Genomic DNA, 144,179 nt, shown 5'->3' with positions numbered 1-144,179 from the left:
AACCCATACGACGTTTTACACATGCAAGCAATCATATTTCTAGCATCAAAATCCATGGGAGTTAATTTGTACAGGTACAATTTGCTTCTCAAAGTTAATTTTTTTGTGCAAAACTATCCCACAGGCAAAGAAAAAAAAAAAAAAAACCACTCAAAATAATGGAAGAAACTTAAAGTTTCACACTGGGAAAATGGCAGGCTACTCTGGATATTTAAGCATTGTTCTGCTATGATTACATGGAGTAATTAAATAAAAAAAGAGCAGTGCTCACTAACTAGCAGGAACTGTCTCCCTTAAGGCTTGAGCCAGCAAAACATTCACAGAGCAGCTGACTCCAGCAGAACAGCTCACTTGCTTTGAGCTAAACAGAGTTTAACGGATTGAAGCCTTGATTAATAAATGGAGCTAATAACAAAGTATGAAATTATTTTGAAAAACTTTCTGCTTTTGATTGGACTCTGTGCACAATGGTTCACAGGCATTTCTGCCCCTTTTTTCAGACCACTGTTTGTTCTGTTCATTTTTGCATAACATAGAGAAAATACTAACTTCCCATTGACTCTCATTATCTAACAGAAATTCTGTTTATAAACACAAAAAGAAAAGACCAGATTTCTCTCCAAGGCAGTCAAGACACTATAGTGAGTATAAACACATCAGCTATACCTCAGCACTTCTTTTCAGTGATGATTGCTTATGGAGTACAAATTTACACTGTATTTATATTCTTGCTTGGTTGTCTTCATATAAAATGAACACATATGCAAACATTTTGCAAACATAATGACTAATATTTAATAATAATGCTATATTTAGATATTAGACAATTTCAGGGTGGTGTTTTTATGTATACACCTGTTATTTACAAGACCATGGGGTTTTTCATTGAAGTTTCCAATCTGTTCTCCCTGTATCAATATATTTTCCAAATTCTGTTGTATATACTCTTGATATGTACTTGTGTTATGTTATTACTCTGAAATATACCACTCATTAACACTGGATGAGCTCCAGCACTGAGAGTAAAATATAGATCATCCATCTGCATTTTAATTTCTGCAACTACTATAACCCACCCTCCCACAGAGATTAGCTTCTCATGTATTTTTAGCACAGATATAAAGAACACAATGCATAGCAAAACATCAGTTGCCACTGGAACTGGGGAACTCCACCTGAATTAAGAAAATTAAGGCTTAATATAGAAGGTGCTTGAGAAGAAAAATTATCTGAAGAAAAATGCATGCAATCTGTTGGTCGTATCTCAGTTTGTTAAAAGAATGATAATTTGATTAACCACAAAGTAGAAACAATTTCTTTGTATGCATCTGGAAATTAAATGCAACGGCCAACAGTTAAGCAAAGCAGACTAAAAGTTACTCCAAGACTTGCTTTTGACATGATACATTTTGAAGAATGTTATGTTGCAGCCTTATGGTGAGCACCTGCATGTCTTATGGAGAAAAGTGGCAAATGCTTTTATACAGACTCCCTACTGTATTTTCAGGAACTGAAGTACGTTGCTAAGCCTTTTGTTGCTTATTGAGGTATACTGAACAACTACATTTTTCTTTTTAGTGACTTTACTCACATATTTTAAAGTTGGCCTTTCTATTTTAGGATTGTGTTTATTGAAAAAAAAAAATCTATTCTGTTTGTAGCTTTGTGTTTAGTAATAGGTCAAAGCCTCTGGGGTTTCACACTTGAATGAATTACATCCTGGGGAATCCTGTGTACTGAGAAAGCCAGGTTAACTAACATAATCAAACATGTCTCAGTAAAACTGGGATCTAAAACTACAGTGATGTCATATCCCATCACAACATCCTCTTAAAATGCTGGAATGTTCAAACTGCCAATACAAGTGTGGTAAAGACTACATACGTGAGAGCTTTATTCCTTACCATTATGATATAAGTGGTTTTCTACTCTGTCAGCTTGGAAGCCAATCTAATATTTGTAAGGTCAATTTATTGCTTTTCTAAGAAAGTAAATAACTAACTTTGTAGCTGAACATATCATGACTAAACGTTGTGGGTTATAGATTCCCATGTTTTAACACTGGAGTCGTTGATTTGAACTTCTGAATCTCAAGGCTCATCAGATTTTACCCAGGGGCTTTTGGATCAAACCCAGAACATACAGCTGGCCTAGATTTAAAGACTTTAAATGGTGATCAGTTCTGCTCCCTCTTTAGCTGTTTCAATCTTTCAATTGTTTCAAAGTAGGATTTTTTTTTTTTCTCTTCTGAATTCACCTTTTATCAAGTCCTGGTTTTGCTAATTTACTACCTCTACTTATTTAAAAAATTACCTTCACTTCACAATCTTTTTTCTATTGTGAGGGTGTCTAAAGACACCTGTAAACCTTTCTGGTTTTTACAAGCTAAACTGCTTTAATCTTATGTTAGAAAAGTATTCCAAACTGTAATGTTCTTGTAGCTCTTTGCAGAAACCTTTTAAATTTGTCAGCAACCTTCTTACAGAATGATTATTTAAAACATATTGAACTGTAACATGTTCCAGAATTTGGCACACTAAAATGATAATAACAACTTCTCACGACTACCACTATGATTACTTTGTCTTAATATTCCACAAGGACTCTGTCACACCGAAAAGTACATTCAGCAATCCTTCAATCCATATCTGCACTTTGGCCTCTCTGTATGAATACTGTTGAGTAGCTGCATGATCTTGCATTCAGTTGTATAAATTGTGCGTTATTAAAGTGAGCTACTCTATAAAATTGACCTATCCTTATCTCTTGCTGAGTGCAAATACACAAAGTTTTTCAAGTATCCCCATTTTGGGGACAAAAAAGAATAATCTACTGTTATGATCCACATTAGGATCATCTTCTTCCAGTAACCTTAAAGCAATTTGGACTCCCTGGCTACTCCTGGTGAACATCTCTCAAGCTCATAAATACAAGTGGTTTACTTTCAAATATACCTAAATACTGGTTGGACCAGAGAAAGAGTAGCTATACATCCTGTTGGTTATGAGGAGGATTAGAGATTGACATTAACATATTTTGGTGAAAGCTTTTCATTTCAACACATTAGTGTTTTCCATTTGCAAAGAATATGCTTCAATTAACCTCCAATACTACTGAAAGTAAATTATACAGCTCATACACATACCAGCTATCATGTTCTGAATGATGAGCAATATTTTATGATGCTGTTATCCAGGTGGATGAGGCACATATAAATGAACAACATTAATATTTGAGACAGATTCATACCATGGTGACACTTTATAGATTTAATTTTTAAAATGGATGTTCAAACAAGTCTCACCTTTCCATTTACTGTATCTACCAGAAGTATCAAGAGACACCATAAAGATCTTCTAAAGATTGGACATAGCCATGTGTTCAGCTTGTATAATAGCAGGTAAGTCCACCACTAGTGATATGGAAAGAATAAAAAGATGGTAATTAAAACAATAGTGAATTAAAACACTGAAAACAATCAAGGAATATTTTATCAAAGCTTGTGGTTAAAAACTAAGCATGCTTCTATGCTTCTATTCTCATTGAAGTCAACAGTATGTGCTTGAGTGCTTTGTTGAACTGGAATTTTTCCTCAATCAAGATGAGTTGTTTGAATCCACTTGGAAGAGAGTGTTTTAATATGCAACACTACCCATAAGAAAATTTTCAAAAGCTTGAAAACAACATTTGTATTTAGCAGAACAAAATGATGCAACAGCAAAGCTGCTACTTAAAGAACAAGCAAGTGTATGTTTTTCCCACAAGGATTTTGAGAAGTTTGAACTCTGAACTCTAAAGTATAACCTATACTTATAATTAATAGAGCTGTTCCTATTGGAGAACTGGAGAGTTTGCGCTGGTAGTTTTAACTAATAGCATCATAAGAAAAAAGCACTTGCCCTTGTGCAAATAAATGAAATGTTAGACCAATTCACTGCTGAAGTATATAACGCAAAAAGATAAACAGCTCCTGCAGAATCGCCTTCAATAAATACTAATTTTAAGGGGAAAGACAAGAATCAACTGTTCTGAATATACAAAGGAAGTACTCTACACTGATTCTGTAGAGCACCTGCATTGACAGACTGTCCTTGAGCAAACAGAGGGACTCTTTAGCTTGTTTGCTATTACGTTTTCAGTTACGGGTTTAAACAGACGCTTTTCATAACCATTGTTGCCACCCAGGGTGACAAGGAGAACAAGAACAAAAGGATAAACTTTTTGCAACGTGGACCTAGCAACTTAGAATACAAAGAGTCGCTGAATTTATGTAACCACTACCAATTAAAAAAAGTTCAGGGAAAAGAGGAAAGAAGTTAGTGATATTCTAGTATATTCTTCAGCCATACACTTGATAGGTAGCAACAAAGAGATCCAAACTGGATCTAAAATTTGTGGTAGGCATTATTCTTGAGTGATACCTGCTGGAACAACCTTGAAGAAGAGCTAAAAGAAGCATAAGTATATGGTGGAAATGGAAAACAGAAGTTAAGAACTGAGTTGAAAGCTACATGTGGGATATTTTTGAAACAAAAAGACAATATACCTGGAAGTGGAACCTGTGATTGCGTCTAAAGATTTCTAATGAAATACCCTATTTCTAACACACAACCTATCCTTGGATATAAGGAATGCATAAAATCCCTGTTTCATATTTCTTTCCTGCATCTCCTCTACTCAATGATCTTTTAATCTTTTTTTTCTATTCTGTGTAAAAAGTTATTCTGTATTTCACTCTCTCTTTCCATCTTCTTTTTTCTGTAATGAGTTTATTATACTTCCCTCAAATTTCAGTTTCTTTTACTCTGCTTCGTGTGCCTAATCTTGTTGAACCTTTGCCTTTTGCCACATCTGCTTCCTTCTTCAGCACTTGAGCATTCTATAGCTTTTTAATAGTTTAAATAAACCCTGGCCTGAGATAATCATGTGGGCTGTGCAACTAGTGGAGCTGCACAAGTAGCAGGGCTGCTGTCTAAGGCACATTAGCGGCTATAGGAAAAAAAGCAAGCCAGCAGATTATACTGAGGCAAACACTAAGAGGGGTATATGCCCAGCCAGATACATTTCACATATGCAGAGACCTATCCCTGAACTGCTCCCAGATTTCTCCTTCCATAGGCTCTCCCAGACATGATGTAGGTGTTCAAAGGGCATTGCCTTTTAGGCTCATGGAGAGTATCCCTACTCTACAATCTCAGATGCATTTTCCTCTTCTGTCCCTCTCCAGGTACAGCCCTTCCTCACGTATCTTTCATTTTACTTCATGCACAAACCATACAGATTCCCACAGAATTTCTCAAACAATATTTCTCAACATCAACTCCCAAATCGTCACCGTTTTCTAATGCAAGCAGATCCTGGCTTGCATGAAATGTTTGGTTTCTCTAATAATACCTGTAGTCGTCTCACTGTCCTACTGTCACCTGTACTTGTAAACTCATTCTCTGTCCCTCCCTCTTATCATAAATGACTTCCCCGTTTCCCTCTTACAATGTTCTTTCCCTTGTCCTTCCCATAATCCCTTCCACTCTCCTCCCCAGCCAAACTTTCAAACTCTTTGGATGTCCCTATTAGTCCGCCTTATGGCACTGGTGACATTTCTTTTCTAAAAAGTGGAATAGAACGGGGTATGTATTTCCTGTGTCCATCAGCCCCGGACTTTCAAAGAAGAGGCTGAAATATAGAGGTGGGGTCCGTCCCGTCCCGTCCCGTCCCCCCCCAAAGTCCTAAGAGAAAGCATGCCGCCAGCCCTGCAGACAAAGCAGAACTCCCACCCCTCTGTCCCCCATCCTTCCCGAGACGCGAGGTTGAGCGGATTCACCCCAGCTCCCGCCGGGCAGCTGCCCTGTGCGGGCGGCACCCGCCGCCCCGCCGCCCCCCCGCCCCGCAGGAGGGAAGGCGCTGGGGCAGGGGCCGCTCCGGGCACAGGCACCGCCGGCGAGCCCAGCTCAGCCCCCCGCGCCGCCTCCCCTTGCGGGGGCAGCCGCTCCAGCGCGCCCCTCGCCGCCGCCCTCCCCGCTCCCGCCCCGCCGGCCTCCGCGGCGGCAGCGACCTCCGCGCCGGGGGGTGGGCGGCAGCGCGCTGCGGGGGGTGGGCGGCCGCGGCCGGCCCCCGCCCTGCCTCCCCGCCCGCCTCCCCGCCCGCCCCGCCGCCGCCGGGCCCGCGGCGCCCCCCGCGCCCGGGATGCGGCCGGCGGCGGCAGGAGCGGGGGGCAGGCGGGCGGGGCGGTGGGCTGCCGCCGCCGTGGCTCGGCGCCGCCGCCGCGGCCGGGATTAGGCTCCCGCTCGGCGGCCATGCGGAGCGGCGGGGCCGGCGCGGCGGGGCCCAGCGGGAGGGCGCGGGCCGCCGCCGGGCAGTAGGCGGGCGGCGGGCGCGGAGCCGCCGGAGCTCTCCAGGGTGCTGGGGCGCCGCCCGCCCGCGGGGAGCCGCGCCGCCGCCCGCCGCGCCCCTGGCCGGGACGCGACCGCCCCGGGGCTCGGCGGCGCCTCCGAGCAGCATGGCCCGGATCAGGTACCTCCGCGCGGCTGCCTCGGGATTTTATCTGTGGGAAGCCGCGGTACTGCTCAGGTGAGTTCTTTGCTTTGGGGGAAGGCAAAGGTCCCCCCGCGTCCCCGAAACGCCTGGGACCGGCGCAAGGAGCGGCCGCGGTCACTGCCTTTGCACGCCGCTAACCCCGGCTACCTTGGGCAGCCAGGCTGCGGGCACGGAAACTAAACGCGTGGGGTCCGCGCTTCCTGGCCGACTTTGTAACATTGCCTTGCCTCGCCTCGAGTTTCATTTCGCGTTTTGCAAGCGGAAGGTTGTGCATTTCCTTCACCTGTTCACCGTTAGGGTTTCCTTATTTCATCCGTGAATTTCATCACTGGTTTTAGCAGGAAATGTAACGTTAATGGTCTTGAAGATCCTTCGGGCGCAAAGTCTCTATATCTAAAAGTTACAGAAGATAATCTGAGTTGGGAATATATAGACTTATTTATTACTATCATTTCTTCCCAGTCAAAGGAAAATCAGGGATTGCGTTAGGTCTGACAAGTCTTACAGAGACACAGAAAAAATGATAGCTGAGAGAGCAGAGGATACTGTCTACAGAATTTCCCTCAAGAGGGAAAGCGTTTGCTGTACCACTGGCAGTCTAGGATTTGTATTACGAAAGACAGCAACATATCCATAAATCATGACCTGAGTAGAAGACTGAGGTTCATACGGCTTTTTCTACTTTCTGCCGAGCACAATTTTTCTAGCTAAAGTAACGTTGTGATATCGGTGCAAGCATTCTTTTAATACATAGCTCTAGAAGTGTGGTGATAGCAGCCTAAAATAAACTTGAATCCTCTGTTTAAAGGTGAGGGGAAAACTTAAAAAGAAAAATCAGGCATGTAAAGAAGCAGGCTTCAATGTCATCATGTATTCACTGCTGATGCAGAGTTAACCATGCTTGTTACCAACAAACATTCTAGCTCTGTATCACAATAAACAGACTATGGCATATAACATGACAATGCCAGACTCTTTTAAGAATCACATTGTTCCTTGACAAAGATAAAAAAAGAAACTTAAATTTGAAAACTGGTTCTCCAGGGAGAGTTTGGGGATTATACATGCACGGCATTTATAACCACAAAGTTAAAACAGTAGCGTGCAGTGCCCCACGGTGATGGCACACATCACAGGTGCTCACAGGTTCATAGCAAATCTTTCCTTTTTGAAGTTAGTTTAATGACCCGTTTTTAACAACATAGGTAATGTAAATAGTTAATAATGTGATTTTTATTGTAATTGTGCCAAAAGAAAGAGATTTTAAGAAACTGGGTCACATGCTATGGGATTAATTGACACTGCGAGGAAAGAGTAAATGCACATATATTACAGTTTAAATTTTCCAGTTGCATTGAGTATTTAATGTTCAGAGCAGATGACCAAAGCCCTGTGTAGTGTAGGCAATACAAGCAGTACTGTGCTATTACTATTCTGTTTCAATGTACTTACAGAACTTATTTTTCCTCTGCATATTATTTAAATGCCATCCTACTGCTGAATGATTCATCCTTTGTTTTAATGATACAAAAACACATATTATATTCCAAGGGGGGGGGGGGGGGGGGGAGTGAAAACGTCAATTTTAGAAAGCATAGGTGTATTTCGCATCACACAATTCTGGGCTAACATTTAAGTGTTTCAAAATGTATGCAGGCATCTTACTGTGTATAAATTCAAATTATTCTGTTCAATGTCTAAATAACTGTTGTATTGCAATAGCCTTCTGCTCTAAAACTGTCGTTTTATCACAGTGAACATGGTTACTGTGCACAAGGACTATATAGAAAGCTGCTCAGAATCTATGTGTATCTTTGATCTATATCTCAGTATAGAGACTGCTGGCGACTTTAGGTCTAGCAGTAATACCCGAGAAACCTGAGTCAGTTCAAGACATACTGGAGTCCTCTCCAGGCTTTAAAATGGGAAAAGTTGTGTTTTTTTGTTTTTTGTTTTTTTGTTTTTTTAAAAAAAAAAAAAAAAAAAAGAAAAGAAAAAGAAAAAAGATAAAATATTAAAACTTGTAAAATTCCCAAGCTTCCTGGAGCCTTTAATTCTAGTTCTTTTCCAACTTAAGCCTTGTGAAATGATTTACATTAAAGCAAAGGGAACAGGGAACAGTAAGATGCTGCTTCCACTCTCTGTAAAACACAGAGAGTCTCCAGCCTTAGGACCTATATAACACCATCAGTGAGAAGATGGGTATGCTGTGAATTTCTAGTAACAACCCAACCTTAAGTGTTTCACTTGCTAACATTATGGAAAAAATAATATATATTCTCTTACATCGTGCAACATTAAAACTTTTCTGCTCTTCATTAACAAGCACTCAAGGCTCTGTGGCAAGACTGAAGGAACCTAACAGGAAGAACCTTCAATTCTTGTCCAACAGCCCTGAGGCTGACTAAAGTGATTGTTTAAATTAAATGTCTGTGAAGACAAACATTCAGTTTTATTTTCAATACAGGTCAAATTAAAACAAAAAGGATTTTTTTCAGTATAAAGTTACAGGCTTGCTACTTTAATGAGCAAAGTCTCTGGATTGGCATGCTCCACAAAAAGAAGCTGCACCTGATTATTCTTTTTTTAAAATAATAATTTTTCAACCCACATCTAAAGGCTCTTGAAATTGAAATGACTGAAACAAGATGTATACTGGTCATAGCACGCTCTAATTATTGATTTGATTTCTGAAAGATGTTGTAGAGAGAATAAAACTTTGTTAATAGTCTTTTGTAATATTGTAATATTGCATGCTTGTACCACTATGTCTTAGATTAATAAAATACCTATTGGCAATATATTAATAAATTTTAGACATGAGAAACAAGTGTTTAAGCACATAGCACTCTATTATGTTTTCAGTGATATATTCGAGGACTGGGAGAAAAGTTGTAATCAGACTCAAAATAAAAAGTTATTATTTCTTGATGACTGCTAGGCCAAGCCCCAGTGTGATATTGAGAACAGGGTAGAGATGTAAAAATGACAGTAAAAGCTGGGGAAAGTAATTTAATGGAGCCTAAAAATAGCTGTAATTCACTACCAAAGAAGGAAAATAAACACTTCTAAGATATGATTTAAAGTTATAATAATCTCTAAGATTGAGTATTCCTCTGTTTTCATTAAAGTAATAGTGTTAACAAAAATTCCTCTGGATTTGCCTCGATTCCAAGAGGTCATGCTGAAAGCAAGATCATATTTGTAGAGTCAACAAGAAGATCATATCTGTGAGTCAAACAGTTTTATGACAGCTCTTGAACTTGCAAGGGCACCAGCACAGCTCTATTAGAACTACACTGTCAGGGGCTTGCCAGGGACTCTGCTTTCTCCTTAAAGAGTATAGTATAGGTATGTCATATATAGACCTGTGTATGGGGAAAGCACAGGATGAAAAGGTAGGCGGCACTGTGGAAATGCAAAATGGATTCTCCCTATATGATATTTCTTTAGGTATCCATATTAGCATAGACCAAGAATCATGCTACAATTAAGTTATTGCCTCTTTACTTGTTCTATTCACTGCCCCATTGGCCTTATATTGAATATATTGATATATATCACAGAGACATCTAATTTGACTTAGAGACCAGATTCTTGTGGAAAAAACCTTCATGCAACCTAACTCTGGGGCATGTCTGAGCTCACAGTTAACTGATTTTGAAATTATTCTTGCATTGCATTGCAGATTGATTTCAGATTAATAGCTTTAAGAAGCAGAAGTCAATATCCTTTAAGCCAGCATTAGTTCCTCCAAATAATGAAAGAGAAAAAAAAAAAACCAGCTAAAAAATATTAAATCTGACATACCACCACAAACATCTTTGAAAATAAAGATTTTGTGGTGTTCTGATGAGACTTCAGCAACTTATTTATATGTTAAGAATTATACCTACAATACTATTCAAGAAATAAAAGTGTCTCCTAAAATCAGGATGTAAATAAAATAGCGTGTGAAAGAAAATGTAGCAATTCAAGATGAGAGCACTGAGGCACAGTACCTCTCCTCAGCAGCCCAGACTCAATTTGAAAAGATATCTGTGGGATAAATCCATCAGCAGACTCCAGATCCTAATGAAAAAGATTTGATATGTCTCAGGGAGCAACAACGGAAGGGAAGGTGAGCTCAGACTCGCAGCAAAGCAGGCAGGAGCAGGGTCCTACCAACAGTTTGCAGTCCCACAGAACCTGTGCAGGAGCAGAGCAGATCCAGACCAAACAACAGTTTGGATTGCCAGGCAAAGTTGGTGGTAATGAGACAGGTCTAAGGTCAAGCCAAAAAGTCGGGTCCGCAGATCAGGATCAGCACCAGAATTGGGAAGGTACAAGGCTGGGTGAAGGTGTACTTGCACAGTAGCTTGCACAGAGACCAAGAGCATCTCCCCAGCACTCGGGGCAGGGAAGGGCGGGGGGAGGAAAAAAAAAGAAGCCAACAAAGAAAAAAGAAAAAAAAACAGCTCCTGAGAGAAGAAGGGTGAACCCCTGCTGAGGCTTCTACAGCTTCTTATCAAACAGCTCTGCTTCAAAGCTGGGCTGCTGCATTATCAGAGCTGGCACTGAGCCCGGGTAGCGAAACCCCTGGGATACAGGAAATGTGCTCAGGGTCTTTATAAAATGTCAGATGGAGAGCATCACGGTACCCTTGCAGGATGTGCCCATAGGCAGGCATTGGACCTTCCAAAGCTCAGAGAAAAAGGAAGTGGGGTATTTTTGTGACCAAGACTATGTAATTCAAATTCTCTTATATATCAACTATACCAGTGAAAACACTGAAATCCCTTTGAACCAAACATGAGTTTTGTCGCAAGTATGAATTTGATGAGAACTTTTACTGTCCATTCTTTATTCTATAAAACACAACTGCTTTTGTGACTACCATGTTTATGATGTCGAGAAAGAATTATGTGTAGGCTTTTGAGTTTATAATGCTATAAAGTGTAAGAAAATTAAATAACAAAGAAGTTTCACTTAAAAATATGAATCTTTCAATTCTTACTGTGCTAGTGACATTTTCTTACTTTCCAACCTCTCCTAATTCATTCCTAGCCAATCGATGCTAACGACAACTGAAAGCAAGTAATATTGTGAGATAAGTGCCGTGCTTCTGTATGATGAAAAATGTAATAGCTCCTCTGTCAGATTAGTCTTGTCCAGATATCACAGGAATCATGACAATTAGAGAAAATGAAAATTTTTATAAGATTAGGGCTTCTTATTTTAACAGATGTAGAATACAAGCTTCAAATGACCTTACTGAGTATTATGTAATAATACCTATAGGGAATGATTCCCGCAAATCAGCTTTTCTCAAGTAATGAACAATGAAGAGCCCTTCTGTGTGGTGTTGGATGTTCTCCTTTTTATTGCTTTTCCTACTGATCTTCATGATGTTTATTGGAAGGATCAGTAGAAGGAGACAGGATTAGTTCTTCTTTCACTGACAGATAGGCATTGTGAACAGATCGAGTAAACGGCACCGTTTTGGAGGGTGAGTATCAACTACCAGCAGAAAGGGAACATCTCAGAGAGCAGGAAAAGATACAGCTAAAAACTATGTGTAACAAGAATGCAGGACCAAAGCAGGAGAATGAGAAGAGCGTCAGGAAGCAGAACATTCTGCACAGTAATGTCAAGAGAAAAGAAGGCGAGAATCTTTGAAACTGTGCTTTTTTCTAGCACAGACTATAATCTATTATTTTTTATAGTTTCTGAAGCAATATGATCCTTCCTGACTGATGTCTTTAGATGCTGTGTCAATACAAATGCTAAGTAGTGTAAGTAAAAAGAAAGAAGGAGGGAAAAAAGTACAAAAATAGACATTGTATGTTTATAAAAGTATAAAAGAATGCATTTTGTTATTACTCTTCCAGTCAGCTGTCTGACAAATTGCTCCAATATTATTCAACAGCAAACAGGGTAATAAGACTTGGTGTACATTGCAGTGGACTTTCTACATAACAAACACTTCCTATATAGTTTTCCTATACCACATACCATCCTGTTATTCCTCTAGCCCTACCACTGATTTACAAAATGAGTGGGGACAGGGTGGAGGGTCAGGGCTATCTCCAGCTAGGAACTTCCCTAAGGAAGATCAGTCCTCTTCAATATTCTTATTACCAAAGTTTCTGTTTGGTGACATGAAGTATTAGTGAAATGCGGTTTCCAAGCGAAACAGTTTGAGACCACAGAAAACGTAGAAAAGTTCAAAAAAGCTCTGGCCTGAGATAATCATGTGGTCACCGATGGGGCTGTTGAAAGAGTGGAGCTGCACAAGTAGTGGGGCTGCTGTCTAATACAAATCAATGGCTATAGGAAAAAGCAAGCCAGCAGATTATCCCGAGACTGTTTCAGTGCAACGATAAAGTGAGTAGAAAGCAAACCCAGGAGTACTAAATTATCTCAAACTGTGAGGTTGAGTGGATTGCTGTTAACCTCTATGTGACTCTTACAGTTAAAAGTAATTTAGGAAGGGTATCATAAGCAAAATTAATACAGCTATGACATTTTAAAAAGCAAACTAGTTTTTTTCCTCTTCCTGATTAAAATTCAAGCTGCAGTGATAGCCACGTAACTTATTGTCTTAAGATTTTGCCCTTTGTTACATTCGATCTCTGATATAAAATACATAGAGAAATAGCTTTGATATAAAAAATAATAATATTGGGATATGCTACCCATCTCACTATTGCCTAAGGCTTCACATACTATGTACAGTTTGCATAAGACTCCACTATTTCTAGAACTTATCTCCAGATTCATATAAACCAATTTTTTTTCCCTTTCAGATTTTTGAAAGGTAAAATATAAGCCTAATGTAATCCTAAATAACATCTCTGAGCATCCACAGGTAAAATAATATATCATTTCCAAGCTGACTTTCTATAAAATTGGCTGTTTACAAATTTGTATACTTTTTACCAACAATTAACTTTAATTTCACAACTAACCGCTCAGCAGAAATGCCTAGGAAATACAGCATGGTTCTTCAGAAGGTTGGGTTTTTTTAAACTATTGTCATTTTATATCTTAGCCGGTAACTGCAGAGCTTAGGGACTTTTTTGTGAAAAGTTGGTTTGTAATGTTCTGGGATACAGTGCGACTTATTAAAAAGATCCTTAGATTTTGTCCCACTTAGGCTTTTAATTTCATAAAGTTTTCAAAACGGCACTGTCATCTGTTAGATTCAGTAACGCAGAAGAGCGTCCATGCTCTAGGCATATGTAGGCTGAGACATACTCATCTGCAGAGACCAACTAAACTTCCAGTTTTGTGAGCAACATATCTGCTGGCTAAGGGTGCCCTACTAGGTAAATAAAATAAATGTCACAAAGTGGTAACTTGCTGGCAAAAGCATGATCAACCTTTTCATTTTTTGAAAGGAAAAATAAAAATTTTGAAATCAATCACGACTAAAGCACTGACTTCACATAGCTAAACTATCACTAACTACAGTATTCTAAAGTAAATGTTAATTCTGTGCCTAAGCATCTATATAACGTCTCCATGAAGGGATGGGCATCACAGCGATGTTTTCCCTGATGCTATTGGGTCAGATCCAGTACCTCTGACTCAGCAGTATTAGAACTAAAATCAAAATGGGCAGATTTCAGCATCACATCTGGACTACATTCCATAAAAAAATTTTTTTTAAATCCACAGTGGGTTTTTTTCATTGCTTTAGTCTATCAGAAAGAATGTTTTACGCAAACTTTCTTTTTTTTTTTTTTTTTCAAAAAAAGGAAGCAGATTTATCAGAGTTTGCTTTAACTCTTAGTTTGCAAGAGTTTAAGTAAAATAAACTATCTTCTGTTTTCCTTCAGTTCTTGCACACTGAAGACAGGAAACTCAGTTGTTTTGAACATGATATTGCAATGTTTTACTACACAAAGTGAATATGAAATGCACCCACTTAAGACAGTAATCCATGATTACAAAAAGTACAAGACAGTAGAGAACTGCAATTAAAAATGCTATTTGCAAGCAGTTTCTCTGTATATGCATTAAAATTTTACCTCTAAAACTTATCCCAAAATTCTAACACTGTGCAAATGAACTCTAAGAACGTATCTATGTCTTTAACTATTTTTGTTGTTCTTGTACACAGATCTTTGGGTGTAAGAGTATTCAAATTTTCATCTGTAATCAAAATGTGAGCACAAATGCACTTGTTCAGATTTCCTAAGTAATGGTGAACAGAATGGCCTTTTTCATCCTTTTTAACAGTGATGACTCCTTCAGGAGATGAAGTGTCTTGCACATAATAAAGACCGGAACATATTCGGTCATGGTCTTTCGTTCACCCAGCATATTTCCATTTGTTTATACGAAGCTTATAAGACTCAGATGATAATTAAGGGGATGCTGGGTACATGGCATAAGCAAGACTAGTATAGCAAAGACAAAGCTTGTATCTGAAGGGAGGTTTAAATGCCACTTTCTGTGTGTGAAAGAGAATGCATCTATGTGTAGTGGACCAGGATAATTTTGGTGGAAACATGAAAGGCTAGCAGCACTGGTTTTTAACCTCCACATTATTTTCTCTGACTTATTCAGTAAGGAATATGCTTCAGTGCATGCATTAGGAATACTGGGTTCTGTCATTATGTGGCATGAATTCTGCCACTCTCATCATCACCCTGAAGCTCAATCCTGTTGTTCCTTAAAGAAAGTCTTATATTGAATTATTATAGTGTTGATTCTGGATAGAATTAATAAAAAGGAAAAAATTACTTAGTCCATGTATCTCATGTAAATTAAAACAGCTGGTTGAATATCACCATTCCTGTCTCTCAGAAAATTCCAAAACTCTGAAAAGATTTTAATGCTTTTTCAATGCATAAAAGGCAGTTTAAGTTGCAGAAAGCAGGAAAAAAAATCTCTGTCAATTCTGTTGGGCAGATGTTCAGAGGAGTTTTTGAAAATTAGCACCCGAGACCCCACCTTCAGCTCCCATCAACATTAGAAAACTGTGGCTGACAGAACAGAAAGCACACCGGACAATACTCCATCCAACCTACCAGCATTTCATTAAACCAACACTGAAACAGATATGTTTCTGTAAAACTCAATTTCCAGAAATCAGTATTTTTCCAACTAGAAATACTTTGTCTTAATTGAAAATTCTTAATCAATAGTAATAACACAGTATGTACACTATAATTAGCTGTCTAATCAAATGAAACAATTTCATGAGAAGTGTTTTGGAAACAACTTTATATAGCACTGAGTTCTATTTACTGATAAGCTTTGACCTGTCTGGGCTGTAGTCCTGCATGTTGAAATACTTTATTTTAAGGTGAGTGACTCTTCAGGCTATATTCAGCTTTTCTCTTACTAAACTTATCAAACTTATTTTGGAGAAAAAGTCTCATCTTCTAAACAGCCATCTGACATGCGTACTGAAGATACAGGACAACACTGTTGTACTGATACAAGCAGAGCTTCCCTAAGGCAAATGGAATAGTGTTTAATTGAATTATGCTTGTGTCTTCACAAACCCTGGAGGTTTAATTCAAAATCAATTTTTTATCTAGTTGTGATAAACCTCAACCATTTCATTCTATTATAAGATTTTCTGTGAAGATTTTTATGAACAGTAAAAGAATTGTTTGAGAAGAAATATATCAAAGAACCCAGTTCTCAGTTTCAGTTATGGTTTTCAACACATAAAAGTGGATTTTTAAAGCAAAACAAGGCAAAGGAGTAACAGAAGACTTATAACATTCCAAATGGTCATTAATTATGATTATGTTAAATAACTTTTTTCTACAGATGCACACTTCAGTGGACGCTGTTCCTGTTTATATTGAGTGAGAGTACAGCAACCTAGTGTAAAGTAAGGACGTAAAGTAAGCTAATGGGGCAATGCCACAACAATAGTAATATATCTAGGCAGTGTATTAAAACTAGAAAACATAGTAACATGCAGCTCTACAATTTAAAGGACGTTTTGGGATGCATTCAAAATACACACTCAACCAAGCAGCTATAATCTGTATTCACAGGTTACTCCTAGATTTGGGAAGAGTTTGCCTTGGGAAACAATAGTTTGCAGGTTTTAGCCAGGCAAAAGTCTCATTTTAATTAATTCTCCTTTCAGTCTGGTGTTGCCTCATTGACATCAGTTGAATTACTATTCATCATGGTGGTGAAAGACACCAGTCAGTTCCTGCACAAGTTCAACTGGTTACAGGAATCATTCATTATTCACAAAAATAAATGTAATTGTTCAGCTCTGGCATGCTTTTTGTAGAAGGATATCTGGTGTTATAAAAGATAATATTCTGAAATTATTTTACTTGGTCATTTTGCAATCTATCCATTACTTCAGTAACTTTTCTCCATTATTCAGCTAATGCGCAAATTAATCTTTATAGTGAGATAGTAATGCAAGTTCAGACTACTACAAATTAGTGATTTGCGGTTTCTGTTTTCAAAGATATTCCGTTCATTTTAGCCAAGTATTATTTGCCTTTAAAAAAAAAAAACCAAAACAGTTAATTGAATTTTGGGAAGATCTGAGTATCTTTAATTTAAAGTTGTCAAAAACTTAACCCATGCAGTAGGTCTTTGGAAGAGTGAGAGATTTGTCAGAATTTGAATATTTGAAACATTCTCTGCTCCTTGTATAGCTGTTTTAGTCAGCTTTTTCTCCAAAAATGTAGGTTGAATAAATTAAGAAACAGCAAGAAACTAAGACCTGAGTTTAGAACATGTATAAAAATAAGGTATACAACAGGTTCAAAAGACTGCTAAGGAAATAGGTGCTTCTGGGAAAACAATGAACAAATACTCAAATTAGAGTTATAATTCATAAAATGTCTTAAGAAAATTCACATGCTGCATGGCTGAAATTGGCAACAATAAACTTATCTTAAACAAAGAAAAATTAGAGGGGCAACCTGTAGTTTATTAAATCCATATATTAATTAAACTTGAAAGCCACGGTGATAGGATTATGAAGAATGCTGACAAATTAGTTTTCTTCCTTACCCTAAGAGATATTTTTTTTTTCCCAAGGCAGGGGGAGGGAGGGAGTAGTAAAGCATTGTGCTATATATATGTACTGAGTCACAAACAAAAACGAGTATACACAAATTTAGCCTCATCTAGAATATAAAGCCCTTTGACCTATAGAATGGTGATCAGGTCAGAGGGACTTCATCAGAAGACTTAAAACCCCAGTATTATTCTCTGTTTTTAATCTCTGTTGAGAAAAACTGAAAAACCCCACAGCAATCCAAAGCTTTTTCAGACTATAGTTCATAAAGTAAATAAACTTTATACCATTCCACTTTCATGACAAACAGGACTGGAAGAAGACTGTAGGGCTGGAGAAATTCTCAACTGTATTAATAAAACTAAAAAGAAAAATAAACGACACCAAAAAGGTATCAGTAACATCATAACAAAATGCTTGTAACCACTGCCTAACCTACAAAGAACACTAAAGTGCAATGTTACGCCAGTCACTGAAAGAGAAGAATGAAATTTTTCCAAATCTGAAAGAAAACACATTTTAACAGTTGCATTGAAACACAATCCCATATATTTTCCATGTAGTTTTCATTTCTAACTACTAAAATAACAAAGAAGGGATAATTAGTGATCTTAAAAAGGAAATTTATTGTTTGTTGCACATAAAAATTGTTACTTTGGCTGAAAATGTGGCCTGATGTAACTTTACTTATCTCTGCAGCATTGTATCAAAAAATTAATTTGACCATTTGATTATTCAAAATAAGAGGATAAAGGGGCAACTAGAAAAATCTAAAACTGTGAAAAATCAGTAGAAAATCTAACGTCACAGAAAATATTTAAAATTCTCCTGAGGATTTTTCTTAGAAAATACCTCTTTAAAATCTTGGTATTACAATGCTTCTGCTCCTGTTAGTTGAAGTGACAGTCTTTTCTCTGGCAAACATGAGTTAAGAGTACTGTGTTTCTCTCTGATCTGATAAAATTATTATTATTATCTAAAACAGTGCAGGATATGAAAATCTGCTTTTTCATTGCATTAGGAACTGACAACTTCATGACCTACAACAAATAAAAGAAATTTCATCTTTAATTAGCAAGCAACACATTATTGTCAGTTTTAACTGACAGAAATAATAGGAAAAGCATTTGGAATCTCAGCCTTTGAATCTTCTTTTGCTTCTCAGAAGAAACTCTTTCTGTGTGAGCTAGAATGGGACAGCAGTGACAGCTGATTCTGTATGTCACTTTCAGGACTGCATGCATACAGCTGTGACCCTCTGACACAGCTCCTGGCTTTCCAGAATTGCCCTGGCTTTTTGTGACTCAATATTGCTGATGAATGGCCTCCAATAAGAGAAGTCTATTTGTCTTCTGTTTTCTGTGATTTTAGTTTCCAGTACAATGAAGAGATTGCTTTAAAATTTTATTGCAATTTTTAAAAATATTTGCTTTAAACTTATTTATCCCCCAATCTGAGTTCCTATTCCACAGTATTTGCCTCATCTAATCTGATCTCCTTCTATGACAAGGCTACCCGCTTAGTGCATGAGGGAAAGGATGTGGATGTTGTCTACCTAGACTTTAGAAAAGCCTTTGACACCATTTCCCACAGCATTCTCCTGGAGAAACTGGCTGCTCATGGCTTGGACAGGCATATGCTTTGCTGGGTAAAAAACTGGCTGGATGGCTGAGCCCAGAGAGTTGTGGTGAATGGAGTTAAATCCAGTTGGTGGCCAGTCACAAGTGGTGTCCCCCCGGGCTCGGTATTTGGGCCAGTTCTGTTTAATATCTTTATCAATGATCTGGATGAGGGAATGGAGTGCACCCTCAGTAAGTTTGCAGACAACACCAAGTTGGGTGGGAGTGTCGGTGTGCTGGAGGGTAGGAAGGCCCTGCAGAGGGACCTGGACAGGCTGGACCGATGGGCCAAGGCCAATTGTATGAGGTTCAACAAGGCCAAGTGCCGGGTCCTGCACTTGGGTCACAACAACCCCATGCAACGCTACAGGCTTGGGGAAGAGTGGCTGGAAAGCTGCCTGGCAGAAAAGGACCTGGGGGTGTTGGTGGACAGCTGGCTGAACATGAGCCAGCAGTGTGCCCAGGTGGCCAAGAAGGCCAACAGCATCCTGGCTTGTATCAGGAATAGTGTGGCCAGCAGGAGCAGGGAGGTGATTGTCCCCCTGTACTCGGCACTGGTGAGGCTGCACCTGGAATACTGTGTCCAGTTTTGGGCCCCTCAATACAAGAAAGACATTGAGGTGCTGGAGCGTGTCCAGAGAAGGGCAATGAAGCTGGTGAAGGGTCTGGAGCACAAGTCTGATGAGGACCAGCTGAGGGAACTGGGGTTGTTTAGCCTGGAGGAGACTCAGAGGAAAACTTATTGCTCTCTACAACTACCTGAAAGGAGGTTGTATTGAGGTGGGTGTCAGTCTCTTCTCCCAAGTAATAAGTGATAGGACAAGAGCAAATGGCCTCAAGTTGGGTCAAGGGAGGTTCAGATTGGATATTGGGAAAAAATTTCTTCACGGAAAGGGTTATCAAGCATTGGAACAGGCTACCCAGGGAAGTGGTGGAGTCACCATCCCTGGAGGTATTTAAAAGATGCGTAGGTGTGGTGCTTAGGAACATGGTTTAGTGGTGGACTTGGTAGTGTTAGGTTTACAGTTGGACTCGATGATCTTAAAGGTCCTTTCCAACCTAAATGATTCTAAGATTTTATGATTCTATCTGCAAGGCTTTCAAAAGTTAGAATTGCTTATTGAAATAAAACAGAGAGAATTGCATTTCTTTTCTGACACAGCTATGTCAGGTAGCCAGTTTAAACACATCACACCTCAAAAGAACATCTGTGTCGTTACTTGACTGAACAAATACATTTTAATGACAAACTGCAAAAATTTGGAAAAACCTTAGTTTTATCCACAAAAATCAAACAAATTAGTATTGTTTATGCATTACATTGACTTATTTTTTTATCTAAAATTGAAAGAAGTTTTTATCTTTCTGAAAGAGCAGAATTTATTATTTTTGTACAAACAAGGAAAGCGCTTTAATTTGGATTGGCTTGAGGCCTTCAGTGGTCATTCTTGTTAATATTTGTTGGTTTTTATTTTAAGCTGTCACATTCAGGAACATTATTCTGTCAAAAAGGTATTTTTGTCAGGTTTATGTTCACTCTTGGAATAATGTGTTCAAATTCTACCTACTATAAACTCTGATCTTGTTAGTTCTTCACCTACTTTAATCAATAGATCAGATAATTCGAGATACTCCCTTTACAAAAAACATTCCTATGCTGCTGATGTCTTCAAACATAATGTTAGCTTTTCTCATTAATCCTACCAAATACATTTTATGAAGAGATCTATATTGCACAGAAGAGGGTTTAAAGACTGTCTTCATACCACAAAATCTTACTGGCACAATTTTCAAAACGCAATTATCAAGGCACTGTCAAATGAACAGACACCACCAATCTGAGGATCATTTCATTTTAGCAGACCTTGTTAATTACATGGTTACACTGAATAATTTTTGTTTTAAAATTGATGAATTCTATCACCATTACTTACAGTTACAGAATCAAGGGAAGTAGTCATGAGATTATTTCACCTAACCATTATTAGTGAACCAGTGAATAAATACCAGTTCAGAGTAATTTACTGAAATGCTTTTGTGTATTACTGTTTGTGAGATGCAGCTGAGTGCATATTGGCTGGCTGCTGGTTTTGCTTTCCTTATGAGGGTATAATTAATTTCCTTGAGCTTCTCTGTAAAGCTTTTTAATGCAAAGTACATTAAAAACATTCAAACATCAGCTGGAGAGATTGGACCACAAACACAAGATGTAATTTCTCCAGGGGTTTGGCCACAATTGCTGTCTGAGAGAATAAGCTAAGTAATGAAATGAAAGAGCTATTGGACCATTATAATGCATGCAAAGCATCACATAACATCTCTGTAGTATGAATTGTAAGATGAAATACAAAACTTCCACCTCTCCGAATAGCTATGATGGATTGTGTTTGTGATGAAGGAAATAATTTATGATCAGATGAGAAAAATCAGCAAGCCAAATACGACAGTAACTTGGTGTTAAAAAGTACATAGATAGTTCAACTATGGAATTAAGAAAATGAACATACTATCTGATTCAAAGATAATTTGTATCAGTTGTATTCAAAAGTAAGCTAGTGAGACTCTGGAGACTACTCTCAGAATAACTCGGATAAATTAGGGGACTGCTCTAACTTGGACTTGAAAACTTCTCTCTGGGAAGTTTCCAGTGGAAGGTATCATTACAGTGCATCATACTCTTTCTTTATCTCTGTCATCCACCTGTAGCAGCAACAAACCGGAAGAGTCAGGAAATAATTTCTTCCTTCACCTCTTGTCTATACTATTCTTATTAAGTCCTTCTGGAGGGCTACAACCTTTCTTATACAAAAGTTGGCAGTAGCCCATTACTTCTTTTCTTCAAGATTCTCAAATAAATAGATATACTTTTAAGGCTGAAACAACACACTGAAAGTAATTTTTAAGAACCCACCTTGAAGATAAAAAGTTTAAAAGAGAGAAATCAGTGAAAAACAGTACTTTCTGTAACATACAAATGATACAAAAATCTCAAAGGCAGTACAATTGAAATTACTTTTGAAAATATACCATCTAAAATACAGCATACACAAAGCACTTTCATTTGTAAAGTTCCTTTCCTTTATTTGTGCTTCGGTAAAAATGTGCAGAAGTTTGGGGCAGATAGAAAAGAGACAGCTTGTGAGTAGGAATACAGTGGTTATTCAAAAAAACTTGGGAAAGCAATCTGATTTTTGTAGCTTTGAAGGAATTTCTGGAAATTGTGACATTCCCTTTGAAGAGTTTTACTCAATCGTTTTCTTTTGGAGGAAGGGAAGAGAGCGAGGTTTTCTCTCACAAACATGCCTACTTTAAATAGACATTTCAGGAGCACAGATTCATGACCCATGCTTTCTCTTGCTAGGTAAATTGCCAGCTGCTAGATGAGATCTCCCATTTAAATTCTGTAGCTTTGGTGCTCTGGCTGTGTCATGGTTTAACCCTAGCCAGCAACTAAGAACCACACAGCTGCTCACTCATTCCCCCCCTGGTGGGATGGGGGAGAGAATTGGAAAGGGTAAAAGTGAGAAAACACGTGAGTCGAGATAAAGACGGTTTAATAGGTAAAGCAAAAGCAAAGCAAAACAAGGAATTCACTCACTACTTCCCATCGGCAGGCAGGTGTTCAGCCATCTCCAGGAAAGCAGGGCTCCATCAGACGTAACAGTAACTTGGGAAGACAAATGCCATCACTCCAAACGTCCTCCCCTTCTTTCTTCCCCCAGCTTTATATGCTGAGCATGATGACATATGATCAGGAATATCCCTTTGGTCAGTTGGGGTCAGCTGTCCCAGCTGTGCCCCCTCCCAGCTTCTTGTGCACCCCCAGCCCACTCGCTGGTGGGGTGGTGTGAGAAGCAGAAAAAGCCTTGACTGTATAAGCACTGCTCAGCAATAACAAAAACAACCCTGTATTATCAACACTGTTTTCAGCACAAATCCAAAACATAGCCCCATACTAGCTACTATGAAGGAAATTAATTCTGTCCCAGCCAAAACCAGCACAGGCTCCATAGCTATGTTAACTATATATTTTTTCCCAGAGTTCTGTATTAGTATTATTTTAAACACACCAGAGAATCAATAATAATGCAAACATATCCTCAGCAGAGGGGTTAGAAAAGAACTGAGTCCCATCACCTGCAATCACAGTCATAATTGTCACAGCATCCTAATACCAAGCTCCATCTTTAAACACACAGGGATTTTCTATCTCTACTCAGAGCTAAACTATTCCTGAACTGAAGTGTTTCAGAGGTTGAAAGCCTTTCAATTTATGATCTAAATTTATCCATGGCCTCTTCATATCCATTTGCTTTCATGACAATGCTATCATTTAGCTTAAAATTCTTTCCTCTTTGCAGGTGCATGTCATAGATAGAACATTAGCTTGTTTTTTCCTAGTAGTAAATCTCTGGTTTTTTAAGCTGCCTGTAGTTTATGGGCAGTTCAAGTGCAGTTTCCATTCTGGAGCTGAATGCCATACTGTGCAAGGAGCTGATGCTCATACAACTGCTGGGCAAGTCAAATACCCAGCTGTGAAAGGAATTGAGAGAAATGGGCCAACATGTAACCTGCAACCCAGATTACAGGTTACAGTACAGGTAACTGCAAGCCTGCAACCCAGCCCCAACATCGAAGGACCCTGAGAAGACACTGTTTTCCACTTTGAAGTATGCCCACTGCTTCCATTCCTTAAGCGCTTCAAGTCCGTAAAGTGTCTTTTGGCAATCTGAAGATTTCTGCATGAGATTTGTAGTGTCTACTCTGAATTTAGCCTGCTTTTCTGTATATCATAGGTCATTTCTTTTCACCAGGCTAGGCGTATATGAAACACAGTACATTATCTTTTGCTAAAATGTTTTTCCAGAAAGCTGTACTGTCTTGCCTGGTACGGTTCGATCTTCTTTTAAGTTACGTTTATTATTAAACTGTGTGCTTAAATTCCCATTTGAATTTGTCTGTCTTTCATTGGTTTTTCTTCTGCCTTTCTTCAGATAAATGTCCAGCATTTTGTGCCCCTTTCAGGCATTTATACACTTCAATTGTGTTATTTTTCAATGTTCTTTTTGAAAAACTAAGAAGATTGAGCTCTTCAAGTCTCTTTAAGAAAATTTCCCTAACTCTCAGATCATGGTTTAGTGGCTTTGTTCAGTACTTTCCTAATGCTTTAATGTCCTTTTAAAACTTGGACATGGAATTTGATGCAATGTCCCAGAACTGGTCTCATTAATATCATATAAAATAATAAGTGACCTTCATGCTTCTACTCACTCTTTCAATCTTTCCACACCACTGGATAACACAGTAGTGCAGTGAGAACTTTACCACAACAGTGCTGAGTGGTTCAACATGAATTCTGAGTCCTACTTCAGACTCAACTGCTTTCTCCAACTCTGCCCACACTCCCAATTCATATATCTCTTAATACCATTCCTCTGTCTGTTTTAAACCAGTCTACTTAAACAGACTGCACTTAAGAAATGGGTTATTTTCTTGCCCTCATCAACATTTATACCTGTCAATTTTTTTTGCAATTCTTAGTTTTAAACCATCAATGATTTTGTATTTTTTTTCAAGATCATAGATGGCAGTGCTGAACACCATTCTTAATACAAATCCCTATGGTAGTTTTTTGTCTGGAATTTAGGATGTGGGTGCTGATCTAGAGAAGCTACATCTTGGCTGTGCCGGGCTGCTTCTTACTCTCTAACGTTTATATCCCCCTGTAAATGTCTTCAGTTTGACCTAACAGTTTCTGACTCAGATATGACTTTTGGTAGGTCATGCACTGGCACAGACCTGTGATTCAGGATGTTTTTCTATCTCAGTCCGTGAAATTCCAACTTGACAGTCTTCAAGACACAATGCAAAGCTCATGTCTCCTCAGATTTTAGGTGAACACTGATTTAACAGACAGAATAGACCAAAGACAGGAGTAATTGTAGTCCTGGTGATTCTAATTCTCTGGTAATGCCTGGTTTTGTGTAGCGGCTTATATGGAACAAAAATTCTTACCCTAGCTTTTGATGGTGTAAATTTGAATGCATCATTTGACAACATTTTTCTTTTTTTTTTTTAATTTTTGTCCACTACTTTAGTTAACAAGTTTCTTTTTAATTGTTTGGCAAGGCTTAGTTTACATTGTAAAGAAGTTCAGGACACATTCAGGAAGGTGAAATAAAGTACTGCTTTAAGTCTGAAGTTGAAAAATGGTTTAAATCATTATAATATTTACCAATAGCCCACAGAAACAACACAGAATCACTACCAGGGCTAGCCCTTGCCATTTTTGTTGGCAACTTTTCCTGGTAAAATATGAATAATCCAGAAGGCTGAGAGGTTATAATCTCTCTCCAATAAGACTTCAACAATGGGAAGCCTTCACTGCCTCTACCTGTGTACAAAAATGTACAGCTTTCATTCTCAGTAATTTAAAGTTGCATAATGACTTTATGCTAATCATAAGGCTTTTGTAGCTTACTTTTGAATGCACCACAGGATAAAAGTTTTGCTGATATTAAATACTTATAATTCTGCCTGTAAGAAAAACACATGCACAAATTCTTTTTAAAAAAATGCAACAGGTCAGAGTAAATTCCTTTCTCTAACCACTTAGCCAGAGGCTCATTTTTCAGAGGCAATGTACAATAAAACTGAAGACTCCTTAGCATGCAGAATTTTTATGTTAATTTGTAAACAGAAAACCCATATTTGTCCAGGTAGACCTTCCTAAAATCCACTGCCTTACTCAGGTTTTGCTATATTACCAAGTCTTGGTCCTTTTTAACTAGAAGAGTATTCCATAAATCAGCTTGGATAGATGAAGGTATTATTTATCCAACAGTATGATTAAAGGTAATTTGAAAGGGCAGAATTCTGCAGTGCTCAAACAGCTTTTACTCAACAACACAGCAAGCTGAGGAAAAGGGAAAACATTCCTTGAAGAAATACTTAGTTACAAATTACAGCTGATTTCTAAAATAAAACTTGCTTATACATAATGTATTAATTATGCTGACTACATTGTTTTGAGAAGCAGGCAATGAAATTATTCAAGATATTCTGAGACATTTAACTCACTAACGAAAGCAAATATTAATGATGGTATCATACAAAAAGGTAAATGTCACTTTGAGAAAATCCATAGTCACAATTACTATTTTTCCTATTCACTGTTAGTTACCTTAATTTCAAAGTACTCTATTCCATGGCATCTTTTAAGCAACAACTACAAGTACATCAAAGAAAGATTTAGAAAAAGTTCAGAGAAATGGAAAAAGGACAAACAAACAAATTCTCCATTCAGAGAAAGTGATCGATAGTGAAGCTAAAAATGGGCCTTTCTATATTTGTGTTCTGGACAATTATTTATATCCAGAATAAAAATATAGGCAATATATATTGTGTAGTGCCGGAATTCTATATGCCCTACAGAATAGAAATGTAACTTTCATATACAAGAGTATAAGAAAGAAATCTAATTGTTATATACATATATGTATATACACAGTATCTTGATTCTCCTGCCTTGCAAATAGATAAATTCCAGCAAAGTGTAATCGGATGTCATATTTCATTTGCTTTGTAACCAAGTATGATGTTTTCAGAAATATAAATGACTATGAGTTGCAATAATGTGATGAATCAGATACATTCAGAATGATTGATAATGAAAATTATGTGAGAGGCCAATGGGATAATTTCAAATTGAACTAGAGAAAGAATGTGTTAGGTACTTACTTTCTCAGAAAGAGAAATACATTCTCTAGCTATGGGAAGAAATAAAGAACTAGGTTAGCTACTGAAGGAGATTAAGGAAACATTTTTACTGAAGATAATACTGAAAGAGATACCAAAGTATTCAGAACAATTTAGAAATATCCAACAATTCAGAGATTTATGAACAATCTAGAAATATGCAAATCAAATTACACATAGAATAGAATAAATGCTAGATACACAATTAAGCAGAAAGATTAACTTTTAACTCTTTGATTTCAGTTAATATTACAATTAAAAGACTTGATGGCTGGTTTAAATTAAAATATGAGTAAACCACAGCATTCTAGAGGTTTCTATATTCATATTCTCTGTGTGTCCAAATTTGTAACACTCAAGACTTAATATGAAATAATTTCTGATTTAAGATATTAAATCCAAACTTTAAATTTGAAAACAGATTTTTTAGTAGACCTTCTAAATGGAAGTTGCCATAAAACTGTAACTTTTCATTTCCTGAGTAACACAGTCTTGGGAGGAAAAAAATTACATTCCCAGTCTGCACTTAACATGGCATCTGCATACACACGTACCTGTATGGATTTTTTTCCATTTTGGAACTCCATTGTTAACAAGCAAAGTTCAGCACAGGTTTTTTATGAGTTAGAAAATTCCTAAGGGTTTTACATTATTCCTCGTGTTTACTTCTAAACAAAGGCATATATAAGCACTATTAAAACAGTGAATTGGCATTAATAGGAGACAAGGAAGTGGGTAAGTAAAAGCGATTCATAGCCTTCTGCAATAGATTTTTGACTAAAAGTCAGCACAAACAGGAAAAGCTCTTTATCTTTTTTAGAATCCATAAGCCACAAATGGTTTTAGTTGCACTGTGTATCACAATGTTACCCACCAATTTTTATGTATATATATACACACATATTTACTGACTTGTTTTTTCAATGTATTGGCCAGCAGTTGAGTAAGAGTTCCACAACAATAAAGACCTTTTCATCGGGTCCACATGGCTGATCGCAGTGCTGATACTTTTCTCACTTGGCATGTGCAGAGCACACTTTAGAATGTCATTGGGAGTTCTGCATATGTATGGGGAGGAGGTTATAGGAGATGGCATTTGCCATGTGGCCCATGAGATGAAAATTTTGCCCTAAGATAGTTCCTTCAGTAAGTTGTGGGTTTTTTTCCACTGAAGCAGTCAGTTCTGTTTTAACAGAAAATGAACTTCTAAGACAATGTTAAAGAATATCATCTGCCAAGGGACTGTTTGATATGTTGCATTATGTTTAAATATCAACATAAAACATTGCCTGAACAAAATTTGGAGGTAGTAGTACTTTCTATGAAAGATCCTTACTATTTTTTTTTTTTTTTCTGATCTAGGCTTCTATTACACCACACCCAGTTAAACAGCCAATCTTAAGGTAGATTCCAAATTATGACATTTCACATGCACAACTATTCGTGTAGATGACATTATTTAACTGTGATAATAGATCAATTACTGTTGACTGGCAGTGTTATTAATCTCCAGAAGTCCTGAAGAAGAGGTAACAGCAACCTATAACAAAACAGCTTAGGAAAATGAAATTTGCATTTAAAATGACAGATATAAAAAGAACTTACTGTTTCCATTTCTTTGCTACAACTAATTTTGAAGCATAAACTAGCTTGAAAGGCAATCTTAGCTTTGCTATTTTTCTATTCATACAAGAATGAACTAAGTGATTGACTGTATAAAATTAATGTTTCCCTAATAAAATCTCTAACAAAATGTTTTGTTCTGTTTTTTTGTTTGCTTGTTTGTTTTTCCTTGCTGTTAGCTTGGTAGCCACAAAGGAAACAGACAGTGCAAGATCTCGTAGCATGCCAATGTCACCATCTGATTTCCTGGATAAGCTAATGGGTAGGATGTCAGGCTACGATGCAAGGATCAGACCAAATTTCAAAGGTAATTTCAAACCCAAACTTTCAGGTTTTCAGTATTTCAGTATTTCTTCTCATACAAATGCAGTTTCTGGAACATAGATGAAAATGAAGAAGTACACTCACTGGGGGGAAAAAAAAAGTGTCTTTTTTTGCCTTTCTTTGCTATGACAAGTTCATTTCAGTAGCAATATGGTCTATTCACAGCTGCCCAAATGCAGACCTTTTGAAAATTTAACTTATCACTAGATTTGAATTGTCTAATGCTTAAAGGATTCAAATTCCCACCTTGGACTACTATAGCCTGAAACATTCCAGAAAACAAGTTCTGTGAAAGACAAACCAAACCCTCATACCTGCCTGATCCTAACTAAAAGTAAGAGTGTGTTAATGACATGACCATCAGAGTCAAACTCAAGAAAGTTTACCTTAGTTACCGAATCTATCACCAAATTCTCCTGTGACATTAGATTCCTCACTCCTGTGCCCCAGTTCTGCTTTGAAATGGCAAAAGGACCATCTTTCCTCTTGTTCCTTTCCCTGTTCTCAGTTCTTTACTGAAACTGCAGGTTCTCAATACCTGGAATTGTCTCTTGGCGTGTGCCTTTTATGCACTTATAACAAAGGAGATTCAAACAAGATGAAGGAGATTCAAAGAAGATTGGAAGTCCAAAATTTGCAAATGCAATGATTACCTCTTCCAAGGGTCTTTGTGCAAACCGTATTATCCAGACTCAGGCATGCTAAAGTAGAGTATTTAATGAAGGATTATACAAACTATATCATTATACAAATATACATACTATTATACAGACAAATACCACGCCTTCTAACTTTTGCCGTCTGGGAAATTTAGGTAAATTTGACTCTTCTTTTAGAATGCAGAGAGTTCCAGTAGTATAGTGAAATTATATTTAACTCTATTTCTGAATCTTTAAATCAAGTTATCAGTCTTTAAATATAAAGATTTTTTTTTTAAAGAATAAATCTATTGTGATTCAAAATTATATTACTCTTACTTAGCCTTAGCTGCCTCCTCCTATGACTATCTTTTTGGGTCCAAGAAGTTCTCTTAACTTTAACATTTCACTATAAGGAGGGTTTTACTCCATGTTTATTACAAAACTTTTCTTTCAAGCAGACAGGTCTTCCTCCTCTAAGTCATCTGTCACTGCCTTTCCATCTTAATTCTTATTCAGCACTAAATTTTATAACTTTTTACATCTCCAAGTCCCAGAAACTTAAGTGGTTATGATTCTAAATCCATTGCTATTCACTGGTTTTGCCAGAATTTGCCCAGACAGATTCATAAGGACCAAGTAGTTTATCAAATTACTTCCTCACCAGTAAGCCATAAACAGTTGGTGCTGTACATATAAACTTATTACCCAGGATTTACCACAGATGGAAAGTCTTTGCTTTTCATAAGTTAGTGGTGCTGATATTTCTCAGAAAATGATAAACGTGCACTGGAAATTCAAACACATTGCTAAAAGACTTACAACAGTGATCAATAACCCCGATGACTACACAGAATAAGTCCCTTGGTCTTTCCTTGCCAGAACTACTCTGAAGAAGGTTCCAGTGCCTGGCTTCCTGGAGGGTTAATGAATCAAACAATACTTGCAAAGTAATGTAAAACACTGTATTTCTAAAATTACTTTCTTATATGAATGGTAGCTTGTAAATTATTTTTGCTCCTTATAGAAGTTATCTTGACTTGTTGCCACAGTATACTTTTTAGCATGCAAACTGCAGGTTCAACCTAAGGTAAAGCTGTGCTGGGCAAAAGAAGACCTCAGGCAAAGTCTAAGCACTGCAGTTTTTCTTCTTTCTTCTTTGAGGCTCCTGAAGTCCTACAAACAAGTGTTTAAAAATGAGGAGCTTACAGCTTTAGATGTCTGTTTGGGGATTGGATTTTGGAGCTTGTCATGGACACCATGCAGTCACAATCTTCTGAGGAGGCTATAGTGAAGGATAGGCAGATGGTTTAGGCATTAGCAATTCAATACAGTACTTCTTGGAAGTATAATTCAAAAGAGTTAGAGACTTGTTTTGTAACTATTGAAATTTAAAGAGACAAAACCTAATTTGACATTGTTCTTTCTCAAAAAGTGCACATTCTAAATCTTCTAGACAGCTATGCAGTTTGAACAAATCTGCCCAGAATGATTCAGATCTATCACTAAGAATAAGTATCTCCTTAAGTGACTTTGCCACTTTCTGGTTAGTTTTATTAGTCCTAAAACAAGTACTGGGATTTAATGCCTTTTTGCGTTTTTAATCTGGCAACAGTTTTAAAGAAACAAAATGAGTGCTAATAAAAGAACTCAGACAATCATTTTAAATCATTTGTTCTTCCAATAAAATTCCTATGTAGACAAGATTTTTAACTACCATCTCTTAGTCATACTTAATCTTGGTCAATAATACATAATTACATATTTTGTCTGAGTGCTCTGCTTTTGGATAAGGAATTCTGGATATCTGTTCTTGTTCAACAGAAATAATAGAGAAGACTGTTGGTATTTATTTAGCTATGGAATAAAACAGAAAATTAAGAATTCTTGTAAAATCTTTGTTCCAGTTGCAAAATATTTTTATTTCCAGTACATCAAACCTATAGCAAGGTGCTTCTCTTACTGAGCTGTTCCACATTCCAGACTATATCCATTCCTGCAAATATGGGAAATACTTCAATGTCTTTCAAATTTGCACACAGTTATGTAATCCATATGTAAAAATTGTCATGGCCTCAAGATGCTCAGAATTAACCTGATACAGAGAGGTGTTATATTTTTAAATCTATACAGTCCAAATTGTACCCTTTGATAACAATTTGTTAAGGTGGAAATTCTGGGATTTACATAGGAAAGTGTAAAGTGCTCCCTGCCCTGGTATTACCAAACAGTATTCAGCAATCATTAGTTTAGGAACTTCTTAAGCCAGGACTTCTGAAAAACTAATTTAGATAAATATGTTCTTCTGATCACTTCTGGAAGCTGTTTATACTTTTGGCCTTTCCAGTATTTTACAGCAATAAAATCTTCATGTTTTGGAATAGTGAAAAGTGTCATTTTTTATTTGCCTTGAATTTGGTGACTATTTTACTGATTTTATGGTCATATGATATATTGAGAAGTGGAGGAAAAGGATTACTTCCTTTTGATCTTTACAGATTTGTATACTTATATATCGTTCCCTACCATATCCCTTTTCCAATGTGAAGAGCTCTGTTCTACTTAATCTGGTTTTGTGTGGCAGCATTTAATAGAATTTTGTGATCCTTGTTTGCCTTCTTGACATCTCTTTTCTCCCTAATATATCCCTTTGAGGCGGAGAGAAGAGAAATTTTGAAGAATTCAAGACAGAAGTTCGTAATCTGCTTGTATGGTAGTCCATTTTTTTAAATTTATTTCTTTGCAATCTCCTGCCTTTATTGATTACAGAGCATGCTTCTAGAGAACCATCCATAATTAATCTAACCTCTCTTTCCTACATGGAAATCATTAATTTGGAGCCTATCAGTACGAATGCATAGTATGGATTATTTGGCATTTGGCTGACATCAAACATTGTATTGCTTTATAGCTCAGTATTTTGTGAGTTTTCTGCACCTCCTTACAGTCAGCTTTTTATACAACCACCCTAAATAATCTTATACCAGAAGCAAAATTGCTATACATTCTTTTCTAGGACATTAGTATTGAACTACAAAGATTCAGTGCAGATACATAGGGGAACTCACCTGCAATCACCTCGCACTTTGAAAAATGGCTATTTATTCTTAACATTAAATAACTTTAAAGCAAAAGGCCTATAAAAAGACTGTCTCTCACTTCTTCAAGACTAATATCCTTAAAAAGCCTTTAACAAAAGAGCATGTTGAAAAGTTTTTGAAACTCCAAATAAACTATTTTAATTAATTTAATTATATATTACAGTTAGAATTAATATTTAAGTTAATTAGACTGCCTTTGTCCACATGGTCATCAGCTCTTTCAGAGAGGTTCAGTAGATCCGAGAGATGTTATTTCAGCAAAAATAATATTAATCTATATCTCCAAATCATAATAGTTCTCATCATTTCTACCAGTTTGGCTGGTACAGAGGTAGGGTTTACAGGAGTAAAGTTCATCCACCATCATACCTGGAGTCTTTCTTTTTTAATTCAAGTTATACTTGCTGGACATGGTACACATTTACACTGATAACAAAACTGACACAGGTGATAGCTGACTCACAGTGATTCATATTTCCACTGTTTTGAAAGATTTTTATAGTGTCTGACTTGATATCACCTCAGCCTGTCAGTTTGTTCCTATTCACTTAGTCTGAAATGTCTACTGCAGTCCTCATACAAATCTTCCATCAGAATGGCTCCAGTATTTGGCACAGCTAGCAACTGGAGACAAATGCTGCTACAAAGGCTTCATTAAGTTTTTCTGCTCTGACCTTCTTCACTTTCATGGATACTTTTATAACTTAATCATCTTCTCTTGTCTTCACCTTCTAGATTTTGGCAGGATTCTATTCTTAATGCCTTGCAGATAGTTATCACTGTTAGCTTTTCTGTCTCTAGTGTCAGCTCTATTTTTTCTCCCCCGTCTTTAATTTATGTTCAACTTGCCTGAGTTCCTATGTTTGAATATGACTTCCAGTTTTAACAGCTTCAGTTATGCTTCTTTTTTACCATATTTTGGGAAGTTCATTTTCACTCTCAGCACAGTATCTTTATGTAATTTCTAAACCAAGCTGCTTTTGGCTTCTCCTTTTATGCTCTTTTTAACTAGCTGTTAACTATATTTTTGTAATGCTGCTTTTGAAATTAAGCATCAATATTGTAGTGATTTAGGGCTTTTTCTTTATAAAATCAACTATATTTGTTGATACAGCAAACTTACACTTTAAAGCATAGTACTGTTTTAAACAAGATAGTATCATTCCAAATTTGAAATTATGACAAGTACTACAACATGAAAATGTTTGAAAAGAAAGCTGCCTTGCAAAAAAAAATTATCTAACTTAGCCAGGAAGTACAATTTTCTCCCTGAAATTTTTTCAGTGACTCTGCCTTTGCTTGTCTCCCCTGCTTTTTTTTTCTTTTGATCCTTTTCAGGAGTTGTTGATGTCAAGCTTTTACTGGATTCTAAGAAGTATTGGATATGCTCAACAGCTCTAAATAATTAACCAAGTATCAAAGTGAAAATAGCATCAAAGTGACTACAGAGTGATACCTCCTTACCTGAGAATTCTGCTCGATAGGTGTAGTCTTGTGTATTACATGCAGTGATGTTGTGTTGCAAGTGCCATACAGTACTTCAAAACAATTACTGCCTTGAAGAAAGGAAGCTGGATGTTCCAAGTTGTGTCCTGTTGGCAGAATTTTTAATGGATATTCTGATTCTTCAAGTATTTAACATCAAGTTCATTGGTCACATTAGATTTTGCTAGTTGCAAACCACCAGCAGTGGCAGAGCAGCTTCTTGCTTCGGTGACCCTAAAAAAGAAATATTATATAAGGATTTCTAAGACCAGTCCTCAAGTTCCAGATATAGATCTTTCATTATTAGTAACTGTTTATGCCTGCAAAAAGAAATCCGGTTCTCCAATGCTGAACTGCATTATTGGTACAAGAATATCAAGGTGCAGGAGGGTGACAGAAAAACCTTGTGATGGAAAAACCTTGTTTCCACTGTACACAGACTGAAATTGATAAGAAATAATGGGGAAATTAGCATGCTCTACCACAATGCCATTTTTACAGAGGCTTTCAGAGAAATAATTTAAAAACTTTTCCATGAAGAGAGGATTCATTGTTCAGTTATCATAATGACTGCTCTGCCACTACTGATGCTTCACAAATGCAAGATAAGACGGAACAACAGTTGACTGAAGACCCATGGCAACAGAAAATTCAGCTTAAATGGATTCTTAACCATTTTGTGGATTTAAGAGAAATGGGAATAGAATCTAAGTCATTCTTTCTTATCCACATTTGTTGCTGTAAGCAGTAGAGATAAGAGCAGCAATAACGTATTTCTTTTACCAATGATGACAGATAACATTAAAGGTAGCAGCTGCCTTGAGTGAAAAAGGTCACTTTTTCCCCTAATTGTTGCAAGAAGTGATGTACATTGCTCACTGAAATGCACATAAAAATACTTTTTACTATATATTTCAAATGAAATGTTGATTTTTTTGCATAGAATCATCTGTGCAAGTTTATAATGAATGTTGTCACTTTTTTTTTTTATTGCTAGAAATGGCCAGTCAAGAGGTGTACCTTTGAGAAAAATCAAAAGGAAAATTATTAGAAACAATTCAAATTAATTTTGCACTAAATTAGTTGTGAATGTAGCATTATTAGCTTCTAAGTCAATAAACATTGTTTCATAATGGTTTTTATTTTACAGTCACTCAATAAGCAATGATTCTGGAACAGGGATTGGTGTTTTTTTTCTTTCACAGGCCCTCCAGTTAATGTCACATGCAACATATTTATAAACAGCTTTGGATCCATTGCAGAGACAACCATGGTAAGATATTTTACCTCAAACAATGTTTAAAGTTCAAGTTAAATATGTTCAATGAACTCAAAAGCTAGCTAGGGCTTCTCTTCACCTGCAACTAAATGGAGAAGGAAATCCACTTCTGAGAACAGAACGTGAGAACATTTAATTTGTCAATTGTTTTTTTCTAACAGAAAATCCAACATTATACCATCAAACATGCAAGTAAAAGTGAAACCAAGGGATGTTTTTTTTATTTCTCCATTAGTTTTAATTGACAATTGTAATGAACTCATTATTTTCAATTAGATAGGTATTAGTTTCTGTAGTGTTCCACCTTTCTAACTTCAAAAATGTCAATTCATTAAGTTGCTTTGTTAATAATATTTTATAATTTCATTATATAGAGTGCCTATGGGGATTTAGACTTTATTTAAAAAGTCCTTCTTCCATAGAGCTATTGCACAGAGATAATAGAATAACTAAAATGGTGATCTGGTATATAAAATTCATTATGAATTCTAAAAGTGGGGTAAATATAAGTGGATTACAAACTTTTTGTACATATACTTAAAATTTGTCTGTTAAAGAAAGGCAGAAGATAGAGTAAAAAAAGGCTGGAGATCTTAAGGAAATAAGGGGAAAGAGAAGTCAAAGTCTAAAGATAGTAATACTAGATATTGAACTGTGAGCCAACAAAAATAACTTGGATAATCTTATTTAACAGGTGAAACATATATGCTAATAACTTGGAGCACAGATTTACTCATTAAAATTTGATAAGAGAGGAGATATAGGCATTCTTTCTCCTTACAAGTGTCTCACATTTTGAAGAAAGGCAGATAAATGCCTTTGAAAACAGTTACATAGTTATTTGGGGACAGACAGGGTTAAAATATAGAGAGATGAAGGAAGAACTGTGGGAGTTTGTAAGATACAAATATAGTAAATACTCTGAAATCCCAACATTTCAGGGGTCAGGATATGTACTTGGAATGACAGAACACAGACTAAAAATAATTGGTATAGCAAAAAAAAAACCAAAACCCAAAGAAGATAAAGGAATAATACTAAGCAAAAGCCATCTTTCTGAATTACCAGTAAGAGCAAAAATGAGACCTCTGAACATAGCCAAGGACCTGTAGGTAGGAAATCAATAGCATAAATTCATAAAGTTAAATCTTTATGCCCCCTATCTCCAAAGTGATATTCACAGCTGCCTGGTCTTTACCTGCCTTGGAACACAGTAGTAGATGTTACTGAGAGAGGGAGATGGGTTTTTTCAGGTAGAAGATTACTTTAACTTGTATTTGGGTGCCTTGTTAGATTGCAAATCCCAAATGGGTTGACATGGCATCCAAGCAGATTTATTCAGGTTCGATCAGAGGATTAAGCAATGCCCACATGATTAGAATAGTGCTCCACAGCTACTTTTTAAAGGTTGTGTAGGTGAATCTGGTGCAAAGCAGGAGAGAGACCATAGAGTCAGTAAAGTGCAAAGATCCAGCAATTAGATCACTGTAAAAAGGATGTTTAGAAAACTGAAGCTTCTACCACTTTAAAAAAATTGTCCTGAATTTGGGAAGAGGATACCTGAGTTCACATCTCAAATGTATCTTCTTTCAAAAAACTGTGAATTATAAATATTTCCTTTCAGTACAACTGAGTAAGTTAGTACAATACTTCTATCTTATAATGAAATTACATTCTGTTCTGTGTTCCCTTGAAAGCCAATTAAAACATTCAAGATAGACTACAACCTGCTCTGTAGCAAACAGTTCCAGGTAGTATGTTATAGAAAATATCAAACCTGGTCAAAATCACAGGGTTTCTCATTCTGTCGATTATATGCATTCAGAAACTGGACAATTAAGCACAACTTTGACCTTAGGACAAATGCTGCCTTCATGATACTGGTATTCTGTTTATAATGTGTTCCCCGATACAGTTCAAAACAGACTTTTGCTTATGGTCAGCAGCTGTTGACCTCTCAGAGACTCAAATCTTCCTTTGCAGAGGAACAAATGCTTTTGTGTAGATAGGACTTTCATTTGTGTATTTTATTAGCTTTACTTTTCCCCAACACTGAAGATGAACGTCTTCTGAAAAACATGAAGGTCCTTCTATCTTAAAATTACAATTGAAAAATCTTGCAGTATTTTACAAACTGAATTTCTGCATTGTGGAACAAAAGTCAATTCACTGCAGTTTAGTATTTTACCAATTGTCACTTTTTTATCAATTTTATTTACTGTAGCCCTTAAAATTCAGGTACCTATCTCTTAATACTTATTCTAAATCTTTACACATAGAAGGACTTACTAGAACAGTTTATTAGACTCAAAAAGGACTTTTAATTCTTGATAAATACTTTTTTCCAAACTGTAAACAAAAGAGCTTAAGTAAGCAACAAGTGTGAAATAAAACCTGGCCACTAAGTGGTACCTTGAAGTCTCGCTGGTATTTAAGACTACCAGCTGAGTAATGGGACATGCATATAATCTATTAGCTTTAAAGAAGTCCGAGTACATCAACCCACGTCCTTCACTGTCGTTGTAATTGTTCTTGGCACCGTCAGTCTCTTTTTCTCCCTCTCTGGTTCTCTAGTTCTCTCACTGATGACCAAAATCTTGGAGCTCCCTCTGCTGCCTCGGCTATGTATAACACAGTAAACAGAGAAAAGAGGTTAAAAAAACCCCAAGATCGGCTGCAAAATAGCCCCGTACCAACTTTACATTACCGGACTTTATAGTTCTCAATAAGGAAAAGGAGTTTGTCAGTGTGCAATGGGAACTAACAGTGTGCGGCAGGAATCAGCTCTTGGGCAAGTGGATTCTCTTAAACTCATGCAGGCCTGTTTACGGTTGTGCAGTGGGGTCTAACAGGTCGGGAGAGACAGGCAAACCAAAGAAGTAGCTTAATTTGACTTACAGCTTGTCAACTCTTTAAATTAGTTCTTTCTTTCTTTCTTTCTTTCTTTTTTCTTGTTTTTTACATTTCTTTCAACTTCTTTGGAGTATGGGTTACAGCTATTTCATACTCCCTTTCTTTGCCTCAAAAGACAAAGGAGATGGTTCATAGAGGCATGCCACCTGGAACATAGAATGCTTTGGGTTGGAAGGGACCTTGAAAGATCATCGAGCCCAACCCCCCCCTGCAGTAAGGAGGGATTGAACCTGTGAACTTGGCGCTATTAGCACCATGCTCTTACCAACTGAGCTAACCCAGATGGTCCACCTCTTGCTAGGAAGCTGTGATTCTATTTGAACCTAGGTAACTTTAAATGATCGTATGAGGAACTTAATCTTTGTCACGTATGCTCTGAGGAGGCAGAAAAAAAAGTAAATCACATAACTAAAAACTCCCTTAAACAAACTTTCATCATCAACACCACTTAGGGTCCAGCCTTGCCAATCTTTCTATGTTATTCAGCCAAATGGTATTATCAGATCTGTATATGTCTCGATGATATTCACAAAGGAAGGATTTCACACTCATCCTCTAGCCAAGTAAAACTCTTACTGCTTTGCACACGTAAAGGAAAACCTAGGTCCAGTCTTTCATTTTTTACTTGTTGGTATTATTATTTTTTTCACATAAGGATAGAAATCTTAAAGAATAGCAGGACATTAAAAAATGTGGAAGCCCAGTATAAAATGACTATTTCATGATATGAAATTAACATAATATAATTAACATAAATTAACATCTGAAGTTTTTTATTCAAGATAAATAGTGACATACCTAAGCACGCTTAACCTTAAAAATCTGAGAAATCAATCGGATTGCTAGTCATGTAAAGTTAAATGTGTATTGGCAATATGGGAACAATATCCTACAGGAAACCAAATTAGTTTCTTATTGGTGCACTGGAACTTATATTTCAGGTATCCTCAACAAATTTCACAGTATCCTCAAAAGTTCCTTACAGAGCTTTGTCTTTGTAGCTCAAGCTGTGCTCAGCTTGTGTTTGCACTGTATCTCCTAATGCTAAGAGATTTCCTGATTGTTAAGAGCAATGTCATATATATTGTTGGCAGTTACCAACAAAAAAAAAAAAGAAAGAAGAGATTATTCAGTTTTACAGGGTGAGAATAACATCAATGCCAACATTTTCAGTTACAAATGTTCAGAGACAAAATACGTGAATGAATATTCAGAGACAAAATATAAACTGAATACATGAAGCAAAGGCTACAGAATAGTTAAGCTATGGGGCAGATACTAGGCCAGATCAAAAAGCCTCCTTTTATTCTAGTAAGTATGACTTACCAACTTCCTCAAGGTTTTATGAGTTTTAAAGGTCAGGAGCAACACTTTGATCTTAATGCAAATTTACAGCAATATTTACTAAGTATGTATTAATACGCTTAGCATGATGCATGTGCTAAAAGTGCATTGAAGGGGACACTCACTGAGACACCTAATGGGAAATGACAACAGTGCAGACAATTAGCACATTAAAAAGCACATGTCTGTTACATGTTCATTCCACATTTTTGCTGATGGGTATTTCTTGACTCAGCCTGAAAAGAACTGTGTTATCCTGAATGTTGTTAGGAAGCAGGTGATAGATCTTTCCGTGCTCCCAGCAATAATGAGATGATATTAAATTTACAAATAAAATGTTCTTTTAACCTACATTAACACATTTTTAAGCCATCGTAATTACTCTCCTTTCATGAGTCACAGCTCTTTAATTTCATTAGCTTCATCTTTCTTCAAGTGACCATTTCTATTTATGTTTTATTCTACCTATTCTGGGTTGTCTTTAAATAGAGTACTTGAAAGGAGTGTTCACTTGTACACATTGCAAAACCTAATGCTGAAGAGTTTCACCAAATATTTTTCCTAAATGAATCATTTAGTTGATTGTCTCAAATACAAGGTAATATATGCCTGCCTTTGATGAAAATATGCTGAAAAAGTCTGTGTAATGGACATAGCAATGTGTTAATACTGAAGTGGCAGACATATGAACATGCAATAAAGGCCACTTTACAGTTTCAAAATCACAAAAAAATGTTCAATTTTTTTCCCTATTTGACAATTAACTCCCTTCTATCAAGGCGCAGAGTAGTCAACAGGTTGTTCTTGTATGAGTTTGGAAGGTGGATTATTTAACATCTTTTATTTTATCATAAACTTGCCTCTGCCACCCTGAGCCTGGGTCGCAAAGTCAGGAGTAGACAGAGGCTTTTCAAATTCTAGCAGGTCTGCAGCTGTCCAGTTTGTCACATGACCAGATTAATCCATGCAAATCCCCTTGTTGAGCCTGCATTATAAGCAGAAAGCATCATATCACCCACCCCAGATACAGCATCGATTTTCCGTATCGTACGGAAATTCTATAGGATGCAACCAAAGTGTGCTTGACAAAACACATTGTGATGCATACATTAGCAAATAAATAGCATAATTTGGTTTTAAATTAAAAAAAAAAAACCTATATCAGTTGGTTATAAGGAGCAATGGAAAGCATTGTTTTGTGCGGTTTGCTCTGAAACTTTTAGTCTAGGATAACTTTTTAGAAGGAAATCTTGGAATTCAGATAGTGTGTGTTGGAAGATATCAGGTAAGATGCTGGCTGGTATTACAACACAACAGCATGATGACGGACAGAGGGACAAGGAAATGTTAGACAACAGTAGCACAGCCAACTCCCATCCGTCTCACCGAGTTACAAGGTATTGCATGGTACGAACTGCTTGCAACAAATGATCAAGGGTGCATATTGCATATTGCTAATGGGTGTTGAGGAGAAGAGGTGTTTTCAGGTGCCTATTAAGGAAACATGAAATTGCTACTCTACCCTTAATTGGTTTAGTGATGGACTTGGTAACGTTAGGTTAATGGTTGGACTGGATGATCTTAAAGGTCTTTTCCAACCTAACTGATTCTATGATTCTATGATTCTGTGATTCTAAGAATGAGACCAGTTGGAGCTGTGCATAAAAACATGAGGGTCAAGTGTCTGATTTGCTAATAAATGGTGCAGCAGATGGATAGGTTGGGTGACACTACACATAGAAGAGGCTAATACAGATGATAGTGCACATAATTGTTATCAGGTACCAATAGCTGAACTTCCAAAACTAGGGATATCTGGTTCCCTACTAACACTGAAAATCATCCTTACACAGTAAGTCAGAACTGAGGAGAAACAATCTCACTGCATTTATCTCTTGGCCTCTGGGAAGCTTATGAGGATGATTGTACTATTCTATACTTTTTCCTAATCTTATCTTTCTGTGTTATAAGATGAGAATATTCCTGTATTCTTTCCTGGCATCTATACTGTGTTTTTTCTCAGGAAAAAGCTCCAGCCTTTTGGACTCCTTTTATGACTCTGGAAAAGTAAAGGAAATGTCAATCTTTCCTTTCTGATTCCTTTGATGATTTATAAATGATTCAGAAAAAAATAACAGACAGTGTTTGGATTGGATCATTCCAGAATTAAATTCCAGGAATTTGGGCAGCAAATGGGTTTTGCACTGCAAAAAATAGTTTTGACTATCATGTTTTGTTTAGGTTTGGACTGGCAAAAATTGCTGATTAAACTGATTTTTAAAAATCACCAGAAGCTTTGCCTTTGCTGGAGTTGATGGCTTTTGCAGAAACTGGTGGCAGGCTTCTTTGCTGGCTCCTTAAGCCAGTGGTTTTTAAGCTGTTTTCAGAAGCAACTCTCCAGTGAGTTATTAGGCAGTAGTAGTGTTCATACCTCGGTTAATAGAGTGTGATTATGTTATTTGAAAAACAGGCTCAGTTACAGGGATGGTTTCCACATATTTAATATGTTTGAAAGCCAGTATATTCAACATAGAAATACAGAAAAACAGAAATATGAACTTCAAATAGAGACATGTCATTAAAAAATGAACAAATACTCTTGTCTTTTAAAACATTAGGTTAACCTTTCTTATTTGTCACTGTAAACAGCAACAAACCAACTCAAGACCAAGTCTCAGGTTTATTTTAGATAGCATCCTGAGGCCAAATTCTGCTGAAAGCTCTAGAGATATGGTGCAATCTTACCTAATAACAGAGTGCATTTGTCTGAGAAAATACTGGAAAAACGGCAAGGTCTTGCTTTCAGGTCTCAAAACCTGCCATTTCTAGATATCCTTTCAATGATTTATGAAGAACTGAAACTTCCTTTATGAAAGGAAATTATTTCACACAGTCAACATCTCTAGACTGATTGTGAAGTTACAGTCTAGATTAAGTGATACTGTAATGACGAAAAACTGCTTGAAAAAATTTCGGGCATTTTTGATAGCTTTAGATGAAAGTACTGTCATAGAGGATACAACTCAGTTGTTAGTGTGCATTTGCAGTATTAATGGAAATTTAAAAGTGATGCAAGAACCAAGAAGGACTATATTCTGTTCATGAACAAGTCATAGGTCTGAAAATATAACAAGTATCTGCAGTAAAGCAGAAGTTCAAACTGACCATTTTCACTGACAGCAGCCATGTAGTGGGCACAGAGTAAAGGTGTGGTCCTTTTGCAAAAACGCGTCTTTAAAGCAGAATCTAGAAACATAATATACCAGAAGGTTTCCACAATGAAATGCTAAAATTTCCATTCCAATTGTTCCGATTTGTAAACTGGATTAATTTTTGTGGTTGTGACCCAGAATTCATTTCAAGATTTTTTGGAAGAAGATGAATTGGAATAGGTTTTATATTTATCCCAGTAGGGCTTGGTGGCTGAGTCACAGCCGAGTTCTGTAATGTTTTCTGGAACTTGGAGATGAAATTCAATGGGATCTTTATGCAATATGGAGAATAAATATCTAAGTCAGTGTTGTGGTTTAACCCGGCAGGCAGCTAAATACCACATAGCCGTTTGCTCACTCTCCGCCTCCCCAGTGGCATGGGGGAGAGAACCAGGAAAAAAAATAAGTAAAATTCGTGGGTTGAGATAAAGACAGTTTAATAGGACAGAAAAGGAAGGGAAAATAATAATAATAATATACAAAATAAGTAATGCACAATGCAAATGCTCACCACCCACTGACAGACACCCAGCCAGTTCCCAAACAGCGATTGCAACCACCTGGCCAACTCCCCCCAGTTTATATACTGGCACGACATCATATGGTATGGAATAGCCCTTTGGTAAGTTTGGATCAACTATCTTGGCTGTGCCCCCTCCCAGTTTCTTGTGCACCTGGCAGAGCATGGAAAGCTGAAAAAGTCCTTGACTAGTTTAAGTACAACTTAGCAACAACTAAAACATCAGTGTGTTATCAACACTATTCTCAAACTAAATCCAAAACACATCACTATGGCAGCTACTAGGAAGAAAATTAACTCTATCCCAGCCAAAACCAGGACAGTCAGAAATAAAGACTGCTGGTTTCATTTAACTTTCCCTACTGATATAAACAGATCATCTAGATCTTAATACCCATCTGTAAGAGTAACATGACTAATATCAGACCTATGTGGTGCTGTCAAGATTTCCAGGCATAACTTTTATTACTAATTGCCAAAAGACAAGAGATAATCTCTCAAGTTTCCCAAGATGCAAGAACAGTGTTTCTAGACTATGGCACATGCAGAAGACAGGCACTCTGCGCTCATGTCGAAAAGCTGCTGTGGAGACTGACAATAGGTTTTCTCACTTCAAAGCACACTGCTCTTTGTTGTTCCTATTTTTGTAGTGCCTGAAGATGCAGTTCTATACCTACAAATTAAATTAATTGCGGAGAACTGCATACACATTTTCAAAAAGTAAACACTGTTAGTCTTCACTTCCTAAATTTTAGCAGGTTTTTGTCATTCAGTTTAACAAAAGACTAAGACATGATGCTTAAACACTTTAGTACTCTTTGCTAATACATAAATCCACAAACAAATGTACAAAAGAGTTTATTAGTGAACAACAGCAACAACAAAATTTTAAATGTTGAATAAAATCTCCAAGATTCTTTATGAAAAACAACTAGCAGTTTGTAGTCCCAGCTGTCACACAAAACATGGAAAATGCTCCACTACCTCAGGCCTAGCACTGAAAGCTGAGTGACTTTACCCACTCATTCGAGCTGAGCATCCGTGAAATCTCTCTTCAGCTACCACCAGATGCATACAGTACCTTCTGCTTTGACTTCATAGTCCTGGGAGAAATGTCAAATCAGGTATACCACTATCTTACCAACTTCAGGTCCTAAACATTTAACATGTAAACATTTTAGGACATGTTAGTCAGAGATTGTTTCATAGGTCTAGGGAACAGGCAGCAGTGGTAGTCTTACACTTGTAGGCTGGCCAATGCTTTCTTAAATTCTCACAAAAAGGCAAACCTAGCTTCAAATATTTTTTACCTCATTTGAAGAAAAGACTGAATCCAGTCCTGCAGTTGCCATAATACTCCAAGCCTAGGAGTAATTGTTCTGTTTTATCTAAAATAGATAAATATTTACCAGGGTAGGTGTTATAATCAGCTCTTCCAGACATACTGTAGGAAATAATTTTCTCATTCTCTCGTCCGTTTTAACAGCCATTCTTAAAGATTTTACAAAACACTTTGTACAATACAGAAAGCTGAACAGCTCAATTTAAAGACACCAAATTTTCCATTTCCTCAAAGCCACATATTGCAATTATTAGGAGTAGAAGACTGGAAGGCACCTCCTGCATCATCAGTGCAAGCCCTTGCTACTGCAGACAATTTTGTTTTATAATCCTATTCATCACCTGTTCTAATGCTGTCTGAAACCCAAATGGTTTCTTTACATGCCAGCCCTTATGAAAGATTCTTCCAAAATCTTTTATCTCCTCATTTCAAGGGAGATTTTTTATGTCCTGTGTTTACCTACACCCATCTGATCTTGTTCTAGAAAAGCTGGAGGAAAGTTCACACCTCTTATTACCTCTTACCTATGCTTACTTCCTTTGATTCTTCTTTCTTTGACTGCTCTTTTTCACTTAAAGGAAAAGCCATGACTTATACAGCAATGCACTATGAAAGCCTATGGCTTTACTCCCATCCCCTCCAGCATTTTCTTACTTTTACATTTTTATATTAGTCTTTTCAATCTGTTTGAATAGCAGCTATCAGGTTACCTGTTGCTAGAAGTCTCTATCCTGCTATAGCAATTACAGCATTACCCAGAAAAAAGCTGCAAAAGTAACTAATTTGCAAGCTGAGATCTACTCAGTCACTATTGTACAAAATCTGAGGATCTCTGAAAACAAGATTGTGGCATCACTACATTGCTCTGTTCACATTGTATAAGGTATGCTATTAATAAGTTTCATCTTTTGTTGCAGTCATACAAGAAGATTAATTCCATTGAGGTTATGATTATGTAACACTCATGATATTTCTTTAATTTAAAAGGACACAGATACCAATGTAAAGACATTGTAAAAAAAAAAAAATCAAAAGTCTAGGCCAAAAGAAATAATTTTTCAAATATCTTTAGTGTAGCTGTCTCATGATGTGTATTTAAGCAATGGAAATGAATCTATCTCATCATGATATATGGGGATTTTGTCCTTAACTCCCATTAATGTTAATAGGAGTTAAGTCCATAAATCCCCATCTATCACTGTAAGAATATTTCTCCCTCATTTTTGCATGAACCTGCAATTTACTAATACTTCATTTACAGAAACAAAAGCTACAGTCAGCTTTAGAATAACTGTAAATGAACCTGGATTAAAATAAAAGGTTTTCAGATTGTCACCTTTGTTCCTAATTTCTGTTCTTAAGTCTAGTAAGTAGGTGCTGGAAAAGGTCTCCACTACAAACACTTTACATGAAGCATTAACCTTGAAATTCTTTCCTTGAATAAGTCTGAGTTATTTTGGCTTCATTTAAAAATTCTGCTCTCATGTCTTCATGCTGTTCTGAATACTTGGTACTTCAAGCACTCTGGGTGTACATTTTTAACTGCAATAGCCAAAGTAATCACTCAGCATGAAGAGCTGTGCACTCAGATTTTTTATACATCATACCCACACTGCAAAGAGATATCCTAAATCATATCCAAAAGAGTTGAAACCATTTTATAATACGTTAAAATTAAACAGGAAAAATATATAATTTATTAAAAGAGTTTGTAAGAATCTGTTTTCTGCATAGCATTTTTCCTTTTCCAAAGAGAATATACAGCACACTATCAAATATAGTCATTAACATAGATAGAACAAGAGGTATTATGAGGCTGTGAATCAGGCTTTAATGTTCTTGAAAAGGCAAAATGATCACAGCAGATTGTATGCTGGCATGCATTTTTTACTGACTTGCCCATCCCTGTGTCATTACTGGCATTACAAAGATGGTCCCAGATCTTTTTTTTCCCCCTAAATCCATCTAGATTCTCATACCAATTTACACAATAGTAAAACTCAACATCTCTCAGACAGTTTGATTTCTTCAACAGCACAAAATAACCCTTATGACTTCAGAATCTGTCTCACTTATCACGTAGTCCTCAGCAGGCCCAGTCATCTCCTACAGCACAGAAACTGGGTTCTTGTGGTGGGTTGACCCTGGCTGGATGCCAAGTGCCCACCAAAGCCACTCTGCCACTCCCCTTCTCAACTGGACAGGGGAGACAAATATAATGAAAAACCTCGTGGGTTGAGATAAGGACAGGGAGATCACTCAGCAATTACCATCACGGGCAAAACAGACTTGACTTGGGGAAAATCAGTTTAATTTATTACGAATTGAAACTGAGTAGGGTAATGAGAAATAAAACCAACCCTTAAAGCACCTTCCCCCCACCCCTCCCTTCTTCCCAGGCTCAGCTTCACTCCCGATTTTCCCTACCTCCTCCCCCAAGTGGTTCAGGGGGACAGGGGATGGGGGTCGTGGTCAATTCATCACACGCTGTCTCTGCCACTCCTTCCTCTTCAGGAGAGGACTCCTCATGCTCTTCCCCTGCTCCAATGTGGGGGCCCTCCCACAGCAGACAGTCCTCCATGAACTTCTCTAATGTGGGTCCTTCCCATGGGCTACAGTTCTTCATGAACTGCTCCAGGGTGGGTCCCTTCCACGGGGTGCAGTCCTTCAGGAGCAGACTGCTCTAGCGTGGGTCCCCCATGGGGTCACAAGTCCTGCCAGCAAACCTGCTCCAGCGTGGGCTCCTCTCTCTCCAGGGATCCACAGGTCCTGCCAGGAGCCTGCTCCAGCGTGGGGTCTCCACGGGGTCACAGCCTCCCTCAGGTGCATCCACCTGCTCCGGTGTGGAGTCCTCCATGGGCTGCAGGTGGATATCTGCTCCCCCGTGGGCCTCCATGGGCTGCAGGGGGACAGCCTGAAGACCATGGTCTTCACCACAGGCTGCAGGGGAATCTCTGCTCCAGCACCTGGAGCACCTCCTCCCACTCCTTCTTCACTGACTTTGGTGTCTGCATAGTCGTTCCTCTCACATATTCTCACTCTTTACTCCAGCTGCAGTTGTGTCCTGCTGGATTGGGGTTTTTTTCCCCACTTCTTAAATGTTATCCCAGAGGCGCTACCGCTGTCGCTGATAAGTTCGGCCTTGGCCAGCAGTGGGTTTGTCTTAGAGCTGGCTGTCATTGGCTCTGTAGACATAGGGGAACCTTCTAGCAGCTTCTCACAGAAGCCACCTCTGTAGCCCCCCCGCTACCAAAACCTGCCACGCAAACCCAATACAGTTCTGTACCAATACAGTTCTATACCTTCTCTTAATCCCAAAGCACTTTCATTTGTCCCTTCAGCTAGTCAACAATCTTACCCAGGAAGCACTACCCTGCCATCTAGATTCACCAGACAAGTGTCTCTAGACAGGGTTCTACAGATTGTTACCTCTCTCAAAATTGCAGGTAATCCCAGGTCACAGGCTTCTTTGCTCCTGTGCCTCTAGTGCTCCAGCTTGCAGAGGCTTGTACTTTCTCAACAGCTTCATCCAGGGCTTTTGACACAGAGAAGCCAACAAAAATCAGCTCCCTCTAGCTGCAGCCTTCTCGACAGTTCAGAAAGGTCACAACTTGCAAGCCTCTACAAAACATTATCAAACCCTAGGAGCAAATTTAATCCCATATCCTTCTTTCCCAGAAAAAACAGCCAACTACCTCCACAAGACATTTCTCGTTGGAGACTGTGAGCCAGTGTGAACAGATATTGATCAAACACTTTATCAAAATCATGAAGATATTGAAGATGAATGAAAAACAAATATATTGATACATGTAACTGTGAAAAAGTATGTATTCACTATTTATTCTTTACGTGTTTTTAATGATAAAACAATAATCTTCAAAAGCCCTTCTGGGGAATCTGAATTCATTCTCTTGCTTTAAGAAATAAGCAGTCTTTACATTGCCAGATCTTTTAGTCAATAGATTTCTTTTTCAGTTAATAGATTTCCAAAATGTAAATGTATAGGAACATATGAAAGCTAATTTATTGGCATAACAGGATTAGTTAAAGGAAATTTCTAGTCTGCTTTCCATCTACAAACATTGTGTGCTACAATATGTGAGATCTCTCACAATCTTCTTTTTAGTTGCTCTATCTTCTTTTATAGATTTAAATTGAATGAGGGTTTAGCTACTTGACTCCTAGTAGGATAGAAGGGATAGAATACTGAAAATTTGGTGTTTCTAGTGATTCTTTATTAGTTCCTGGTTTTGCAATATATTTTTCCTTATTTTTGTGAACGTGATGAAACTGTCTATTCTACAGTTTCAGAATACTGAAAATATAAAACACATAATTTACATGCCTTGATATGTTATATATAATTTATAATACATATATATAACAACACTTTTCAAAGTATATTTTCATACTTTACATTGGTTATGGTTTTCATTAATTTTGGATAATTTTACTGTAATTTTTAAATATTTATACTAGACCAGTGTAACAAGACTGTTTCCCAGCTTAGCAAAATGTAGGGAAAATGTTTCAGATTTTGCCTGTGACTACTGTTCTGGTATGAGTGTAGTATTACAAACCACAGGTTTTGAGATCTCTCAAAATAAGGTTAGGATTGGCTTTTCAGTGAGTAACTTCTACTTCCACCCCCTTCATCATGGACATAGTGGAAGCCCATGAACTTGACATTTCTTCTTCTTCCCTTGCTACTCATCTAGACCCACATGCACTGGTTCACAAAGTTAATTTTTTCATGAAAGGAGCAGGTTAGCAAATGGATACTGAATGGAGTTGTGTCTGTTCAAGTTTTATTTAATTGCGTAAGTGCATTTAGTGTTTTAAGAGTCCCTGGGTTATCTAGGCTGGTAGACATATCATAGGATTGCAGGAGACATGCATCTTTTTGAATCAGCAGCCAAAAGGCAGAATATCTTAGGGTTTTTCAAATGCCACTAGATATTTTTGTGTAGACAAACGAATAGTTCTGTTTCTCCTCAGTACTGGTACAGTTCAAATCCACATTAATTTTATGTGTTGCCATAGCATCAGTGTAGAACCTCTAAACCAACATGATTTTCCTGACAGACTTCCTGGTGCACTTCATGCCTATCAAAAGATTTAAAGACAACTCATATCTAATCAACTTTGTTTAAAGTTAGAGATACATCTCTTCCCACAGCCCGTTTTAGCAGGCTTTTAAACTGCTGGAGTTAGCGGGCCCTGCTTCTGGACTTGAACTAGTTCAGCTTTACCTTTTATTTTACTCTACTTACCCTATTCTAGACAATGTCATATTTACCTACCAACAGAAGAAAGGCTGCAGGGAAAGTTAGTATGGAATTCCCAAATTCCTATTTGATCTAGTGAGGTTGTATTTCACTGGGGAGATGAAACTGAGGATGATTTCAAATACATGTTTTCAGTAAAGATTTCTACTATTAGTACATTCAGTCACTCATTGAAGCTAGTCATATTCTAAGTGCTAACATATAAAATATGTTAATAATAACATGAAATATATAGCACCAAAAATTCATCTGAACAAATCAATAATCTCTGAAAAACTCAACTTTTCATTTAGCAAGAAATACCTTCTGCTGTTAGAGCAAAAACGTCTTCAGGGACACATCATTTATCTGTAGAAAAAAAACCAGAATCTTTTGTCAGCTCAGAACATGGCAAAGATCAATGAAGACAGAGGCTTAGTGCATGATATTTGTTCATGTAATTGTCATGTCCATTCTCATCTAATCCCTTATACTACTGCTTGAAAGTGCAAACATTTTAAAAGCCCCTGGGACAAAGCTTTAAAAAGCAATTGCACTGAACAAGTTGCAAAATGTGATTTTAGTGTAATGCATTAGGAGTTGGGAACACACAAATTCCATTAAGAATAGAAGTAGTATATTCAATCTGCAGTTAATAAATATTCTTGGACATGCAGTAAGACCTGTGACAAATGTTATTATACAGTATGTCAGTACTGTGTTTGATTAATTTTTTAAAGAGTAAACATCCTAGATGTTAACTAGCTTTGACTTTTGATATGATGATTATTTGTTACTTGGTGCACAAGTAGTGAATGCACCTATTTGCTGAACTCTGAATTTTGATTTTGTAAGGGAATCTGAGAGGTCTGATATTACAGGTAGCAATTTGTAAGTCCTAGTTTTAGCTAGTTGTTTGCCAAGTAAGTTCTAGTTCTGTTGACTTCAATATGAGTTATTGCTGGGCAGTTATTGGAGTCAAACTGCAAAGGAATTAGGCAAAATCTAAATAAAACTTTAATAAAACTATTCACAGGACACCCACCTGGATACTTAGTAGTTCAGAAGCATAAGAAAAACAAATAAAACCAAACAAAAAAACAAACCAAACAAACAAACAAAAAAAAACCCCACAAATATTAAAAATATTAATGAACACTTTAAAATCTGCTTTTATACATCCACGGACAAAGAAAGAGAGAGCTCTTCATCCAAAATCCATCAACAATCTTTTCTGAATAGCTCAAATAATTTCCTAAAGCTTCCTGAGATCAGAGGCAATTTAACCCTCACCCAAATCCCGAAACCATCTGGCCTGTCCTACTTAATGGAGGGGGTAAGAGCACCCACCATTTTCAAACTAGTCTAGGATTAGAGCTTTTATCCAAGAGCTGAACAGGCCTTATTGCTCATCCTCAGCCTGCAAGGGCTCAAGTCTAGAGTTCCTAATCACCAACAAAGTGCTTAGCCAACTAACTTGAGGCAGGACTAGACAGGAAAGTTTTCCATGTCGTCATGTATGGAACGGCATACTTGTCTTTATACAGCAAAATTGCAAGAGTCACAGGATTAGAAAGAAAAATTGCAAGAGGAAGGTTTTCTCCTAAGGCCCAACGATGAAGACATTCCTTTCTGAGGGATGAATCCTGTGGTTCTGGTAAATTCACAAAGTTGCTTCTTACTGAGGGAGTGGAGCAGTAGTGCAGTTGCTCCCAGTGTCTTTATAGGTTCTGTAATTCAAGAGTGAGAACAATAAGGTCACCCTTAGTTTTACCCACTGCCAAAATGAGTTCTGGGAAGAGACCTTCCACATATGGGATTATCCAGGGACAGATCATGAGGAAGGATTCTGTGAATCAGACAAACTCTTTATCATAATCAACAGCGTATCTACATTCCTTCTTGTAATGAATGCCCGACAGCTACTCAGCACAGAAAAGCATGTTCTTAGGGATGTTTGGCATTAGTCAAATTTTGTTACTCTGACACAGATTTGACATGTCAATTAAAGTTAAGTACTCAGCAATCAATTTAAATCACAGTTAATTTCTCTTTAGCTGCTATGGTAAATCTCTGACAGATTAATGAGTTACAGTTCATGGTGGAGCATGGAGTCTGTTGCAATTTTTTTTCACTCATTAATTGAACATCCATACAGCATAGATGTATGCACTACCCTTGCTGCTGCAGTTCAGACTTGTAATAATGCAAAGACATAATAAGAAATAGAGAGTCCCCTTATTTGCAGTAATAAATCATGCCAGTGAAAAGATCACCAACGTTTATTAGCATGAGAAGCAAAAGGATGAGCCATTTCAGTGCAGTCTAAATTTATTAATAATTAAGGGTGTTTTTGTCCTTAGATTTAAAGTGTTTTCTCCCTTTAATATTTACCTTTGGATATATTTACAGATGGCAATCAAGTCATCAATCAAGTCATAATACAAGTCCTTTGTATTACCAGTTTAAAGAAATCAAACTTTTCCTGTCTACTCTCACAGAATTGGCTATCCTGCCCAGTCCTATATCATCCGTTTCCACACCTTCTTCTATATATTCTTTTTCTGAACGTGCATGACTGCAGATGAGGCCTCACCATAAATAATCTCAGTAATCATGGAATTCTAGCTATTAAGCATGAGGAAATACAGGGGAATCCTTCAGATTACACAAACTATATTTACATTTCTCACATGTCAGTGCAAATTTCAAGGGTCTTCTCCTACTTTGATTTTGTAATGATATTGGTAACCTGCATGGAAAATGACTTAACAATTGGAGGGTCTTACTTAAATTTAAATATTTGAGTCTCTATACTAGGGAAATTTCATCAAAGGCATATTGAAATAATTAGCTGAATAGCTTTTTGGTCCAGTCTGAAATTTTCAGATATGCAAAGGGAAACTAAGGAAACTCCATCAGTTTACCCAAAGTAATTATGTTACCTAAAGTGCTTGGTGCTTAGGGCCAGTGAACAAATTTAAAATTGAAATATGTTATTACCACAAAGTCCTAATATGCCACAGGGGGTCCTGTCTGATTATACTAATCAAGGTGGCAATAAAAAGCATGTCAAGTTGCATGTTTTTCAGAGACTGAGATAACAACTTCAGAAAATCTCACCAGGAAAAATTAAAACTATTAATGCGTTCTGTAATATAGTAGCTTTTCGTGTACAGCAATAAGAACAAGAAAGCAAACTTGAGAGAGAAGACAACTATGACAAACAATCTGTATCCTTCAAGTCTGATCTTTTTACTACCTTTCTATCAGTATAACAAAACCCAAAATCACCCTTCACTTTTTGTGAAATTTTCTAAAGTAAAAAAAAAAAAAATTAATTAAAAATTAATAAAAAAAAATCTAGCTATGATAAACCAGGAAAATATATGTTGCAAGGGGAACACTCATCATAGAAATGGCAAAATAAAAATGTTAATATTATGTTTTTACTGCTGTCCCATAGCAGTATCAAGTTGAGTACTATACTGGATTGTGCAGAACTCATCTGGTTCAGAAAATAACCATTTTTGACTTAGTTTTCCATTTTATCTTCCAGTTGTAGATTTATTCTTAAGTCTAACCTTTTATTACATAAAAAATATAATAATAAAAGGTAAAATTGTTAAGGCCTTTTAATTAGCCTGTTGCAAGCAACCTATTTAACAAATTACATCAAGATTAAGAAGTTGAAGTATTCTGAAGATAAAATGTATAAGGCAAACATAATATTTTGTAGAATTTTGGTGAAAGATATTTTTCATTTACCCAAGAAAAAAATGGAAAATGAAGTGACGTGCTCTAAAGCATTCATTTTTAGGTTGGTGTACCAAGGATGCTATGCTGAACTATGAAACTACTAATACTATTCCACTAACACCTGAACACCTGAGATAACTCAGCACCTCATAACTTGGTTGGTTGGTTTTGGTTGTTTTTTTTTTTTTGTGGACAGGGTGTGTAGATAGAGGGAGAGGAATGACAACACACACATAACAGTAGGACCAAATACTCTCATTCCCTATGGCGTGATAAACAAATAAAACAAAAAGCCCACTATAGTTACAGAATTATACTTATTTTGAAGTGGCTCTTCAAGACATTGGTTACTTTTTTAGGCCAGGATTCCCTTAGGTCTTATTATTCCTGATACATACTCCTCTCCCTTGTAACATCTACTGAAATCATTTAAATTATTCTCTGTTCCCCCATGCGTCTAGTAGTTCCCTCTAGTTCTGCCTTCCTTTTACTCCAGGTCACCCTGCTAATTTTCATTCTTCACTTCAGCCTTCATGTGAGCAGGTCTGCCCAGTACATCTGTGATAACTTCTGAGGTACAGAGGATCATATTTCAGCTTTCATTACAACAAAGTAGATTCCAGTCTGTGCCATTGTCTGCAAAAAGCTTTTCCAGCATTATGTCCAATGGAGCTGTTAGCAACAGCCTTAGAAACCTGGAAAGGGAGAAATCTAACCGCTGGGGGGCTATTAGTTGGTGCACGCATATAATCCACAAATATGGGGCCTTGCTCTTGGTTGGTTTACAAGAACTTGCAATACATGTCACTGAAATTAGTAAAAATATATTCAAAAAGATCTTTACATTTTTCCCATAATTTGGTGGAAAGTTAATGAACAAATCTTTATGTTTTAGACTAGTAAATGCTTTCTATGCGATTTTTTATGACTTCACCAGAAACTCGAGTATTTTTCAATACAGATCTTTAATGCACGTGAACAAAAAATTGCCATGGTTATCAGTATAAAGCAAAATTCTTCACAAGAACAATATTTTTTACATTGCCTTCAAATTTACTCTTATCATTGTTCTTGGAAAGTTCATAAGATTTCCATGTTAAAATTCTACAGTGAGCTAGAACAAATGAAGCAAGAATCACTTGACTGCATTATGCAAAAGACAAATCTAGATTTCACTTAGATGGATATATTAGTCAAAATTACAATAGTATTTGGAAAAGTATTAGGTAGAGCTCTGGAAGATTATTCATTTATGCATGAAAATTTGATGATTTGGTTCAAATGCCAAGACTCAAAAATTATGAGAGCAAGTGATAGTCAATGCTCAAATGAAGGGCATATTTTGCAAATTTGCTTTTATATATCTCTCTCTCAGATCTAGAAGGATTGCACATACAGTACTTATTTAAAAAAAAAATGCATTAAAGAAAACAGTGAGAGTCAGGCAATTAATATCTTGAGGACTTGTGCAAAAGTTTCCATAAGGCATTCTAGCTATGTTCTGTATGCTATGGGAATATAGCTCTATCTGTATCAATATAATGAAGAAGAAACCAACATATTCTGTAGGTATTTTAGATTTCACTGTATGCTCAAAATTGCTAATCAAAATCTTAGAAATCTTAGTACTGGAGTCCATAATGGCCTCAGCCATACCCTCAGCATGGACAGCAAAAAGCAATTATCCGATCTCCCAATTTTTATTTTATTGAGCCCTATGAAGCAGATGAACAGTATCATGACCCTCTAAGAAAGTTCACCCTGTGGCTAAGGGTTTCACAGGACAGTGGAGCAAGGGCAGACCCATAAATCAGTCAAATTCTGTAGAACCAGGGCACAGTAGCTGTTCAGACGATGGCAGCCTTGAGGTTATAGAAGTGGCTGTGGAAGTCACCACAACTTAAGTGATGATTTCTCTGTCCCCTCAGGGAACCTCCCCCCGCACAGAGTTATCTGAGTTAGGAGTCACCCCTCCAGGCAAGTAGCACATGAGAATAGTAATCCTCTTGTAAGAAAACAAATAAATTCTAGCAGTTTAATTCTGGTCTCTGTGTTTACATCAAACAACCCTACTTGTTTAACGCAGTTAAACCTTATGCTTACAATGTGTAATTGTAAACTGAGATGATTAATAGTTGTCCTTCATACAATAGCAGTCAGAAGTATCTTTTTCCTTTCGCTAGATTAGAAATTTTTTTAGTGAATAATGACAGCCAATTTAAGTCAGACTTTTCAGGGGAGAGAACAATGAGAAATAGATTCAATTGCTTCAATGAAAAATTTAACAAGGATTTTTTTCATCTTAAAAGCTGGAAACAATTTAAACCAATAAACTTTAGGAAAACTGACATACAGAATATCTTAATATAACTTAAACCAGATTCCTCCATTTTTCTTCCTCCATTTTCATTTCAACTTTCTACTATGCATTTTTCACCTGTTCTCTCTTATACATATGAGAAGTCCCTTCCTCTATAAGTAATCCCGTTCATAAACTCATCATATTCTATGGAGAAAAGTAAAATGAATAGACATACTTTAGGTTATGTAAATTAAAAGGTAAAGCTTGGGTTTGGCTAAAGTGCAGATGAAGTCCTGAGAGCTGCAGTGCTCACACCCAGTGCCCCAGGTTTAGAGCTAATGTTTCCTTCAGTGCAATGAATCCCCATGTTGGGACAGGCAGTAAGAGCTGTCACTGCTCCCACATCCTGCTTCTTCCTGGCCTTTTGATTTTATACAGGAGTTTGGAAGGGGAACTGGTACTACATGGTATTTGGGATATCATGCAAAGAAAGAAAGATATTTCAGGGGGTATTATGTCCTCTTGCTGCATGGAAGACACCAAAAGCTCAGTTCTGTGAACACTGAGGCACAAGCTTGTCTAAGGGTTTTGGCTTACTTGAGAAAAAAAAAAAAAAGCGGTTGTTTCTACATCTGTAAAGTACAAATCCCTGGCTCTGGTTTCATTACACCATGGTGCTAATTATGAAAAATACCAACAGCTTCTCTTAAGAACTTTTATGGCTCTTGAGGCCATCACTAGCCATGATGAAAAAGAAGGGAAATTTCTTTCAGACCTTTTCTGAAAGGGTAGTTAATAAATGAGTTTAATTTTTTTTTTTTTAAAAAAAAGCAATTGATTAACAAATCCTATGCTTTTTTCACCAGGTATTTAATGTTTATGCTTCCATTTGGTCAGAGACACTTTTTCATGTCTGCTGAAAACAATAATCTGAATTAATTTCATCCTCCACCTGTAGTTTTCCACTGACTGGTTTTGTCTTGAAAATTTATAAGGTTATATGAATATAAAATCCTCTACTGGGACTTTATGTGATATGCAGTATTTTCTGATTATCCAGCAACAAATGCTTGGTAAGCATGTTTTTAGCATATTTGGCTACCATTGTTCAAGCTGAGTAATTAAATTGACCAAAACAGCAGGATGCTGAAGATATAAAAAAGTATTTCTCACGAGTAAATGTTGTATATTTAGGTTCCTGTTGTCCTTTATTATGTCTGTTGGCATGATTCTCACGACTGTATGACTACATGTTCCAAGTTTCATAAGACCAAATACTGATACAACAGTGGAATTTCAACAGTAGCCACAATTTCTACACCAGTGGGGTTTTAACTAGTTATTCTAACCACTAATAACTACTACCCATAGTTATTGGCCAAACTCTATTGCTCAGCCTTGAATACTTCATTTCCTGTTCTGACTCAAAAGGTTTTCTTTTTAAAATTAATTTGCATTGTCTTTTTTAACAATAAAGTGATGTTATTTACTTCTATTACATTTAGAAATGCCACATAAGCTCTGACAACCAGCTCCCATTTCCCCTCTGCACCTAACATGTCTTTGTTTGTATTTCATTTTTATCTTCTTTCATTAATGCAGTAGTGCAAATAATGAGGAAAATCATATTATGACCAATAAAAGTATAGTCCCTATGTCCTTATGCTCAGTGTCTCAATTCTTTCAGTTCTTGATATAAATTAATGAGATGCTAATATGCACTTTTACTTAAAAACAATTTTCATCTTTCAGAGTAGTAAAGTTTTAAGAAAGTGTGCAGCCATAAATACAACATTGTCTCTGACAGAGAGTATATACAACTCCAAAATGACTTCCAGAAGTTTGAAGCACTCCACTTGTCTTTCCTATAAAAACATCATTCATTAAGACAGGACTATCTGTAGGAATTAAGGTGACTCCGCTTGTACCGAAGCTAATTTATCTCCACCATATTTGAATAGACAAAGAACTTATGTGTCTTTCTCATACAGATCTATGGCAAGGTACTGCTTACACAGTTTTCAATAGGGAACTGAGATACAGAAAGTCTAAGTGGTGTGTCTAAAATACGTAAGAATCAGAGACAAAGAAAAAAAATTAATTGAGGTTTCCTTCCAGTGGGACAGATTCTCACTGCCTAGGAGTGGGAAGTGGGAATGCCTCCACCAGGAGTTGAGCAGAATAAGGTAACTCCATAAAACTCTTTTTATGCTTTTCTCATTTTGATTTCAAGACAAAGCTACTGTAGGGGTAGAGTTATATGGAGTTATATGAACTGTACACAGAGGTTGGGTTTCCTTAGCTTGGGATTTTTTTCAATTGCCCTGAAATGCATCTTTATTCTTATCTATTGTGTCCCCACTAATACAAGTAGGTATCACGCTGGCATTCAGCTAAGTAATTCTTTTGTTATCCACAGATGGACAGAGGATTACATGGCTAAGAAAGGAAATAAAAGCTAAATCCCTATGTTTGATAAAGCTTTGCTTGTTTTCTCTTTCATTCAGGATTACCGAGTGAACATCTTTCTTCGTCAGAATTGGAATGATCCACGTCTTGCATACAGTGAATATCCAGATGACTCTTTAGACTTAGATCCATCCATGCTGGATTCAATTTGGAAACCTGATTTGTTCTTTGCTAATGAAAAAGGTGCCAACTTTCATGAAGTTACAACAGATAATAAGTTGTTGCGAATTTTCAAAAATGGAAATGTACTTTATTCCATCAGGTGAGTCTCTAATCAAATTATTTTTTTTTAGATAGAAGCTGAAAAGGGTACCTAAGAATTACTAATGGATATCTTCAGTTGCTAGTCATGCAGAACTATCACTAAAGCAAATGTGAGTTTTGAATACAGATCTTTATCATCATTACTGTTCATTGTTAATACTAAAATAGAAAATGATCTCTAGTTAGGAATATGCATAGTAAAAACAATAAGAAAAGTATCTTTCCCATCTTAAAGTACATATACTGAGCCTAGAGGAGCTCAGACACTTGCACAGAGCAAATAATCCTGGAGTATTATAATCTGAGCTGGCCTATATATGAGTTTCACATGCTGTAGCCTCCAATGTCATTGCAATCCCATGTCACTTCTTTTTGACCTTTTTGGATATTGCAGTTGTATTTCAACATGGAAACATGACCTGTTTGAGGAAGCAAGAGGTTTAAAGAATAGTTCACTTACTGCTGGAGATGGAGAGAAAAGTGGAAAGTAAACTTTTGAAAAGGTTTAAGAAGCTGTAAGCAGCAATCACATATAAATATTGACAAAATCTAGTTATTCTACTTCTTTTCTCCCCACTTTCCTTTTGTTAATACAGGCATTAGTAGGCGTTTTACCACTATCTTCAAAAACCTCATCTAAAGAGAGACACATGGGATATAAGTATATTAATGCCCCATTAGACATGATATAGATTTGGTATTAATACAGTGACCTACTTGTGCAAAATACTTTTCAAAATAAGTATACTTCTTGTCCACTTAGTGTTTTGCTTTGCATGCTTTTACAATACTGCATTGATGGGTAATTGGGCTTTTTGAAGAGACATCAGGAATCTGTAAAGCAGTTTGTACACTAAGAGAAAAAGAAAGCATTTGTGACGCGTGGATGTGTCAATGGCAAGGGAGTCTCCTTCCTCCTTCCTTCCAGTGCAAGTGGGAAGAATCTTATCAAGCTGACACAGGAAGAAAGGCTTGGGTTAAAATCCCTGCAAGCATTTCATATCCAAAAGGAGGTTAGTCTGCCAGTCTGGGAACATAATCATTCTTCAGTGTCATAACATGTATTCTGTCACTAGAAACAGATGGAAAGCAAGTAGAAAGAATTCCTTCTCTGGACCCAAGTAGAAAGTAGAGCTAAATCAATTATCTCCAGACTGTCTGAGTCACCCTAACAGGCACTGGCAGTTGTTCCACTCTAATCAGATAACTCCTCCTCCTTGCCCTACTCTCTCCAGATATGTACAACTCAGAGTATAGACACCACTACTCAAATGAAGCAAGTTTGGGCTTAAAACTTCAATAGAATTCAGACCAAGTTCATGGTCACATGAAACGGGGGAAAAAAACCAAACATGAGAAATATTATAATATTAAATTATAAAAGCAAACATTGACTGTGATAAAAGCAGATGCCAGAGAGCTCCTGTGTTTCTTATGGAGACACAAAGTTTATGTTGCCATGATTTAATTAGGAACTATTACAATTTCTGAAAGAGATTTAAAATCATACAATTGGCATCTAGTCAAGTTCTTATGCGAATTTGAGTCAGTTAAGCTTTTGATGAGGGGAGACATGCTAATTGCTAATGTGCTGATATTAAAAGGAAAAAAAATGAAGATTTCTAAATTTGCTTTTTCCTTTCATTCCCTGATGTCTCCTTCTCCCCTAATTGCATTGGAACAATTCAGAAAAGAAAATAATGAGAAGTCCCTGATTCAATTAATACTTAATATAAAATACTAAAATATGTACTGAATCACAAAGTAAAGTCCAAATGCGTCTTCTCTGAAATGACTTGCCATGTTACTAGCCTGCTAGTCAGATTTTGCATTTGGAACCATTTTTAATAGCATGGGAATAGGGCCAGGGTCTGACTTCCCTCCCTGGACTGTCTCCTGCAGCTCTGTCACTGGCAGGCTAAACAGAACAACAAAGAGTTGTGAAGAGTTTATAGCAACAAAGAGTTGAGAAACTTTGGAGAGGGGAAAAGTAGGGTAAAAGGAATATACAGCCATGCTTGCCACCTACTGCCCACTTCCCTTTAGCCCCAATGCCAAAACCAGAAGAATGGGTTTAAGAGAGGGGGATTAGAGCACTGCAATTCTATAAAAGTCTTATGTGTCAGGAATTGAACTCAAGCCCCTCAGGTTTTTGGAGAAATTCTATCAGCTGAACTGATAAATGCATAAGGGGCAAAATTTTCATGCAAGATATTTTCTAGCAAGAAAAAAGGTGCAGTCATGACCCTGAATGATTAATGGATATCTAAACATGGCCAGTGAGAAAAAACATGTGCCTTTACCTCTTATATTCTTCTTTCTCACTTCTCTGAGAAGTATCACTCTAAAGTTATTGTGTTGATATAAAATGTAAAAATACCTCTTTTGCCTATAGGTTGCAAAGTATTTCATAGGAAGTATCAGGACTAATGTGAAACAGCTGCAGTTCAAAATTACAGGCATATTTCAGTCTACCATCAATATCACAAAATGTTATCTTAAACCTTTGTGTTGACAATTTAAGCACCTTATTTTAGGATAATAACACATAAATTGTTTTGCCACCATGATTTGCAGCTGACATCTGTTATGAAGTTCTTGCAGATCTGGGTAAATTTTATGTCAAGGATTTGAAATACTGTAACAATACAATAATTCTGCTGTAGCACAAAAAAGCATACTGTTGCTGCATTCCTGTAGACTTCCCATAAAGTTAGGCAACCCTACTGAAAAGTGTGTTTTTCTGAAAGTCTCTAATAATTTAATAATTTTTTTCCACATTGTCATACCAGGCTGAGCGAGTGAAATGTGTTCACCTAATATACACCCCTTTTGAGAGCTTTCTAATGAAAAAATATATTTTCTTCTATTTCTAATGACTTCCAGTGTTTTCATGCATTCTTCCTGTGCAGTTCTATGACATTTTTATGGCATATTTTTCAATTTTTTTTTTTTTTTTGTTCTTTCAGATTAACTTTAATACTGTCCTGTCCAATGGATCTCAAAAATTTTCCAATGGATGTGCAAACATGCATAATGCAGCTGGAAAGCTGTAAGTTTGAGTAATGTATTATCCTATAAACACTTCTGTAAGGATTACAATGCTATGTAGGAGGTAGAAAGATCCCTTGTAGTGGTACAAGAACAAATTTTCAAAAAATAATCATCTATTTTACCAAAAGAATCTTTGAAACATACATGATTTTCAAAGGAGGAGATTCTTTCATCCTTACTTGTACTGAAAATCAACAGTTTTGTGTAAATCTAAAGTTACTACTAAGCTTAAGTACCCAGTGCCAGTTTACCTTTATGCAAAATTTATGCATATGGGGATTCACCATGAAGTCTTCCCTGTGTTCACACATACAGGAGGACAGTAATATGGGAGAGCATAAAGGAAACATGAGAATAAATTAGGGGAGTGATTTATGTGATTTATGTGAATATCCTGAAGTAGATAATAACTTGGTGTCCTTAAAAGCTGGAAACAAGATGATATATACTGGGTACCTGCTCTTCACATTCCTGCCTTAGCTCTTCAGTATGACTACACGTTATAGCTACGTATCTGTAGTTTTTACCTAATCATTTTAGAAAAGCTAGGGAAAGGGAGAACTGTAGAAGATTGCACAGAATATATATGTATATATGTATATGCCCATGTACCTACATAGAATATGTCACACAGCCCTCACCCCCTCAACTGGGGCAGCACCTTGGATCAGTGGAACACCCCTTGCATTATGGGAAGGAAGAAGTCCATACAAGGTATCATCTAGTTAGGGATAAAAGGTGAGCAGGATCTGACCATCAGCCATAACACTGGAAAAAATTTTAGCATCTTCCGAAGACTCTGGACTTAAAGGAATTTGCAGTAGCACAGGTAACTTGACGTTGAAAACACCCAGCAAAACACAGAAAGAAAAAAAGATCTGATAGCTTTCTAGTGCAGAGGAGGTCTGGCAGTTTGACCAAACCTGGTGTTACACTAGAATTTCAATGGAAAAAACAAAATCACACCTCCATGTGTTTTAAACAATCTCTTCATAAAGTCCTATTTGCATTATACACAAATATCCTGAGGAGAGCAGAGGAGCAGGTAAAACCAGCTTACACAAGACAGGCTTTGCAGAATTATCTTTCAGTTAAACAGCAATACTCTTGATGTGAAATAAAATTAGCATTTGTTAGCTCAACCCATCATGTATTGTACATATCTTCTCCCTTGATAACTCATTTAGAAAATAAAAGAGGATGGAAAGCATACAGTAGCTATGCCATTTCAAGGCACACACACAGAGACAAAAAGACAAAACTAAAGATTCTGTCTGGTGCTATGACCTGAGCTAGCACAGGATGTGTGAGGCAGAAGGCACAGATATGCATTAACTTCTCATTTTCCTTGTTATATGAAGTATTTGGGAATTGCCTTTTCCCCTTAAAATTAGAGCACTTTGGAAGAGATTCCTAGCAGAAAAATCCTCCTAATGATGTGAAGAACAAAAATAAAATGAAGTAAAGCATTCTTTGAAAGATTCCAGCAATCTGAAGTTTGTGAAAATTAATGACAGGGGAAAAACAGATAAATAAATAAATACCCATCCTAATATCAGATCTAGATTTACAGTTTTAGGATCAATAAGTAAAATATTTCAAAAAATAGTTTTCTGCATATAGAAAGAACATACTGGATCATTTGAAATGTATTATAGATCAGAAACATAACATACATAATTTTATTAAAGTATTTCTTGGCTTTTTTCTTCTTTTACTGGAACAAAGTAGTATCTAAGAGAAGCGGGGTAACTGTCTATCAGTCAGTATGTCAGAACTGTTTGTTGTATGGATAATGGTATGTTTTTACAAAAAATTGCAGAGTGAGTATGAAAGCCAGATCTATCTTTCATTACAGTGGACAGATGGTAATATTGTAAGGCAGGCTTTCAATATGAGGGCAACAGCTGAATCTGACAGCAGAAATTTTCTTGACTAAAATTGAGAGATAGTTATTTGCTGCAAATGTGAGGGAATTTAGGGCAATATTATATATTCAGCATTTGAGCAAAACTCCACAGTCAACCCAAGCAGATAATCCTACTAATAACCTATGTCATACTTATAATTAACGTGACTAAATAAAAGTTAACATGACACAGTTGTATCAGAGTTCATACAGACGGCAGGTATATTCACTATATACAATTATGCTTCAAACAGAAAGCATCATAGTGTTTGACTGAACAATCAAAAGGCATATTTTTTTTTTTAAATTCTGTTTAAAAAGTTATGAAATTGTTGCTTGAACAACTTCATAAAACTCAGCTGTATTGTTCCTCTCTTTCAGCCTTGTGAGGACAGGCCATACAACAACCCAGCATTCTTGAACAAACAGGCATCTGTTTTGCTTTACAGAAACCTTGCAGAAGCTCACAATTCCCACAAACTGCACCATAGGGAAGTAATACTTATTAGTTGAACAGCACTGTAGACGTTCTACTGTATTTTCCAGCAGAGCATTTTTCACTGAACTCTTGGTTTTAATCATTCAGTTCAGTGGGATTAAATTCCCTGCTGCACATTCACATAGTAGAGAGAGGCAATGTTCACAAAAGAAGAGCTGAACAAAATACAAATGAGTGTTTCAAAATCTTCTAGTTACAGAGAAAGATCAAAGTTTATTTCATAAGGAAGTTACAAGTAATAAAGTTTTCCCCATATAGCCTTGTCTAATTCTATTTTACCTGTAACTCCAGACATTTAAAAATAGAGACTATGGGCAAAATAGCTGGCCCTTGGTAGAAAATTTTGCAGCCTGTGGGAGCAAGACAGCAGATCCCTGAAACCAAGAGAAATTTCTCTGGGGCAGATCCAAAGAGGATAGGCACAGTGACATAATTTCCAAGCTCCTAGACTTTCAAGAGCAGGAATTCACCTGTCCAAAACCAGTTTCTCTATATAGGAAATACAGAAAGGGAAATAGACACCTTGGAGGAGTTACAAAAAATATCTGCATGATGGACAGGAGAGTTACTAGGTAAAAAGAATGTTTTATATGAGTCTGAACTCTGACCAATTTCCAAAACTTACAAAAAGGTGAGCAGAAACATTCAAATTCCAGAGTCTTTGGCTAATAACAGGCATCTATTTCTCTTTAAAATTATAGAAGAAAAAAGGAGGATAGGTGCATTTAGCATTTTCAGAGGCTTCATATCAAATATCGTGAGGTAAGACCTGACATAACCCTGAGAGCCTGAATCCATCCAAGAATCTCTAATTTCTAGGCCACAGTGGCATACTCTCCTGTGGCTGGTTGGCTTACATTTTTTGGTGCACAGTGAGACAACTTAACCAGGGGGATCGAAGCACTAACCCTGGTGGTTAGCGCACTGTCCCGGGAAGTGGAAGGCGTGGGGCTTCAAAATTGAGAACACAGTCCTCTTATGTCCTGAGTAACTGGTCTGATCATCAGGCTGTGTTATAAAAACCAAAGTGGTTTGCGGAAGCAAAGCAGCAGCAGCCATGCTTCCAGATGTTTCTTTTTAAAGTGATCATCACTACTGTTTTTGCCACTGAGTGCCAAGCTGGGTAGGACATTGTACAATTATGAATTTACAAGGCCCATTTATCTCACAGTTTCTTTAAATTGTATCTGATCTTGCAAGCCTTGCTCCTGCATGTGTCACTAAGCAAATTAGACTGTTTCTAACAAATCACTCATCTTTTTCTTGATTATCACACCACCAGGTTGCAAAGAAAGGCTCACAGTTATAAAGGACAGATTGCAGGTTTTACCTCTGCTATAAAATTGCAATTTTGTTTAGTACTAGATACTTTCCTTCAATAGTGATACAGTTGCTCCAGCATATAAAGCTCTAAAAGGAAAATTCATGTATAGCTTTTCTTCCCAAATAATATTTTTATTTTTAGCCACATCATGTAATGTTTTTTCCAAGGTCAGTCTAAGCAGCTGGATTTGCCCCTGGTTAAAGTACTTCACTTATATCATGAAGTGTCTGAAAAATACTTAAGTGGAAATGTCTTCTATTTTTAAAGGATTTCTTTTACCAAATGATTTCTCAGCAACTAGAGTGAGCTGCTTTTGTATCTTAGAAAGAAAACAAATGAAAATGCACATATGAAATAATCCCTTCTACATTTCTATGCTTTACACCAGGGCATCCTACAGGCATGTGAGATAATTTTAGTTTTATTCTGCTTGAATAAGATACAAAGAAATGTCAGCTGGATACATATTTATTTATGTAGCCTATATCCCAGGAAAGAAATGTTTTTCTTTCATGTGCTAGAGATTGTTCTTTCTCTCTTTTTTAAGTTTCACTTTTATCTCACAGCATTCCTTTATTCATATATTACAGTTAAAAATTTATGTAACATTCAATAGTCCTGAATTTTCAAAGACTAATGAAAAGACTAACTCAGTTACGAAAGAAGAAATATACTATGAAAAACAACATATGTAAGGGAGAAGGCACCTGCTGATCTCATAATTTTATTTTGATGTTCATTGTCTCTCTTAATAAATTAAACAATGGCCTTTTCCCCCCCTTTTGCTTTATGGAGGCTTTTTAGTCTTTCTAAGCAATCATGCTCCTGTCTTCTGGAATTTGAGAGAAAATTCACTCTGTACTACATGATGCTGTTACCTGAATAGTACAATTTCTTTCCTCCCAGTCTCTAAATTGGCAACTGTGCAAATGGAAAGAGCTGTAAGCAGGCTACAACAGTACAGAAAAAGATGTGTGCATTGTTCCTTTCCCACAACAACACAAAGAAGCCATAAGAAAGATAATAGAACTGGAGTGTAGTTCTTATCTGTGAGGGAACCTCAGATGTCTACCTGAGTGACAGTAATTATGGACACACTAGGTCAATGCCTGCCTGTCACTGAATGGGTGGAGACGATACCTCTTCTCTCCTTTCCGTTTCAGTAGCAGAAAAGTTGTCAACAGCTTATCCTATGGTTTCTACTTTGAAGATGGGTGACTCAGCCCACTGTGCATATCTGAAGTGAGACCTGACACACAGCTACAAAGAGCTAGATATTTGTACTCTTCAGCTCCCAACCAACGCAGGATGAAAAGGCAGTAGTAACTGTACAACTACTGCTGAACCCACAAAAACTCATATAAAAGTGACAGCTGAAAATCTATAGGCTTCAGCAAGGAACATTAGGTTTGAGAGATGTGGTAGAGGGCTGGGCCTGAAGTATTATTCTTCTCTGAAATTCAGGCTAAGAATGATAAACCTGTAACTCCCAAGGGAGGGATTCCATCAGAACAACTTAGAGGGCAGTGCAAGGGGCAGAACCTTTGCAAAGCGGCTCAGAAGTACACAGAATCAAATCCTGCTTTCTTGGAGCTCCAGCATAAATTTAGCCTTGAAATGCATCACAGCTGATTTCTGAAGCTAGTATTTTTAGTGCATAATGTGTATTAGAAAAATTTATTCTAACCTCAAGCCAAAACCAGATTTGTTAGCTCTGTCAGATATTCCCACTGCTATGTTGCTTGGAATTTAGGGCACAATTGAAACCTCTGCCATGTTCTTAGGAACAGTAATGTGCAGGCAGCCTATCTTGGAGGCACATTGTTGGGATGCCTAACAGAAGAGTAGTGAAAAAATTCTAGTCAACATGACTGTAGTCCTTGCCTCAGCTTGATACCCAAAGAACTGCCCAGTTTGCTGAATAAATACAATGTTAGTCTTGGACCTGTGCCTTACTAAATATTAAAGAAATGAGAATGGAATTTAGATAAATCACTGGGATTAAAAGAACTATAAAATAAATTATGTAGTCGAACCAAATTCTCTTGTACAAAAATGCTAGATATTCAGCTCAGTTGTTTCATGCCATTCATGTGTTTGTTTATTGAACAAGAGAGTTAGGTTTTAATATGCCTGTAGGTATTGTAAAATGACACAAGGGAAGCATGGCCTTCCTGGAACAAAACAGAATGAGAAGAAAATTTACAGGATATATTGATATTCAGCTGGATCACAAGTTTGTTCAAAAAATTTATTCTTCATGGCTTGGAATGGTACTTTAAGGGTAGTTAAAAGGAAAGAACTTCACAAATAACACTGTGTCAGCAGAACTAAAAAAGGGAGTATCTTGGAATTGTCAAGACAATTGTGATTCAAAGGTGTAGAGTCTCTGAAGGTACTGAATTGCTTCCCCTGAATAACAAACCTTGTTTTTCTGTAACGGTGTAGTCCTTCGACAGCCTGGAGAAGAGGTGTTAATACTTTCAAGACACTTCAGTAATTCTTCCAGACAAACTTGCTGGATGTCCACTCTCTTGCCTATGAGATAATGGGCTTTTAATGTCTATAGTTGATATTGAATTAGCTAAAATAAAATCTTCATACTCTTAGCATGCATGTATACAACTGATATAAATATGTTAGTTCCAATAAGTTCTATAGAGTTATGTAGACTGATGTGGGTTGAATGGAACCCTATTTGTTTAAGGCAGGCTTTGTTCCTATACTTTCAAAATTGGGTGAATGAAAAAGTTATATTTATTATTAAGATTAATAATAGTGTTTAAAAAAAAAACCACAGATGCAATCTATGTTTTTCTTTTGGGGACCTCTTATATGGGTGTTGAAAACAACTTGTCAACACCATTTTTGAAAAGATAAGGTTTTCTGGGAAAGATGACCAAAAAGGGAAAAGTTTGGTTTTCTCTTTTCCAGACAATATAGTTGCCCTTCCTACTTAGAAATATTTCAGTAGGATCACATTTTTTTTGCCTGCAATCTTTTCTGAAACCTGTAATTGAACATGATGAAAATTTTCACTCTAGCTAGACAGTTTTCAGTGCTGTCTAAAGGCTAGAGTTAGTATGTCTGTCTTGTCCACCTTCTGCCAAAGAGTTTTATATAGATTAGGTCAATTAAATAAACTATCACTATAGTTTCATTTTATTTGATGTCCAGATATTCAAAACCCTGCATCAACTATTGCAGGCACAAGTCCTGACAACCACTCCTCATCCACTGCCTTATCTTTTCCATCTCCTCCCTCCATAAGTGTGACCACACAGAGTTTTAGTTTAATTTTTTCACACTTATCACCAGCTCTGTGACACACCATTTTCTAAAGAAAAACCTCTGCAGGCCAAATCCAACTTTCCCAATTGTTTCAGGCCCTCTACACTGCCAGTTAATTCCAAATTCTACTTAGTTTGCCAGTTCTTCGTATTCATCTCAGGTGGAGGTCTCAGTCTGCTAGTACATGCTTCACCAGCTAATTACCTGGAATGACTTCAGGCTCCTAAAAATGAATTGTCTCTTTAAAGAGAGCTGTTTGCTGAGAGGCTACAGTGCCATGCATACTCACAGTTCTTGGGTTTTCCTGAGAAATACTCCCTCTGGCAACCTTCTCCTCCTGCAATGATAGCCTTGTCATATAATTACCAATAATTTATCATCTGCTTTTGCATTACAGATGTGCAAGACCTCAGACTTTGGGTTCATGTAGACAGTATTAATGTAACATAACCAGTCCTGTAACTTCTGAACACTGCTGTTCAACATAACAATGTGTCTGGTCCTGCAGACTACTATACTAGATCATAGCCTCCATTGCTTTCAACTATTTCTGTGGTATAAAAGGGTCACTTTGTCCACCATCAATGAAAAAGTGAGATGCACCCTCATATACTAACCAGGCCAGTGACTGACTGTCCTTTCTTCAACACTAAATGTAGCCACTAGGAATTTCCTCCATAACATTGTATTTCCCAATCACCAGTGATAAAAATATCTGGTAGCAATTTATAATAGTCACTAAAACCATCTTACTATCAAAGAAGAAAAATTCCTTTTTAGTGAGAGACTGAATATCATGTTGGGCTGCAGCAAATGCAAATAAGTGGAAGATATTTATGTTCTGCTCACAAAGCAGCTGCAAGAGAGATAATATAGTAGCACTGAACAGCAAGAATTTACAAATAAGAATAACCATTATGTAGCAAAAGTTTACCCTGAAAGACAGGTGTGCTCAGAAATAGATTTACGGTTTTTCCTTAGAGACACATTGACCAGGACTCCCTTCAGGCATGCACACTGCATATCCTACGGAAAGCAGAAAACAATGAAAGCAAGGCACAGAGAGAAAACCTCTTACACTCAAGTCTTATCCCAAGAAGAAGTCAGGATTCAAGAGCTAAGCACTTATGTCTACTACAGAATAGGCTCCATACATCCCACATGGAGAGGTGGGCCTGTGTGAACCTCATGAGGTTCAACAAGTTCAAGTGCAAGGTCCTGCACGTGGGATGGGGCAACCCCCGGTATCAGTACAGGTTGGGGGATGAAGAGATTGAGAGCAGCCCTGCGGAGAAGGACTTGGGGGTGCTGGTAGATGAAAAGCTGGACATGAGCCAACAATGTGCACTTGCAGCCCAGAAAGCCAACCATATCCTGGGCTGCATCACAAGAAGCGTGGCCAGCAGGTCGAGGGAGGTGATTCTGCCCCTCTGCTCTGCTCTGGTGAGACCTCACCTGGAGTGCTGCATCCAGCTCTGGGGCCCTCAGCACAAGAAGGACATGGACCTGCTGGAGCGGGTCCAGAAGAGGGCCACCAAAATGATCCGAGGGCTGGAACACCTCTCCTATGAGGCCAGCTGAGAGAGTTGGGGTTGTTCAGCCTAGAGAAGAGAAAGTTGCGAGGAGACCTTATTGCGACCTTCTAGTACTTAAAGGGGGCCTACAGGAAAGATGGGGAGAATCTTTTTAACAAGGCCTGTTGTGACATGACAAGGAATAACGGATTTAAACTAAAGAAGAATAGATTTAGACTAGACATTAGAAAGAAATTTTTTACAATGAGGGTGGTCAAGCACTGGAACAGGTTGCCCAGAGAGGTGGTAGAGGCCCCATCCCTGTCAACACTCAAGGTCAGGTTGGCTGGGGCTCTGAGCAACCTGATCTGGTTAAAGCTGTCCCTGCTCACTGCAGGGGGGTTGGGCTAGATGACCTCTAAAGGTCCCTTCCAACCCAAAGCATTCTATGATTCTATGATCTATAAGCAGAGTTAATAAATTTCTGTGTAGTTGGTAAAAGCACTCTTCTAATTTGGCTTTGAGTCATCTCTTTCTATAGTCTTAGAGTTGAGTAGAAGGCCACTGAAATTATTTCCCTAGACAAAATACAGTGCCCTCCTGATAGAAACACTAGAGACAGGAAATGTGATTAAGTATTGCCTTTTCTATTTTTGCAAATAAAAAAAATAAATAAACTGCAAAACTCATCACCACATTAACATTTGGCATGGGCTTCTGTGGCATAGCAAATGTAAGGAGGAGAATCTAGAAACAGGTATCGTTGGGGAGATAGGACTTCTATAGATGTGACTGAATTTGAAAAACTGGAAGGGACACGATTCCTCATTCTGTGACATTGCTGTGAGTTGGTTCCTCTATTTCCTCAAATTCAGGTTCCTAGATTGTGCCAACACCCCTGCCAGCTAGTTTCTGGGGATTCGGTATTTACGGACCTAACAGCACAATAAAGACACCATTATCTCCCTTATCCCTTAGAAGCCATAAAGAGAAAGGACTTGTTCTTTATAACTACTACATATTTCAGTGCCGTTCTTACAAGATACAGAACGTATTTAACAATGTAACACATATAGTGTAATTTTGTACTGGTAACTCCACATCTGTTCAGAATAAAGTCTTCACATTTCAGGCCCACATTTTGCTAAGAAGGTGATCTGATCATATAACCGTCCTTTACTGCTCCATTTGCACAGTGATAACCATGTAATGGAATACAGCTTCTCAGATATTTTATCACACAGGCCATTTACACAGTGTATCTCTAACCTTTGACAGCAGACCAATGTCAACAGGAGGTATTTAGACTTTTACTTAAAGTTACCTTACTGAATTATTTTCTTTCAATTACTTTGAAGATAATGCACATTTATTAATCAAGTAACACAAGCAGATGAGTAGGAAGCAAAAGCTCAGGTGGGCTTTAAGGTTTGTATTTCTTGAATTTAGTTTAAGGTGTTTTGCCTTATTTTAATTATCACGCCTTCTGATTATTTCATGAAAAATTAATGTACTGAATTGAACCTGTAATATATTTATCAATCATTGGCAGAATAATCCATGCCTAAGATACTCTGTTTGAACTGTTTCTGCATATATTTACCCAACAAATTAGCCCTTTTTGCTAGTGGTGCCATTATTCAAAAAATATCAAAGCAAAATTTGAGAGACCACACAAAGATATCTATCTTATTGAATTTTACTATTTGGGTGCTACTGCATTCGGATCAATTAGTTTTAATTGCAGTTGTGTCTCAGGAAGACTCAGCTTTAATTATAAGCTTGATCAGTTAGATTGACTGGTGCTGCATAAACCTAGAACAAAAAGAGCCCCCATTACTCACTTCTCTCATCTGTCTTTCCTCAGCTAATCAGTTGCTAATCTTATATAGGCAATGAAATAATTTACTTGTTTTCATTTTTATTCCTGTAAAACTCATTTCAGCAGTGGATGGCCGAGTGTATTTTTTTCATCTAGATGAGTAAGGTAAATTCATTTTAGTAGAGACCTGCTTTGTTGCAGCATCTAATCAGATTTCCATCTTGCAAATGTAGTCCTCAGTACTGCAAATACATATGCATGAATGATGTATGTAGTCCCACTGAACTCAGGCAGTGGCATCAGGATCTTAAAGTAATCCACATAATTATAATCCTGTAAACTTTTATGACTGGCAATTCTAGGATGCTAAATCTAAAAAATAACATTCTGCCCTTGAGACTTCAAAATTTTCATTCCCAAAGCTCCCTACACTTCTGCTACTTGCTGTGCATTTACTGCCCCCCGTTAATGGCACTAAGCAATTTGCTGCCTTATCCATATCAGGATCGTAAGTCACTACTTTGTTGCTAAGACTGAACCTCAAGGTCATTTCAAAATCTGCCATGATGTCTTCTCATGCTGCTGATACATTTACTTTATAAATATGTTCGTGACTTACAAAACTGAAGTTACAGTACTGAATGCTAAAGTCTATTTGGGTATTTAAAATGTAAACATGATAAAAATTAATTACTACATCAGCATTTTGCATACACTGCTATTATTGTTAATAGATTGCACCACAGAAGAATTATTGAGCAGGGCAGATAATGAAAATTAAAAGCACACATTAGAGATGAATGAATCTGATTTAGTGAAATACACTTGGACACAGCAGTTGTTTCTTGTCAGTTCAATGAGTTTTACTCAGGGGATATCACTTCTGGCCATAATGTACATGCTTCAAATGGTAATCTGCTTTACACACAACTGCTTTTTGTCTGAATTCATGCAAAGTTTGACAAGAGCTATATTTCTGATTTTTCATAGTTTATGGCTTTTATTAGTGAATTTTAAGACTGTGTTCATAGAATTTCATGCATTCAAGAAGACAGGAAAATAAGCATTTCCTTGCACTTGCAAGTTACTGTATGCCTGTAATGACTTCATTCATTCAATGTCTGATCTTAAATACTTATTTAAAGGCATATGGACCAATTTTTATTGGACATAATAACAGGGGAAAGATTTATGCTTACATACCAAAGCAGTAATTTCCTTCACTGGAACTCAAAATTTCAGTATTTGTGGGCAGATAGTTACCCTTAGAAACCATATACATTCTGAACCATATACTTTGAACAATAATTTGTTACTGAAAAGATATTTCCAGTTACCAGTAGGTTATTCTCAACAGCTCATTAGCATTGGGCTAAATCAGAAAGGAAATATTGCAAAGAAGCAAAATTGATGAATGAAAGCTGTATAATTTAGATGTAAAAATTACTCCCTTTTCCTTCTGGTTCAAGCTATTATATGTGGCTCAAGTGTACCTTTGTTGTTCAAGTTATTACAATAGAAGCTAACTAGTTTTAGAATTCAATCTTAAAATCTCACTTTGTCCAGATCTATTAGATTCTGAGAAAGTCTTAATGAAATCTGAATGAGAACAGGAAGCCTTTTTTTTTTCCTCAGTTGTCATAACCAGATGATATTTATTCAGAAAAAAATTGGAATATATATTCAGGGATATACTGGGAAGTTAATGTATCACATATTCAGAGGAAGTAGAGCTATTTTCCCCAGTGATATCCCATGCAAATATTCAGCTGAGAGAGGGAAATAGAAGGAAAAAATACTTGCCCTGTACAAATCCTGGTCCTTGATTACTACAGCTTTAGCTGTTTTATTTAATCTTATACACACATGCATGAGGTACAGATAAATGCAGGAATCTGAATAAAAAACTTTTAATTTTCCCAAGCACCCAAGATAATTCAATGTTTAGGTGATTTTGATGCTTTTGTTAATTCCAGTAGTAGACTGACTATTAAGATTTCACAAAGGATGCATAAGACTGGCTTTTTTTTTTCTAGTTCAGTGTGGTTTAGAATGGCAAATAACACTTTTTGGTTAACAGGTACAAGACCCCTGTATTTTCTCCTTTTTATGACATTTATCACTATTTGGTTTGTCCCTGTTTTTCAAATTTTGTAGCTAACCTGGAGTTTATTTGTGCTTTTTTTTTTTTAGTTGGATACACAATGAATGATCTCATTTTTGAATGGCAAGAAAAGGGAGCAGTTCAAGTAGCAGAAGGTCTCACTCTGCCACAGTTTCTGTTGAAAGAAGAAAAGGATTTATGTTACTGCACCAAGCATTACAATACAGGTAGGAAAGGATATTAGTGATTAAAACTGGAAAGACATTTAACATCTATTGTTATTTTGGAGAGGTTGTTTGTTTTTTTTTTTTTTTAAATATTGTCACTGAACTCACAAGAGGATTAAAATGTACAGATGCATTATGCAGGATAATGCAGTCTTAAATAACTGACATAATGAAACAAAGCTACGGGAAGGCTAATCAAACTTCTATTTCAGTAAGCTTAAGAAAATACATAGTTGAAATAATTCAGAAGCAGTTCAGTCAGGAGTTTTATTTTTACAGTGTGTGCCATGACCACATCTACTCTGTGGGATATGAAGCACTGCTGAAATCCAAAGATCTATATGCTGTGCCCTAAGCATGGCCTAGCTCAATCAGGAAAAAGGGACACAGGGTTGCTAAGCCAGCTATCCCTGCCCTAGTTCATACAGCAAGGGGGCAATGCAAACAAGCTGAAAACATCCTTAGTGTACAATGGCCAGATGTCCAAACTAGACATGGCCTTTCTGAGTCGAAGCCTTTGTAGAAATGTGATGTTTAGCTCATTGTCTCTGGGATTATTTGAAAAAGGGGGGGTTTAACATTAATAATATAATTATTTTATTTTTAATTGTAAAAAATTATCTCAGCTGGACAACCACAAACATAATAATCTTCAAAAAACACTTTGCAAAGGCTAAGAATGCATAACTTCCATCTTCTCATGGGACAAAAAAAAACAGAACTCTTTCATTCTAATCCATATCTCTTAATTTCTGCTCTCCAATATCATTCTAGATTAAACAACTCTTGAAATTTAAGTTTAGAATGATTTATTTGGATTCTGCTGAAATGGCAGAGGGAAGAAAATTCAATAGGTGGTGTTCATAAGGAATGCCCTGTAGCAATAAAAATTAAGGAAGAGTGTTTTTCAGCTGAGTTTTATCACAGCTGCCATGGTGCCCTAAAAGAGGGAAAGGTTCTTTAATAATTTCCAAAGGTTCTCTAATAATTTCCATTTAGAGTGGGGAGATATTGATAGAAACATTTTTAAGTGTTCCCTAAAATAAATTGGAAATACATAACATGCACTTTTACTGTACAAATACTAATATCTGGCTAATCCTTAAAAACCTTCCAAAAATGGAGATACATATCCTCTAGCAGGGTAATTTTTCCACTCAAACATCCTCTTGTTAATGATAATAATGGAATTCATATTATTCCTTTTTAATTTTACCATAATCCCTTGACAAAGAAGAAAATTTTCTTTTCATTTTCTCTGTCTCCTTTGAGATATATAGGCAACCTCTTCTTCCTTTTTAAAACTCCTCTGCTTTTGTGCCATTTTAAGATGTGCCTGTAACTGTACTTCTATAACCTGTATAGTGATATTAACAAATGAGAATTTGTGATAGAAAGTATTCTCCTCATTTTTCCAAAGTTCATTTGGACAATATGATGCATCAGAAATCTCTGACTGAGGAATGAAAACATTACTATAGTATTTAATCCAATATTGAATGGAAACCTGTTTTAAAATGTCTGAATTTCCAGTGATTTCCAAACATGTCTCCAAACATCTCATCCAAAGCTGAATTGTACTCTTACTCGTTTGTCTGAGAACTTTCACTACAACCATCATAGTTTAAACCTTTGATTTTGACTGAAACTTCATTTTTTCAATATTTTTGAGCCACTACCCTTTTATTCATAAACTGTGTTTCAAGCCTAATTAAGTTGGTATTAATTTCCTTCCAAGTGGAAATGGAAAAACATGCTAGGCCTAGGCACAACACACTAGGTTGTATGGGATCAACTTATGCCTGTTTTTTCACTGTGGCCCTAAACTGAGCTGAGAACCGGGAGCAACAGGTGTTATTAACCGCATGTGAGGTCTCATGACTCTCAAAATGTGCCTGCAAGACAAGTGCGCTTATCCCTGTGAACTGCTGTCACATTTAGGTGGGAGAAAGGGTTTAGTGTCAACTCAAGAGGACAGTGTGGCCAGTTATCAGTCTGTTATATTTCTGTATTGCTTTGGCCAAACTGCATTTCTGTGGCCAAACAGGTGCTCTAAAATGTGAGTGTAGCCCACAACCCTGAAAAGATGGCTGAAGTTCATGCCTCTACTTAAAAAAATAATTGGACCATTTAAGTTGTCCATAAAATGTCAAGCCATTTACTAATACAGAAAACTTGGAAGCCTGGATGCAGGCTCCCACCATACACTTCAGGATGGAGACTTCAAAAGACCTCGGCAAACAAGATGACAATTGCACAACTGTGGGACCTGCCTATGACTGGCAGCAGGAAAATATGCAATGCTGAGTGGCACTGGCTGCAGGCAGAAGGGTATGTCCTCACCAGAGAAAGCAGCATAGGGGCCTGTTCTGAGTTACAGCACCATAATTACAGGTACAAATCTGGAACAAATTTGGCAGGGCAAACCAGAAAGAAAAGACAGTCTTACTCATGCAGGACTACATTTACTGTGACATTCTCCTCTTCAACATAACAGTATTTTCTCCAGAGTATTTATTTTTTTATTCAAGTCTTTAGTATGAAGTTACTTTAATCACATTAGAGGGGTTTGGTTTGGTTTCTAGGAGGGTGGGAATACCTTTCATTTCTTTGTTACAACCAGTATTATTATCTATCATGTGTAGGCTAAAAATCCCTAAACCTTATGTTAAAAGTCAACAACCTCTAACAGTTTATTTTCCTACATTATGTCATATAATAGAATCATAGAATGATAGAATGGTTTGGGTTGGAAGGGACATTAAATATCATCTAGTTCCAACCCCCATGCCATGGGCAGGGACACCTTCCACTAAATCAGGTTGCTCAAAGCCTCATCTAACCCAGCCTTGAACACTTCCAGGAAGGGGGCATCCATAACTTCTCTAGGCAACCTGTTCCAATGCCTCACCACCCTCATAGTGAAGAATTTCTTCCTTAGATCTAATCTACATCTACCCTCTTTCAGTTTAAAGCCAGTACCCCTTGTCCTATCACCATGCCCTGATAAAGAGTCCCTCCACATTTCTCCTGTAGGCCCTCTTCAGGTACTGGAAGGCTGCTATAAGGTCTTCCTGGAGCCTTCTCTTCTCCAGGCTAAACAACCTGAACTCTCTCAGCCTGTCGTCATACAGGAGGTGCGCCAGCCCACTGATCATCCTCATGGCCCTCCTCTGAATGTGCTCAAGCAGGTCCATGTCTTTCTTATGTTGGGGGCCCCAGAGCTTGTTACTCCAGGTGGGGTCTCACAAGAGCAGAGTGGAGGGGCAGAATCACCTCCCTCAACATGCTGGTCATACTTCTTTCAATATAGCTCAGGATGCGATTAGCTTTCTGGGCTGCTAGCACACATTGCTGGCTCATACTTAGTTTTTCATCCACCGATACCCCTAAGTCCTTCTCCGCAGGGCTGCTATCAATACACTCATTGCCCAGCCTGTATCCATGTTTGGGATTGTCCTAACCCAGGCGCAGGATCTTACACTTGCCCTTGTTGAACTTCATGGGGTTTGCATGGACTCACCTCTCCAGCCTGTCAAGGACCCTCTGAATTGGCATCCCTTCCCTCTGGAGTATCAACCACACCACTCAGCTTGGTGTCATCTGCAAACTTGCTGAGGGTGCACTTAATCCCACTGTCCACGGCCCAGACAAAGATGTTAAATAATACTGGTCCCAATACAGCCCCCTGAGGGACCCCACCTGTCACTGGAATATGTGACCAGTAATGTGCTTTCTTAAGGCTTCTGCAATGAGATTCTGTAGACAGATACCCCTTTAGGATACTCCACAAGAAACAAAAAAATCATTTTTCAAAACTAGAAATAAAGTCTATTTCTCTGGCCTACAACAGATTAGATTAAAAGGATTCTTATGCTAAGTAACTGCAGCTGCTATGCAATAAGTGACCAAAGAAGAGTTTTTAATTTAAGTTTAGTTGACAGAAAGCTTTTCTGAGACATGCCATAACACAGGAAAAAAAAAAACCCAAATCATCCCTGTAAAGCAAATTAACACAAAGCTTCAGGACAGTATGTGGCAACTCATCAGTGCATGTCTCATCAGTGTTTCACGCCCAATTGAAATGGATCACTGTAACCACAGCTTGAAAACCAAACTGCTTCTAAATATAGGGACATGACAGTTTCAGCAACAGTACAGCATAATGGCTTATCAAGTCTTGTGTTCTGAAGTGGTGCAACAACATTTCTGATCATTTTCATGTTTTTGTGTCCATTGGTATATCCAGTGACAAATTTGGGAAGTGAAGTAGAATCATAACAACCAGAAAAATCACAACGTGAACCACTCACACTACAAGGATGGTCTTGCTTTACCTCGGCCTCATTCACTTCCTATGTCACATGCATTGCTCCCCTGGGCTTTTATGCAACATCAAATTTTAATTTCACTCACAGGTAATTTCAATCATGGCTGCAAATTGCCCAGTATACAATAGCATGAATTTATACATAATAGCATTGGCTAACAGGCACAAGCAGAAATACACTGAATTTTGGCTTTACTCCTGCACCATCGATAACATGCTACACCTGCACTTGAATGATGCTGCTCAGAACTGTCTTATGTCTATTGATGGGTTTTGGCTCAAATATTTGATGTAGTGGTCCTGGAAACAGTGGAGCTATGGTTGCTACACTCACCACCAGAACTGATGCGTTCTGTATGTGACCATTTCTGATAACTCTGTTCCCTTAAATCTGCGATCTCGATGAACGGCCCACTTCCTTAACTCCACATTACCCGTTCAGCCTCTTAACACATACATCCCAAACACAATCTTTTCTCATGATCCCTTTGGTTCCCCCTTAAGGTCAAATAAGTTACTTAACCTGTAGATTGTGCCTCTTCTAGGTCCTGCCTTCAACTGTCTTAATGCCTTATATTGGGCCATGTTGCTGCCAACATGATAGTGATTAAAAGAGACATAGCTTTGATGCCTTACTCTACTGACACGAACTCAAACCCCTACTTGTTTTGACAAACACCTAAATCACTTTTTTTGAGACTATAGCAGTGATTTTTAAGCCATGGCTTTTTAACCCTTCAGGGTTTTTTCATAGACAACTTCTCAGAAAAGGAAGTTTGTACATTTTATCCAGGAGGATATGGCCATGAAATCTCTGAAGCTGCTCATTCCTTCACTGAAAAGGGGGAAATTATAAACACTTTGAAAAACAAGTGGAGTGTATGACAGGCTGAGGACGTGACCATCCCTAGACACAGAAAACAGCACTGCCTGGCCTCCAACAGGGCATTTTTCTCTGCAGGAGAAGAGACCTCAATTGTCACCGCCTGCATTTATCAAAATTTAAACATTCTACCTTAAAGATTCATTGAATAAAAATTCATCAGCTGTCCTGGAAGTAGAGGCATTACATCTAGATGTCCTTGCTATTTATGTTACTGTCAGGTTCTCCTTAGTTTCTATTTCTCCACTCTCTGCTCCTGTTAACATAGTGCAGCACATGACATCACAGGACTTCTGTTCAATTCAATATCTGTTCTGGTGTCTTCTGTTCAGCCCAATATCTGCCAGGCTTCCAGGGCTTTCCTGCAGAACTGCTACCTACCCAGACCATCCCCAGCTTGTATCAGGGCATGGGATTACCCCATCCTCACTGTAGAGCTGTGCATTTGTCTTTGGTGACTGTCATGACGTTGTGGTGGGTCTGTTCCTCCAGCCTACAGAGGTCCCTCTGAACGGCAGCTTGGTCATCCATTCTGAGAGAGATGGGAATTGCAAGTGCAAATTCATCAAACTGAAAAAAATTAGTTGCTCTTTTCCCCATTTATTTTCAGCTTTCTTTTACTGCAGTCATTATCAGTCTTACACATACATTGTTTACCACCTGCCCCAGTATTTGTTTCCAAAGTCAATTCCTTCCTGACCAAGAACTTGTGTAGTCAATGGTAGGTGACAACACCAGCACTGATATCCCCCAATATGCCACTGATATTGGCAGACTATGACTTGAAATAAAAACTGAATGGTAGTACGTTCCTACAGTCATTTTGTGAATCTTGGCTTTAGATACACAGACACCAGCCATATATATGAGAACTTGTCTAGTTCTACGTGCCAGACACTCAAAAATCATCATTTCTAGTCGGGTTGCATGATCATAGATACAGTCTGAGTGTTTTACGATGAGGAAAAGGCAAGTACTTTTATAAGCAGGTTTTATCTTCAAAATATACTTAAATTGCAATGTATACTTCAGTGCAAATTGCAAAAAGTGTCTGGAGACTGCACTTACCAAATGATTTTTTATTACCCTGTCTCCTTTTTAGAGAGGTGTGAAAATAATTTCAGCTAACTTTACTTATATGTAATCAATTTTATAGACACAATCTCTTGAAATAACCAGCTTTGCACACGCATATGATTTATGAAGCATCTTGTTTATTTAAGAAATTTTATAATGGGAAGGCAAAAGGACAGGAAGTATTTAACTGTATTTCAGTAATAAGTAAAGCAGAATGCCTCTCAAATAACAGTGTAACATTCTGGGGGGAATAAAAAGGAAGTCTTTTTACTGAACAAGGTACACTCAGCTAGACAGCTTGCCTAGTGGTGATTCTGATAATGACTCAAACAGGAGAAAAAGTAAAAGGAGAAGTACTGCCTCATGGAAAAGTCAGTTTATATATTTCATTCTCCATCATGCTTTCTGTGAAAATCATCTGCCATTATGATTGCAGTGTGATACATAACACACTGTATTTTATCACCAAGAGAGGATAATTGTGGTCTGATTTTAGCAGATGCAGAGCAAAAGGAAAGCGCATGTCAAAAGGCAGAAGGAAAGTGCTGGTGGTCTATGTCATCCCTCTTATAGCAATACAGTTTTATTTCATTCTGAGACTATGTCTTGTTTTCAGGCCAAACAGTTATTTCAGTTAGAAGGTAAAATTGTCCTCAGAAAATTTCTTTCAACATTAATAACTTTAAAACTAAAAAGCTTTCTATTTGGGATTTGGGTTTGGGGTTTTTTTTAATTAATCCTGTTTGTCTGAGGACACTTGGAGCCAATACCCTCCCTCCCACTAAAGGCAATAGCAGCATTTGCTAGGATGATTCCATCTATGTACTAGATAACCTAAAACATTAAGGCTCACATATGCAGGGCACTTAACAAAAGCCTTGATTAATTACATGATGAATGATTTGGTTTCAGGACAATATGATCAAACTTCACCTGTCTGGGACTCTAACACACACATACATAAAGGACTAGCTTTCTACTACCTAGCACACTGAAATGTTCCAACTCGGGATGAGTGCCAGCACCAGCCTTAAGGAAAGGGCTGCAAAAATACAGCAAACAGAAAGACTATAATGGCCTGCAGTTAGATCGTATTAGGTTGCAGCTGAACAGCAATCTAAAAGCCTTTCACGAATTATTATCAGTGCGTGTTATCCTGTGATAGACATTTGTTTTGAGTACATACTGGTCCTTTTTTCCTCCATACAAAGGTACAGAGGGTAGACAAGAAAATTCAAAGCATTGCAATGGCAACTATTTTGTGAGAACCTGGGAATCCAAGGTATTAACCATTAGAAAACAGTGAAAGTCATGAAGTGCAGTAACCACATTGCATCAGTCCATACAAGCTCTGACTATTCAAACAGTGTCTTGAGAATTGTACTTACTCAGCTACCATTTGTTCTGATCTTCCCTCTAGGGCTACCATTACAGTACATTAGAAATATAATTTAATTTGTACTGTTTCTCCTTTGAAGCTAGAAGTAGAGCCCCAGCTAGATCTTGCAGGGTGTGGGTTCCCTCCCCCCAAGTTTTGCTTTGTTTTGTTTTTAAATAAACATTATCTAGACATTCTACTTTACCCATATAAAGTGCTTTCAGGTTCCCTGTCTATAAAACCACTCTGCAGAGCAAGCTATGTGCAAAGACTATAGTACCAAAACTGTATAACCAGAATCTCACACTAGCATCTGGTAACTACAATTTTATCTAGCTAATCTACATAAAAAACAATTTTATCTAGTTATCTCAATACAACTAGCTTTTTATCTATCTACTTTAATTAATCTCTTCAGTGACACTTATGAGATAGCAAACATTAATTAGGCAATTGGTGTGACTATATTCATCACAGTAATCCGTACTGCATTATTTTTTATTCCTTTCTACCGTCTCCTTGTTTCTTGATTCTGCCTGTTGTTTTGTCTTAGAAGAAAAGTCTTTAACTTTTGCTTTTAGGAGAGAGGACTGTCTTTACTTTTCTCTCTTTAGAGAAAAGTGTGTCAGCGGTTTTTTACAATGTTATCTTTTCCACATAAAATGAAGAACTGTGATTTTTACAAGTCTAAAAATGGTAAACAAATGGTTCAGAATAGCACCTAGAAATAAATACTCCGTCTAACACAATTTTCAAGCTCAGCTTGCTCTTGAATGCTTGGGATCTTTATGGAGAGTAGAGGAATTGAGCAGTGCTTAAGAAAGAGATTTCCAGAAGACAGGCAAATGAGAGAAGCTCTATATTGTATTAAGGGATCTAAATCCAAGTCAGCCATTTAGACTGAGCATATCCTAGTCACTGAAGAAGTCTCACTCTCCCTTTCTCCTTTCCTGCTGTCTCTCAGTACTTAATCTCATGTTAAACCTGTGTCTCTAGCTGTTTTTAAGGGGGAAAATGCAGTGCTAGAGAAGAGGACCATCATTACAGTTCAATTGCCCAGGACTCTGTTAGCAAATCTCCATAGCTAGCAATATTCTGGCCCTTGGGCTGGCTGTTTGTGGGTCATCAGTCACTGGTAAAGACAGAGTTGTGTAGTCTACATCCATATTGACAGATAGGTTGGAATCAGAATATAAAATATCCACTTCCCAGATCTAAGATTCATACTCTGCAGGGCTCCACAAAGATTTATCCAGATTTGCTTAACTTAGTTTAGTTCAATTTTGCTAAGCTTTAAACCATTCTTTATTCAGTGAGTATAAAATTCTTATTTTAAGTAAATAGTTTAATGTAATTTCATTAAGCTATATAGTCTTTAGGCCACAGTCATCTCTATATCCATAAAATATTTCACAGTAGATCAGATATTAGCATTATCAATGGCTTTTCTTGTAAGGAAATGTAGACTATGACTTACTAGTATCTGAAGTAGTATCAAGAACCAGCACCTTCAGCAGATATCCCTCCATTCTGCATGGATTAACAGTTGAATCTCTGCATGTTTAGTTCCTTTCTTTGTTTATACTTATTAATTTTATATTTTATTATGTTATTAATTTTTAATTTCATAGTGATTCAATAATTATTATTGCTCTTATCCTTATTAATTATTTCTCAGGCACACTATTCCTTGGCTCAGTTTCCTAAGGTGATTCTCCATTATGAAAACTTTCTATGTAGTTTCAGAAACAGCTACTCAGCTTCCTGGGAATTGCAAACATGACCAGGACATTAAAAGGGTACAATAAGAGGACCTTCCCCCAAGGGATATCTTAAGGGTTGCTGAAAGGGAACAAATATATTTAAGTTCTACCAGCTACTGCCTCTGGAGCAGTTTGAGGCAGATGAAACTGAAAAGAAGGACTCCTTATGGCCTGAAAGCCACTACGTATATTTGATTTCCCTTACACATCCCACAGTGCTGGCAGTGCCTTTCAATCACAAAGGCATACTGCTGTCTACCTAACCCATTGCTTAAACACCTTCTATGATCTGAGGAGACTGTGCAGTGTGAAGGTGTGCTAAGGTAGAAAATTACTCTTCTCAGTTTACTCACAGTTGGCCACAGCAGCAACAACCAAAAAAAGAATATGTGACCTAGACACTGACTTGCAAGAAAAGCCACTTATACTTTCTGGGGGGAAGCAAAATCATACAGACTGACTGGAATACACATTTTTCCACTATAATATTGGTTTTGGTGTGGACGTTGCATCAAAATCATGCCAGCCCAGCAGATCTGACATTGTTACCAAAGAACATGTGTAAGAGAGAACGCACCATCACGTGCATATATACCAGTACGTTCACTTCATATGCAGAGGTAGAGCATTCAACAAGCAGCACTTTTGGTGCCTTTATCACGCTTGAATTCCTGGTTAGGCTAGACTTACAAACACAAAGAACATTACCTTTGTTTCAGGAAAAAATGTTTATCCCTTAGGAAGCCTTCAATACCTGTTCTTTCTTTTGCATTACAAAAATCTGTCCATTGTATGGATCATGTGCACATCTATATTTAGCTCTGGCCTGAAACTAGCATCATACCTTAATTTGTTACTCAGCCTCAGCAGAATCACAATACTACAAAGGTTTCATATACTCCTCCTAGCCACTCTCTGTGACATTCACAGTGTATATCAGAATGAACAAGAGCTTACCTTTTATGTACTGCGAATTAATTATTAGAGCAACATTCTTAGCTGCTTGCCTATCCCCTTCCCCAGCTGAGATGACTTCATGAGTATGTCTCCTCCGATCCGTTCAAACACCCAGTCAAATAGATTAAACCACAGCTTACCTGGCTTTGAATTCGAAATGGAATACAAGAGAAAGGAGGCCGACAGCTGGATGTTTGGCTTCAGCTGGGAAACAACAGCACATCCTCTGCTGGCTGCCTCCTAGCTGAAGCTCACATCTGCTAGCGCAAATGTTTTTTTCCATTCTGCCTCATTAGCCAAGTTTATGCAGGTGGTTCTGATCTCAGCCAGGAAGGGCAAAAACCAACATCAACCCTTCCACATTTAGACCAGCAACTGCTGCAACTTCCAACTGCTGCCTTTTCCTCTGCTGTTTTCCACTGGTGAGAAAGCCAATAGTCAGCAACGGAGTAACAGAGGGAAGTGTCTACCTGGGTAGCCACCAGCCTCCCTGGGGAGTTGCCACATATTAAGTTAAATTTTCAGAGCTACACTGGAACAGAGCAGATGGGGAATGCAGTGGTTTTGACTGGGAAACAGTGGACATACATGACTGGCATGTTCGTAAACTCAGTAAGCCTAAGACAAAGGCAGGAGTCTAAGTCACACATTCTGTGAAGTTAAGCAAAGATATTTTTCCGCTTTGAGACACGCTTCACTTCCTTTTTTTCTTTTGTTTTGTTTTCTTTTGTTTTACCTTAGCCAATGATGTTTACAAAAACACAAAACCAAGAAAAAAAATCATTCATTATAATTCCTCTGACACATCACTCAGTTCTAGTTCTGGCCCCTTCATAATCCCACCTCTTTTCTCTCCTTTTCTGTGGTTACAATATATTCCATTTTGCTCCTTTCCTTCAGAATATCTTTCACCTTGTTAGGGTTCTGTTATCCACAGCTATTTCTCTCTTTCTCCTTAGTTCAGACAAACCTGGCAAGCTTGCAACTGCACAGAAATAATCCACATCAGAGCTAATATATTATTTATTGATCCTTGTTTAGGACAACAGTATTTTCATGCTGAGATCTCTGTAATAATTTAAGCCCACCTGAGTACATACGAAAGAGATTCATATCTCTTATCCCACCTTTCTCTGAAGAAAAAAGCAATGTACAAGCAATAGCCAATGTTTATTGACACTCCAGCTATGCATCTGTTACCCATTCTGATGCTCCTTAGTTTTTCTTCCTAATTTGTTTTGAAAGAAGAATATAGGACCGTAGAGTAGAAACAAGACAAGTAGAAACTGTTGCATGTTGAACTGCAGTTCTTGCTGATGTGATGCCAAATAAAATGGCTTTGCAAGAGACCTAGATTTGGTTGATGTATTTCTGTTACTCCTTACCACCATGATTTACTATGATGTACAAGTGAGAGACTGCTGCTGTCCAAAGCTGTTGAATTAACAGAATAAATCCCACAAAAAAGAAATTGTCAGGGTAAGGACCAGCTTGAAGTAAGAATATGACAAAGGCCAGTCAGAGTAGAACTTCTAGTTATGTGGGGTGTGATGAATTGCTAAGTAGAAGAATGTATCATGTAGATACCCTTTTGAAGATCCCAGAAGAGAAACATGGGGGGAAATCCTGGCCTTTTCTGAAGTAAACACTAAAATTCCCATTCACTTTGTTAAACCAGGACTTAATTCCTTGATTGAAGCAGAAATCAGTTTTGAAGCTGGGGCAGCAGATGGTTGAGCCACAATTTGGGACACAGATTTCAGGAGTGTAGATAGGATTCAGAAAACACTGGCAATTAGGAATGGAACTAATAACTGAGCTGGCAGATATAAAACTCCTGACATATATCATGTCATTTTAAAATTGAACATCATAAGTACTGTCTTTCTAAATATGGGGTTTTTTAGTTCCTCAGTAGAATAAAAATTTCATACAGTCACATTTACTATGACATCATAGAAAGAGCTTAATGGCCTGTTAAGAGAACTATTATGAAAATAATGAATTTCAGAAGATATTTCCGAGCACTTAATATGCCTAGAATAAAAACATTACAGTTCAACTTTTTCTGAAACTCACTTCTGTGTGCCTAACACTATTGTCACAGCATAATACAGAATATATTAAATTAGTGTAGAATAAGCTCATAAATAAGTCCATTACATAAAATTTGTTAATATGATAAACATTAAAGCACTATTAATGTGCAACAATTTGCTATAAAATGGCATTTAAAATAAAATGGATTAGCAAAATATCTGTCAAAAACTACTGGAAAACATCACCAAAAAACTTCAGACCCCCTAAGAAATAAATTACAGCATAGTTTTCCATGTTAAATTTAGAATTAGGAAATGCTTTCATTCAAATAAGGAAGAAATCTGTGTTTCTTGCTGTGAGAAACTGTTTCATATATACACTATTTATAGTAACGGCATTGCCTTCAGCACCATTCATATGTGACTAGTATGAGCACTGAGCAAAATTAGAAAACCTAACAAGACCAGGTCAAGGTCTGTGAAATAATGTACATTTTACAGGATAAAAAAAACAATCTGGATAAGAGAAAAAAATGGTATGAGCAAACAATAGATTTTTTTGTTCTGGTTTTATTAAATTAGTGGAAGTTGCTTGATGTTCAGTATCTGGAAAAATGAGGCCATTTAATCAGCTTCCTAAAGTTGACTAATCTCAAGTCCTTGATTTCTGTTTGAATCTTGATCATTGTACTTTTGAGGTGAAACAGTTTGAATGGGGATAAAGGGAGAGATTTAGCAGAATCTCCTATTGATAACCCACACCGATCTTACTATATTTTTCCCATACTCATTGGATTAAAAAAAAAAAAATTAAGCTTAAAATTTAACCAAAAGATAAAGGATATTTTATACAATGGGAGAGCAAGTCTTTTCTCTGCATACAGCAGTATTTCCACACACTAAGTGGGATAACAAGTGTGACAACACAGAAGAACTTTTCTAAGTCATAATGATTTGTGTTTCGGTCATATCTTTGTTTTTATAAGGAAAGAAGAGTTCCACAGGTTATCAAATTCTTAAATTTTCAGTTTTTCTGTCTGCTTTCTTTCCAGTAGATACTCCTGTTATAATGGGGATTGTACATATTAAAAATCACTGAAGAGAAACCAAAACATTCATCTTCCATCAGATAACAAATATAGCTGATGGAGTATAAATTCTTTAGAGGGTGAACTAGATGTTGAAAGTAAAGAACATTCTATTTCTATTGAATATTTCTTCTTTGTTATAAAAAGGAAAGTTTACATGTATTGAAGTCCGATTTCACCTTGAGAGGCAGATGGGTTACTATCTCATCCAGATGTACATACCGAGTCTCTTGATCGTCATTCTCTCATGGGTGTCATTTTGGATCAATATGGATGCAGCTCCAGCCAGAGTGGCTTTAGGCATAACAACTGTACTGACCATGACAACACAAAGCTCAGGTTCACGAGCATCTCTTCCAAAGGTATGCAGAATTTCCTATGTTTGTACCGCATTAGTCATAATGCTATGTGGCAAATAAACACCTTCAGTCAACCTTGTAATATGCATCTTAATTATTAGCATTTAAGCATCTTTTAAAGTAGATAAATAACTTTGAAGTATTTAGGGGTTTTTTTGAGCCACTGGTCAAATATATTCTATTTATCTCCTGTCTCAACTATTTAGACAACCACATATATACTAAGTTCCATAAACCTTAGGAAGTGATGAAGGCAATGTTATTGAGTACTACATAAATGCTGCCTGTTAGCAATTGAGTAGCTTGTCCTTTTCCGGATCCCAGTATCTGATGACATGCTAGCAACTATGACTGAATTTCCAGTGGTCATAGATTCCAACCTGTTCTCAATGATATTCCTTTCCCAAAACCTGCCTACATTATGAATTAACTCACTAGTTACAAACACATTTACATTAAATTGTAGGAAAATGTGAAGCTAAATAGCTCCAAACAATTGTATAAAGAATGGTAAACTACAAAATGTAAATAGCTTAAAGTATATTTCTATGATTAACTTATTTAATTTTTCTGACTTGTCATTGCTTTAAAGATTTTCTTTTAAGGGTTATTCCTTGACCATCTTCATGTGCCATTGCAGTTAATAGAAATAAAATGTATACAATAAAAATACACAAAGTCCACTGCTGTATTAGTTTTAAAATGTATTTTTAGGATTGCTAATTAAATTTTTTCTAAGTAAAATAGATATCCTTAACAGAGGTGAACGTGCTTTGTGCCTCAAGTATATGGATACAAATGCATCCAAATGCAGCATCAACAAAGAAAATGGAATGCTATAAAAACTCAGAAAAGCAAGAATGTAAGAGGTTACCAAAGAGAGCTACAGATGTTTTTGTCACATTTCCGAGGCCTGAAACTAGCTATGTTGGCTTATATAGCAAAGCTCTTGTAAATCTGCACACAAAGAGGGAACAGGCCTTACTTTCCTGGTTCAGATTATGTCCTGCATATGTGCTTGGCAATAAAGGTTTGCAATGAGTTCATCTACTCTGTAATTGATTTTCAGTACTTCCACTGGGTCAAAATGACCGGACTAATTTGAACCTGTATCTTTGATTTACCATGCCTATATTAGCAGAGAATGAACGTATCAGAGTTCCCCACCTATCTCCCTTCTTCTACCTAAATTCTATTCCTATTCTTTAAACCAGATCCATTATAATACAGGAATTCCCGCTGGTCCCACTATAAGCTATCCTCTGGTTCCTTAGTGTCATTCACAGATCTCAGTGGGACAAATCGAGGAAGAGCATGTGCTTCTCGTGGATTATTTTTTTTGTGATAAAATACACAGTACACTATGAGGAACTGTTAATGACATAAACAGTAAACATATTTTGTGAAAGACTATATTTTTTAAAATAATATTTAACACTTATAGATTGAATTGTTGTCCCTCTTATTTTCTAGCTTTCATGTTAACTTTTGTTTGATAAAAGTAGCGTTGGGACATGGAGATATTAATGCACTTCCTCCTGACATGAAACACTAAACTTCACATCTGTGGTTTTAACATATTCAGTCTTCTGCTCTATTCTCTCCATAGGTGTCATATGTCAAAGCAATTGACATCTGGATGGCTGTGTGTCTGCTCTTTGTATTTTCTGCTCTTTTGGAGTACGCAGCTGTAAACTTTGTGTCAAGGCAGCATAAAGAACTTCTGCGATTCCGCCGCAAGAGGAAGAAGAACAAGGTAAAAGTAACAGTATGCACAACTTTGAAAGAGAGACTGAGATTGATTTATGCCAGGATATAGGGTTAATTTGGTAAACATACTGCAGCTTAAAGTGGCAGTATAAATAAAATGGCAGAGCAGAATGAAATTCACTATAGGCAGAGGGTCACTACAAGGGCTATGCACTGCATAAATCCAACTTGAATTCTTGAAAGAGGGATTAAGAGGGATTTAAATGAGGCATGGGCCATGTGGGAGCCATCTGCACAAGCATGAATTTCACTCTGTTAGAAGAGTCAGATTATACTCCAGTGGATGAATGTTACTGGCACATGCAGCAGTTTGTACTACATTGAGATTCAACAAATAATATTTCTTAATTTCATTCTAGTATTCAGTTCAAAGCCTTAACAGGTGTGTTTCATGTAAATATTTTTTAATACAAAAAATACTTATTCAATTAATATTATTGGTGGAAGAATAAACATTTTACTTTAAAAGGCTTAGAAGTTTCTTTTTTCTTTTTTCCTTCTGTTATTTTAGTAGAAGTTAGTAGAAACTGTTTATATGAGTAGTAAGAAACTTTAGTACAGCAATGGTTATTAATATTTATTTTATAGCTGAAGCTATCTAGACTGCCAGTAAAATGCATAGCTACCAATGTGCAAAGTCAAACAGCTAAGGCTACAGGTTTGAATTCTGAAATCTGCAGTTAAGCAATAAGCAAAATTTCTTATAACAATATGTAACCCCTGCTTCTGATTTTTCAAAGAATAAATATTTCTCCAACATACTCGTTAAATGAGTACCCACCACTGATGTCATGTAGAGCCTTTCCACTGGCTTTTGGTCACTATTTAGAAAATTACTGTGAATGAAAGTCTGACCATAGCAACATGACTCAGTTCAGCTGTCTTTTGTTCTTGAAGAATTACCTCAATTTACAGCTTACATCACAAAACATTTTACAGGTTGTTTCCATTTGACTTAAAAGATACTGAAAATCTGTAATGCTGTAAAGCCTACCTAAGCAATCTCTGCTAGCAAGACTCCATGTTAAAAGGCAGGCTTGACAGTCAAATGAAAATGATATTTTGCCTGTTCCTGTGTGTCAAGTCCTAGATTTTTTCAGGGGCAGAGAAAAACTCATGTACTGTAGCCTAGAGGATGATTCAGATTGCATGTACCTGCTTTCAACATTTGTCCCTGTGAAAAATGTCCTTTTTTTTTCACTGACAGTAGCAGAAAAAATGCTTTCTGAGACACACAGGAGGAAAGCAGCATTTGTGTGACAGGGTGTTTGTTTTTGAAATATGGCAGCTCTCTGAAAGCTGCTTTAAGGTTTGGAATGGGGGGAATGGAATGGGCAAAGACGGATTACTGGACGGGGGGCAGGTGAGCCACAACAAATGCGTCATCTATCAAATACAAACAGCTGTGGTGAGTGATACATTATGTGACCATACTTTCAGTCCTTTCTTTTTTTCACCATGTATTACAGTGCCTTCTGCATCTCAGGCAAATTCACCATATTCAACTGTAGTGATGTCTTTTCACTCCCTTAAATACAGGCCAATTATTACAACCACAGGGTTAGAAACTGGCAAGTAATATTACCTTCCTTCCTCAGAATCAAACCAAATCTCTTTCCAGCCCCTTCTTAGCAAGACTTCAAGCTCACCAAAGATACTTCTTCAGCAATCACAATTAATCCAATTTCAGTTTAGAGGTATATGAGGAAGGATCCACAATATACAAAGCACTTCTAAGAGAAGACCACTTAACAAAAAAGTATGCATATGAATAGTCTCATTGACTTAAGTGTTTTGCTGGATCAACTCTTGACATTATCATATTTTTGAATTCACACTTAAAAGTCCTTATTCTATTTTTACTAGCTCCAGGTAGGTTGTCCGCTAGGTTCTCATAAAATTAGCGGGTTAGACTTAGAGACTGCAGGGTCTACAGTAAAGTGTCAAGTACTCATCTTAGATTCTGAAGGATGAAGGCATGCTTTTCAATGCTTTTCTTCATAACATACCCAGGTGAGGGTATTAACTATATTCAGGGATATATGACTTTCCCTTCATCCCTGTATCTGTATGTTTCATCATGAGACAGGTTTCTCAGCCTAAATTGACCAAAAAATGTTTTGTTCCCATACAAGGTTCTGATTTTGACAAATAGACATTTTTGTGAAAAGATTAATTTAACTGAATGTTTCTTGATTGACTCCAATTCTATGTAAAGCCAGAACTCCTGGTCAGAGTTAACCGTTGAGAATATACCTTCTCAAGCTCTAGAGACAGTTCAGCTAATTGCTTCTCTTTTTCTCAATGTTTTATTAAACCATTCCTTGCCCAACAAGTATACTAGAACTTGAAATGTTACAGCATGGAGATTTTATCTCTTAAAATCATTTGGATTGCATCCTAAAACCTCTGGTATACAAATAATAAATGATGTCTTACGGATTAGAGAAAGCAGTTAATAACTAGCCTTCCTTACCACAAATATTATTTATGCACCACAATTTCTAATGTGAAATGCAGGCCCTAGGATCATAAGTCAAATTAACTTGTGTTTCCTTCCTTTTTTGTCTCTTTCAAAGTCAGGTACTACAGCTCATGGTTATAAAGTTTTGTGTGTGTTTGTTATCCCTTTGGATTAGGTCAAACAGCCACTGGCTCTCAGGAATTAAATTGTATTCACTTTTAAAACTACCATGTATAAGGAAATGTTCATTTGACCACAAAGTCAAAAGACATGAAAAGAAGTTAGGTCAAAAGGCTGCATTTAAAATAAACTTCAGGGGCTTCCTTGAACATGAAATCTTCTCTCTTTTCAAAGTGAAAACTGCTATTCTAGTCATTATTTATGTCCAAATGGATGAGAGAAATAGAGCAGTTAGGATAACTTATTAGAATTTTTCAACCTATATGCTTACCATCTTGGGATGTTTTACTAGGATTAGGTTTTTCTACCAGATGAATTCCAGCCAATGAATACAGAATTTTTTGGTGTTGGCATTTTATCTGCAAGGGTACAGCAAAATTCCTAGTGATTCAACTGTGTTGCAAAAGTCCAAAAATAGATGGGTTTGGAAATGTTTCATTTCAGGTATATGTTGACAGAAGAGAATATGTATGACTAATATCTAATTGCAATAGAGCAGCTGAAGAGTTTCCAAAGTCTATTTTCTTTGTAATCAAAAAGACATGCTTGTTGCAAGAAATATTTATTTTTACCAAGTAACCCTAGCAACGGTCAGACGATTGAATTTCAGTGCTGGAATGCCCTTTGGGAGGTCAGTGAATCCATTTTCCTGACCTAAGTCAGGATCAGTTATACCTAATTCATCACAGTCAGAAAACTTCCACAAGCTCCCCTGCAATCTGTTCCAATGGTTTAGAAAGTTTTTTACTCATGCCGTTTTTGGCCTCTCATGGCTTGTCTAGAAGGGGCACAGAGAACAGACTACTTTTTTTCCTTTATGTAGCCATTTGCACATTTCCATTCAGTCTTCTTTTCTTTAAATATTCCCAGCTGGTACAGTCTCTTTTTTGCTCATTCTCCTTGCCTGGAAATTCTCCTCATAAGTCCATACAATTCCTCAAAACTGCATTTGCAACATGAAGCCTAGCCAGTAACAGTTGAGAGCAGCCAAATGATCACATCATGCAAGTTATACACTTTATGCAAACCAGTTTGCCATTTGCCTTTTTAAAAACAGCATGGTATTGACCCATATCAAGATTGCGACCTTCCATAACTCCCAGGTCTTTTTCCAGAACTGCTGCAGAGCCGTTTACTTTCTATCTTTTGTTTGTGAAGTTGATTACTCTTAGTTAAATGCAGTACCTTGTATTTGCACCTACTTGTATTTTTCAAAGTCTTTGTCCACATCATTGAATTCAATTTTAACTCTAAACATATCCTAAAACAAATTTGCAGATTTCTCCCAGGTTGGAGTCTTTTGTAAATTTAATCAAAACTATGCGTTATTCCTTCTCAATGCTGATTAAAAACACAGGAGAACAGAAATCTCTCTCTTAAAAAGCATACGGTTGAACTCAGATAAAACCACTGCAGTAAACGGGTGTAGCAAACAAAATAAGAGCTGCTGAGATTTATAGAAAATTATACAGTTATACAAAATGTAATTGTGTACAGAGCTGTATCAAGACATTTTGGCATGCAAAGCTCATCTATCCTTGCCATTTTCCTTATGCTTTTTCCACCTACAGTCACTGCCTCTTTCTTACACCATCTAGTACATTTGCAGCCTCCCTTCCCAGACAACAGTAACAGCAGCATCAAAGGTGATTCTTAGGTATAACTGCACCCTCTGGCTACTGTTTTTATGATTGTAAGTATGGACCTCACTCAATGATTCCAAATAACTGAAAGGCAAATTTCTTTTTAGATGCCAAATCCAATTTGTACAGAATTAACAAAAATTTCAAAGTGCCTGGGATTGTTTTATAAATATATTTATAAATAAAAACTGTTATTGCAACATAATATGCAACCTACTCATTGCTGTTTTCCAGTAGGTATCACAATAGGTATATGAGATTTTTCAAAAAGGGACTCATTTCTTTATGATTACACAAATGGCATAATGATTCCTGAGAACAGGGGAATTTTGGTTCCCAATCTGAGACTTCATTTGGTAGTCAGTATATGATCCATAGTACTTTGTCTGTCAGAGAAAGAAATCTGGCCAATGAACACAACTATATCAAAAATATTATATTAGCAATGTGATGGAAACATTCCTTCAGAATGAATGAATATTAATTATTCATTTACAGTTACACTCCTTTTGGTCTTGAAAGACAAAAGGAAAAAAATGGCAGAATTAGAAGTCATACAAGGATACTGAAACACACATATGACCAGTGCTTTTTCTCACCTGCATTTACACTGTATGGAGAAAAACATTAACTGTGTACATATACTGAATAATACTTTGATTTTAGATTAGGTTTTGATATATTTAGTTTTAAGGAATAGTCAACCTTTTAATTCTATTTTCAAAAATCTAAAGATCACCGTATCTTTAGTGAGGAAAATAGACATGCAAACTAGATTGTCTTTAATGGTAATCACACCTCTTTTCTTTTGTTTTCTTTTTGGTCAACCCATCCGTTTTGATGAAAGTATTTTGAGGGAGTTCTTGATGGAAATGAAATCAGTGAATCATTGCAGCATAGCAATGGCTTGAGATGCACAGGACCTATAGACGGGACTTTGCCTCAAATCTACAGTACAAATTTAAGGGTAAACTACGAAGAAGATGTCCCATTTGTCATAATGTGATATCCAATCATTAACAGAGGCCCTGTCCTTTTGTCTGAAATAATGTCTTCCCATGTGAACTCCATATACCTTCATTGCTACCTCTATGTGATGACGTGAAATGTTGATATAGGTACCTGTTCTGTTAATTTTGCAATCCATTTTGATCTGTTTAAATCTGGATTACACCATAGTATTAAAATTTTACTTTTGCAACTTCAAAGGAAGAGTGACATGAATTCAAGGAGAAATCAGTTGCTACCAGATCAGCATTTAAGATCAAGGTGTTTGTAGTGCAAAACAATTCAGTAACATTTTTCTTCTCAAAAATGAACAGTAAAAAATATAGAGGTCAAATAACCAAAGCCAAGGTTTCAAATAAGTATTCAAGTTGTTACCAGAACCTATAGTTAAAAGGCTATGGAGATATTTGCAGCCCTTATGCATATTACCCCTCAAGAGAAACATATTATTAAATAGATGGACAGAAAACAGCATAGTCACAGGGCCACAGAAACTGACAGCTTTCTAATACTTTATAGCTAAGTATTTTGTAGAACAATGCTATTACAAAAATAAACTAATCGAAATTATTTCCTTCAGGCCTCCAAAGTATTCTAACTTTCTAAATAAAAATTATCTAAATTTATTTCCATTCTTTAATAACAGTAATTTTAATAGAGATGATAAAATATTTATATATAGCTGTATGCAGAATATTGTTAATGCCAAAGTTGTATGTGTGAAAAGCGCATTCATACTGAACCTTTATTAAAGTTCATTCATAATAAGATTTTAAAAGCTTTATCAAAAATCAGTAAGAAATCATTAATTTTCTTTTCTTTAGTGATGATGCACTAAACAAATACACAAAAAAACAAAAACAAAAAAAAGCTTCCTTATTACATTTAAAAAAAAAAATTTCAACCAAAATGCAGGACTTTTCCAGGAAGATTCACTGTCCAGATTCTCTACTGGGACACACAAGGTACTTCCATTAGATGATTTCAACAGCTGTAAACTCAGACACGAATATTATGAGAAATATTTCTAGTCAAAAAGAGGGACTTTAGCCAAGTCAATTGATAAAAACAAATGGGGTGTCACTGATATTTTATAAAAATGCTTTCAAAAAAGCACTCAAAAGTTAATATCAATAATAACAGTAGCTTCATCTTTCCTGCTGCACACAAGCACCCTCAGATATGAACCTGAGGCCAAATTAATGATTTTTCTGCATTATGAACCTGCTGAAAAACTTGAAGCAGCACAATTTGGATATTCCAGCTGGTACCCTGGTAAAAAAAGTGTGGTGGTACCTGGCATGTTACAATGCTCCAGAAGGTGCCCTTTCCTGCATATCCATTAGCCCCAGCACTTTGGTCTGACTTGGCAGGCTCCAACCATCCTGCCTGCCCTCATGGAGACACCATCCAACAGGCACTGGGCAGACATGCTAGACTCCTAGAAGGACCTTCACACCACTACCTCAACAACAGAGAGCATTTCCAAGCAGCCTGCTCACAGACTAAATTCAGGATGTCCGCAAGCAAAAAAATAAGGAAAGACCTGGCATTTAAAACTATTCTAGGGGATCGCTCACTTCAGGTAAGTGTAGAACAGAGACAGTAAAGTCTTAGTATATGGAGCCTCGTCCTGAAAACATACCCAACCTAAAGCTGCTACTCAGAATTATTATTTTATTACCTTTTTGAACCTGTGCAAACATAAGCATTAGTTTCTGGAGAAGCATAAAAAGATTTAAACCGTGAATCGTACTTATGAGGGTGTTCAAATGGCAAGTTTAGTGTAAATTCTCACAGTCCATGTATTTGTAACTTCTGTTAACTGGAATAAAACACTACAACTCTTCTGGAATACAATTACTATAAAGATGTAATTTCCCATTCTTTTCTCACAAGAGAAAAACACTATTGTAGGAATTAGATCTTTGTTTTATCACGTCATCAAACAATGATCCTATCATTTTGTATTTCTGTTATTCATTTCCATATTGAAGTCAGTCAGTGATTTTTCCTCCTCCTTTTCTTTCATGTTAATTTTTCTTTATTTTTTGTTTTTGTAGGAGAATTCTAATACATATTTGAAGTATAGTAGTTTCAGTGAACTATATTAGTCTATAAGTTTATTCAATTTACATATATAAAAAAGTATTGCAGTTGAGTAACAACTACAGCAGCCGGGTGATAACTACAGCTCTGCTGGATGCTTGTGCTGATTGCCAATTAGTTCACTTCAGACTTAATAATTGATCTGCATTGTTTTGTAGATAACTTATTCAACTAATATTGATAATAAACATCATTGGAATTTTTTAAACAAAGAAATTAACAATGGTTCTTCTAGCAAGTACTACTTAACTGAAACTTAGTATGTTTAGAATTAATTCTCCATTCTGAGACATTTTCAGATTTTCGAAATGTCACAGGCATTTTCAAAATGAAAAATCTGGAAGTTTGGATTTAAACTGTGTTCACTGAGAAATAACATTTGAATAAAGCAAGAGGTTTAAATAAAACAAAAATGCTTCAGAATTATGGAACTGAAACACTAATTATTTGACTTGCTTTGGTAAATAAATTTTTTTACCCTTTTATTTTAATTTAAGCTAGGAAGAACTTCAAACTATCAAAAATTCTCTTACAAAAGGAAAACTGACTGTCGCTCAATTCTTTTTTTTAATACTTATGGAAATTATTTTCCAAAATACTTATTTAGGAAATAACATATACATAATACTTTGTCATACTTCATAAAAGTCTAGCATCCTAAAGCAACTAGGCTAAATTAGACATGAAAAATAGGAAATCCTGAATTTAAAATCAGTATTAAAAAAAAATTGTGAATGCCATAAATCACATGACTATCCTTCAGTAACATACACAGTGAGGGAATACACTGGAATATATTTCAGAACCAAATTTGGCCCTGGCTTCACAGTCTGTGTATCATTTATTTGCCTGCATTTCTACCTCCTTTATTACTTAAGAATACCTATAACCAGGTAAAGAGAAGTACAAAATGTGTCTCCAGACAGAAGCCACATTCTTGAAATGCATGCTATGAAAATATGTATATCTTCAGACCATCTACTTTTGTTTCTTTGCCACGGGATTACAAACCACTTTCTCTTATAGCTCCCTGAATTCAGAATGTCTTTGCCAGTTTTCCCCTGAACTGACAGAAGAATGAGTCAGAAGAAAAATCTGTCCTTTAGCTTTCATTCACTTTATTTTAAACTAAGACTCTTTACATACTATTCTCTTTATCTGATGTATTCACAGGGAGCAGCAGAAACAAGGCATACAGATAAGATTAACTAAATATACAATGACCAAATAGGCAGAATTCTCACTAATATAATTAACATGACTATCATTAGTGCTTGTATGATGAGTATCTCTACAGGGCAGGATCCCATTTTGTTAAGCAATGTACAGAGTTAATGGCTGTTGTCTAAAAGACCAGTGTGAAGTTTGCCTGGTTGAAGACTGCGGATATTTACTGTATATGGGGACAATCAAAACAAATCAGAAGTTGTGTGCCTGATTACCATTAGTTTACTAAGCTTTCTCTTTTCTCTAAATAGATTACAGAATCTATAAATAAATAGGAAAATTCTGTGCTTGTGAAAGCTGCTGCAATATTTTTGACAGACACTGACAGGGCTGAAATTTCAACTAGTTAAGATAAACTGTGGATTCAAGAAGTCACTGAGGTAATGATGTAATACTTGCTATTTAGCAGCTGGTAAGATTTCTGTAAATAAAAAAAACTTCTTGCTTTTTGTCTTCTTTTCCTTTTTCTTTGCCTTTTTCTTTTGCTTTTGCTTTTTTTCAACAGGATGATGATGTGAGGGAAAGTCAGTTTAGTTTTACAGCATATGGAATGGGCCCATGTCTGCAAGCAAAAGATGGAGTGACACAAAAGGGGCCAAATAATCCTGTTCAAGCTGCACCAAAAAGCCCTGATGAGATGAGAAAAGTATTCATTGACCGGGCCAAGAAGATAGACACAATATCCAGAGCTTGTTTCCCATTAGCCTTTCTGATTTTCAATATTTTTTATTGGGTAATTTACAAAATCATCAGGCATGAGGACATTCACCAATAACAAGGTTAAGGCTTGCAGTACATACAGATCTGGCTGTCATATTCAACAGGAGGCTTTCTGTTAGAAAAGCGCTTCGGAGGAGTGATTGGGAGAGTTAAAAACATTGAGGGGGGAAAAAATGATCCTGCATGGCCTGCAATGTCCAGTCACAGTGGAATGGAAGAATGGCACCCAGAGAAGATATATCTGCTATTGCAAACTTTCTGTGTCAAACTAAATATTGACTTTTTCATTGTAAATCACTCTCTACTGAAGCTTTACTGCCAAGTATTTATACATACTGTTACATGGTGGTATAAATGTACAGTACTCTTTGATGTTCCTTATTTTTTTTTTTTTTTAAATTCTGGTGTATTTTTAATTGAAAAGAAAAATGGATCCAGAATACCCTAGGTAAATCCCACAGTATTACAGAATAGATTAGTATTTGTAACCTTTATTTCAATTTTACAAGATAATGACAAATTACTAATTTGAGCTTACAGTTTTAAGGACTTTTTCTTGTCTTAAGGACCGTACATGTGGTTTTGCAATGAACACATTTGACACATTTAAGTTATATAATTTATTCAATGTACTTCATATTACTGTTCCCCTGGAAGGTGTATGTTGAAATAATCTCAGAGAGCACAAAGTATCTACAGCCTAATAGTCTGCACAGAACATGGGAAATATATTAAAATTTGTAAAGTATTGATTCCTGCAAAGGATTTTTTTTCTTTTAATTACCCACACTTTGATAATTGAAACTTATTTTTTTAATCCTTTTTATATTTTTGAAGGGTTTTTTCCCTCAACTGATAAAACTCATACAGCTTTTGAGATAGACAAATTATATCAAAATTTTGCAATGCTTCATTTTGATTCAATGCAAAGAGATCTTGGACCAAAACTAAAAGAAAATAGCCAACTGCTTCACTGAAACATTTGGAGGGTCAGTACAGCTGTGTTTATGCACATTTATCTCCTACATGTTACATAAATACAGGAAGTTTAATTTACGAATGTATCAAGTTTTCTGTCTCATTCTTTGAAGTATATTGATATGACTTATATACCAGTCAAGAAGGACTTCACAGCTTTGGAAAAACATGCAGCTCTTCTGAAAAAGAAGAAACGTGAAAAAGAATCTGGATGGTCTTTTACGTATGATTCTATGATTTATTGTACTTCACATTAATAAATAGGAGAACAACTATTAAAACTCTCAGAGAGATTTTCCCTGTTTAGCATTAAATAAGTCATCTTAGTTGCTTCTTTGAATTATAACACAATAGGTCACATTTATGGCATAGCTTGTAGACAAGAGTGTTTACTTTTGCCAATCTTGTCTATTGAAAAACAAAAACATGCTAAGATATGGAAATCTGACATTTAGAATTACTAGATACTTTAAGTCCAGCAGCACAGGCTGTTTCTCATTGCAAAATATTTTTATTTTGAACATGTTTTAAATTTTGGAATGTGTATACAAAAGCAAAATACAGCTGGAGGCAAACAGCTGGTGCATTGCCAAAGGCATGGTGCATATGAAGCAACAGAAGCAAAGTAACTCTGCAATGAGGATTATAACATAGCAGCCTTGGGTTTGGTTGGGTTTGTTGTTGTTTTCCTCCAAGGATTAGTTAAAGAGATTCTAAAATAGTAGCTCTCAGATTTTGTTCAGCTGTGTCAGAAAGAAGCTGTATAATCCTCCTTTATTTTTTCATAGCTTTGCTTCATTTATGATCTATATTATGAAATGCACATTCATTTATGAAAAGAATACAATTAACTTTAAACAATTATTGTTTGCTGAGGTTGTGTCTTGTTTTTGTTGATTTATTTATGAGCATGTTCCAAAAAATCCTTTTCACTTGTGAAGGTGCTCACCTGTGTGAGGGGATATCATGAACTAATGGCTGACATTTCGGTTGGGTTATATTCGTCTCTTTCAAAGTTATCATTAGCTGTATGATATGAAAAGGAATGTTAACTTGTTTCTGCTATCAGTGAAGTCAATGGTATTTTGTTTAAGGACTGTTTGAAGTACTGGATCCATAGTCAAGAGGCAATCATAAAAAATTACATTCTCTTTCAGGCTCATCTCTCTTCTTTCCTTCTAAAATAGCTGACTCACATTCAATAAAGAATTCTTAATTGAAGTGGTAAGTGTATAAAAAAATGCTGACCAGATCAGAATAACCCCTAGTTATTCCAGTTTATAACACTGGAGTACCTGGTTCACATTGCCTCTTTCTCAGTCATTCAATAGTCTGTCACTCTCTCACATGTAGTGCTACCTTGTTTTGAGAACATTAACAAATTTGAGTGATGCAGAGCTAAACAAATTTAGCCCTAATTTCTTTTTTCACTCTTGAAGGTAGAAAAGGTCTATGCTCTCAAATAGAGAAATCAGACAGGAAATCTTGAAAGTTATAAGAGAGATTTGATTACAGCACAAAATGTAACGGAGTCAGATGGAGTATAGATTATTAATCAAGAATGACAAGATCATTCATTCATATGTGAACTTATTACCTCATTGAGGGGGAATAACCCTTGTGCAACATTTCTCTTTGACTAGAATACACTAATTTAAGGAAAAATTACAGCATAGAGCATATAAAAAAATAAAAAGCATAAATTACGTTATAGTCCTTTTCTGACCCCTTGATAGATTGTTACCTATACGTTCTATTTAAAATAAATGAGATCTGTAGATTTAATGACTGGACCTAGTGTCTAGTGTTGCCTCTCAGGATGCACATCTTCAGCCATGCACTATGGTGAGAGAGAAGAGGGTCTCAGACCTGGCCAATAGAAAGTATGTCCCTTCCTCTACATAGTCATATTTCTCTTTCATAGGCCGTTACATTGGGAAGTTGAGCATACCCTACTTCTATACTGAAAGTTTACATGTAATGCTCAGTCTTCTAACAGGGCACATTGAAAATAAAGAAAATTAAATATGTTTAAAACATCGTTATGAAAACTCTACAGTGTTGCTGGAACATTATTTTATTTACTAATCCATTAATAACAGAAGTATTTCAAAAAGAGGGGAAAAGCAAAAAATGGTTCCATGATGGTGTTTTCAAATGCACATAACATTTGGCATGTCATTCTGCTGCTCTCAGGTAAGTAAAGTTTTTCTATTTTGATGTAATGGAGCCAAGATCTCTCCTGAACTGATGGGTTTGTGGTTTTTTACCGGAAACATAACATTTGTTAAGATAACAAAAGCCTCTGCAGTCCACTAAATAATGTGTTTTTCAAAAGAAAGCAGAACTTAAAATTTAAATTTCATTTAGATTATTCCTAAATGACTTAGTGTAAAGTCACATGGTAAAGAAAGAGAGAAATGTCATTTGAGATGATAAGAAAATTCAAGACACAAATGTCTGCTAGTCACCACTGACTAGGGGAAAAGTCCAAAAATGCCAACAGGCATGCCAGCCCTTTGTCCAAAGCTAGAATCAGCTGTCATCAGGTGATTAGTGTGGGAGATGATTCTCTGTATAATGAAGTAGAAGGGAATAACAGTAAGAGTATGCAAGAACTGAAAGGTACTCTGCAGTATTTATCAGACTGCAGTATTTATGCTACAGTCCTGTGAAAGAAGCAGTGGAGCAGCAGAAAAATAATCATCAAGGAAATAATGCTTGAGGCAGATGCCACCTAGCAGGGCTTTCCCTACATCTAAAAAAGACCCCAGTCTTTAGGCTGAAGTAGATAGCTACCTCACCTCGGTATCTCTGAACCTGGGCTCTGCAGAGTACAGGTCCTTAGCAAAGCCACACAATAAGGCTCTTGTAAGCACAATCCCTATGTGGCAGGCTAACGCAGCTTTGCCCCGAGTCATTACTCACCACAGGTGCAGACTCTGTGCTGCTCAGGTCATGTTTTTGTGGTCTCTGTAGACCAGCCCTATACTTCAAAAACAAAATACTGGCACTAGAAGATCACTGCAATACAATGAAAACAGAGGGAGACATTGTAGGATCTGGAGGAATACTCCAGCAACACAGCTACCAAAGAGCTGACACAGTCACCATAACGGGGAAAGAAGGAAGCATGAGGCGTCCTTACTACTTTTCCCCATCCCCCAATATCCTCTCCATAGGTACACGTGTTCAGGTCGAAGCACTATCTGCAGGGGGAAACAATTTATGTCAACTGCTGCAAAGTATGTATTCTCTTGGGACAGTAGTTTCTACCTGTGTGGATAGAGAATGACTTCCACACCATCCGCTTCCTTAATGGAAACAGAAACAGAGCAGGAAGGTACACAACGAAAAGCATGGGCTGTACATAGCATAACAGGGACCACAAGGAGAGAGAAAACCCAAAGCAGTGCCTGGAACCTCTCATATCACTGTCTTTTCTTCCTGCACTAAATTGAGAGATGTGGCCAAATCCATGTCACCCCTCATAAGGCAAAAAACTTCAGGACCTTGAGAGAGCGTAAGAAAGGTCCATTAGAGGTGCAATAGATATACTCAACTACTACAGCACCAAACTTCTGCTTAAATTCTGAATAGCAAAATGCATTTTATTTTTAAAACTATATTCAAATATCAACAAAATAGGCTTGCACGTTTAGAGGGCTGGTTTTTTTCTCTACAATGCTGGTAAACTACAGGATGCTTGAAGGAGAAAGGGAAGAAGGGTTACTAGTGAATTACTATTTAGAATTTAGCTATTTTAACACCAAAATAAAGCACATTCTACTTTCAAGGAGTTTTGACAGCAAACACTATTATTTAACAAGGTTAGTGGAATTCAGGGAGAACATGGGATTCAATTATTTTTTCAGTTCAATCATATATTACTTTTCTTTGGATTCTTTTTATTAGAGTATGTTCCAAAACCTTTTTATAGGCTGCTTTATAAAGAATCCTTTGTGGTGTGTGAGAGATGATTCTGTTTACTCACTAGAGAGACTTATATTTAGGTGATTTAGATGTGCACTTTACATTTAAGGAGTAAGGTATTGCTTCCACTTTGTACTATAACCCCTTACAGAACTGTAGGTTGATAATGTAGATAAAAATAGACTATAATAAACTGTACAAAAACTTATATTTTTAACAGTACGGAAAGATAAAAAGTCTTCCTTAACCTTAAAAAAGTATTATTTTTAGCAATAATTTTATATTAGATGGAAATGAATTTATTTATACAGCTCCCAGACCAAGCTGAGATGGTTGGTTGCAAAAGATAGATATACTTTATGTGTAACTTCTGCTCTCATTTGAGCTATCTTAGGAATTAATCTAATCCAACAGAGCAGAATTTGGCCTTAAACTGTGAAACTGCTGAATGAGCTATTAATGCTTACAGTACCCCTGTGAGGTAGTAAAATAACTTTATCCACATCTTACTGTACAATCATATGGTTATTTAGATGAGAACAATATCAGATCATCATGGCTTTTTTCCTTTTTGAGACAACTAAGAAGAAAAATATAAATCACAACCTAAGCTACCTGTTATTAATAAAATGCGTATTCTGTTTTGGAGTGGTTATGGAAAAGGTGCCTTCAGGCAACACACAACACCTACAGTAGTTAGTGAAATGCTATCAGTTTGGAAGGCTTGTGGAAGCAGGTTAGATTGCTAGAAGCAGTGGGTTAAATGCCAGAAAAATGTTGGCTCATCCTGTATTCTTGACATTCTTGAATATTACTGCACTTCTTCATTTTCATCTTTGTGAAATATGCAAGAAACATTTCTTATGTTTGTATTTTAATGTATGACAGAGTGATGTTAACAGATGAAATGGACTAAAGTAGCTACTGATGTTCCATGAATGTGTAATTGTGAGCTGTATAAAAAGAAATTGTGCCATAAGCGCTTGATCTAGTAGTTTAACATAATATACAGTATTTTGTGTGTTAGTGATCCCAGCTTTTTAAAGGCTACAGTGAGAAAAAAGAAAAAAAATAATATGATAGTGTATTAATAAATTGTCTGTGAGTTTTCAAAATATTTTCCTGTGAATTCTGTCTGATGGCAATTTCATCTCAAAGTACTTCCTTTCTGGTAAGACTCTATAAATGTGTTGTGCATGGATTTGATTAAATTCCTTTTTATTGTATTACAGTATCATATTGCACTTAAACTGACATTCTCTGCAGACAGAAGTGTTAAAATATGTGAAATTTATTGTGTCACCCATGTCATTGTAGATATTTTGTTCAAAAATAATAAACTTAACTTTTTTCAGAAACCATGCAATTATTTTTATGATATTTTATGCAATGGGTTTAAAGTCACAGGAGGGACTATCAACACCATTGGAAAAAGGATGAAACCTGCTTCAGTAGTTCAGGTGTATTACCATTAAATATTTCAGGAGTGAAAACTTGAGACAGAAAGAATAGAGTGCCTTCAGTTGTTTTATTATTCAGATTAAGCTTCAAAATACTTTAACTGCATTAATGAAATATACAAAGAGGTGTTTTCAGGGAGCATGATGGAGGATGGCAGGCACTGAATTAGGAGATTGATCTTCCAAGGCTTCCTTTACAGTGAGTGGACAGAAACAAGTCTCTCCAGAGAACAGGCACGGGATGGGCTCCAGTTCTGAAAAAAGCCCATTCTGAAAACTCAGGGAAAGTTATCTTGATAAATGCCTATTGAAATAAGTACAAGCACTCCAAAATATTCCTGTTGATCTTATTATCAAAAAGGCAAAGGACTTCACTTGCAGCAAAATAACCTTGTGGAAACTTTATAGATCTGTGGGCCCTCCTAAGTACTCCTTGATAGAAAAATGATTTTAAGAAAACTGAAGGGAACTTAGCAAATAAGAAGTCCTTTGAGAACAGTCTGAGTTCTGCTAATCTGATTACAGCAGTGTTAATATGCTTGTAAAGAGCATACAGAACGGTCATCTCAGTAACAGCCACATGTCAATGTGATGCCATTTAGGTAAGAAATCTTTAGCAGCCTCAACACAGATGCTTTGCACTCCCTGCCCCCATAGGACAAAAAGCAACATCAGTTCACTCCTTTCAACTTGCTTTTCAAGTCAATGGGATACAAATGTAAGAACTTTGCCATACTCGCAAATGAAGTATTTCCGTTGTCTGCTGCTAATAATTCAGTTCAGCAACATATGGCTTGGAGCTTTATGAAATGGAAATTTCTCGAAAGAACAGCCAACTGTAACAAGAGCACCAGTGGAATCTGAGCAAAAATCCCGTGTGCACTCCTAGAGCCCACAGAACTGCATGATCAGACCCCTGCTACTTATGACAGCGGTTGCTCCAGCAGGTCTATACCATCTTGTTTTCCTAAAACCAAAGCATAACTGGTACCTCTGGCCTTGTTCAGATCTGTTCACAAGCAACAAAGTTATGAAACTACTGCAGTAGCAAATGGTTTCATGCTGAGGTGCACAGTTCCGAGAGCATGAAAACTGCAAATATACTGTACCAGGTGTGCAACAAGCAATTAAACAAGAAAGTAGCAGCCAGGTAATGTGACCCGAGAGTCACAGAAAAAAGAAGTAACACATCTTAAAGACATCAATATGTGACTCTATTTCATAAACTGTGCAGCCCTTTCAACACAGAATTCCGGAAAAATGCAGTTCAATTATATTTTTTTTCATGTTTGCATATATAGCTACCTAATTATATTAAAAATTAAATAAAGAATTAATTACGTGTGGTCTATGCAATTGATTTTATTTCTAGTATCCTATTCTCTATACACTTGCAGGATCTGAGAACATTTCTTTGTGAATAAGACACAAGCATGTGAATTTAAAAACTTGGACAACAATCCACCAGAGTCACAAAACTAGAATTACAGGGAAAATTTATTTTTGGAAATAAAGGAAACTTTTGCAAAATTTGAATAATATACTTCCAAACCTTTAGCAGACAAATATATATTTTATAGATAATATTTTGTCATTGACAAAAATTAGATATTTCAACATTTACTTCACAGACACACAAAATCACAGAGTGGTTGAGGTTGGAAGGGACCTCTGGAGGTCATCTTGTCAAAACCCCTTGCTCAAGCAGAGTCACCTACAGCTGGTTGCCCAGGACCGTGTTCTTTTGAATATCTCCAAGGATTAATATCTCCAAGGATGGAGACTCCCCAGCCTCCATGGGCAACCTGTGCCAGTGCTCAGTCACCCTCTGAGTAAAAAAGTGTTTCCTGATATTCAGAGGTGGAACCTTCTGTGTTTTGGTTTATGCCCATTGCCTCTTGTCTAGTCACTGGTCACCACTGAAAAGAGCCTGGATCCATCCTCTTTATACCCTCCATCCAACTTTTTACACAAATGTATGAGATCCCCCCAGAACTGGACACAGTACTCCGGGTGTGGCCATACCAGTGCTGAGTAGAGGGGAAGGATCACCTCAGTCGACCTGCTGGCAACACTCTTAATGCAACCAAGGTTACCATTAGTCATCTTTGCCACAACAACACTTTGCTGGCTCACATTCAACCTGGTGCCCACAGGACCCTCAGGTCCTTTTCTGCACACCTACTTTCTGGGTGGTTGTCCTCCAGCATATACTGGTGGGGGTTATTGCTCCCCAGGTGCAGGACTTTGCACTTTCCCTCACTATACTGAAAAAACTTTTCTTGTAATGTTAGCCTCTAAGTAATCTGCATTTAAAACCTCTACTGGGGTAATGAGCTCAGCCTGAAACCCACTTATGTTTTAATTTCTCTCTTAACAAGCCAAATAACACACCTGACCTGTCTTGAAAACCAGCATGTTACTTTGGATATGTTTAGTTATTCTCATTAGGTGTGTTCAGTAGATACAGAAGACATTCAAACAGTTGTTTTTAAAAGCACATGACACTGCAGCTTGTTTGCCATTGCATGAAGTAGGAGTAAACCTCATGTAGGTATATTAGATCAAAATAAGTCCATGCATTATTTGAATTTGGATGAACTTATTTGAAGTAAAAGTATATTGAAAATCTTACAAATTTCAATTACACTTGATTGCATTATATGCAAAACAGGTTTCCTTCCCCATCTATTTCTTGTTTCATTGTAGCAATAGCATCATCATTTCTCAGGAAAGTATAAATTACACCACAAGATGGCTCCCTCTTATACGAATTGAGGGATGTCATGGATGTTCGCATTTTGTTCAAGGAGATAAATTGGCAAAATGCATTCTTCATGTAGAAACTCCATGCACTGGCTTTCATTATTAAAAGGAAATTTATAAAGCATAAGCACTATTCATGCTACAAATAACTCTTCATTTTGAAAGTGATGCAAAAGTTTTGAGGTGATGTTGTCTTAGAAACAAAAATAGCGGAGAAGATGTTAATTCATTAAGAACAAAACCCAAGGGTTTATGTCTAAATGCACATATGAAAATGTAGACGTTTGTGTAGCTGAACATTTTATTAAATAAAAATGGAATTTTAAAACAGAAACCAATAATTTACTTTTTTTAAGTATCTGTTGATTGTCAAATACTTACTGCTACAGATATGATTTTGTCCAACAGAAAATGAATGGCTAACCAATTTTTAAAGCAATCTTTACAAAATTGAAGAGGAAATAAATAATTTACACCCTGCCCCCAAATCTGCTAAAGTTAGAAAGTCTTTGGAGTAGATTCCTAATTTTAAGGATGCCTTCAGAATACAGGTACAGGTACAAATACATCAGTTATTATCTGTGCACAACAGCTATTCACTTGTCAACAACATGTATGCTGTTATGCCATAATAAATGAAAAGAAGAGAGCGTACATAGCTTTCACTGAGGAATATATAACTTCATATTATCTCATATCTAAGATGAGGTGAGCACATACACTTCAGCGACAGTAAGCAGTGTAAATCTGTAAGTCAGTGTGCCTTGTGATAGTTTGTTATGTCACCACCCTCTCCCTTTCATAGCAGACTTCACCCCTTTACACATTCACCAAACAAATATGGAAACAGCAGTAAGACTACCCTGAACTCTGATCTGAAATGATACTAAGGATATTATTATAGATAGATACTACAGAATAGTTGCAGACTAGAATAGCTACTATGGTGTACCACTAACATCAATTTACTGTTTGTCCTTAATTTCTCAAGAGAGTACAACATATATTCTCTTTCATGATTTACATGCTGGTTAAATGGGAGCACAATGAAGACTATTAATTTTGAATCTAATAGTATTTAATATACTGTCTGCCAAAAGTTAAAGAATTATATATTTAAGGTTCATAACAGTATTTACAATTTAAAAATCAATTAGTATAGTGTATGTTTTACTCTTTCTTTCTGCAGGCTTTGCAGGTTTTCCTGAATGATGACTCAACTGAATTACTTTGACATAACAACCAACTGCTGTATATTTAACTGCATTGCCAATAAAAGAAGCTCAGTAAAAATAAAACAGGAAGAGAATATCTCAGTTCAACAAGAAACCTTTCAATTTTATATAAATGTGGTCGTAGGTAATACAGAAACCATTTTATACCAACACACAGATTTGGGAAAATAAATTTAAATCACTTTTGAAAGTGTCCTATCCCCTTTTCAGTAGCCTCAGATTTACTTAGGTTTCTAAGTACCAAAAAAATGTGTGAATTTTGTTATTGCAAATATATGAGACCAAGTAACTTTGTGAAGAGTGTTGAAGCAGTACCAAAGCAGCTTCTAGATGAGGGAACAGGGAAAAGAGGGAAAAGGCAATAGGTCTTTCCTCTCTCTCCTTTTCTCTGTCTTTTCTTCCCAATAGCTTTGTATCTCACAGCAAATCTGATCCCTCTGGGAGACTAGGACATTCTTGAAGGACTTTGTTCAATAGTTGCAGTGTAAGATAGCATTGGTTCAAGTCCTACCTGCACTACTGATTGTGGCAGGAGTTCAGTGTTCAGGTGAAGTCCTGATGGTGTAAGAAGGCCCCTTTCTGAGAGCTCCTTGCATACTGACCTGAGCTGATTTCACCACTGCATTAATTCTTGTATTCCTCAATGACACCTTCAGAATGCTGCTTTCATTTGAGAGGTGGTACATTCCAACACCACCATCTGACATCGAGCTAAGTGTATTGAACTGGTTTGTTATCCCTGCTCCCCTTCTAATTATTTCTCCCCTCTGATTAACATCAATATTTCACACAGCTGCTCCACTCGTAGAACAGTTGCATTGTCTTTCAGATTATCAAATTTCTAATACTTCATCTTTACCTACAATACTCATGCTTGTGCTCCCACTCCAGCTCCCCCTGTAAGGGAAAGTATGGAGCCAGCTTAACATGAAAACCCGTCCTCTTCCCTGAGACCCCAGGCAATCACTTGGGATAAGAGTCACGAGAAAATTCAGGTATTTAGATCCCTCCCTCACCTCTTTCCTTCCTTTAATACCCAACCCTGGAAAAAGTTGAAGCTCAGTTTTCGGCATGTCCAAGTTGCCTAAAGTCTTCTATAAGCACCTTCTTCACTACACATTTTTCAAAGTATCAAACCTATGCCTAAATCCTATCAGAATTTATTAAATTTATTTATTCCTTCCTGGGTTTCACCTGAGGGGTACGGTTCCTTTGGAATGCCCAAACGGACTGCTAGACAATCTCTGCTGGACACACAGAAAATCCTATACACTTTCTTTTCCTGTCCAAGCTCATAATCTCTCCTGAACCTGTACTAGTTCTCATCCCACTATAACACATTTTCTAATATTTATGGGATGGCTACAGGGTAATTCCAATTCCTGTGTTTGCTGATCTGTGAATTTTATGAGGTTACTTGACCTTTTTAAAATTAAAGCAGAATATTTTACTTGTAGCAGCCAGAGCAACATATCCTGCATGCTTCTTTTGGCATGTGCAAAACTATCCAAAACAAAAAAAAAATTTCCAGTGGGATAGAAAGTGTTAGTGTTTTTCATTATTTGTTCCATGTCTAACAGGTTTCTAATTCAGGGTCAGATTTAAGCCCAAGTAAGCACACAAGTCCAACTTGTTGTGTGTTTGTTTGTCCCTGCCAGGCTCTACATACATCAGTCACAATTTACATATGCATCACAATTTTGCAGTTCCAGATAGACCAGATCTATTTATGGTCACAAAAATTGAGTGTACAGATTCACAAGCTATGTTTACATATTCATCTTGAACAAAAGAACATAAAAAGTTATTCTGTCACTGATTTTTAGGCCAGGCTGTCTTACCACAGCATGATCTAATTTTCATGAAAGCAAGTGATAAAATACCTACTCGTCCAATGGAAAATGATTCTGAGAGGTTGTCCTCCAAAGCTTTATTTGCAGCTTTCTTGCCTCTATTGGCGTCTTGCATGTGCCTACCCAGACGTTCCAGAGCAAACAGAGCGTTCAGCACTGTGGGAAGTGTACTGTAAGACACCAGCCTTACTGAAGTGCTGAAAATTGTTTGTTTATCTTTATATTCCCAACAGAGCATTCATGTGGTACTGTGGGTGTCTGTGAGTACACTGAAGTGCAGAAGGATACATTTCCAACAGAATTGTCCATCCACCTAATGTTTTTACAGAAGTATATGTAAAATATGTCAAAAATCCATGATTTTGCCATTTTATTTTTCAAAAAACACCAAACAGAGTAGTAATGGATTGGTTTTTTTAAAATAAGGACTGCCAGAGGAAGTTGCTCCTAGGCTTGCTTCTAGCCCCTGTTAAAAACTACGGAAAGTACCATAACAAAGTAGACTAACTTTTACCCAATATTTAACCCACCAGAGGAAGAAAGGCTGACATGTAACTACTGTGTGAAGCCTGTCACAGGTTTTTTGAGATTAAGATCTTTAACAAGATAACAAGCACTTTATTTGTCTTATTCTTACTCTCAGAATATCAGTAATGTCTTTGAACCCTACCAGTTTCACAATATCTAGCATGGTTACCTGATGACTTTGAGCTGCCTTCCTGGCAGAAAAACCTCCTAATGTCACCTCTGAGTGGGAAAATCATGGAGGATTTTAAAACCTTACAAATGTTACAAACACTGCATCCCCATCCATCTTAACCTATATAAGTCCCCCATGAAAAAGATACAATCAGGTTTCCAAATTGTCTAGTCAATAGTTTAAGATCAGTGAGTGACAGAGTTCATTCTGATGTTACAATTTTCTGAACTTAATATGCTAGATACAGTTTTAGCAGCTGGAGTTTCTGTGAATCTGGTTTGAACAAGAATTTGCTGTCAAGCCTGCTTGGGTAGTTCCCAATAGCCCCGTTCTATGAGTCTGAAGTAAATGGAAAAATGTCTACAGAAATTGGATCCGGCTGGCCTACCTGCTTATAAATGGCAGTGGCTATATATCTCATTGCAGATGGAACTTTAATTATTACTTTTCCAAAGGAAATTGAATCACCATCTTTGACATAATCATTCTGAAAAATTTCAGTTTGCTTCAGACCTTAAACAAATGTTCTGAACCCAGGGAGTTAAGCAAATTATGAGTCCTTTCCAGTGTTTAATTGTTGTGTGCCTGCAAGTTCATCAGCTGTTTAAAAAGTATTCTCTTCATAAAAATAAAGTGCAGGAGAGTCTAAACTGAACTTGAACATCTGAACCAAACTTGAACATCTGTAAAATATACTTGCCATCTTGCCTTTCTTAATTCTGCTGCAATCCAGTCTTGCTCTGCCTGAAACGGAAATATTTCTACTGACCTCAGAGTAGGCTTTTTAAGACTTATTTGACTCATACGTGTATAATTTCAATAGTTTCAATTACACTGTAATATATTAAATAGTAAAATAAACATGGAAAATATGCTCAGAGATGGTAAGATAGTAATCATGCAGCATCCAGAAACACTAAAAAAAAAAAAAAATTCCTATCATTGTACAAATCTTTGACCCTTCTTTTATCCTCCAATCTTTTTTTAAAATGTTCTCAGGATAAAGGCCTATGGAAACAGACTATCTATTTTTGTTTGTGCTCTTTATACTTTATATCCAGGTGGTAAATAGTTACCATAGAAGTCAGAATAAGGAAAGAAACATTTAAATCCCCTACCTTTACATAACTTATTTGAGCTAAGGTCTAGAAAAATTATCACTTCTTTTTTTTTTTTTACCCTGTTTTAGAGAGGCCCCATAACTGTTCCAAATGGTTTGTGCTTTTGTTCCATTCCCATTTGAAAGTCTGAACTGAAATTTTCTCTACCAGCATTTTAAGTCCAGCAGAGGACAACAGCTCTTGCCTTTTCACGGATCCCTGGAGAGTAATCTTCACTAAAATGAATCTTTATTAAATCCTTTGTGGAAGGAAGTGGACTCCTTCAGAGTCTGGATGTATCCTCCAAAGAGACCTATCAAGGAGCAGAGCTGTCTTCAGCACTGCTCAAAGTCCAAACACATAAACTGCCTCCCTGGAGTTTCTGTCCTGATAGGAACTTATCTTTGATCAGATCTCTCCAGAGCTCACGGAGAAAGAGGGGATAAACTTGCAGATGTGATTAAACAGATTTTGCCTGTATTTTGCCTGCTGAAGAATCACTTTTGCATGTTGTTGCACTTTTCTGGAAAAAAAATGAAAAACCTTGGAGACCTTTTCGATCAGCTGTTCTATAGCCTGTTTCTCCTTTATATGTATGAGAGCTCTAGCCATTCACTGCATTACTACACTATCCCTAACATTATCTAGACTGGAAAAAAGAGGAATTTGGCAGATTTATCACTCCATAGATGGAAGTGGGAATAAGGCAGACTCTTGCTGTTTTTCTCTTGGGAGATCCGTTGATTCAGAAGGGGAAAAGAGTGGAAGAACATGTGTAGACGCATTTCCAGTCCTTTTGTCCATACAAATAAATCCATAGAAGGTAATTATTCTTGAGCAGTTAATTTGAAACCTAGTCCAACTAGCCAGACTCCATGGCTGCATCTACATAGTTCTGAAGGCAGCAGAATCAAAACAAACACTTGTGTTTATTCAACAGGAACATGTAATTAACTCCATTCTGAAATCATGTAACAAAAGTCACATCTCACTTGTGGAGAAGAATGATCTAAGATGCAAAGATTACCATTATTTACAGACTGATCAAAAAGCTATGAACTTATTTTTTCTCTTCATATGGCACCCATGACAATAGCTCTATGAATCTTCAGCAGGTTTTACAGAAGAAAACTCAGCCACAAAAGATGAAGAAACAAATTATCTTTCCTGTTTCTTCAGGATGACTGCCATGAAATAACTGGAATTGTAGAAAAGTAAGAGAGTATAACTTAGGCCCATTCCAATCTCAGAAATAACCTTATTGCTATTAGTTAGACTTAGGGCCACACCCATAGTGTAGATACTAAACATATTAGGTGTTTTCAAGTCTTGGTCCCCGTTACTTACTTTCCCTCCATGGCCTCATGACTCTTGCCTATTAGCTTTATATTAGTGATGGTAGGTACACACTCAGTCTTCACAGGATACATATTGCCCAAAGCATCACAATATCAGTAGTTACAACCTCATTTCAAAGGACAAAAGGAGCTATTTCGGGAAGTTAAAAGTAGGAATCTTTCTTTCTCACAGTAACTATCCATTCCCTGACCTCCTCAGTCAGGCTAGGACCTGTGTCTTGCAGAACATTTACAATCCAAGTAGCCTTCAGTACAAGACAGAACTGAGACCTTCTTCATCTTTTCCACCCCATGGGGTATTGCTTTTTCTTTCATAGAATCATAGAATGCTTTGGGTTGGAAGGGACCTTGAGAGATCAGCTAGCCCAACCCCCCTGCAGTGAGCAGGGATTCTACCCTAGTTCATCTTGCTTTATCAAATGTTCCTTCCCAGAAACCTGAGTCCCCTGCATGCTTTGCTGTCAAGAGGGAATAACTTTATCGAGCTGTTGTAGGGTTCTTCACACAACTGCTGGAGTGGATTGGCATGCACAAAATACTACCTGACATCCTGGAAAAAGAACCAGCAAGAGGAAGCAGGAATGCAGTGGGATGAACAATAAATAGTAGGGCTACAATAAGCCAGGCTGGACTGCACAGGCAATATTGTGATAATCCAAATCCTCTGTCCACTCTCTCACAAGAAAATTTTATAAAGCTCATCCTGCTCTTAACACACACACACACACACACAGATGCACTAACTGTTTTAGTTGCCTGGCGAGTTAAAGGACATGTGGAGAGTTAATATTCCATGTGAAACAGATCTGTCTGAATAACTGATTGTCCTATAGCTGTGCAAAACAAAATTTGAACAAAAATTCACCCTGATGGTTGTTTACTTTTAATCAAATTAAAATTCAGTTTCATGTGAAATGAACAGTTTTATTGGAAACAAAAGTAAGTAATAAATTTGTAATTACATTGAGTAAAACTCTAAATTATAACTATTATTTTTAGATTATACATCTAAAATATTCATTAACTAAATGTTTCAGTTAAGAACAAAATATCTAATACCATTTATATGATATATCATATGAATATGATATATTCATTCACTGTGCCTAAAATTTGCATTGTAGGTAAACATAAAATCAGAAGGGTAACAGGGACTTCTGCTTTAAGATAGAATCAGATATGTATGTCTGGACAGACATTTGTTAAACCTGTTCTTAAAGAACTTAAATTATTTCAACTTCACAGTTCCCCAAGGCTTTATTCCAGGACCTCATTATTCTTACTTTTAGAATTTTTTTCTAAATATCTAACATAACTCCTCCTTTTTTCAATTTAAGGCTATTATTTCCCATTCTATCTACACAAACAAGGAAAACATATTATTCCCTTCCTCTTGGCTAATGGTTTATTTACCACATTCCTTCTCCACACCATATTCCTTTATTCTTCTCTTCCTTAAGTAAAAAAAATTCCAATTCACTTATTCTTTCCTCACAGATCATGGTTTCCAGGCTTCATATCACTGTTGCTGCTCTCTTTTATGTGCTTTTCAGCTAGTCCTCCGCCTATCTTGGAGAGCAAAACACAGAACTGAACAAAGTATTCTAACTGAAGCCTTAGTATTGCTGTACAGAGCAGAGGGATTATTTCACATGTTTTGGATGTAGAGTTCTGTTTGTATGTTTTCCTTTTCATAGCAGCATGCTTCTGTTGATTCATGTTCAGCACATGAGCCATACCAATCCGTAGATTCTCTTTTCTACAAAAATACTAGTTCAGCTTACTTCAGCAAAACATTTTGCTCACTTCTAGTGTGAAGTGACATGAAAACAATGTAATTTGAATCTTTTCCAAGGAACAAGAGGCCCCTTTTAAAATTCCTTCCCCAGGTTCACAAGACCTTTTAAAATGTTTTAAGACTGTCTGTGTTGGTAGAGCTGTCCCCAACACTCAATAATAAAGTAACCTTGTCACAGCCAAGCTACATATTATTCATATGCTGTAATCACAGTGCTTTTAAGGAAGAAAGCATGAAGATTTCGAGTAAATATTCATTTGACGCCATTTCTTGCTTTCAGAAAATAAAAAACAGATCTTCCATCCTTCCCTTTTTACACATGTACACTCACAGGCACAAATTAATTTCTCATGGAGGATGCAGGATTCTGTCACAGTTAGAGAGCTGTTAGAATATTTTTGGCATACAGCCAGTGCCAAGAGAAGAGGACTTTCTGTTGTTGAAAGGAAAATTTTTGAGATAAATGTTGGAGGAACAATTTAGGTGTAATTCCCCAAAGTATTTCAGCTGCATGATAATGCTATTTTAGGGGAAAGGAAAGATCTGCAATTGCTGATTAAAGCACTGACACATTTAGGTCCTAGTCTTAAAGCAAGGGACTCATGCAAAAAACTTGATTTTAAGTGAGACACAGAGGGTCATAGAGGGTCACCAAAATGCAGAGGTAGAGTCCAATGAAACAAATAAATAATTACTATATTATTTTGAAAATAGTTGGATTATACAAGAATTTCAAATAAATACAAGTTTCAGGTTTGTTTTAAATTAACTATCTTGGTATATTTTTTATAACCAATAATTTTTGGGGATTATATTGGAAATACTGAGTAAGCAGATAAATGAAGAAGTTATTAAGGAAAATAATGACTTCTGTGAAATAATTGTGGAGTTTCCGTGTTCTGTTACTGCCAAATAAATGATATAATTTTGCAGGAATGACAGCTCAAGGTCAAGGTAAAACCAAGCTAATAGACTCATAGAAACAATACCATTGCAACTGACACTATACAAAAACTGAGAGTAACATTGTGTTGCTCAAAGCATGTTCACCTTTCCCTGAACATGTCCTTTGACTTTTCGCTGGCTCAACAGCCAAACGTACAGCTTTTCATTAATGGTTATTAATGTTACAACTAATAACAAACTAGAAATGGTTCCTGAAGAATGCCTTCCAAACATCAAATGATATATAAGTTATTTATACATTAGACTTTCCTCTATTAGCATAAATATTTTGAAACCTATTAATATCAAATTGATTTACACTGACAGTTCTTAATTTAAGGTTTGCCACCTATTCATAACTTCTGTTGGAGGCAGTTCCCTGGCAAAAGCTAAGCTATCATTATATAAGTGATTTCTCCTGAGAATATGGAGCTTCTTAAGGTAAGTTCATGCATTTCTGAGGCTACAGTTAGCAAACACAGTGAAATTTGCTCTCTTACAGAGGCTAGTTGGTTAGCTTTCATTTAGCAGGTTAAGAACTACCTTACAAGCACCTAACGAGAGAATTTACTGCCACAACAAAAGTGGCACAACTTCAGTGACAATCTATAAAAATGATAACATAAAGGTATTATTTGCAACTAGTAACGATGAGAGAGATTCATATAAAGAAATTAAATGTTAGGCTTTCAGAATGCTAGGAAACTTGCCATCATTGGATAAAGGTAACATTGGCACCATCACATCTCATAAGGGAAAGCACAGAAAACACCCATTTCCAATAAGCAACTGAGAAGTTCTAGCCCATTTTCATGTGAGTACCTAGACACAGCCTCCAGGAGAACCCACTGTAAATGAACGTAATTAACTCAAGTGTCATGACCTACTGCAAACTGGCAATAAAGGTATTATGGACAACTTTCACTCCTTTGGGGGTGTTGATGATCAGAATATAAACCAGTCTTGCAGCCTACTTGCCCAGCATCTCTCTCTCCATCCTTTTGTTGACCAAAGTGTTTTCTATGCTGAAGCTGTACCTGGGGAGGGTGGAGAATAAGCCAAGCACAGCTTTTTTAAGTGTGATTTTCTCATCTGCACAGCACTGGTTCATTCCAAAGACATTTTGGGTTTCCCTATTGCAGAATCTTTACATTTCCTCTAAATAAGTTTCAGCCATTAGCTTGTAAGAGAAGAAAATATAATAACTTTCTAGAATTCTTTGACCATAGCCCCAACAGTTATCTTGATGTTATCCCCAAAAGGCAGTGTAATTTATGGAAAGACAGATGGATCTGGTGAGAAGAAAAGCCTTTGCAGAAGGTGGATTCAGGAAATCTGTAGTACTGCTATGGACAGCTGTGTTTAACGCTATTTTTCACTGCTCTTAAAGATGTTGATTTTTTTGAGTTTTTGTATAATTGCAGTAATCTAAAATGTAGTAAAATACAGCACAACAATTTAATATCCTTACAGCTGGGTTTACAATACTTCTAAGAGCACACCCACACTTCTTTTCCCTCCTTCCTGTTGCTAAGGACAATATGGTCAGAATCAATACTTACATTACATTTTTCTCTGAACTTGCCAAACTTTTCAGCATGTCAAGAATTATTAAATGGGATTGCCAGTTATTTCAGAGATCACATGGGAAAAAAAAGACCTAGTTAGTCTTCCAAAATCCTGAAATGTCAGCAAATCCAAATGCTTCCTTTGATGTAATTTCAAACATCTGAAAAACATTATTAACCCAATGCTAAGGATTCTTCTTAAATCATTAAAGACACAAAGAAGATAATAGACCTGTTTTTCACTGTCTTTTATCTCATATAGTTATTAGCTGTGTAAAATGTGTACACAAGAAGACGCTAATTTTAAATTTGAGAGGGAGGGTAGTGAAGTATTTCATCTACCAAAGGCAAGCTCTTCGGTGTAAGTTGGAGGCTGATTTTATATTAGCTGGCTCAGGTTCACTGTGGAATATTTCTTCTGTTAAGCACTTTCTAAAGAAAAGACATTAACTATTAATTGATGAAGGTGAGTTGTCCTCTTGCTTCCCTCTGCCACACCAGCTGCATCTCTGATTGCTAAGTGAGAGAGGGAATATGAGGTTGTGCACCCTCTGGGAAGAACAGTAATTAGCAATGAACAACATACTGACAATTTCAAGATTTCAAGAAAAGTAATTTGTTCTCTTCACGTGCATTTATTTTTCTAATAAGGGTCTTTTTTTGTATTGTGGTTCATGCCTAATGGCTGTCATGGTTTACTAGTGTTGTGGTTGAATTATGTGACAGAATACTATCTCAGTAATGCTATATCTGCAGTACAGAAAGAGATGTGTTCTGTTGAAAAAGTAATGTAGATAGAATACATTACAAAGCATGGTAGAAAGCATTCCCCTGCCTTTTTTTTTTTCCCCCCAAGGGGTCTGGCATTACTGTATTACTGCATTACTGTACATACCTCATCCAAGATGTTGCTGTTATTTTGACTTTGCTCTTTTACATGCTTGCAATGGTGTAAATGACTATAAAAATACAAGGCAATAGAGAAGAAGGGCTGGTTGTGACCAGGGACAAGTCTGGCAGAAATTCTTTAGCCAAACAACTGTGAGGGTGTTGCTCTGAGGAAACCTCTCTTGAGGACAGGAAACAAAATAACTAACTACTTGGAAATTAATTGTAATTTTACAGCAGTGTAACCATTTGCTTTGATTTTAACTTTTTTTTTTTTTTTTTTTTTTTTTTTTTTTAAGCCATAAATAAAACGAGACAGTGAAAAGAGAAAAAGGCATAACTGGCTGAATTTTCCATATAAGAGTGAAGCCTCAATAAAACACATTACACTGAACATGGAAATTCCCTGGTGGTTCTGGGCTCCTGTCATGCCAGAGCCATTATCAAATCTTAGGCGTGTATACTCCTCGTAGCAAAAACTCTTTCTAAGAAGTAGATGCAGTAGATTAAGTTACATTTAGCAGCTACTGCCCAGTCAATCCTTTGACTACTTTAGAAGCACAATGCACAATGCCAGGTCAGCATTACCAGTACACGTGGTCTATCACAGCAACTGCTGTAACTCTCCATTAGTGTGTGGCTTAAAATTCTGTTTCACAACTTCCAAACACAGCTGTCTGGAAATATGTAAAACAGTTTCCATAAACTTCTCAATGATCTGGTATACTGGAGAAGAAGGGAGAAACTGATTTTCATTCAACAGTATAACACAGAAAGTCTTAAAATTCTGCTGTAAACTGGAAGCTGGTCAACTGGAAATGCCCAAGAAGGACTTAAAGATGACAATAGAATGATAATAAACTGTCATGTGTTGCAAGTGAGAAAAAGGCAAAAGGAATCCTAGGAAACATCAGCAGATACACTTTTATTACAAATAGATCCCATTCAACAGTCCTGGAACTGTTCTGAATGCATATGTTCAAAAACCTAAAACAGATCCAGAGGAGGACTACTTGGATTACAAGAACAACATGAAATTTGTCTTTCACATGAGAAGGCTCAAAGAGCTTAATTTTTTTAATCTGGTAATAGAAACAGCAAGGATATATGACTGATCTCTGGAAACTGAACATATCCTTATAATCCTGATGAGGGATAAATACCAAGAACAAAAAACAACTCTTTAAGCTAAGAAAGAATGTCAGGGAAAAAAGATAATAAAATTAGTCATTAGTATTTCAGGCTTTCTTCTTATAGCAGAAAGAGTTCTAACCTGTAGACCATTCAAGATTTGGAATAGACTTCCAGTGAAAGCAATAGGGGTAAAAGCCTTCAAAAGAGAACTCCTTTTATGGATCATAATGCGATTGCCTACAGCAGAATGGGATTTCATGCAGGGACTAAGTAATTTCCTTCTTGTCCATTGTTTCCATCACTGTGTGAATATGCATGTGTACACATACATACACACACATATATGTATATGCAGATAAAATTTCCAGTGCATAGAAACTACATGTTATTGTATAATGCATTTTACCCATGACAGTGTCTAGTATTTGATCTGACTATATACATGTGAACAGTAGATAGAGATATGTGAAATGTTGGCTGGGAATTGAATGTCATAACCTCTTGTCACTGCAAAGCAAAATATGTACTTTGGGTGTATAGCCCTGAGTCAGTGTTTTTATTGACTTTAAGTTGTTATAGAATATTTTTGTTTTAGATAAACACAATGGCAAAGCAAGAACAAATATATTTTTCCAGGAACTAGTTAGGATCTAGTGTACCTTAGTATACCCTGAAAAACAGCATATAATTTAGGAGTGACTCACTAGGGCACCAGCTTTGGAGAATATGTTCAATTCCTGCTCTGTCATGGACTTACAATTAGTCAGAAGAAAGCCAAATAGGACCTATTTTTACCATTGTTAGTTCAGTCATGGTGTTGACGGAATTACTGAAATCAGTGCTAACTCATTTACTACACTGTGCACAGCATAGTATTCAAGACGGTGTGATAGAAATTGTCAGTCCAGTAACCCACTGACAGTGAAAGAGGTGATCTCATTCCTTCCATTATCCTCCCTCATGCCCAGACACACAGCCTTGCCCCCTCCCTCATACCAGCTCTGTGGCTACCCGTCAGAAATCTAATTCAGCTCACTGTTTCTGTTTTACCAATACTAACAGGGAAGGAACAGTCAATTCCAGCTGCTCAAAGTCAGGACCGTGGGAGACAAGGCTACGTCTTTTAGCACAAAATGTTCTTCGGTTGGTTCGGTCATCTGAAACTGCATTTACAATCTTCAAAAGGGATGAAAAATGCTATTTCTCAAGAGAAATAACACCATCTTCTCAAATCTCTTTTAGGCAATCATTCTGCTAAAATGCTGAGGAGCAGGAAGGAGAGGTAGTTTGTCCAGGATTATACCCAAAAATGCACTAATTTACATTTAGTATATTTTTAGTAAACTATTAATCTTTAAATCTAAATTTCCTCTGGAGAGGTAAAAATGTGCATGTATTGTGAGTGTATTGTACGTATATAAATAAAGAACTGAATTACCTATTTCATATTTCAAATTATTAACATTTATAGCAAAAAATACCTGTGGCATTGGTGAATTTCTATTCTGAGTGAGGGGAAGGAGGAAGAGTATACACAAACTGCTTTGTTTAATTTCTTGGGATTAGACCTGTCTTGTACTGACAGGAAATTCTCATGAGAAAAGTTGGTATGTTGAGTAGGGCTTATAAATCTCAGGTTGGTAGGAATCTTAATATTAGTGACAATTAGCCAATCATCATGACAAGTAACCAACCATAATACACTGTTTAGTTACACTGAAATAGTCATTTATCTAATTATGCCTATCTACGTACAGGAACACAGTGAAATATTCATTCCACAGTCACCATTGACCAAGATGAGCCACTGCAAATCTCTAAATGAAGCTACATACTCCCAGCATTTTCCTACATAAAGGTTGTTCTGAGCTTTGAGATGATTATTAGTGATATGTTCATTCAGTTTATTCAAACTTTTAATAGACAGAAAAGAGAAAAGAAAGTGTCTCTGGTTTTTGACTCAACATTTTTTAATTGGATGGCTAAAGTGAGATTCCTACATCACTAACAAAATGTCAAAACAGAAATAACCTAATGCTGCTGAACACTTTTAATTCCTGCTAGTAACAAGAGTAATTTACACTATTTTGACTGGCATCATGTCTATAATCCTAATTTATTTCCATTTATTATTTAATTTCATGGTACATCCTCTTCAGCAGCAACAACAATTTTTATTGTCTGTATTACGTAGCAGAGTGTATTAAAAATAGACATGGTTATTCTGGAATAATCACATAAATAACAAGGATCTCTTACAAGCCCCTGTTATAGACAAAGCCTGTGCAATCACTGTTCTTTCAGACTTAATGTTAGGAGCAATGAAAACAGAAGACAATCAAATTGACTAGAGCTACTTGTTCAGAACTGCAAACAAGGAAACTGATTCCAAAATTTTGTTTAATGGACTCCATGAACAAATAGATCTGAACCAATGCATATCATATTCACACCAAGAATTGCCCCTCTGAAGACAAAATAGCAACCAAGCTAACCACCAAAAGAAGCGACAGTATTTGCTCCATAGTACTACAGGGTTTCTTGGATATTTCTAAAGGAACAAAAGATATTATGGTATTTCTTGAACCAGCTGACAAAGTCCCTACTTGAGGCCTTTCTTAGGCTAGTGATCTGTTAGCTCAGTTTCTCAAGTCCCTAAGCAGCTTTCTTCAAAATTAGCCAGGTTAGTTTAAACAACTGGACTTTCACTGGTTTATTTTGACTGAAATGAACCCAGGAACAGATATATGAATAGTTCAGCTAGCAGAGCTGATGGGACTGTAGTCTCTGGCAGGACTTCATAATACACACCCAGTGTTAGGGTATTCTCTTCTATCCACAGAGCTGCTACTGAAGGAAATTGAGTGCTAAATGGCCAACGTTTAATGGCATGTGTTAATTAAGGTCTTTCCTCCAGGACAATTCTAGCCAGCCTACTGCTTCAAGGCCCACATGAGAGGCAGGGATAAGACTGGTGGCTTGCTATATCCAGCACACCTAGTTAGTTAAACCTGAGCTGTTCAATCACTGCTACTGCAAAATAGAATCTGGACGTCATCACTAAAAAAGCCAAGGTTTTTTCTACATTATATTCTGCATTTTTTAATTGTATCTAGTTGGTTTACAGATACAGTGTCTTTTTTACAGTACTGATCACCACATTATCTAACAACTCCATTTGTATTTTTACAGTGCTTCTGTGAAAAAAAAGAAAAGGATCTTTTTTTCTATTTATGAACACAGAAATGATGAATAAGTACCAAGAGAAATAGTTTTAATATTTCAAAATGGGAAAAAGCCTAAAGGAGATCAACAGAGGACCTTACACTGAGTCAATAGAAGCATCAGGCCCCATCCTTAAGTTTTTAAGTGATGCAATGATAACACAAGAAACACTGGATTCATTTGATCTTTTACTTTACTGCCTTCACCTATCTTTTTTATGCTCAGTGAGATTAGCAAGAGCAGAGTACTGTCAGCCACCCCCAGCAGAAAAACCCAACAAGACATAGGCAGTTAGAACAACTTTCTCTTCCTAATGACTGAACAGCCATTTACCATGCATTTGAAAAACAGTTTTTCAATGCAACAAGGTAAGCTTGTGTTGATTTATTTGCATTTTTTTTCCTAATTGATAGAACAAATCCTACCACAACAGATTAGCATATACAGCTCTGCATGACTTTATTCAAAAGCAATTTCACTGATCATCTTCTATAGTTCTTTTTAGTAATGTTATGTTGCTTGTAATTATGAGAGTTCCTTGCCAAAGAATGAAATGCTCCCTTCTTCTGGAATACTAAAATGACTAGTTAGCATCAGACCCATGTCTACAGATTAAGCTATGTTTTTGTGCCTCAGCAAACAGATTGCAATCAAATTTTTATAAGTACCATACATTTCGATTTCCCCTAAACCCTCTAGTTTCCAAATCCATAGTTATTTTTTTGAGAGGTTTCTCATTGTGAAGGGAATTACATGAAAAGTGCAAGTGCTGGAGGTGTACTGAGGAAATATTGTTGTGCTTTGTTATGAGTCAGACTGGATGGAGTCAAAACACATGACTTGTTCTTAAGAAACACTGGCTGAAAATAATGGAAATCCTAGATATACATCTGCTTTTACAGAGTTTATAAAATCTGGGCTGAAATTCTTCCATCATCCAATTGTAAGTGACAAATATTCTCTTTCCCTTCCTTCATTGGATCTACTCTAAACTACAAATTTATGATCTTTTAATCTTAGAAAATATATGTAAAAATCTAGAAAAAAATTGTGTAAAATTTATGATGCCTACAGTCAGAATAGCTTCTTCTTTTGGTTCCTTTTTCACACAGTCAGTGGTAAGCTTTTGTGTCTTCATATGACTTTAGAAAGCTTTATCTCACACTACAGTAAACACAAAGTCCAAAAGCCAAGTTATAGATACCAGCTTCCCTATCAGTGTAATCAAAGCCAGTGACCTTTGCTCTTCTTTCTCTTCTGGTATCAGCTGTATTCTGAGCTTGTTGCTGCTTCCTCAAACTGCAACACTCAAGTGTGAATTTGTCTCATGAATACCATCCCTTTTTCACATCTGTATGACAGGAGATGTTTTGGAGTGTTTTATGACAAAAAAAAAAAAATCATAAAATTCACTTTTCTCAAAAGGGCTGAATGCAAGTACTTATGCAATTTTAGAAAGCCATTTTTTGGTATGGCACAGAGCTTTAAACCTTGCTTTCTCACAATCATGGCAACTGCCCTTCAGAATATACAGTATGAGAAAGGGGATTGCTGTGAGAGGAGGGAAAAATTGGAGACCAAACTTATGGCTGAAATGCCCTGTGGAAGTGGAGGTTTTTGAAACTTGAAATGAATTATTCTGTTTGAGTAATCCAGAATTTTTCCTTGAAAATACAGAAGGATTTCACTTATTTGTTGTTTCCCCTTTTTGTTTTGTTTGGTTTTGTTTGTTTTTAACTTTTACCCTGGAAAAGTCTGAATGAGCTGCCTTTTCCATTGACTGCAAAAGTGGTGTTTGCTAGATTCCTTGAAGAGTGTCTTTTAAGAGAGAACATGGTCCAGGAAGTTAATGTAAAATAATTTTACTTCATGTCTTCGGGGGGGTGGGGGGGGGGCAGTGACAGTGGTGGTGTGCTTGAGAGAAATAAGATATAACTCTAGTACAAATCAGAGAGACAGATCACTTCTCCTGAACCTTTTTCTTTTGTTTTATCATTACCTCACCAGCTTCATCTGCTTATTTGAATGGCTTGTCAGTTTTGTATCAGATTGCTGATAGACCACTATCTGTCGCTTGATCCTGTTACCTCAAAACCACATAAAAGGCAGGTTCGGGTGCCACTGAGGAGCCTTCCTACCTGTGATAAAAAGCTCATTTCACAAGGTCTAGGAGAAGAGGATGGAGAACTCTTTTGCCCTGAAAATTTATGTAACAGAGGAGGAAAATGGTATACAGAAGATTCTGCAAAATAGACTTGTTTCTTGCGGTCTTCTGCTCAGTTTAAACAAACATCCCTCAAGCCTAAAGCAATCTCCTAAATTTAGAATTCTCCTTGTCCTCAGCTGTGCACATATTCTTGTGGACAGTATGAAAACCAGAAGTATAAGAAGTTCATTGTTACATGGTAAATTTATACTCAATAAACTTGCCAAGAGCATTTCCAGTTGACTTAGAAATATGTCAAACTATTGCCTTGGAAAACAGGATATTAAAATGCTTGCTGATAATTTTGTTTCCCCTGAAAAACAAAATTAAGGAGAGAAGACTTCCCTGAACTGCCACATGATGATGGTGACTGTGTTTCAAACCACATTTAGTTCTTGTTAAAACATACATGAAATTGATGAATTACTGATATGCATAACTAATTGTGTCTGCCAAGTTCCAAAAATAAAAGATATGCTTCTTGGTTCAAAACATCATTAGCTCCAACATTTGTTATGCTATGCTCTTGCCATTTTGTGCCCATCATTATTATTATAAATAACTATTTGATGCTATTAGACAAAGAATGTAATCAGACTAGTTGAAAATGTTTAAGAATATGAAATAGGATTAATTAATAGGATTTTCATTTGTTTTACAAGACTGACATATATGAGACCCTGTTCATACTAAAGGCATCTTTGCTTGAGGACTGCATAAAGCAAGATTACTTCAGGTTTTACAATCCCAATGAAAACTATATAATGAATAATGTCATTATTGCTACCCTTCAGATTCTGCTTTTTATAAATTCAGCAGTTTCACATGGATGTGATATACGTCATAATTGACTAGAAGATAATTCCCCTACCAAAAAACTCAAGAAATATTCATGGAAAGAAGACTTCAAACCACCAATATGTTATTTTCCCTCTAAATAAAACAATAAAACTTTTTCTAAGTTAGACTTGGAGGCTGAAGTTAGTCTTTGACAATACCTTGTTGCACTTTGCCTTTCTGGCTAGAGCTAGCCATATTGAGGTTTTTTTTAAATTATTTTTTCAAAAGAATATGTATTTCTAACAACAATGAGCATGAGAGAACTGCTTATTCAGGACAGTGTGCAACTACTCTATTATTAATACTTCCTACAGTTAAATTTTTGTACATAAGGAGTCAATCTTCTGCGTAAATTTCATCTGTATAAGAATATGGATGGTGGGAAGAGTCTACCTGCAAGATAAAACTTGCATTTTAACACACAGTGACAAAAACATACAGAAAATTATGTGAAATCAGGTCTACTCCTCTTCTACTTAACAGGTTTGCAAAAATTACTCTGGAATGGAGCTGAAATTATATTTGGGTTTGCTTCAGGTAATAATAATTAACAAATACAAATCTAGAATTTTCTAAAGGCTGAGAATAGGGATTTAAATATCACAGAACTATGCCACCTTAGACTAAAGGTCCATGTAGTCCAATAGTCTGTCTGTGACAGGAGCCAATAGTACATGCTTAGAAAAAGTTTAAGAACAGAAAAAGCACATAACATACTTCCTGTGAGTATCCCTGATTACTGACTGTATGCAGGTATCTCCAAGCTGCAGGTGATTTCTGCATATTTAGAAAACCCTAATGGAGTTTTATGCTGTGAACTTCTTCAAGTTTCCTTTGGAGCAGATAAAAATTTTGGTATCTACAGCATCTGTAGGATAGAGTTTCATGGTTTTACTATGCACTCCATGAAAAATGCTTTTGATTGGAATTCAGGAGTTATGAATGATTATAAGACCAGGAATTTCTTAGGTATGGATTGTTTTCATGGTACAACATGGGGTTTTGTTTTATTTTGTTGCTCAGCATTCATACATGCAAAAAAACTAAATTACAATAATATACATTCTTTAAATATCTCAGGTCACTCGTTACATAAACATCTGTAAGTCAAGGGTACCAGATTGCCTTAAAATAAAATAAAAGACTCGTAGCACAATTGTCACATTTCTGTGTACCTGTAACTATTCTAGGTTGCCTGGGCAAAACTGCATTAAAGACATAGCACATTCTTCAGATGGTGCTAGTAACTACAATATAAATTCTCCAGAGATCCTGTCTATGTGCTCCAGTAGCAAGCACACAGAAAGCTCATATTGCTACTTATCATTGCTAATACCTACAGTGCACACCACTAGTGACATACTATCTAAATAAAAATAATATCAGTGTGGTACCATATGCTGATATTCCAACTTGATTTTGTGTGCGATCTTTTCTTCATTTAAAAAAAGACAGCCTTTTTTCATCTCCAAATATATTACACAATGTCTTTTTTGTCTACTGTGACTTCATATTCCTAAAAATTGCCTGTCCCTGAGGACGGCTCTTGTTTTGTAAAGCAGGACTAAGTAAAATATTGCAATGGAAAAGAATTTGTTTCTCATAACACTTCATCCTTTCTTTTGTGGTTGGTTCCTTAATCCAGTATTAGCCTTTCAAACACATATGGTTTAACTCTGTATATTGAGAAACAGCATACAAGTACATAACCCAAGAAAAATATGTCCATTCACTGTGACACTAAGGTCACTGTTTTCTGAATTTACTGGACACACTCCAGTTTCTAATCTTATCATCTGTAAAACTTCCAAAACATACACAACTTCCCCCACTGCCCTGGGTTTGATTCAGCAGTGTTATTGCTACTGGAAAAGCTGTGGAAGTCACATCAGGTCTTAGACATAGGCTCTAGAACTCAATGAATGTCTTGGTATCACACATATTTTTCTTCAGCTCATTTATATAACCACAAACCAGCCAAAAAAGCATCATAAATCCTTTTTTAAATTCCAAATATATCATTAAAAGCAAGAATTTCCTCCACATCTCTAATTAAAATCCAAGCTGAAGCATACACAGAACTAGCAAACAAACAAGTTGACTCACAGTTGCATCAGGTTGCACACACATTCAGCTATATAAATTGCTGGGCAAACTGCAAGGATGACACTTCTCCCTATTTTCAAGTTCGTATTTAATTCAGTTCTCTCTCTTTCCAGAGATTCCATGGTGATTCAGTCTCACCAGTTAGTATTTAGCCATTACACAAACTAAATGAAATTACTAGATATTGTATGATCTAGATTTTTGAAGTGTCTGTGTACAGGACTTTAATTTAGAACATTGGCTGGACCCCTGTCTTGATATATGACCCTTTACAGATAATTGCTCTGCATTTTACAACCTGGAATGGCTATGTGAACATAAACACAGCCTCCTACACAGAAAAGCCCTGTTTATTGGAAGATTTGACCAAGGCAAACAATGGGCTTTGATGTTTTTACAAAAAAAAAAAAAAAGTGTAACCAAAAACTGCAGAAAAAAAATCAATAATATTAAATAAACACATTCAATTTCAATTCGTAAAATAACATATAGTCTGGTCATTTCAAGGAAACCCAAGAGAAATTCAGAGTCAAATTAATTTAAAACTTTGTTTTACACACAAAGGAAAATGCAAACCAGAAGGTAAGTATCCTTATTTTTCTACAAGAAGTGATCTACACCATATCAGTGTGATAACAACACAGCATCCAGAGTAAGATTAATAATAAAGTGTTCTGGCTCTAAGTGAGGACACATAAACCATTTAAAACAGTTATCTCCTTTATGTTTTACACCAGTTTAATTTTCTTTCAAATAACATCTCTACTGAACAGTTCATAAGGACATCTTTTTGTGAGAGAGCATTGTTGTTTGTTGCCTTTTTTTTTTTTAATTTCCTTACTCCTTTAAAAAAAAAAAAAAAGGATACTTGCTTGACCTTACATTTAGGTAGGTGTATCTTATTCTGCAGTCAAACAATACTGCTTAAAGCAAGGTGTGTAGCACAATAAAAATAATTGGGTGGGATACAGTATCAGATCACTTTACATAACTCTAATTCTGGATGTCTCATCACTTTCCTGCGAATGACCTGTGTCACCATGTGTATAGTTATCACAGCAAAACTGTTATCTCTTTGACAATTACTATTGGAGCTTTCACTCACAAGTTCCTCATTTGCTTTTCACTAGGCCCAGTATGTAGATCACTTAGATAAGAAAACATATAAGAGCATGATTTATTCCACATTGATATTAATGGCTATTTCAATGCAGACAAAATACATGGCAGTTGTCAAATGAAATGCACAAGGACAAGAACCTTATCTGCCACATTTTATGGCTTGATTCTGCTCTGTGTAAAGCCAGAGTATATTTTGAGCAATAATCTCACTTATTCATCTGACTGGAGCATCAGTGCGAGCACACAGTCAGATTCTGTACGGCCCACCGTGTTGTACAAGCATCCTCCAAGAGCTAATGTGAAGCAGGGTGGTGGTTGTTGTTGTTACCCATATTTTACTGACAGAGAAACTGAGATAAGCTAGAGATCTTACTAACAACTTGTTGCAGCCTACACAACAAGTCAGAGCAGGTTAAGCAGCTTATCTTAGACCAAGATGTCTTACTATCACCAGAACTAAATGACCTTGACTTCATAGTCTTGTCTTAGCATACTTTTCTTTCTGCTCAAGTAAAGAACATTCATAAATTGAGTACACATATAAACATCCATTTTAGTTTGCATAATACCTTCATGGGTATCAAAAATCTCTCTATAGCCCATTTTGTATAGATGCCTATATGTGACAACTGGTTTTTGATGGAAAAAAATAATAATCTCTTGAAGGGTTCCATGTATTCTACATTTGTCTTTCTTCTTGGATCAGAGTTAAGAACCCTCTCTATCTGCCTAGAATGACAGGGAGTCAAAACATTGCTCCAAGACATTCTAGTAGTGAAGTAAATTAAATTAACTTCAGCACATGTCAAATTTAACCTTGAAGAAGCAATGTAAACTTTATCTTATTTTCACTACCATTATTGGTCTGAAAATGTGAGACTCTTCAGAACACCCACATCAAAACCAGGAAGGAGCCTTCTATTTGGGAAATATAGTCTGTTGCACTAAAGGTCATAGTGATAATTAAAATGAAATGTTAAGCATAATTAGATAACTGATTACAGACTGACCTGTTGCTATGCTGCTATGGAAGCACCGATTCAAAAGACGCGGTCTGCAAGAAAAGAGGAGAAAAAAAGAAATCAGTTTATATAATCTTAAGACTATAAGATGTTGTTTTACAATTAATATTAATTAAATTAATGGTCGCTGTTAATTTCATTTAATAGATTAATGTCTGAGCTATTATTTTGATCAATTTATGTTTTGTGTTAATTTGTTGAATTATTGATACTCATAAGACAAGGTGAGAAAACAAATGGCTAAATGTCTCCCAATTATTTTTAATTGTATTTTTTACATACATCTATGTACATGTATGTTTCTCTGTGTGTGTGTGTTTACACACATGTAAGTAAATAGTACGACATATATTAGCTACTTGAAATCTCTGTTACTCCTGTAGGCCTGCAGAAGACAATTATTTAGCAAGAAGTCAAGAATTTCACTCTCTATTATTAGGAGACTGGAAATATATGTGGTGCTATAGGCAAGTTACGACTATATGATTGACATAGAAAAGGTGCAATTGGATTGACAATTTCTGTCAAGACTATCTGCCCTAACTGCAAGAGAAGTACCTTTCTACATCCCCAATCTATTCCTATATCCCCTGCCTTCTCACAGTCTTAACTGGCATAGTGAGACAATGTTTCCCTGCATTGTTTGTTTTCAGTCTTCCATAACAAAAAAGAAAGAGAGAACTCATGCATTATATTAAACAGTTATTGCAAAATGAATCATTATCTGTCATACATCAGAAAAAATTATAAGATTAATTATGGCATGTTCTAGCTACAGCATTTGGAGTTTTGCCATTTGCTTTTTTTTTTTTTTTCTAGTTAACTTTCTTGAAAACAAGTAAAAACCCAGTAGCTTTGTTTAGATACTGGTTCTTATCAGTTTTCTTAACAATCTTAGCTGTGTTGTCTATCTACCCTGTAGCACCATTAACGTTTGTTCTTTAGGTTCCACAAACTTTTTACCACAACATGAACATACTCTCAAGCAAATGAACAACAACAACCAAGAAAAAAAAAAAAAACTGAAACAAACAAAAATAAGCAACCTCTTGGTAAAAAGAGAAACATTACCTATATAAGTTAAACAAAATCCTAGCAAAAACTTTAAAGGTCTGCATAACACTCTCTTTACAAGGTCTTGACAGCAGGCTCTCTCAAACCGATGGGGCAAGGAAAATGGCCTCAAATTCCAAAATGTAGGCTGTGAGCCACAAAGCATTTAGCAGCTGCTTAATTTGAAGCAGGCAGGCAGTCCAAATGACCGTAAGCTCTGTGTGCCTCAGTCCGCCTGCTTACTTACTTGCCTGCCTGCAGCTAGCAAAACCTTTTCCAAGCATAGAAGCCACTTTGGTGGAGGATATGTCTTCACTAGGAGACTAGGTGTGCCTTCACCTACGGTAACAAATGCCTAATAAATTCCTAATGAAGACAGGTAATTTGCAGCTTTCACACATTAGTAATTCACCATAGCAGATCGTGCTGCAGCAAAGGTCTGGCTTGATCTCCAAATTCATGTTGAAATGATGAACTGACTTATCTTCATTAGGACTTTACTTCATACCGGTAATCTTAGTTACCATATGCTAGCTAAACTGAGTAATGAACACCTTGATTTTTTGGAGAAAACAAGATCTATGAGATAGCTCATCTGTTTACCTGAGGTCTAAATTAGGACTCATCCAAAAACAAAGAAGTCTACTAATGATTACATTGGGAATAGTCTGGTGATCTTTATCATCTTAGTGTTACAAAAGAAGGAAGTTTCTCAAACTGTTAGGATGCAAATAACTCATAATGACCCCTGCGGGGGGCGGGGGCAGACTATGTGTGGGGAGAGATATTGGTCCTTTGTCAAGGACCATTCTTGGCAAAATTTGCTAATTAGACTGAAATGTACAGGGGTTTTCAAATAATTTTTTTTTTTTCTTGGCAAGCAACCTGCAGATTTACATTCTTTTAAAGATCTAAGCCAGGGTCTCGTGATTTGCTTGGTTTTCCAAATGAAACACACACATGTAATGTTCCTAGAATCCTGTTTGTTTTGGTTTGTTTTGTTTTTCAGTGAAGGTAATTTCCTGCTTTATTACTTTAGAAAATGGTAATTTGAGAAGGATTTTTTTATTGTTGTTTTTTCTTTGCTTTATTTTTACATCCAAAGTTACAGACCTATGCTGAAGTAAAAACTTAGTAGAGGCAAGATTCTACAGTTTTGCTCTTAGGTAAAAAAGATTAGGTCAGCAGTACGCCTTCAGGTCTCCCTTTTTTTATATGTATATATTTACTTACCTGGTAGAAAAACTGAAATACCTTGTCACTGCATGCATTTTGCTTGTAGTAATCACCCTGAGGTAAAAGCTTACTTAATAATGAAATCCAGGCTAAGGTTTTTATAATTATGTTTTTTGGAGTGGTGGTTGCATGGAGTTGGTAAGTGTATGAAGTCTGGTGCCTGCTCTGGTAGTAGTCTGAAATTATTACTGTTTAGTAAATACTAACAAGTTCCCTTTTCCCTTCCAAGAAAATCTGATGTGAAACCAAGTTAACTTCTGCGTTGCTTTCAGATAAATTTTTTCTCAGATCATGTCTCTAGGTACATTCTACTAAAACTTTAACACGACTCTGTACTTTATCCTACAGTACCACACCTCTGCCATGGCTCCTGAACAGAGCAAGCAAAGTTGGTATAACCTAGAAGAAACAACTGCATATAAAATCTCATACACAATAGTTATTAAATGGACTTTTTGCATATAATTTTAATTAACTTAGTTTAATGGCAAAGTTCATCCGGTAATTTCCACTATCTAAGTACATGGGTTTTATTCATACTCCTCATTAATCACATGAATAACTTTCTTTGACACTCTTCTTCTTTGAACCATGCTAATCACAGAGGTTGGCAGATTGCTTATACATAACAGAGAACCAAATTTGGGCAAATTTGTTAAGAATGCCAGGGTAACTGAATCAGTTTCAATAAGGTGACTACTGAAATGTACTAATGCAGAAACTAATTTTATTTACAAGAATAAATAAGTAATAAGTAGACAATATAGATAAATGATGAACCAGAACTGAAGTACAGAAAACTATGAGACCATGGGTTCAGACTAATGTTAGCATCCCAGTATCCTAATTCTAAAAGACAAAGGGAGTAGCTAGGGAAAAGCAAATACAGGGCAAGCACAGACTGTATTTTCTCTAATACTTTCCTGGCCTCAACAATTTTCAGTTTATGGAATTTTTTGAACCTGATGTAGTTTATTTAATAACCTCTCCCAAGTACTTGCGTCACATTTCTAAGTATCTTTACAGTTGTCTGTTTGAGCCCATGTTAATTTTTTTTAATATAAAACATCCTTTGGCAAAAGGTTCAAAAGATATAGAACCCCACTGCATGATGAACCATCTCCTCCTGTTTTAAACTAGATTCATACTTTATTCATGAGCCCCTAGTTCTTGTCATAGAAGAAATAGTGAAGAGGTCTCTCCAGCCTCTCCACAACAATCTCCAGATAGTTATGATTCTGTAGAGCTTTACCATATGCCTATTCAGTCATTTCTCTTTCAGTAGAAAATCATTCAGTTTAATCATTACTCATGCTGAAGCTATTCTATATCTTTGATCATCCCTGTTCTTTGAATCTTTATGATTTCTGCTGTAAGCCTATATTCTACTGTAATGAGATGAGAAAAAAACCTCACAGTATTCTAGGAGAAGATGAAGCATATACTTACGAAGTGACATAAACATTTATTTAGCATTTGATCTTTCTTCCTTTTGTAAGAATTCTTAACATTCCTCTTTGTCCACTGCTGAATATTAAGCCAATGTTTTGACAGAACTATTTGTCATAGCACCAGTTCACTTGTGAGTGGTAATGGCAAAGTTGCAGACTGCCAGTTCACATGTGAAATTAGGATTGGTTTTCCTCATGTGCATCACGTTGTATATATTTACAATGAATGTCAACTGCCATTCATTACACAGTCACTTAGATTTCTAAGGTCCTCTAGCTGTCTTCAAATGCTCTAGTAAATAATATAATTTGAAAACTGTCTCACCCACTGATAATACTGGTTTTGAAATAATTTTTAAATATGTGGATTTATAGTGGAACTATATATATAAATATAGTGGAACTATCATGGTAACCTCTCTCTCTCTTGCAAGGAAAATTTATATATTCTTTTTTGGTAATATTTTAACCAGCGACTTATCAGTGGGACCTTCCCTCTTATGCCATAACTTAGTTACCTTAAAAGCCTTTGGACAAATGCAGGTAAACTATTAGCCAGATCACTTTTAGCTACATGTTTGCTGATTCCTTTGAAGATCTTAAAGAGATTTGCAATGCAGAGCTTCTCTTTAGTGAAACTATACTAAATCTTCCCAAAGGATTGTATTTATCCAGGTTTCTACCCTCAATTAATTTAATACACACTAAGATTCTGATCCCATGGGTACTTAAATGTTTAAGTATTTTGCTTACCTGAGTCACCTATTCAACAGCATGAGGCTATTAAAATGAGTGAAGTCACATGTGTGCTACATCTTTTTCAAGAATGTCCTGTGCTCTAATATGAGCAGGGATCCGATTCTTTCTTCTCTATACTAAATATAGAGGTATAAATGCACCCCCAAAAAGTTAACACAAGTGTATTATACTGTAATGATGCTGCATTACAATAAGTAATTTCTAATAACTAAGCTTCTACTAGAGGAAGAAGTTGGAAGTGGCTCTCATATGAAACAAATACTCAGTGTGGAGGACTGGAGGTATAGTATTTAGCAAGAGAAGTTTTCAACATCCTTTGGTCTCACTCTGAATTCATGTAGTATAGAAAGCCAACAGCTGGGAAACATTGTGTCAGAAGTGACACCAGCTGGGTTAAAGCAAGAAGAGGTGATTTTATCTGAGACTATAGATATATGACAAAATAAACTGAAAAAATAATACAAATAAACTTAAAAGCAATATTAAAAAAATACACTAGAAGAACTGTAAGCCATTCCCAGACTAATTTTTTCTTGGCAATTTTGCAGAGAAGTGGAGGTGATTGGACCAGCACTCTTCATACAGCTCAAGGCTCCAGGAAACAATAAAGTAGTAAGGGATTTAAAAACTCTGTTTTAAATCCCATTAGAAGCAAATATTCTCAAAGCTTATAACAGCCTTTCATTATGTGTAATGGTTATGAATATGCTTTGATTCTGATAAAGTCTTCAGAGTGATTGCAGACTATCAAGTTTTATGTACAGGAAAAAAGCAGTAACAAGTTTGTATTACAGCAGAGATAAGAGGCAAGAAATCATGTATTTGGAAATACTAAAAAAAGATGTAGTCAGGATGAAGCAGGAGACAGGAAGAGGAGACTTTAGAAAAGACTGTCACAGATATTGGTTTGGAATGGAAAAAATTAATAGTCATTAGCAGAATCTTACAAGACATAGGCACAGAAATAGAAATCTTGTCCCATCCTTACAATTCTTGCCAGCTCAAAGCATCCTAGGGAGTATCACAACATTTGAGAGTCAGAGGTTGAATGCTAAAGTAGCATTCTATTTCAGACCAAAAGTGCCCTCATGAAACAAGTCCCCCAGTTGTCTCCAATTGCTACATGCTGGTTTGCATTGCAGGGCAGTCTCAGAGTGCATTAATTGGTTTTCTTTTGGATGAGGCTGAGATACAGTGCAGGACTTCACCCAATGCACTTCTACCTAATACACTTCAGCTGGTAACAGACATTCAGTTCATGAAAGCCTAGAGCTAACCTCAAGCAACCTCTCCCCACTGCAAACACATATTGTGTGGCTGTCCTCAACAACTTGTTACTAGCTCAGGTAGACAGAGCCAGAATAAGAGAGATGTCGATAGCTCACATAGAGGAAGAGTGTATGTGTGCTATAGCATACAAGTACTATGTTTTGCTCAGCCTTCAGACTAACTTGTTACAAAATTATAAAATTAAATGATTACACTTCCACATGCAGAGTTGAACTAAGTTTACCTGTATGGTAATACTCAAAATGCATGGATGATATTTAATATGATTAAACCTGCACCCAGAATAGAACAATGCTGAGCAGGAAAAGTAGTTCAGTATGCACAGCAAATCTCAGTTTTCCATGTTTTAATAATCAAGACTGATACTGGGCCTGAAGTTAAGATTTTCTCTGTTCAACTTTGAGTCAGATGCCAAGGTCCCACCTACTTTGGTGCTACATTTATAACAGATGGAAGTTCCAAGCTAAGTCCCTTGAACACCATTTAAGGTCAAGTCTTCAGCTCTTTGTCACTCATGTTAGACTGAGAAATCGCAATACCTTAATACAAGTGTTGAGTATTAAGGCAGCCAGCACACACAAAAAAGATCTGATTGTATGATTCAAGAAGCCCTTGCAGGCCTGTAAACATGCCAGCAGAGTACATATATCAGTCAGTTACTACTATCAAGCCTGGCCAGAAAAATAGCTTCTTTGCAGGAGACAGACTCAGATTTTACCCAAGCATCTCATAAAAGAAGATCAAGGCCAAAATGAAGGTATCCACAAAGGTTTATAATTTAGTCACAGCTAAAAAACCCTGTAATTTATGTTAATCCCAGACATTTTAACAGGTCTATTCTAAGCATTATTCCATTTGTTCACAAACAGATGTTCAGCATAGACTACTTGGTGAAAACATTCATTCTTCTAGACAAAAAAAAGACTGATATTGGCAAGTCTGTTTAAATGAGGAATCTGATAGACTATGGAATTCCTGAGGCAGCTACAAGATAGATAACGTCTAGCTTTTGGAATAAGGGCAATGAGGAAATTGTTTCAACAAAGCAGCAGTGAAACATGGAGTTATTATAGACATCCACTCTACATAATAGCTGGGGACATGATAATTAGTGTCAATCAAGGTGGAACATGATCAGAAACAGAAGAAAGGGAAGGCAAAGATCCAAGTAGAAAATATTAATTTAATTCAAGTGAAGACTGAAAGATGGTAAATACAAAAGGAATCTAGACAGATGACAGCAAAGATGAAGACTTCAGCAGTAGCAAAAAATAAAAATTTTATAGTACAAACTCTACAAAGGATCCTGCACATAGTTAGACTAACCACAGAGGGCACCCAAGTGAAGGCAGCTCTGCTGCGACGACAGGATAACTTGGCAGTGGTAAGAGAAACCTGATGGAGCTCTGCAGTAACCAGATACAGTGCTCTGTTACGTGTGACTGCAGTGCTTCCTGTCCAATAAATGGACATAAACTAATAGCTTTAACTCTCCTATTGTCTGACTTTCCAATCATCACATTGCTTTTCATGCACTCTATACTTTTCCAGACTAATCTCCCTGGCCCAGTCATCATGCAGTTGGACAGGTGAAGATAGCTTAGGAACTTCTTTACTACAACTGAGCTGTCACTGAAACAGAATGAAATTTTACAGAAACCAAAAACCAGGAAAACCTGGCTGCCAGTAGGAACTATAACACACAAAGCTTTAATAGCAGAAAATGGGACAGATGTAATAGAGAGGTGCTTTGCTGTTACATTACCATGAACGGCATCTAATGGACTACTGTACAGGATGCTAAAAATGTTGATCTATGTTATGAACTTCAGCTCTTGCACTGAGTACAAATTAGGTGAATATGTGCAAGGATGCACACATAAAAATCCTGCAATGCAAACCTTACAGAAAACTGAGGTCAGGTCACAGAGCAGATTACCAGAGGAGCCCAAATTGCCTGGGCCTGTGGAAAATACTATTTTATTATAACACAGATTGTAGGCAGCAGATGACTATGTGCTTTACCATTTCTATAGTTATAGTAAGGCTTCCAAAGCACAAGATCTTCCACTGGGCAGACGTTGTATTGATTAGGTAGGTATAACTCAACAAGCAAATCAATGTATTGCTATATCAGAAGTAGAGGACAATTAATCAAAAATCTCTAACTAACAACTTAAAAGTAGTATGTTTTTCCAACATAAGCAACTCTTGTGATTACCTTTTGCGGAGAATCTTGGAAAACTGTTCCAGATCTTGGCAAGTCCGTTTTCTGTTCAACAAGTGAATACATTCCACCATTGTTGAAAAGCATATTTAAAAGAGAAGGGATTCCTATGAGTCACAAAACACATGTAACTCAATTTTGAATGAATACATTTTCAAAGTCATAGGGAATGAAATATATTCATTCCAGGTCTGGATAATGATAATTCCCAAAAAACTGGTCAGATGCCAAAGCCAATGTTTCTTGAGATGGATATACAACATAAACATTTTTGAAGCAGAGGACTGCATCACTGACAAGTATTTATTGCTTTCCTGAAAATCCGTTCACAAGTAGGACATGAAGAATTACTTTTTCTATGTGACACACACTGCCATGATTCACAAGGTCTCAGTAAATTTATATGAGAGTAGAACACTCGAAGGTATAAAAAGGGTACTATGCCACAAGAAGCAGCCGAATGTTTTATACCATACAATATAAAGACCTGCATGACAATCTTAGGCGGGTATTCACAACCAGACTGAGCTGGTGATAAAGACTGAGATGAGTTAAGTGTTAAAAATCTCTAACCTACACAGGTATAATCAGCAGGTTGTCAGAAGTACGCCTCAGGCCTAATGATGAGGACATTATTTGTCTGAGATATTTTTAATGGGAAATGGCAGAGGTAGTGTATTGTGATACTATCTTTTAAAATTAGTCATGTATAATCATCAGAAAACTTCTATTTGGGAGAGGTCTTATACGTGAGGCAGAAACTGGCTCAGAGTCTGCAATGCTGGCATACCTGTACAAGCCACTGTCAATGAAAATCTCATTAGAAAAGCTCTGTCTGGAATGCTACGTTCTTGGTCTCACTGCATGTCTGGTGGTGCAACAGCTAGGAAGAGCAATTAGAAAGTATGGAAACCAATGGGTCACGTACTATTGCCCATGAAGCTGAATCCATGGGTCCTGAGGGAACTGGTGGATTAAGTTGCTAAGGCACTATCCATCATATCTGAGAAGTCGTGGCACTCTGGTGAAGTTCCCACTGACTGGAAAAGGGGAAACATAACCCCCATTTTTAAAAAGGGGAAAAAAGGAAGACCCGGAGAACTTCAGACCAGCCAGTCTCACCTTTGTGCCTGGCAAGATCATGGAGCAGATCCTCCTGGAAACTATGCCAAGGCACACAGAAAATAAGGATGTGATTGGTGACAGCCAACACAGAGTCATTAAGGGCAAATCATCCCTGACAAATTTGGTGGCCTTCTACGATGGGGTTACAGCACTGGTGGATAAGGGAAGAACAACTGATGTCATCTATCTGGACTTACGCAAAGCATGTGACACTGTCCTGCATGACATCCTTGTCTCTAAATTGGAAAGACATGGATTTGATGAATGGGCCACTCAGTGGATAAGGAATCAGCTAGATGGCCACACTCAAAAGACTTGTGGTCAACGGTTCAATGTCCAAGTGAAGACCACTGATGTGTGGCGTTCCTCAGCTGTCAGTATTGGGACCGGTGCTTTTTAACATCTTTCCTGGCAACATGGACAGTGGGATTGAGTGCATGCTCAGCAAGTTTGCTGATGACACCAAGCTGTGTGGTGCAGTTGACAAGGTGGAGGGAAGGGATGCCATCCAGAAGGACCTTGACAGGCTTGAGATGTAGGCCCATGCAAACCTCATGTAGTTCAAAGCCAAGTGCAAGGTTCTGCACATGGGTCAGAGCAATACCAAGCACAGATACAGGCTGGAGGGATATTTGTGTGCGGAGGGAAGCCCTGAGGAGAAGGACTTGGGGGTGTTGGTTGATGAGAAGCTCAACATGACCCAGCAATGTACGCTCACAGCCCAGAAAGCCAACTGCATCCTGGGCTGCATCACAAGAAGCATGACCAGCTGGTTGAGGGAGGTGATTCTCCCCCTCTCCTCCGCTCTTGTGAGACCCCACCTGGAGTACTGCATTCAGCTCTGGGGCCCCCCATGTAAGAAGGACATCACCCTGTTGGAGCAAGTCCAGAGGAGGGCCACAAAGATGGTTAGAGGGCTGGAGCACCTGCTGTATGAAGACAGGCTGAGAGAGTTGGTGTTGTTCAGCCTAGAGAAGAGAAGGCTCCAGGAAGACCTTACAGCAGCCTTCCAGTACCTGAAGGGGGCCTACAAGAAAGCTGGAGAGGGACTTTTTACAAGGTCATGTAGTGATAGGACAAGGGGTAATGGCTTTAAACTGAAAGAGGGTGGATGTAGATTAGATCTAAGGAAGAAATCCTTCACTATGAGGGTGGTGAGGCATTGGAACAGGTTGCCCAGAGAAGTTGTGGATGCCCCCCTTCCTGGAAATGTTCAAGGCCAGGTGGGATGGGGCTTTGAGCAACCTGGTCTAGTGGAAGGTGTCCCTGCCCATGGCATGGGGGTTGGAACCAGATGATCTTTAAGGTCCCTTCCAACACAAACCATTCTATGATTCTATGAATTACAAAATGTAGTGGACAGACTAATGAGCAACTGGAATGGGAGCAGATGTAAATCAAAAGCAATCCACAGCAATACTGATCCAAGGCTAGGATCTAAAGTGGCATTACAATTAAGAGCTGTTCCTGTGCATGACTGCCACTTAGCATCAGAAAACTCTGACAAATTTGTTGTGCTTTCCTTTCGCAATTACTTCTGACAATGAAAGCACAGTGGTGTAAGCAAGATAAGCATTATGGTCCTATTATGATCTCTTTGCTGTGTTTGGCACTGCTTGTGTATATCCTAGTTTGCAATGGTTTGGGGTTTTTTTTGTGAAAACAGGTTTTTATTTGATACAATATGAATTTCACATAGCTGCATTGTAATTGGTCTCGTAATAGGGAGAAAGAAGATAGTTTTACTTTATTCCTTTTATGTTTTTCTTTTATATGAAAAGGGGAGAAGGGAAGAGGCATAAGCACTGTTTCACATCTCAGGAAACAAGCTGCTTCCTTGGTCTTACTGAGATCTGGAAATTTTCCATGCTAATAGAACACTTTTCTTTCTAGCACTGACAGAATATTTGTGATTTCTGCGCCTAATGCAATACTTAATTTTAATTGAGTCCACCTCTCTGAAATAGGTTTAATTTTGCCATCTCAGATAAAATTTTAACATTAGCTGGATTTTTCATTAAAATACATTCCATACAGAAATAACACAGATCTTAAAAGAGCTGTGGTAGTTTTCTTTTCCTAACATACAAATTCGTATGATTTTCTGTCAGTAAGATAAAGAGACAGAGTGCTAATATTTATGCTGTGTGTTTTCATTTTTTTCATGTTGTCATAGCAGTCTTAGACTAAACAAAACTGTTCTATTTTAAAGAGACTTTGTATAGTTATTTTAAAGAATTAACAGAGCTTTTAGAATATTTGCTTTTAAGGAGTTTAATGGGAGATACAAATATTAAAGAAATATAATAAAAGATAAATATATCTATTATCTAAATAAAAACAAGTTAGAAGAATAGTTTGGCTATATATTTATTTGAAGACTCATACATAGCAAAGATGTTAACTAGTTAAAATAATACATGTCCCCATTATTTTGTCGTGCAACATATTCTTTTATTTCATTTCCATTTCCACATATTATTCATAATGAATAAGGGCATACTATTTATGCATCTATATTTCCCCTTCAGTGACACAAATTTAATAAATTGTAACATGAGAGATAAATACATTTTTAACCACTGAAGCGAACTGAAGGTCTGTACTTTGAAGTACCAATGTCAGACTCCACATGGGCTTTAGTGAGGTTCCAAAAAATGGGTTCAGGAAATCTAGTATGGACTGTGGTGCAAGATGACCAACAGAAAAAGATTAAACAGTTATCTCTTACTTAGCATTACATTTTTTGTAATTTAGATATTTCATGTGAAAATATTTTAGCTTTTGGCAACATGTTTTATGTGCATGTGTGGTTTGAAAGAGTCTTAAGATGTTTTACACTAGAAACATCAGAAATCTTTATGACAGTGCTACTGAAAAAGGAAAAGTGATTGAGCTTATCACAATTTAACAACATTTCTGAATACTGAATTTTCTACTTTTTCTTCCCCTTAAAAGGATCACTCCCACCCCATACCTGTTGGAAAACAGCTGATAAATGAAAGCTAGAAGGATCAGAAAAGGTTGATTCTAAAGATCAGCAGGTATGCTTAGAACAAAACTGGCATATATAAAAAACCGCAAGTTTTCATAAAATCCAAAGTCTGTTTTCACTTTATTTAAAACCATAGCTATCAATGTGTACCCCCGTTTTTTCTGCTCTACCTCCCTCACACTTTTCTCAGTCTAACAGGTTTCAAGCCCACATCACCTATCCTCCTATGCTTCTTTCAAGTAAGGCAATTTTCCACACCTGTTGCTGAAATTGTGCCACTGAAGAGAAGAATATGAAGATCCATGGCAC

The 144,179-nt window shown here is 36.7% G+C and overlaps 1 protein-coding gene across 1 annotated transcript; it reads left to right on the top strand.

The window, feature by feature from the left end:
- The first annotated feature begins 28,764 nt into the window (after nucleotides 1–28,764).
- Nucleotides 28,765–99,552, top strand: GLRA3 (glycine receptor alpha 3). The gene is made up of 8 exons (XM_009483052.2): nucleotides 28,765–28,843; nucleotides 35,290–35,357; nucleotides 58,533–58,756; nucleotides 61,728–61,810; nucleotides 74,365–74,502; nucleotides 88,165–88,379; nucleotides 89,986–90,138; nucleotides 99,283–99,552. Exons 1-8 carry the CDS (start codon nucleotides 28,765–28,767, stop codon nucleotides 99,550–99,552), a joined length of 1,230 nt encoding a protein of 409 aa, XP_009481327.2.
- Nucleotides 99,553–144,179: the final 44,627 nt, after the last annotated feature.

This window comes from Pelecanus crispus, chromosome 4 (genome assembly GCF_030463565.1).
Source record: "Pelecanus crispus isolate bPelCri1 chromosome 4, bPelCri1.pri, whole genome shotgun sequence".
NCBI classification, from domain to species: Eukaryota; Metazoa; Chordata; class Aves; order Pelecaniformes; family Pelecanidae; genus Pelecanus; species Pelecanus crispus.
This window is presented reverse-complemented; position numbering and strand designations above follow the sequence as displayed.

Excerpts from the sequence above, each read along its gene's own strand:
- GLRA3 (XM_009483052.2), top strand. The coding sequence starts at position 28,765 with ATGTCACCATCTGATTTCCTGGATAAGCTAATGGGTAGGATGTCAGGC. Across the intron at positions 35,358-58,532 it reads CCATTGCAGAGACAACCATG|GATTACCGAGTGAACATCTT; the intron begins GTAAGATATTTT and ends TCTTTCATTCAG. Across the intron at positions 58,757-61,727 it reads AATGTACTTTATTCCATCAG|ATTAACTTTAATACTGTCCT; the intron begins GTGAGTCTCTAA and ends TTGTTCTTTCAG.